Here is a 124,978-nt window from a genome sequence, read left to right on the forward strand (position 1 = left end):
GAACACCTATGTGAGAATGCTATTCATTGACTACAGCTCAGCGTTCAACACCATAGTGCCCTCAAAGCTCATCACTAAGCTAAGAACCCTGGGACTAAACACCTCCCTCTGCAGCTGGATCCTGGACTTCCTGATGGGCCGTCCCCAGTTGGTAAGGGTAGGTAACAACATCTGCCATGCTGATCCTCAACATGTGGGCCCCACAGGGGTGCGTGCTTAGTCCCCTCCTGTAATCCCTGTTCACTCATAACTGCACGGCCAGGCACGACTCCAACACCATCATCAAGTTTGCCAATGACACAAAAATGGTAGGCCTGATCACTGGCAACGATGAGACAGCCTATAGGGAGGAGGTCAGTGACCTGGCAGGACAACAATCTCTCACTCAACATGATCAAGACAAAGGAGATGATTGTGGACAACAGGAAAAGGAGGACCGAGCATGCCCCCATTCTCATCGACGGGGCTGTAGTGGAGCAGTTTTGAAAGCTTCAAGTTCCTTGGTATCCACATCACCAACAAACTATCATGGTCTAAACACACTAAGACAGTCTTGAAGAGGGCACGACAAAACCTATTCCCCCTCAGGAGACTGAAGAGATTTGGCATGGGTCCTCAGATCCTCAAAAGGTTCTACAGCTGCACCATCGAGAGCATCCTGGCTGGTTGCGTCACTACCTGGTATGGCAACTGCTCGGCCTCTAACCGCAAGGCACTACAGAGGGTAGTGCGTACGGCACAGTGCATCACTGGGGCTAAGCTTCCTGCCATCCAGGACCTCGATACCAGGCGGTATCTGAGGAAGGCCCTAAAAATTGTCAGACTCCAGCCACCCTAGTCATAGACTGTTCTCTCTGCAACCACACAGCAAGCGGTACCAAGTCTAGGTGCAAACCGCTTCTTAACAGCTTCTACCCCCATACCATAAGACTCCTGAACAGCTAATGAAAGAGCTACCCAGACCCCTCTTCTACACTGCTGCTACTAACTACTACTACTACTTCCTGTTTATTATCAATGCATAGTCCCTTTAATGCTACCTACATGTACATATTACCTCGACTAACCGGTGCCCCCGCACATTGACTTTGTACCAGTAACCCCTGTATATAGCCTCGCTATTGTTATTTTACTGCCACTGTTTAATTATTTGTAACTTTTATTTTACATTTTTTTACTTAACCCTTATTTCTCTTAAAACATTGTTGGTTAAGGGCTTGTATGTAAGTAAGTAAGCATTTCACTGTAAGGTCTACCTACACCGGGTGTATTCGGTGAATGTGACAAATAAAATGTGATTTGAATTTCTGAGAAGAAAGTGAGATGATAATTGTTTAGTTAATAGGCCTATAATTACTAATGGCAATATCAATACTATGATAAACACCAATAAAAACATCATTCTTGAGAGGCAGGTCTAACCTGTTTTCTGCATCGTCCATACTGCTTGAATTATGAGATTAAACCAAAATTAGATCATTTAAAATTGCTGCTGATATTACAGTTATTCAGTAGAACACTAGCCAGCTAATAGCTCACTGCGTAGTATACCCATCCCCCACACCCTTCCTCTTTCATAGACTGCGTGAGGACTGCCAGCAGAAACTCAAAATGTCCGCCAGTGCTGGTGCAATGGACAACCAGGTTTAGCACTTGGCATCTGTTGACTGAAACATCAACTTGAGCAAGAGGACTAGAGTTTAAACTCCTCCTACTTTTAGGTATCATTTTACTCTTCGCATAGTTATACATAAAATAGGGAATGTATCGAACGATCGCAATTTATGACAATCTTTGTGTGTTCTATGGACTCCTATTGCTAACAAAGAAATCAAAAGAAGGCTCACTCTTTGATTGAGATACTTATTTGACCAAAATGTCCTTTGAATGGAAGATGAAAAATAATATGTTCAGTAACATTTTGCCATCATAACTTTACTATAATAAATTATTAACATGTTATTTTCTCATCTCTGATATGATACAAAATGAATAAAATCACTGCTATGTTACAACAGCTCTGTTAACATTCCAATGTTACTGCACACTGTGCGTAGGCTTCCCCTCACCACTCCTCTTTCATTACACGCGTTCCGGATTCACTGCAGAAAAAAACAAAATGTCCGCCAACTCTGCTGTATGCGCAGCCAGCCAGACTGAGCCCCCACACACTGCTAACTGAACACGCATCCAATCCACTGTAGTACAACAGTGCATCAACTTACATCACCTTCATGTTAATATGTTACCTGCTCTGTATGCCAATTTTGCACAGGCTGTTTCGTTCCTTTTTTTTATACAAATAAAAACTTAGGTTAAGTTTCTTTTTCAAAGTAGTTATGATGTACTTCCTCATCCATCCCACATAATGTTGTGATAGGTTGTGCTGATCAATTAGGTTAAATGTATTTAGTGTTTGTAAAGTTTCTCCTGAAGCTCCCGTGATGCGGTTCAAGCTAGTCCTCCACTGTACTATATACTACAGTATTTACTGATTGATGTGGGCCATAGATGATTGGTTTCTGGTCTGCAATAGCTGTAAACTGTCCACTGTATACCTCCAAACTGGAGGGGAAAAAAGACTCCTCATCACCATCTTGTTCTTGCTTCTATTCCTTTGGTAATGTTTGTCTCCTCTGACCAACACTAGTGATTTACTAGGCTAGTAGTACTTGACTAGTACTGTGTTCTGTTCATAGCTCACAACAATTCTAGAGGGGTATGTGGCTACACAGCAGCACAACAATTCACAGAATCTCAAAAGGCTTGAAAATAATGGGCACATCTGTGATTGCAGCGCATTATAAATATATTTCCAGTGATCTGCCCATTCCTGAATTCATCCATATGACAACACAGGCACTGGCAAACATCTCAAAATTACTCAGCAGGCATACAGGTATGCAATTCCTCAAGTACTTGTAAAATACTGCTGATCTTTCAATCATGAACAAAGGGCAATACAAAGTAAAAATTAAATACAAAAAACCTGTCACACAGCAAGACAGGTTTGGTCAAACCAAAAAGTTGGCAAAGACGGGCTGGGCTCGAAGTCATAGTCCAAGCCACAGTTTTCTTTCGTGCCTGTTTTCTCCTGCTGCATCCTCAGGTTGATGGCATACATTTCAGAAACTCCTTTCAGACAATCATTTCTGCGAAAATTCCCTCCGTTTTCAGATCTCTCCCAAGACACAGGCAAAGGTAGGCTATCAGTCTCAGCAATGTCGAGTAAACATTGTATGTTAAATTCCACAACTGATTTGGCTGAGGTAGGTGGTCTGCAGAAATCTTCAAGAATTCCTGCTCTTACTTTTCACTGCCTCGACAAGAACAAATTACTCTTGACAGCCTCTGAATAATGAAACTTTTGTTAACATGATCCAAGATGATTTTATATTTTGTATTGAACCTTTATTTAACTAGGCAAGTCAGTTCAGAACAAATTCTTATTTACAATGAAGGCCTACCAGGGAACAGGGGCAGAACGACAGATTTTTACCTTGTCAGCTAGGGGATTTGAACCAGCAACCTTTCGGTTATTGAACCAACGCTCTAACCACTAGGCTACCTGCCGCCCCTATACCTTTCAAATCCCAGGTGTGTTTTTCAATTAGTGGCAAAGCGGGAGGAGCCACGCAACATGAGCTTTGATCAGTGTTCATTTCCCAGTATTGATCAGAGACCGTTTGTGGTCTTATTGCTTTTTGTACTTTTTATAGATTCCCATAAGAATCCATTAGCCAAGAAACCAATAGGAGAAAATATTGGTAGATATAAAGATATTACATCCCTGTTAAAGCTCCTGTTCTTATTCCGGTGCCAATGATGATTCAAGACCTTTTTCAATTGTCAGACAACGATTTTTACACATTCGGACTGGTTGCAAAGCATTGCTGCTAATACAATACTTAAGGCTTCTAGCATTCACCCCCAAACCTCTCATGTCCTCACACACAAATAGCAGGGAATGACAATCTAAATGCCTAGAATTATACTTTTTTACTACAGAAAATATATACAAATATTTTCTCCTAATACAAAACACAAATACAGCACTACTGTAAACATTATTATTATTTTTTAAATAACACGTTATAAAAGAAATATTATCTACGTTTCGGAATTGTGGCTAGCATAGCAATACTTAATGGAAAATAATATATAGTTAAAGTTAAATGCTGATATGTAGGCCAAGATCATAGTCAGAATAGAGCAACATCATTATAACTGTACAACAGTCTTCAAAAAAAAGAAAGAATTTCAAGTAAACCTTGAACAGTAGTCTGGAGAAGAAGGCCTTCCGTTGGACAGAGGTCGTACGCGTGATTCGATTGGATGTGTTGATTGTACTAGCAACAGCAGAGGGAGGAAGAAAAAGAGCGGGAGGGTGAGGGGGACTAAGGTTGGACTGTTCCATCTGTTTCAGCATAGAGTGTTCTTGTGCAAGGCTGTGCGCACAGTGAAACCATCAATCTCAGCCTCGTGGCTCAAGACAGCCAGCACAGGCAACACTGACCCAGCACAGGCTGACAAACTGCACAGTGTAACACACTCAGAACAAAAGGATGGAAAAAAAAATATTTTCCCCCTTTGGGATTTACCCCAGGGTAGCCATCTTAAAAGTGATTAAAACAAAAGCTAAATATACTTTTTTTTGTAACTTTGGCAGAAGCATGCAGCACAGAGACAGCTTTTTGCACGCAAAAAAAACAGGCTAGCAGCGCAGTCAGTACAGAGTGCACAGCCTGACACACTTAGCACCACCCCTCCCCCACACTAGCAGTCTGTAGCTGCATGGAAAATTACAGCCTAGCTAGGACTAAACCATTCTGACGAGGGGGGGGAGATTTTTCTCCAACTAGAGAGGGTGCTAGAGAGAACCGTTTAATTAACCACCAGAAATCCAGATTACTTCCGTCCTAAAATAAGAACGCAAATGAAAATAAGGACCTTTTTCCGTAATGTTCAAAACAAGCCTGAGAGAGTACATAACGTTAGACACCATAGTCAAATATATCAATGTTTACAAGTTGTAACATTTGACAGATATCAATCAACAATCAGGGATCAATCATGTTCCTTGTACCTGAACATATCACTAGCCACTTTAAACAATGCTACTTAATATAAATGTTTACATACCCTACATTACTCATCTCATATGCACAGTGGGGGAAAAAAGTATTTAGTCAGCCACCAATTGTGCAAGTTCTCCCACTTAAAAAGATGAGAGGCCTGTAACTTTCATCATAGGTACACTTCAACTATGACAGACAAAATGACAGAAAAAAATCCAGAAAATCACATTGTAGGACTTTTAATGAATTTATTTGCAAATTATGGTGGATAATAAGTATTTGGTCACCTACAAACAAGCCAGATTTCTTTCTCTCACAGACCTGTAACTTCTTTAAGAGGCTCCTCTGTCCTCCACTCGTTACCTGTATTAATGGCATCTGTTTGAACTTGTTATCAGTATAAAAGACACCTGTCCACAACCTCAAACAGTCACACTCCAAACTCCACTATGGCCAAGACCAAAGAGCTGTCAAAGGACACCAGAAACAAGAAATTGTAAACCTGCACCAGGCTGGAAAGACTGAATCTGCAATAAGCAGCTTGGTTTGAAGAAATCAACTGTGGGAGCAATTATTAGGAAATGGAAGACATACAAGACCACTGACAATCTCCCTCGACCTGGGGCTCCGCGCAAGATCTCACCCCGTGGGGTCAAAATGATCACAAGAACGGTGAGCAAAAATATCAGAACCACACGGGGGGACCTAGTGAATGACCTGCAGAGAGCTGGGACCAAAGTAACAAAACCTACCATCAGTAACACACTACGCCGCCGGGGACTCAAATCCTGCAGTGCCAGACGTGTCCCCCTGCTTAAGCCAGTACATTTCCAGGCCCGTCTGAAGTTTGCTAGAGAGCATTTGGATGATGCAGAAGAGGATTGGGAGATGGTCAGATGAAACCAAAATATAACTTTTTCGTAACAACTCAACACGTCGTGTTTGGAGGACAAAGAATGCTGAGTTGCATCCAAAGAACACCATACCTACTGTGAAGCATGGGGGTGGAAACATCATACTTTGGGGCTGTTTTTCTGCAAAGGGACCAGGACGACTGATCCGTGTAAAGGAAAGAATGAATGGGGCCACGTATCGTGAGATTTTGAGTGAAAACCTCCTTCCATCAGTAAGGGCATTGAAGATGAAACGTGGCTGGGTCTTTCAGCATGACAATGATCCCAAACACACCGCCCGGGCAACGAAGGAGTGGCTTCGTAAGAAGTATTTCAAGGTCCTGGAGTGGCCTAGCCAGTCTCCGGATCTTAACACCATAGAAAATCTTTGGAGGGAGATGAAAGTCCGTGTTGCCCAGCAACAGCCCAAAACATCACTGCTCTAGAGGAGATCTGCATGGAGGAATGGGCCAAAATACCAGCAACAGTGTGTGAAAACCTTGTGAAGACTTACAGAAAACGTTTGACCTCTGTCATTGCCAACAAAGGGTATATAACAAAGTATTGAGATAAATTATTGACCAAATGCTCATTTTCCCACCATAATTTGCAAATTAATTAATTAAAAATCCTACAATGTGATTTTCGGGATTTTTTTTCTCATTTTGTCTGTCATAGTTGAAGTGTACCTATGATGGAAATTACAGGCCTCTCTCATCCTTTTAAGTGGGAGAACTTGCACAATTGGTGGCTGACTAAATACTTTTTTGCCCCACTGTATATGTATATACTGTACTCTATATCATCTACTGCATCGTTATGTAATACATGTATCACTAGCCACTTTAAACTATACCCCACATTACTCTTCTCATATGTATATACTGCACTCGATACCATCTACTGCATCTTGCCTATGCCATTCTAGACCATCACTCATTCATATATCTTTATGTACATTTTCTTTTATCCCTTTACACGTGTGTGTATAAGGTAGTCGTTTTGGAATTGTTAGGTTAGATTACTCGTTGGTTATTAATGCATTGTCGAACCTAGAAGCACAAGCATTTCGCTACACTCGCATTAACATCTGCTAACCATGTGTATGTGACAAATAACATTTGATTTGAACACCCGTATGGAATATTATGGCAGCTGAGCACACTATAGATAGAAAAGATACACAAGTAACACAGGTGAAAGTATAAAAATATAGAAATAACTTAATTAATTAAAAAGGCCTGTAATCACTAATGTCAATAGCAATACAATGATAAAGCGAACATGCATAAAAACATTATGGTAGTAGATAGATTACTCATTCTTGAGTCAGGACTATGTTCTGTTTCTTGCATATTTCTTGGATTACAAGATGAAACCTAAGATCATTTAAAAATGCTGCTGATATTACAGTTATTCAGTACAACTAACACGAGCCAGCTAATAGCTCACTGCGTAGTATGCCCATCCCCCACTCCCTTCCTCTTTCATGGACTGCGTGAGGACTGCCAGCAGAAACTCAAAATGTCCGCCAGTGCTGCTGCTATGTGCAGCCAGGCTTAGCACTTGGCAGCTGTTGGCTGAAACATTCACTTGTGCAGGAGGACTAGAGAGATTAAACTCCTCCTACTTTAAGGTATCCTTTTATTCTTACCATAATTATACAAATGGGGATTGTACTGAAAGACCGCACTTCATAACCTATCGCTAACAATGGAACCGAAAGATCGCTGACTCTTTGATTGAGATACTGATTTGAACAGAGATGTTCCATGCTTTTTCAGCTCTCATGCAGTTTACAGACCTCCTCCAGTATCTTACTCACTGAGCTTTGTGTCCTCTTTTTCACTATCGGGGTTCTCCTTGGAACTTGACCACTGACCTCAGAGTGCCTCTAGAATTAAGTCAAGCTTGGAATTGTTACTCCATATTCTAGTAGTTAAAGAAGGGCTAAATTAACGACAGCTGTCTGACTTGTTCACACAATAACGATTGCTCACAAATTCTGGGTTTGTAGGAAAGCCCAAGTCTTTGGCATCCATCCCACTTCCAATTATTACCCTGTCGGTCCAATGTTCCCTCTGATTAGGTGCTTTGTGACAAAGACAATACTCAATGCTGTGCTTCATCTTGGCCAGGTCGCAGTTGTTCTCAACTGGCCTACCTGGCTAAATAAAGGTGAACTACAATTTTTAAGAATTAAATAAAAAATGCAATTGAGAGCTGTACAAAAGGCTGGGTGACCTTAAGTGAATGTTCAACCAGGTGGGAGTTGCATTTGTTTTGTTTTTTTACCTTTATTTAAACTAGGCAAGTCAGTTAAGAACAAATTCTTATTTTCAATGACGGCCTAGGAACAGTGGCTTAACTGCCTTGTTCAGGGTCAGAAAGGTGGGGAGGCAGGTAGCCTAGTGGTTAGAGCGTTGGACCAATAACCGAAAGGTTGCAATATCGAATCCCATCGGCATGACACATGTGCGGATCTGCACAGGCTTCTGTTTCCTGTGTGCGGCACTGCCAGAAATACTGTGTGCAAGTACGAAATACTAAGTGCAAGAGCGTAGCTTAGCGAGAACATTGGTCACATCTGGCCTTCCATCCTCAACAAATTTTTGAAGCATTTTTGATCACCCTTTTTTTTTTTACATAAAGCATAAACATACTAGGTCTCTTGTCTGAACCAATACAATTGGGCTTGATTTATTTCAGTCTCCCTCTTGTCTATCATGGATTAGAAAAACAATGAAAGTTTCTCAAGTATCTTCAAGGCAAATAAGATTGATGTGTAATCTTGTCACAAATTAGATTTTGTGACGTGTAATTTAGATTTATAACCCTGCCAAACCCCCAAAATCCCTGGCATCTTTAACCACAAGGTTGTTCTATTCCAGAGGACAAGAAACCCACAGTGATCTGTCTAAAATCAATTGTACGTTGAAAGTCCAAATATTGCTAACAATTTGAGAAATTCCTTGCTAACCAGCTACTACAAAAAAATATAAGTCGAAGTAACCTACCGACATAGGGCCTAATAAAATATGTTTTATTTTTTTGCCCGATAACCAGGTTTTCACTCTCAAAAATCACACATTTATTTATGGAAAAACAAAAAAAATGGGATATTCTAAGTGCACAACAATGCTTAAACCTCATCAGGATACTACTCGAGGTCTGAGAAAAATGGAAGAAATTTTGATTTTAATGTACCAACAAGATACCTTTATTTGGTTAGCAACATTTCTCTAGCACTTTGCAGTGTGTGCAAAACAAAATGGCCACTGGATTGATGCAAATAATCATGATATCATTCTGCCAGGTATATTACTTTGTAGTTAACATTTAATTTTTTTTTTTTTTTAGGAAAGCCTTTCCATCCCTATCAGAACGTTATCATTAGCATCATCGCTAATTGCTACACAAAGTGTAGACATATGCACGCACCACACACACACACAGAGGGGCATTCCTGTGTCTTTTCAGAAAGTACAGGAAAATACAAATCACTGATGGATTTTGTTCATGTTTTATGATTAATTTTGGGCAATTTAATGGATTTACTAATAAGTTTAATACATTTAGTTGATTTCCTACTAAGTTCAATATATTTTTGAATATTGATAAATTCTGTTTTAATATCTGGATTCAGTAATTCTGTACCTCGTTCTCCTCAATGCAGATTTTATAGGGCCCTATACTAGTAACTGATAGTGGTGCAATCATTAGACCCGAGCAACACAGTACATATACCACTACATTACACCCTGGGGGTTCTGTGAACACTTTTATTATAGATCTGCAAGACTGTACATAATATTCTTTACTGGTCTAATGAGTGCCATGAAGTATTTTATTCAATAGCAGTTCATGGCTTTATGTGAATGACTCCTGTGAGAAGCAGAATAATAATTGTTATAAATTACAATTAGGCCTGATTCTCATCCATAATGCAGGTTGGTTCATGCGTTCCTCGCTGACAATGAACACATAATTTCTCTCAAGTTTGTACATCAGACATTTTGACACACATACACAAAGATGTTTTAAGTATTTAAATAACCACCTGTTTAAATGACCTTGCGATATAAAACAATCAATGATTCATGAAATGTCCAAAGCACCAAAGACGAACATAAATATTGACTCAAGATCACATTGGGAACACGTTCCTCCCCCTGCTCTCTCAATCAGGTCGTTAGCCAATCCAGAGGCAGTGTAAAAGGAACCAGCTAGAACCTGCTGAAACCAGTTTAAGCAATGTTATTTAGACAAGGGAAGAATCATTCAATACTCTACTTCCTACTTTACAGTGTTAACTCCGACCTTCAGTTTTGAAGAATTCTGGCATGAATAGCCCCGGGGATCCAGAACAAGGAGTGATATATGGCATACGTTTCCTACATTAGCCTACAGGCATATTAGATAAATATATGTAAGTGACTAGCCTACATTGCTAACTGACCACAAATGGGATTAGGCTAGTACAAGACATTATGCTGGACTATATTTCTGTTATGTAAAGTACCATTAAAGATGTCTATCACATGAACGGGTAAAACGTTCAGGGGTGGGGTGGCTGCACCTTATAGTTCTGTTATAGACTTGACCTGTCGGCCTTCACACAAATGTTACTCCACAAATCCTGTTAAGTGTAGGCTATCTTGAGTGAAATGTTGCTCTCGTTTTTTATGCTGCCCATCCCCCACACAACAGTTCTGTAGCGACTCACAGCAACAGTCACAACGTGGAAGCAGTCTTCAAGTGGTCCAACCTCACTCACTAGCCTAAATATTTACGGATTGAGATGAAGCACATAACACATATTTTCAAATACTACGCAACTACACAACTGGTATTCTGAGCTTTCATACTTCTGAACTAAATACCTTCCACGATGCAAAAAAACAAATGTAATCACAGAATACAGGCATCTGAATGGTATTCCGATCATTGTAATGTCTGTAAAATTTGAAGGCCTAAACTGTACAACAAAGCACTGATGGAGTATCTGGAGACTGTTTTCCTCCCAGGCCAGACAGGGGTTCTTTGCTTTGCTACTGATTGCCCACACAGAACTGATTGCACATTTCTCATATTTGTGCTGCATTGGTGTCAGTTCCTCCCTTGGGTTATGTTCATCCATAGACTGGCTGTTCGATTGACTGAAACTGGTTGATCAAGGAGTGTCCTGTGTGGCTCGGTTGGTGGAGCACTGCGCTTGTGTCGCAGGGTCGTGGGTTTGATTCCCTCTAGGGCCATTCACATTAAAATGTATGCACACACTGATGTAAATCACTTTGGAAAAAAGTCTGCTAAATGGTATATATTATTATAAGGCTAGATCATACTCTGGGTCCCGAGACAGGTTGGGTATGACTGATCAGGGTTGGTGAGGTCGCTTGAGGCAGACATCTTGGTTTGACAGAAGGTGAAAGAGGGATTGTTTCGAACCAGTTACAGTCCAATACTACCACAAACAGTTAACTGTCTTGTTGAACCAGATTGACAAATTAACCAAAATAAACTCAACAACGTCTTCGTTAACCAAATTCAAAAGTGTCTATGTGGAGAAACTCGACATGCTATCATTTTTCTATGAAAAACTTACAACAGTCATTTCTACAAAGTTATTTATCTGAAACTAGGATGACACGACAATGTCTCTTCTTGACACAAGAACGCGTACCTATTTTTTCTTACAGAAATGTGCATATGGTTTATTAACATTAGGTAATTATTCAACAATGATGTATTATTTCAAAGGTAGTTCATCTTGCAATAGGGTTATTCCACATCAGCAAAAAATATTTAGGGTATATCAGATTTTTCGGGTAATTCTCACATAGAATTTCATTGGGATTAAAGACGTTTGAAATCACTAACCATTTTTGAGAAAAATCATGATTAAAGTAGCCATTTTAGACCAACATTTTAGACCAATACACGCCTCCTGTAAGACACGATGATTTGTGAACCGTGCATGATCCAGACAACATCTTCCTTCTTATATTGTTCTCTCAAATATGGAGTATGTCTACATTCCAAAATATAATGTATGGTTCATAGTCTTACAGGAAACATGTATAGGTCTAAAAAAAAAGGGCCTTAAATGTACACTTTCATCATATGATTTGTGATCCAAATGTAAAAAAAAAATGTCAAACATCCTTCCTCCCAATGAAGTTTCTATGTGAGAATTGCCAAAACAATCGGAGATAACAAAAATATTTTTCGCTCCCGCTGGCATGGAATCGCCCAATAGCTATTAACTAGCCAATATAAAATATTAATATAGTCTATGACAACTGCAAAAGCCTAGCTTTTGTCCTGAATTCTGCCTCCTTTTCAGTTAGCCCCGAAACCGCAGGCATATGGAAGCCTAGAAAAGCAGTGGGGGAGGGATAACTGTCTGCAGGACTGTACCATCTTCCTCAGAGGGGAGACTAAAGTGGATGAGGGGGCATACACACTTGGTGTGAACGAACTGGAACTACTGGTACTCATATTTACAATGAAACGTTCAAGGTAATAAACTACTTTACACGAGGGAACTGAAAACCCCCCAGAACAAATGCAATCTCAAGTCTCTACACAAATGAACATGAACTAACTCACCAGTGTGCCTGAAATAGCTTATTTTTAAAGCCCAAATTTGCCTAAAACACACACACTCATAGAAAGTTGCATCAATAGAACAAATATACAAAACAAAAACGCACAACTATCCAGTAAACGATTGGTCTACACAGGAGACGTTGGAACACCCCTCCCCCTCACTAACACAGTCACTCACAGACAGACCGTGTACTGAGTGGAAAAGTACAGCAAACCAAGGCCGTACCACTTTAAGAAGCCAGGGGGGGTTGAGATCAAATAACAAGACAAGAGGGGAGAGTAATGCTCGAACATTAAAAACACAATTTTTTACATTCAAAAATATTATTTTTATAAAAAACTATACCAATAATAGGTGTTTCAATATTTATCAAAAACAACTTGAAATAGTTCACGTTAAAGGAGATTGCGTATTAATTCTGTAATTCTACGTACACCTTACGTTACACTAATAGACAGACTACCTCAAAACCAATGTGGTTCCAAACTCATTACAATATGTGTAAAAAACATCTAGGCATACCTGAAACGATGCTTCCAGGGGTGCACTAGGTTTCTTCAAACATGAACAGCCTTTCACGTATGCTAGTACATACAGTGAGACGAGCATTCCAATTCCAGACAAAATATGTCTCCAAGAGAGATGTGTCTGCCCTCGATGTAAGTCACACAGTTTACAATACTGTTCATTTTAGGACTGTGTGGAAACAGAAGGAGAAAAGCTCCTTCTAGGCCTATGCCCACATGTAATCTGATAATAATCTTTCCAATGTAATGAAAACGTGTTCGGGAAAGTAATTGTGTCTGTTCACCATAATTTCTATTTTCGTAGACCTAAGAAAGTTCCAATTGCAATAGAGAGCACATTGGGAGCAGATATTCAAAATGCCTTCTACACAGCCAACAAGAACAAAAATGGCACTACTCTTCAAAGACCCAAGACTTTGAAAGTGATAGATTGTCTAAAATGTTATCATATAGTTGTTATCATATATAATTATTATGCATTTCCTGGTAAGCTAATGCAGCTAGCTGAGTGCTAACTATTCACTATCCCATCCCCTCCCCCACACACAAACACTGCGCTGCCACATTTTCTGACGGTGCCACTTATTATTGCAGCAACTCAAAATGGCCACCATAGTTGCTGTTAGCTAGGTTTTTTCCATGTGCTTGATCCCAAATTTGTAACAATGTCAGGGAATATTTGCAGTCACATTAAGGTTGCTTCCTAAAGTCCCTACTGGTGCTGAATTAGACATATGCTAAATGTATTTATGTCCTACTCATACATTTTACATGTTATTGCTGATGTTAGAGCGAGACTCCTCATACAGTGGCTCTAAAGAAAAGATCCTGACCAGTCTTGTCCATTTCTTCCCTTTTGTCATTCAATGTTGTGTCTGTGTTTCCATAGTGTGTACCAACACTTTGTCTCAATATCTCATGGTAGTTTGACATTACTTGCTCTTTGTTTGGTTGCTAGTTTTGAAACTGAAATGGTTGATGGCTATTTACAAACTTGACAATATTTGCAAATATTCTGATCTTGAAAAGAGGCAGTAATCAGTCTGATTACTAAAATTATTTAAGCCAGATAACCCCTTTCGTCGTAATACTGCAACATCTCAACTGACACCCTCCAGCATCACCCAATCCTACATAGGCTTCTTCCATGCTTCCCTGCAAACATTTTATAAATATTTTAATTTACTATCATTGATAATTCCTTTTGAAACAAATTCCTTGCTTCATTTACAGAGCAAGAAGCAACATTTATTGTTATAGCCCCAGTGACTTGCACAACTTTGTCAATGTTTGGTGGCCGTCATGGTTATAAAGAAGTTGTCAAGGTTGAAGGGGATCACATCATCTCAACCAATGGGGTTGTCTAGATTCTGAGTGCATCGACATAGGCTGGATCAGTGGTTCTCAACTGGTTTTTCCCCGGGACCCATATTGAACCAGGTTGTCTCAGATGCGACCCAATATTCGCATTGCCAAAACACAATCTGAAAACAATTTTTTAATGCTATATTGATAGTAAATGCAGCAATTATATGACAAGGAAACAACATTCCCACCACTTTCATTTTCAAAAATACAACTTTGCCAATGTCCTCGATTAAGAATGTTAATAAAACTCACTTGCTTTAGACCACAAAATCAACCAAAATAGTGTTGCTATACTACACATGTTCTACCTGGTTTAAGTCAAGATTGTATTTTATTCCAGACACCCGCGATCCACTCAAAACCTCCTTGGGTCACGACCCATCAATTGAGAATCACTGGGCTAGGATATGATGGACTATAACCTGTAGATGGCGTGTGCATTTCCAAATTTTGACACCAAATAATATAACGTATGGTAGTTAACGTGCCAACAAGCTATGCTGTGAAACAAACCGCTTTAGCCGCCTAGGCTTGCAACATTCACTTATACTTGATACATGTTTTTCGATGAAAGCACATTTTTGTCTTCAAAGAAACATAACACTTTGGGCAGCAACAAAAAATGTACAGCCAAATACAAAGCAAACATAAGAAATACTAAATATAATTACATTTGCAGCTATCTTTTGGTAGATATATACACACATATATCTAGTGTGTGTATAGACAGAAGTATTTTTTTTTAAATATATACCAAAAGATATATATATTTAAAAAGTGTGTGTGTGCGTGTATACACACACACACACACCTTAAAAATAATAATAATAATAATATAATAATAATAAAAAATATATATATATATTTTTTTTTTAAATGTGTGCTTGTGTGTATATAAACCCACATTTTTCAAATATATATATTTCGGTAGATATATAAAACACACATATCTTTAAATATATACAAACAAACAATTGTCGTTCTCTACTCAATAGCCAAAAATCTAAGATGATTTTGCTAACAGTTAACCTTAGCTAGCTAGCGCCCCCCTTCACCCCACCTCACTTTTTTTCACGTCCATGTCCCTGCCAAGACCCGTCTACATCGCAAGCTGATGTTTTACACTTACTTGTTCAAGAACATGACAGAAAAAAACAAAACGTCTATTTTATAGAGAAAGTGACACATTTTAAATAGACAAAAATAAAACTGTTGAAATGATCTGTAAAAACAGTTAAGACAGCTAGCAAACTCACCGATGCTTCTGAATTCTGCCTGTTTCCCGCGAAATAGCCGGTATCCGCACGAGCTGAATGTGCTCCTCACTCACAACATCGGTTTATAATGTGCAGAGGATCGCAAACTGAACCAAGGGAAAAAAACGTAAATATGAGCGTGATAGTGACGCGGACACACCGGCTTGAAAGAACACCAAAACAAAACCTGTGCATGCAGACTGTTCTCAGCGACTACAGTCAGTCATCCACCACTGTGTTGCCAGCTCCTCCTCCTTCGTAGTCAAGGGGAGGGGGTTGAGTGCGTGAGAGCAGTCTCGGCACCTCCTACTAGATGTCGTCCATGACAGAAAACAACGTGAAAGCTGGTAGGAGTAGGTTTAAAAAAAAATCAAGTACAGTATGAATACTGTCGTCTATGAAGTTTTTTTTTAATTCAACAAGGTAAGTAGAAGTTGAAGGAAATTATATGTGTCGAAGAGAGAACAGAACCATTTCTAACTTGATTTTCTTAGATCTGTGAGGGTAAAAAAGTATTGTGTTGACTTTCACAGACTACCTGATCGACTGAGGGTATGAAAGACTTGTGTAGACTTTCACAGACGACCTGATCACCTGCTCTACTAGGAGAATAGACAGTATTAGTCACAAGACCGACATAGTGGAAGAGCTAAAGACTGTTTTCTGACATGGCAAGAAGAGGGGGATGGGGTGTGGTCTTGTCTGATGGGGGAAGGGTGAGGGAAGTATGAAGGGAGCAGGGGTGGAATTCATAAGTGGGAGGAGTCTGTTTAAGAACAGTGGCAACACAAGTATACTAAAAACAGTTTATAATTATAGTAAAGTATAACATCTTTGGTGGAAATTATGTATTGTACTTTCTTTAAAAAAAAATATTCATCCCACATCCTAGAAAAGTTTCAGCTGAAACTCCAGTGCTTGTGATCTGTGGGCTCTCTTTGTAGCTGTTAAGCATTTAAACTGTTCAAAAGCTATAGTTGTTCATAGTAGCATAGCAACATACGTGTCTAAAAACCAAATTGTCTATAGATAGTAGTGATTTGTTAGTTTTGTGGCTTCAAATTTAGGATCTAAATCGTAAAGGTAAGACTTATTTTAGGCCAGACTGAACAAAAAAAGATGCTCAACTGCTTCAAGTGCTAAATTGTTCTGATCATAGGTTAAAGTGATTTAGTAGACCTATATGTACAACATATGCATCCAGAGCCAAAATAACATATGCAAATTTATTCATCATCTGGAAAAATTACATTTACTGACATTTACTCATTTTCGCACATCCCATGAGCTAATTTCAGGTCGGCCATTTTGTCTCACTGGCCCCTCTGCAGGCGAACTCATTTTCAATTAAAATGTCTGCTTGTGCCACTGTAGTTCCACCAATGACCAAAATAGGTATTTAAAAATATATATGTGATTAAAATATTTATGCCTGAAATGTCTGGAATTTGATTTATCATATTAACACGTTTTCTTGTTTAGCCACCGTATTTAATTTGTTTGGTTAATCTCCTGGTTTGTGTGTTTTTCTGGAATTGATTATATTCACTTTCCCTAGCGAACCACTTTATTTTGGGGGGGGGGTTGATTTATTTGATTGAATCGCCATGTTAAAAATCTGTCTTGCACATACCCAATCAGAACTAAACTGCCTATTCTTTATAATTGTTTCCCCCCCCCACTGCTATAACTTACTGCATCACAATTCACTTGGAGAAAAGGGTACACGCATACACACAGTCAAACATACACACAGTCAAAACACCTTGCTACATACAGTTCATCAGTGAGAGAGTGACTGTAATATGCTCCTCCCCTTTCTCCACAAAGGGAGGGGGTGCTTCCAGCCCGAGCCAGCTGTGTGACAAACTTAAGCAGAACTGGCATTGAAAAACAGACAGACAATGGGCACCTTCAAGCCATAGAGATAGATAGAGGACTCATCTTTATCATTGCCATCATAGCGTCTGTGACTGCATTGGGAGCGCCATTGAGGCAATCTCCATTTTGAAGTAGTACATTTTCTTCTTCTTCAGGAGGGAAGTCCCACCCAGTTGACTACATTAAGATGGTGGAAGCTCTCAATGGTGCTTCCCATGCTAACGCAGACTTTTGGCCACTAGAGGCCTCTATCATTCTCTATGGTTCGAGCAGCTCAAGTGTGTTGCATTATGGAGACAAAAATTGTCAGACTTGCGCCTACATGTGGACTGTATGAACTTTACAAAAACCATGTGATCAAAGGGCATGCCGTTAATGGGCTTGTTTAACATTGCAGCCGACAGTGCAGGCAAATGCCGACTGACTGATCTACAAAGAACCTTGTTTAATAAATAACTACTCATGATACATTACAGTTTTGATCCTCTGTAACAGTCTTTGATGAAGTTGTCTTCAAGTCGCATCATACCAACTGCACCATGCAGCCATCACCTGCATTGAGGCACTATTTGTCAGCCAATCATTCGGGTGTTTTTGGTTGACTCACGCAAACTTGACCAAAGACGTTACTGAAACAGGGACTAACTTTGACACAATTCTAAAGCTACAGGAGATACAAATTAAAGTGATATTTAAGATCTCGAAACCAATTATTTGCAAACAAGTTCAATCAAATAGATTTTTATTCCTCACATGCTTTGTAAATGGCAGGTAGCCTAGTGGTTATAGCGTTGGGCCAATAACCGAAAGGTTGCTAGATCAATCCCCAAGCTGTCAAGGTTAAAAATCTGTCTTTCTGCCCCTGAAAAAGGCAGTTAACTCATTGTTCCTAGGCCGTCATTGTAAATAAGAATTTACTTGCCTAGTTAAATAAACAACAGATGTAGACTAAAACGCTTACTTACGGGCCATTCCCAACAATGTAGAAAGAAAATTGATAAATAATAGAAATGTAATAGTAAATACACAATGAGTAACAATAACTTGACTATATACATGAGGTATCAAGTCGATGTGAAGGGAACGAGGTAATTGAGGTAGATATGTACATATAACTAGGAATGAAGTGACGAGAGTCAACAGGACAGATAAACAGTAGCAGCAGTGTGTTATGTGGGCTAGTAAAATTTTCATTTAAACATTTAGAAAGACTCTTCCCCAAATGTTTATTGAAAACAAATACATTTTCACAAATACATCGTTACAGTTAGTTAGCTAGCACATTTTTGCCATTTTAGCATTGACATGAAACCAGTCAAAACACCTCAAAACAAGACATGGTATCAAGAACAAGATAAAAACTAGCTGAAATGAGCCAACTGCGATTCCCTGCATGTCATTGTTGCTAGCTGCAGCATCTGACTATTCAGAATTATAACTAAGCATGGCTTCCGGCACCAATGCACGCGCATAATTTGTGATGTTGTCGGCCAACCCGTCTATCTGATATGAAAGTCCAGCCTACTTCCTGCTTCCTGCTGTACTGTTTTCTAATATATGTTTTTAATTATATCAACAAATTCATTAAAATGTGGTCATTTAAAATATATGTACAATTTGTGGATTCATTTACTTTTTCCCAGGGGTGAAAGTAAGGAGGTCCGGTACGGTGTCAGAATAAATAGTGGGGGTACGCCGTATCGGTAAAACATGAGCCTATTACAATAATTAAAACAAAATGTCAAGAAAACGGTAGGCTATTACACCATTATTAATCACTACCGCATGTCAGAGGCATGAAACATTTGCGAATGGACTTAAACAGGTGGTATAGCCTAGGCTCCAAAATATGATGTGGTTCGACCAGAACATTGACATTTTGCCAAGGCAGAGATGAGTGGCCGACACAGATGCAGACAGCAAATGACGCATCAATTCTGGCCAGTTGACAATCGCCAAATGTCATTACACTTTTTGGTGATTTGTTGAAAAGATGTCTCTTTTCATTCACCACTGTTTGGAGGCTTGAAGAACATGTGCGGCGGGTAGCATAGTAAAGGAGCCCTTTGAAGTGAGATGAAGCAGATGCTAAGCTACGGGACTGTTTTACTAGCACAGACTGGAATATGTTCCGGGATTCTTTCGATGGCATTGAGGAGTACATCACATCAGTCACTGGCTTCATCAATAAGTGCAATGATTACATCGTCCCCACAGTGACTGTACGTACATACCCCAACCAGAAGCCATGAATTAGAGGCAAAATCCGCACTGAGCTAATGGGTAGAGCTGTCACTTTCAAGGAGCGGGACTCAAACCCGGAAGCGTATAAGAAATCCTACTATGCCCTACGACGAACCATCAAACAGGCAAAGCGTCAATAGAGGACTAAGATAGAATCGTACTACACCGGCTCTGACGCTCGTCAGATGTGGTAGGGCTTGCAAACTATTACAGACTACCAAGGGAAGCACAGCCGAGAGCTGCCCAGTGACATGAGCCTACCAGACGAGCTAAATTACTTCTATGCTCGCTTCGAGGCAAGTAACGCTGAAACATTTATTTTCAAGTTTTCTACTCCGCTAGCCAGCACCTCGTCTTAAAAGGTGTGCATTTCTTTTTTTTCTAGATGAGTCTGTAATACCAACATCTTTCAAGCAGATCACCATAGTCCCTGTGCCTAAGAACACTAAGGTAACGTGCATAAATGATTACAGACCCATAATACTCACATCTGTAGCCATGAAGTGCTTGAAAAGCTGGTCATGGCTCACATCAACATCATTATCCGAGAAACCCTAGACCCACTCCAATTTGCATGCCAACAGATCAAGAGCTCCCGAGTGGCGCAGTGATCTAAGGCACTGCATCTGCAAGAGGTCGTCACTACAGTCTCTAGGTAGAATCCGGGCTGAATCAAATCCGGACGTATTTGGGGGTCTCATAGGACGGCACACAATTGGCCCAGTGTCATCCAGGTTTGGCCGGGGTATGCCGTCATTGTAAATAAGAATTTGTTCTTAACTGGCTTGCCTGGTTAAATAAAAATCCACAGATGATACAATGTCTATTGCACTCCATACTGCCTTTTCATACCTGGAAAAAAGGAACACCTATGTGAGAATACTATTCATTGTCTACAGCTCAGCGTTCAACACCATAGTGCCCTCAAAGCTCATCACTAAGCTAAGGACCCTGGGACTAAACACCTCCCTCTGCAACTGGATCCTGGACTTCCTGACAGGTCGCCCCCAGTTGTTAAGGGTAGGTAACAACACATCTGCCACGCTGATCCTCAACACAGGTGCACCTCGGGTGTGAGCTCAGTCCCCTCCTGTAATCCCTGTTCACTCATGACTGCACGGCCAGGCACGACTCCAACACCATCATTCATTTTTGCCAATGACACAAAAGTGGTAGGTCTGATCACCGACAACGACGAGACAGCCTATAGGGAGGAGGTCAGAGACCTTACACTATAGTGCCAGGTCAACAATCTCTCCCTCAAAGTGATCAAGACAAAGGAGATAATTGTGGTCACAGGAAAAGGAGGACCGAGCATGCCCCCATTCTCATCGACGGGGCTGTAGTGGTGCAGGCTGAGAGCTTCTTGGCGTCCACATCACCAACAAACTAACATGGTCCAAGCACACCAAGACAGTTGTGAAGAAGGCACGACAAAACCCATTCCCCCTCAGGAGACTGAAAAGATTTGGCATGGGTCCTCAGATCCTCAAAAGGTTCTACAGCTGTACTATCGAGAGCACCCTGACGGGTTGCATCACTGCCTGGTATAGCAACTGCTCAGCCTCCAACCGCTAGGCACTACAGAGGGTAGTGTGTACGGCCCAGTACATCACCGGGGCCAAGCTACCTGCCATCCAGGACCTCTATACCAGGAGGTGTCAGAGTAAGGCCCTAAAAATTGACAAATGGCTAACCAGACTATCAAATGGCTAACCAGACTATTTGCATTGCCCATTTGCATCCTACTCTCTGTTATTATCTATGTATAGTCACTTTATTAACTCTACCTACATGTACATATTACCTCATTTACCTCGACTAACTGGTGCCCCCGCACATTGACTCTGTACCAGTACCCCCTGTATATAGTAGCCTCGCTATTGTTATTTTACTGCTGCTCTTTAATTATTTGTTACTTTAATTTCTGTCTTTTTTTCTTAACTGCATTGTTGGTTAAAACCTCTCTAGGATAGTCGGGACGGTAGCGTCCCACCTCGCCGACAGGCAGTGAAATTGCAGGGCGCCAAATTCAAAACAACAGAACATACAAGTATTTTACACCATTTTAAAGATAAACTGGTTGTAAATCCAGCCACAGTGTCCGATTTCAAAAAGCATTCATGACGAAAGTACACCAAACTATTATTTTAGGTCAGTACCTAGTCACAGAAAATCACAGCCATTTTTCCAGCCAAAGAGAGGAGTCACAAAAAGCAGAAATAGAGATAAAATTAATCACTAACCTTTGATGATCTTCATCAGATGACACTCATAGGACTTTATGTTACACAATACATGTATGCTTTGTTCGATAAAGTTCATATTTATATCCAAAAATCTCAGTTTACATTGGCGCGTTATGTTCAGTAGTTCCAAAACATCTGGTGATTTTGCAGAGAGCCACATCAATTTACAGAAATACTCATAATAAACATTGCTAAAAGATACAAGTGTTATGCATGAAATTTTAGATACATTTCGCAACCGCTGTGTCAATTATTTTTTTAACTTAACGGAAAAAGCAAACCATGCAATAATCTGAGTACGGCGCTCAGACACAAAAACAAGCCATGCAGATACCCGCCATGTTGTGGAGTCAACAGAAGTCAGAAATAGCATTATAAATATTCACTTACCTTTGATGACCTTCATCAGAATGCACTCCCAGGAATCCCAGTTCCATAATAAATGTTTGTTTTGTTTGATAAATACCTCCTTTTTGTTTGCGCATTTAGTACACAATCCAAACTCACGAGGCGCGGGCAAGTCCAGGCGAAAGTTCAGATGAAAGTCATATTACAGTTCTTAGAAACATGTCAAACAAAGTATAGAATCAATCTTTAGGATGTTTTTATCATAAATCTTCCATAATGTCTCAACCTGAGAATTCCTTTGTCTGTAGAAATGCAATGGAACGCAGCTAACTCTCACGAGAGCACGCGTGATCAGCTCATGCCACTCTGACAGACCCCTGACTCAATCACCTCAAACAGCTCCCTCCTTCACAGTAGAAGCCTCAAACAAGGTTCTAAAGACTGTTGACATCTAGTGGAAGCATTAGAAAGTGCAACATGACCCCATAGACACTGTATATTCAATAGGCAATGACTTGAAAAACTACAAACCTCAGATTTCCCACTTCCTGGTTGGATTTTTTCTCAGGTTTGTGCTTGCCATATGAGTTCTGTAATACTAACAGACATCATTCAAACAGTTTTAGAAACTTCAGAATGTTTTCTATCCAAATACTAATAATATGCATATATTCGCAACTGGGCCTGAGTAGCAGGCAGTTTACTCTGGGCACCTTATTCATCCAAGCTACTCAATACTGCCCATCAGTCCCAAAGAAGTTAAGGGTTTGTAAGTAAGTATTTCACTGTAAGGTGGAGAAAATATAAAATAAAGAAAAACTCTTGAATGAGTAGGTGTTCTAAAACTTTTGACCGGTAGTGTATATAGCAAAACTAAAGGCACCCACCCACCTTTGAACATGCAGGTAAGTGTTGGAACTCATCCTCTAATAGTTTACATCGTCACATGGGTTTATAGTTAATTCAGTGACGAATCTGTGGATGGATAACAATAAGTGAAAAATTAAATAAAAAACAAAATGGAGAGAATATAGAATACAAAGATGTATCAAAATTTGATACAGAGGTTGGAACTGTTTCAAGGAACAGAACTGAAAACACTTTTTTGTCATGTTCCTCAATGCTTCAAGGGAAGCCTCCATGTCCACCCCACTCTCTCTCTCGCTCTATCCCCACCTGTAATATTATAGTAGCTTCTATGGCCTGCGCTTATCTGTCCATCAAACATGCAAAAAACTAGTTTATCTGATCCATAGCAAGCTGCTCTATCTACCCTAGTTGGTGGAGTAAATCAGGTTGCGTTTAAACGCAGCCCAATTCAGATATTTTTTCAACTAATTGGTCTTTTGACCAATCACATCAGATCCGTTCATGTCAGTTTTTTTTCAGAGCGGATCTGATTGGTCAAAAGACCAGTTAGTGGAAGAAAAAAAAATCAGAGTTGGGCTGCCTGTGTGAATGCAGCCTTAATGAGCTAAATGTAAAAACGGTTGATTTCATGCAGTACAAATGAACGAAAAGGAACTATACCAAAGAGTATGGGTATACTGACAAGATACATGTCTCTGCCCTAACAATGGGAGTCATTGTCCACAAAGCGGCACGGCTGGCTGTCTAGCTTCTGCTTATTCTTTTTTTTGGGTTGGTGGATACATGAACTCCTTATTATAATACTTTTTTGAATATTCGATGAGGGTTGTTGACATCAACAGTCTGTATTCAATGGAGAGAGATGCTATGCTACTAGCCTCATGCCATGAATACTGTATGTGTAGTCATCTCTAGACATCTCCGATAGGTTGTTTTTCTCAGAATTTCCAGGATGTCACGTGTCCTACTTATATCAGTACACTCATAACAAGTTAAGCATTATGAAACTTCTATTAGACCAAAAAAAACTCACGTAGCAAATTTGTTGACCAAATTAGACACTATTTTATTGACTTCCAACCAAAAACTCCTTGCTTAGTGGGTAAAAATACAGGGGGAAAACCCCACCTGCTGGAGAGAGACAGATTTTCCAGCGAGTTGGGCCTCGCTTCCTCTCTGACCATACGACCAGTTACTTTTTGGGGATTAGAACTGACTCAGAACTTTATTATCCTGGTCAAAACACGAACGGAACAAAATAAATAGGGGTTCTGATCGGAATGAAACAATTGGAAAATAATTTAGGTTCCATTCCCTGATTTGATCTTCCCTTTTCGACGTTTGCACAGAATGTCATAATTCACCATAGGGTAGAATAAGGTGCAATAGCTGGTTTTGACTCATTTAGTTTGTGAGCATAAAGTGTGACCAGAGAAGTATTCAACACTATTCATGCAGATTATAGGGTTTGAGTTTGACCTGGATAATATACATTGTGTTCCTTCGCCGCTACTTGCTATACCAGGCATTCAACAAAAACAATCTGGAGTATACCAAACAGTGGATGCTGCTGAGGGGAGAACGGTGCATAATAATGTCTGGAGCAGAGTAAATTGAATGGCATCAAACATCCGGAAACAATGTTTTTGGATACCATTCCAACCATTACCACGAGCCCGTTCTCCCCAAGTAAGGTGCCTACAACCTCCTGTGATACCAAACATTAGGAACACCTTCCTAATATTGAGTTGCAACCCCTTTTGCCCTCAGAACAGCCTCAAGTCGTCGGGGCATGGTCTCTACATGGTGTTGAAAGCGTTCCACAGGGATGCTGTTCCATGTTGGCGCCAATGCTTCCTACGCTTGTGTCAAGTTGGCTGAATGTCCTTTGGGTGGTGGACCATTCTTGATCATCACAGGAAACTGTTGAGCGTGAAAAACCCAGCAGCGTTGCAGTTCTTAAAAAACAAACCAATGCACCTGGCATTTACTACCGTACCCCGTTCAAAGTCCCACAGTTGACGGTGCACGTCAGAGCAAAAACCAGGCCATGAGGTCAAAGGAATTGTTGTAGAGATCCGAGACAGGATTGTTTCGAGGCACAAATCTGTGGAAGGGTGTTCTGCAGCCTTGAAGGTCCCCAAGATCACAGTGGCCTCCGTCATTCTTAAATGGAAGTTGTTTGGAAACACCAATACTCTTCCTTGAGCTGGCTGCCATGCCAAACTGAGCAATCGGGGGAGAAGGGCCTTGGTCAGGGAGGTGACCACGAAACCAATGGGGACTGACAGAGCTCCAGAGTACCTCTGTGGAGATGTGAAAGCCTTCCAGAATGTCAACCATCTCTGCAGCACTTCACCAATCAGGCCTTTATGGTAGGGTGGCCAGACTGAAGCCACACCTCAGTAAAAGGCACAAGACAGCCTGCTTGGAGTTTGCCAAAAGGCACTTAAAGGACTCTCAGACCATGGGATACAAGAGTCTCTGGTCTTATGAAACCAAGATTGAGCTCTTTGGCCTGAATGCCAAGCGTCACGTCTGGAGGACGCATCAGGCTGTGGGGATGTTTTTCAGCGGCAGGGACTGGGAGACTAGTCAGGATTGAGGGAAAGATGAATGGAGCAAAGTGCAGAGAGATCCTTGATGAAAACGTGCTCCAGAGTGCTCAGGAACTCTGACTGGGCAGAAGGTTCACCTTCCAACAGAACAACAACCATAAACACAGCCAAGACAATGTAGGAGTGGCTTCAGGACAAGTCTCTGAATGTCCTTGAGTGGCTCAGCCAGAGCCCGGACTTGAACCCGATCGAACATCTCTGGATAGACCTGAAAATAGCTGTGCAGCGACGCTCTCCATCCAACCGGACAGAGTTTGAGAGGATCTGCAGAGAATAATGGGAGAAATTCTCCAAGTACAGGTGTGCAAAGTTTGTAGCGTCATACCCAAGAAGATTCCAGGCTGTAATCTTTGCCAAAGGTACTTCAACAAAAGTGCTGAGTAAAGGGTCTGAATACTTATGTGAATGTGATATTGGTTTATTTTTAATAAATTTGCTAAAACTTCTAAACCTGTTTTTGCTTTGTCATTATGGGGTATTGTGTGTAGATTGATCAGGGGGGGGACTGTTTAATCCATTTTTAGAACAAGGCTGTAATGTAACAAGTCTGACTACTTTCCGAAATGCACTGTTTACACACACGACATGATAAAAGTATGTGAACACCTGCCCGTCAAACATCTCATTCCAAAATCATGGGTATTAATATGGAGTTGGTCCTCACCTTGCTTCTAAACCAGCCTCCACTCTTCTGGGAAGGCTTCACACTGGATGTTGGAACATTGCTACAGGGACAGCGTCAGCGTTCCAATTCATCCCAAAGGTTTTTGATAGGCTTGAGTTCAGGGCTCTGTGCAGGCCAGTCAAGTTCTTCCACATCGATCTTGACAAACCATTTCTGTATAGACCTTGCTTTGTGCACGGGGGCATTGTGATGCTGAAACAGGAAAGGGCCCTCCCCAAACTGAGAGCAAGAGCAAAAATGTTAGTTGTTATAGACAATTTCTAAGGCCAAAACCTTCAAGTGGTTAATAGTGCAATTGCTTTATACCCACCCAAGTGTAGTTGTCAAAACTCTCTTGATCTGGTCAGAGGTTCCATGGATGTCACCCTCAGGGAAGGTGCAGAGTCTGGAAAACCATGAACATTTCCAACTTATCACTAATCATGATATTGAGCTGCTGGAATCTCAGCTACTGGTAGGCCTGCTGCACGAGTTGCTTGGGCTGCTGGCATCTCAGCTGCTGGTAGGTCAGCTGCACGACTTGCTTGGGCTGCTGGTTGCTTGGCTGCTTGTAGGTTGACTGCTTGGCCTTCTGGGAGTTCGGCTACTGGTAAGTTGGCTGCCTGCTGAATCTGCGGGCCAAAAACTGCTTCCCTTTTCAGAGCCCATGTTCCACATGACCCCTCAGGCCAATCAGAGCTTTGTGGGTGTACACCCCGCGTGGCTATATAGCAACTGAAATGCTCTGGTTTCCTAATTCCAGAGTCGTGCAAGAGGGGCAATCTGGTGAGATGGCTCCCTCCTCTCCTTCAGAGAACCGGGGTTACATACTGTAACCCAAAGTTATCTTTCAGTCGAATCGGTTCGACATCTCACTATGGGACACTTGCAAAATGCCCTGATTGCCAATACCCCATTTCATGATGTGGTACATGGTAATGTGCCTGATTCATCCTACTCAGCTTCTATCTCAAGGCCATCAGACTGTTAAACAGCCACCACTAACATTGAGTGGCTGCTGCCAACACACTGACTCAACTCCAGCCACTTTAATAATGGGAATTGATGGGAAATGATGTAAATATATCACTAGCCACTTTAAACAATGCTACCTTATATAATGTTACTTACCCTACATTATTCATCTCATATGCATACGTATATACTGTACTCTATATCATCGACTGCATCCTTATGTAATACATGTATCACTAGCCACTTTAACTATGCCACTTTGTTTACATACTCATCTCATATGTATATACTGTACTCGATACCGTCTACTATATCTTGCCTATGCTGCTCTGTACCATCACTCATTCATATATCCTTATGTACATATTCCTTATCCCCTTACACTGTGTATAAGACAGTAGTTTAGGAATTGTTAGTTAGATTACTTGTTGGTTATTACTGCATTGTTGGAACTAGAAGCACAAGCATTTCGCTACACTCGCATTAACATCTGCTAACCATGTGTATGTGACAAATAAAATTTGATTTTGATTTGATTTGAGCATCGAGGACTTTGTGCGCCAGAGAAGGTGCATTGACATCCAGACGATATAACCAAACAAAGGTGTGACAGGAAGCCCAAAAATCTCAGAGAGATGGCCCTGAACAGTGCCCATGATGTAGCAAATCCTCCAGTGGAATGTGCCTGGACACCCAGGGGAGACTGCAACCCCCTACAACTGTATGCCTTGGCAATAGCCCTCACTACCTGTTCTTTGGACAGGGTTGGGAAAGCAAACAAATGGTCACAGCTCCGGAACAGCCTAGTCCTGTCCATGTAGACATGCAGGGCATGTACCAGACACAACCTGGGGAAGAGAATGGTGGATGGAAGGGGAAGAGGTCAGTGGCTTGACTACTATGCCATAGCCAAGGTGAGCAACAGGTCCATCTTATGAGACAGTGTTTCCCAAACCCGGTCCTGTGGCCTCACCTGGGTGCAGATTTTGGTTTTTGCCCTAGCACTACACTGCTAATTCAAATAACAACTCATCATTAGGCATTGATTATTTGAATCAGCTGTGTAGTGCAAAGGCCAAAATCTAAACATGCACCCAGAGGGGGCACCAGGACCGAGTATGGGAAACCTTGTTATAAGACATAGTCTTAGTCACAGTGTCCAGGCGTTCAAAATGATGGCCCGTGAGTGCATCCAGAACCAGGGCCATGTCCCATGATGGGGCAAGTGGCTTAGAGACCAGACGGAGAAATCATTAAATGACAAACCATTTGTTGAACCCCGATCGTCATCTCACCTAGTCCTACATGTTAGGCTGTGATCGCTGCCAAGTAGACCTTAATGGTGGGAAAGGACTTGCCCATGTTGAGCAATTCCTATAGGAAGCAGAGAACGGCAGGGATGGAGCACTGAAAGGGGACCAACTCGTGTCTCTCATATCACTTCTCAAACAATCTCCACTGCAGGTCATAAAGACCTCTTGTGGGGGAGCTCTTGCACTCTGAATTGTGGCAATTATGTTTGGAGGCAAGCCCACCGAGTTTAAGTTGGACCTCTAACGGGCCAGGCCCAGAAATCCATAAACTCGGGATGAGGGTGGAATATTTTGCCCTTCACTTGGGATAGCAGATCCCTGCCTTGTGGGAAGCACCATGGTTGTGTGTACAGGAGAGGTAAAATCTCTGCCAGCCATGGCTTCCCGGGCCAATGTGGGGCTATCAGGATGAGGGCGAGACTCACGCTTAGAGGAGCGTTGTGGTCTCTCATTGCACGTTGTCTGACTCCAGTCCTGCCGTAACGTACCCATAACCTCTTCGATGACTTTGGGATGAACCAGGTAGGTGGTTCCCCCATGACAGTAAATTCAGTCTGCTTGGCACGTGTTGCTCTGAGAGACAACAGATGTTCGCTGTTAATGGGTTAGGCCAACATCGGCCAACCGGCCACCCTAGTGGCAAAAGTGGCCTACCAAGCGGCCACCCCGGCATATCAAAGGCCACACTGGCCATAACCCAGGCCATACAGGCCTCATCCCAGGCCATTCAAGCCTCAACCCAGGGCATCCAGGCCTCAACCTAACCCAGGCCATTCCACCCTCCCCAGATGATCACATAACCCCCATAGACCAGTTTGCACCCTGAGTGGGGGTAGATTAAACCAATATTACAGATAAAATACCACAATCTCTCATTCCCATTGATCCCAGCCCAGCAGCCTACATGCTCCACCCATCATCCGCTAACTTACCACCAGATCCGACCCAGGGGCTGCAGCACAGGACACAAGCCTACATATACTGGACAGACCCACAACTTCAAATGTATTCTAGAACCCAGTCGGACTCTGACCTTCCTTGGGCACTACTACCCCAGACCTACCAGTCCCCAGCCCAGCCCTACTACCAGCCCAGCCCCATACCAGGCTCCAGCCCAGGCCCCTGCTCATTCCTACCAGCCCCTAGTCCAGCCAGACCAGGTTCCAGCCCAGAACTCAGCTCAGCCCCATCAGCCTCCGGCCCAGCCATACCAGTCTCAAGGCTAGGCTACAGCTCAGCCACAACAACCATACCAAACCTATCAGCAGCCTCAGCTACCAGTCCATCTCTACCAGGCCCCAGCTCAGCTACGAATCCTGCCCAACCAGGCCTCGGCTATTAGCCCAACCTTACTTAGCGCCAAGCCCAGTGGCTGCAGCTCAGCAATGAGCTCATCCTTACGAGGCCCAAGTCCAACAATCAGCTCAGACTTACCAGGCTCCCTATGCCTACCCTGAGTAGACAGCCAAGCTACCCCCATACCCAGCCAAGATGGGATGGATACCAGACCCCTTGTCACAAACCCGAAGTGCCACCCATCCAGAGTTCCCCCTTCAGTGTTCCCCCTCCACCCCAGTGGTTCAAATCCCCAGAGTGCTACCCCTTCAGTGGCTAGTGTGCCACGCCCCCAAGGTGCCACCCTTCCAGTGGATAGTGTACCACAACCCCAGAGCGATCCCGACAATAACCAGTGTCATTCCCCCTAACACTCACTGCCCCCCCCCCAGAGTCCAGCACCCCCTGCCAGAGTCACCCCACGTGACGTTCCATGCCTACACCCTCCTATGGGGCGGCCATTGGCTCCACCCCCACTTCCTGTTAAACGCGGAATGAGGGAGAGCTCGGTTTGTTGTTTTGGAAAGTCTCTCAAAAAGTGTTCATTTGAAAAGGTTTGATTTCTAGCAAGCTAGCTACCTTTTTGAGTTTGGATCCTGGAACAAGGTTGGCATCAGTTGCTGGGACTGCTGCTATCTGTCCAGGGATCCTGCCGGCCAAGGGTCTGAGGAACCGCTTGGCATAGCTGCTAGCTGCCTATCAAGCCATCAGGGTTTTCTTGAGGGCTTGAATCCAGACCGCGACACGGTTAGTCCTTGTGGCTGGGATTCCGGATTGTCCCGGTCTTGTGGCTGTCTAGATCCCTGCTGTTTGTTGCTGTTTCCATCTTCCCTGTGACTTTCCCTGTCTGAAACTGCAAGCAGTAACAGCGTAGACATTGCGACCATGGCAAAAAGCAAAGCCAATGGGAGTAGCGTTGAGGACAGTGAGGTCTATTATTACAGGTGAAGGATCTTTAAAATGAACAAAAGTAGTTCTACAAGCAGTTGATACAACAGCAACAAAATATCTTCAAGTGTTGCATCCAAATACTGAGTCAACTAAAAAAAGAATGGATGACCTGACCAGAGAGCTCCAGGACCTGAAGAACAGTTTGCAGTTCTCCTAGTGTCAGCTCGATAAGTTTAAACAGGAGAACGGCAAGATGACCGCAACCTGTAAGTCATTAAGAGAGGACGTCAGTTATGTATGTGAATCCATGATAGAAATTGAGAAATTAGAGGGAAAGTGGAGGGAAAGTCAAGGCGGAACAACATTGTTGTGGACGGAATTGCAGAATCTCCACGAGACCTGGACGGAGTCAAACCAAATCAAATGTATTGGTCACATACACATATTTAGCAGACGTTATTGCGGGTGTATCAAAATGCGTGTGTTCCTAGCTCCAACAGTGCAGTAGTATCTAATAATTATCTAATAATTATGTCTCACATCCTCCCTGTGTGCTGTCTCGTCATTGTTGGTAATCAGGCCTACTACTGTTGTCGTCTGCATACTTGATGATTGAGTTGGAGGTGTGCATGGCCACGCAGTCATGGGTGAACAGGAAGTACAGGAGGGGGCTGAGCGCGCACCCTTGTGGGGCCCCTGTGTTGAAGATCAGTGAAGTGGAGGTGTTGTTTTCTACCTTCACCACCTGGGGGTGGCCGTCAGGAAGTCCAGGACCAAGTTGCAGAAGGCGGACTTCAGACCCAGGGAACCGAGCTAAATGATGAGCTTGGAGGATACTGTCATGACTCTCTTCCCTTGGTGAGGAACAAAGGTGCCGGATCAGCTAGGCCAATGGCTGACAGATTGCCAATCTCTCTCTCTCTTTCTCCTTTGGGAGTTGGCCCAGTTTTATGACTTAACAACCGGATCGTAAATACCTGGCAGAACCTCTCCCTTTGGCTCTGCAGTATTGAGAATGGAATGTCTGAGTGATACAGATTGAATCTTGCCAAAAAATTTCAACATTGAAACAATATTTCTAAGATAAAGAATGTTGATAATGATGACGGATGGAATATGTGATGTCATTAAAATGATCGGAAACATTGTAACTTTAAGAGCTTTCACAATGTATATATCAGATTTGCATCAAAATGTTGTATAAAATAAATGATTAAGTATTAGAATACTTTATAAAATGTGATTTTAGCCTTCTTTTCGTATTAACCTGGGCCAATTCAGTAACCATGCCCACGTGAGCACAGACATTGTGTCAACAGGATGGAATGCCCTTAACAGGACTCATATGGAAATGTACATTAGACCAAGGAGGCGGACGGTGTAAGCCGGACGTCACAAAATGGTTAAAACTACAAGACCAGAAAATGGTAAGACCCTCTGAAACTCTCAACGAGTGAAGAAGGTGAAGATTAGACCAAACATTCTCAGTCTGCAGCTGAGTATTGTGAAGTAGTCTAGTACAATTGACAAAGACGAAAGGGAACAACTCTGATGTGGTACAACTCTGATGTATCTATTCTAACGAACACTCCAGAACAAAAGAAGCCTACAACTAAGAAGGACATTGTGACCTCTGGTGGACATCCAGAGACTTACATCGAACTACTCGCCACAGACAGATAGTGGTTTCAACAGAGAGATGACAGAGAAATCAGGTTAGTCCACTAGGGACTTTTCATATTCATATTAATTGATAACCTATACCGTGTGTGTTTATGTAATTCTGTGTGATTGTTTAGTTCGTTAGTAAATAATAAATAATTAAGCCAATATGTGTATTGCTGATTCATCACTGAGGTTTCATGCAGATATCCGATTATGCGACGTTCAGAATGAGACTGATATGAGGAAATTATTGATTGATGACTGTTATGATATCGATATATTCTTGAGTTAATTCGGGAAACAGTTCTCGTGGTGCCCCAAATTACTAATGAATTAATTGTAACATGATTAATTTAATAGAGTAAAGACTAAAGTTAGGAGGTAATTATTAGATGAATAACAGTCATCAAATTAATTACAGTAATGTCACGACAGTACTATGGTGTTGAAGGCTGAGCTTTAGTCAATGAACAGCATTCTTATGTAGGTATTCCTCTTGTCCAGATGGGACAGCGCAGTGTGCAGTGCAATGGTGATTGCATTGTCTGTGGATCTATTGGGGCAGTAAGCAAATTGAAGTTGGTCTGTGCTTGGCCCTCCTATGTTGAACATAATAAACGGCTCTCTATCCATCGGCTGTTAGCTAGCCTGCCAGCTTTGTGGAGTCTGCCACAAGCACAGTCAGTGTAGTCAGCTCAGCTATCCCCATTGAGACTGTGTCTGTGCCTCGACCTGGGTTGGGCAAAACTAAACATGGCGGTGTTCGCCTTAGCAGTCTCACTAGGATAAAGACCTCCTCCATTCCTGTCATTATTGAAAGAGACAGTGATACATCTCAAAATAGGGCTACTTAATGTTAGATCCCTTACTTTAAAGGCAATTATAGTCAATTAACTAATCATCTTGATGTGATTGACCTGACTGAAACATGGCTTAAGCCTGATGAATTTACTGTGTTAAATGAGGCCTCACCTCCTGGTTACACTAGTGACCATATCCCCCGTGCATCCCGCAAAGGCGGAGGTGTTGCTAACACTTACGATAGCAAATTTCAATTTACAAAAAAAAAAATACATTTGTCTTTTGAGCTTCTAGTCATGAAATCTATGCAGCCTACTCAATCACTTATTATACAGTGCCTTGCGAAAGTATTCGGCCCCCTTGAACTTTGCGACCTTTTGCCACATTTCAGGCTTCAAACATAACGATATAAAACTGTATTTTTTTGTGAAGAATCAACAAGTGGGACACAATCATGAAGTGGAACGACATTTATTGGATATTTCAAACTTTTTAAACAAATCAAAAACTGAAAAATTCGGCGTGCAAAATTTTTTGGGATTAAAGGTCCAAAATGAAAATAGAGCAATAATTTTTCCACTTCACGGCAAAGTCAAGGAGCCTCCGGTGTCAATAAAAAAAAGAACCAGCCATTTATCGTCATTTAAGAGAAATCGTACAATATCAAATTGGTGATGTTCAAAAATAGTTGTCTTTTAAACAGTTACAGATCCTGTTGCAGGGTGTTCATACGAATCTTTTTAAAGTGTGCTGCGGAACTCTGCGAGATTTGTGATTTTCTAAGATTTTCTGAAATAACACACACTCACTAAACCCTCCGTAAATAACTCAGTTCTTAACGTAAAGACTTAAAACTCAGGATTCTGTAAAGGCATACCCCAATCAGGATATGAGTTTTATTTATAGCTTCCTGTGCCAACCGGAAGTGCCTTAAATGGTGTCATAGTGGCTGTTTCCAAGGGTTAAAAAGGTCAGATCTTTTCAAAACTTCATATGGCTGCTCAACTGCCTTAGGCTGTTGGTATGGGTAGGCTACAAAACCAAAAACAGCAAATGGTCAACGTAAGCATAAATTAGAACAATATACCCCCAGTGCAGTAAAAAACCTTAACATAAGCCACAACATTTTATTGAAACTACTCACCATAATCTAGTGGTATTCTAGGCAAGTTATATCAATTAAGAATCAACATTAAATATAGTTGCTGAAAAGACATTACCTAATTCCATATCCAAATGATTTTGCCATTTTCTAGCAGAAGCTAGGTAGGGTGAGTTTAGAAATATTTTTGAACAATCACATCAGATCTTATTCAGAGCTGATCGGCCTAAAGACCAATTAGTGAAAAAAGATCAGAATTCAGCTGCCTGTGTAACCACACCCTTACTGTAAACTGCTCCACCTTGAAGGCTTACCACACAACCAAAACTATCTGACTGCAATGCTTGATGCTGTGGGAATGACTGGGGCTTTTATACTGTTGCTGACAGCCATGGAGGCGCCACAGTTTAACTATCTGATTGGAAGCAGGTGTGATCATTAGACAGACTAGTTGAGGGCGAGGAGTGACAGGAGTGTTCAATGATTGCCTTAATATAGGCTGAATTCTAAGACGCTGCCCTTATGAGTGATCTAAAAGGATTGGAGGTGTAAGCAATGGGTGTGTTTGAGCAGTAAGGCTAGCAAAGCCAACTGTAGATAAAAGTCGGCAATAGATGAAAGTTAGGGGAGGTATCTCTATGACAGCTGAAAATCGGACACTGTCAGGGTTTTCCAACAGTAAGGCTCAGATCAACATGGCAGTGTGAACATAGCTTTTATTGTTTATAAAGGTTTTTCTTTATAAATGTCTTAATAAAGTTTTCTATACCCCCATATCACACAATCACAAACTAAAAACATAGGTCTCAAATATCACTTTAATTTGTATCCCCCTTAGTGTAGTGTTAGAATCACAGCAAAGTTGGTTCCTGTTTCGGGTCACGTTCGCTTTGGGTCAGGCAAAATCACCCAAATGATTGTTTGACAAATAGTGCCTCTCACAATGCAGGTGATGGCTGTTGTTGGAAAAAAGCAACATCGTCGACTTAATCAAAAACTGCATGACATTTGATCACATGCAGGGCCGTGCACAGACATTTGATCACATGCAGGGCCGTGCACAGACATTTGATCACATGCAGGGCCGTGCACAGACATTTGATCACATGCAGGGCCGTGCACAGACATTTGATCACATGCAGGGCCCTGCACAGACATTTGATCACATGCAGGGCCGTGCACAGACATTTGATCACATGCAGGGCCGTGCACAGACATTTGATCACATGCAGGGCCGTGCACAGACATTTGATCACATGCAGGGCCGTGCACAGACATTTGATCACATGCAGGGCCGTGCACAGACATTTGATCACATGCAGGGCCGTGCACAGACATTTGATCACATGCAGGGCCGTGCACAGACATTTGATCACATGCAGGGCCGTGCACAGACATTTGATCACATGCAGGGCCGTGCACAGACATTTGATCACATGCAGGGCCGTGCACAGACATTTGATCACATGCAGGGCCGTGCACAGACATTTGATCACATGCAGGGCCGTGCACAGACATTTGGGGGGCAGGTGCTCAAAATAAAAAAGGGCAGAAATAAAAAAGAATCGCCTTTCATAATTCATTTACACGAAATACATAACCTACCAATTGCCTCTGGAGCCAAAATTTCATAAAGTCTTATTTTCTGCACCAATACACTCACTCATCACAAATTGTAAGCAAGCCAGTGCCTCCTAGGCCAAGAGAGGACCAGAGATGATTGACATCTGGAAGAGTGGCTATCAGCTGATCAGAGCAAATGATGATGTAAATATGTTAGCTTGTGCTCTAGTTAGCTATGCTGTCGAAACAAACTAGTTTTTACTTGATTTGAGTTTGTTCTGCTGCTGACATCTGCCTCTTACTAACAATTGCCCCATTCTTTGTCCCTAACAGTGAGAGAAAGATCAAAAGTAGCTTCCTACCAGTATTCAAGTGTCCCTGACCAGCGCCCACAGCCACTGCATGCAAATCAGACAAGTGCACTCTTGGAGGGTGGGAGAGGGGGTATTTTAGGTGATTCAAGAGCTTATAAAATTTGCTAATTTGATGTGCAATTAGTTATATTTCAAATTCACATGAAAAATTGAAAAGACCATATAGGCTAATTCATCAAATAAATTCACCGAGTTGCGAAAGCAATTTTTCCTAGGAGGGCAAGTGCTTGGCCACGAGTTGAACCCTATCTATGCACGTGCCTGATCACATCACTTTTTTCCAACAAGTCAGTCCATAAAATGTCTGCCCTGCTAGAGCTGCCCCAGTCAACTGCAGATTGCTCGATTGCTTTAGCCTTACCACTGAGACAGCCAAGCCAGACTTCACTGAGCCAGACTACCGAAGGGTTGTACAATGCTCACAATAGCACTAGCTAAAGGAAAGTGCTTATTTCCAGTATATGAGTGAGTTTCCCAATTGAGGCCAGTATAGCTCCTTATGCTTCTTGTGTTTCCCCATCAGCTGCTGTCACTGACTAGCAAGCTAGCTAGCTAGGTTGTAATGGGGCCTGCTTCGCCTGGAATAGCTAGCGAACATTTCCAACGCTGTAGAGCTGTGTTTATTACGCTCTTGTCCGGGACAATATTGACAATCTGGAGTTCCAATGCAGCAGTTGTTTGCTGGATTACAGGAATGAGGTGGTTAAGTTTAGCAAACTAATCTAAATTCTGCACAAATTTATGGGGACAATGGAAATTGGAACTTTCTCGTTCTCAACTCCTATGGCTGGATGCTGCTCGGGCCTGATGGAATTTTCCCTGCCTTGTCATCTGTCACTATCCAAATGGCCTGCACTAACTGGAACTTGCTTACCAAGGAAGTCATCTCAATCTGCTTCTCCTCCTCCATCCTGTAGTGAAGTAGATGTTGAACAGAAAGAAAAATATTCCAATCAGCGCTGGTCCCATGTCTCTACTCGTGAAAACTGAAGTCAGCGGCAGGCTACTAATCAGACGGGAGTGACTGTGAGAGGTCCGTAGCAGATTGACATGGTGGTGCCTGCGCCTTCATCATTGGGATTGCCTGTGTCTGCGATGGCTGTAATGACTCCAACTACGCTGACTCCAGCAGCGGCTTCGTCATTGAGTTCGTCTCTTTTCCCTCTCTCTGGGTCTGATCGGGCACTGCCTGCTGTGGGAGGTCTCGACATATCCCTGGGAGCAGCGGGTGAACGCTATCCATCTTTTCGTGGGCCCGTGAAAGATTCAACAAATTGTGTGAAGGGGGAGGAATGGGCGGCCAGCTACGACATAGCCCGGGATCAAACCCAGGTCTGTAGTGACGCCTCAAGCACTTCGATGCAGTGCCTTAGACCACTGTGCCAGTCGGGAAGCCGCTCCCAAATATTTGAAACCAGCATCAGGAAGTTGAGTCTATCAGAGTTCATATGGGATTCAATGAAGGGCAGCTCAGAACAGCTGAAGATGGATTTTAATGAACTGATTGGGCCACTGCTTGACATCAACAAATGCCCCATAATATCTGTCCCTCTACCCTCCCTAAATCATGGCATTGAATGATTCAGCAGACTTTTAGGCCTCCATAACTCTGGCTACGAGCCAACTGCAGCTCTGTCGGTGTAACATTTAACAGGATACCTTCTGGAAGCAAAGCTTTTTATATAAGGAGGATGGGATCCACCCAAATCATTTGGATTCCTGGATCCTTTCACAGCATTATAAGGCTGCGTTGAGACAATGACTTATCAATGAAGCCCAGCTCAGATAATCTCTACCATTGGGTAACTGAGTTGTGATAATGCTTCAGCAAATGTACATTATCCCAGGGGCGTTGGAAGTAATGTAAGTAACCTAATTTATGTGCCTCTTACTGCCCTGAATGCCTCTGCTGATCCCACAGCTATTGTATGCAGTAATAATGTGCCTATGAACCAGAGTTATACTGTTCGCAATGAGGTGGTATGCCCTAGTAGGAAGTCCACTGCGTGCAGCTCATCCTGCACTAACATCAATAACATGAGCATGTCTACCTCTGCTAAGCTTCCCAGTAAAGCAATGAAAACAATCAATCAAGAAAAGTGCAAAATATTGTCCATGTTAACATATGTAGCTTAAGGGTGCCTAACATTTTTAATCTGACTGTAAAGGGACTGTTTGGGGTTTACTGCAAGTGGATCCTTTGATATGTACAATATAATGAGTATGTAGTTTGATGTAATGTTTGACAAATGGGAGAGAAATAGCCATCATTATTTCTTTATCTGTTTTTGTTTAGATGATGTGTGTTGGACAGCCAAATGCTTTATTTATGGTCAACATCATCATGTGCAACCTGTTGGGGCTAGGGGGCAGCATTTTCACTTTTGGGTGAAAGGCGTGCCCAGAGTAAACTGCCTCCTACTCTTTCCCAGATGGGAATATATGCATATTATTATTACTGGTGGAGAGAAAACACTCTGAAGTTTCTAAAACTGTTTGAATTATGTCTGTGAGTATAACAGAACTCATATGGCAGACAAAAACCTGAGAAGAAATCCAAACAGGAAGTGAGAACTCAATTTTGAAAACAGTGCCATTTGATGTCCATCTTTAGATATGGATGAGCATGCACTTCCTAGGGCTTCCACAAGATGTCACCATCTTTAGATTCTGGTTATATGATTCTACTATAAAGGAGGGGCTCATAATAGCTCTTTGAGTGGGTGGTCTGGCAGAAGCCTCGGTCTCATTGCGCACGGTCACGAGAGAGTGTTCTTGCGTTCCAATGTTTCTTCAGATAATGAAATACTCCGGTTGGAACCTTATTGCTGATTAATGTTTAAAACACCCTAAATATAGATTGCATACATCATTTGACTTGTTTCTACGACCTGTAACGGAACGTTTTGAGTTTTTGTCTGGAGGAATTGCTCGTGCTTTTTGAGGATTGAATGCTGGGCTGAACAAGCTAACAACAAGTGGCTAAATGATGGGCTTTTTGGAACTTTATGAAACAAATCAGTCATTTATTGTCGAACTGGGATTCCTGGAACTGCCTTCTGATGAAGATAATCAAAGGTAAGTGAATATTTATAGTGTTTTTTGTAGCTTCTGTTGACGCCAAAATGGCGGCTATTTCTTTGGGTTCTGAGCGCCGTTCTCAGATTATTCCGTTATCAGATTAGTTTTTTTTGCTTATCTGACACAACGGTTGCATAGCGGATACGTTTCTCTTTAATTCTGTGAATAACACTTGCATCTTTTATCAATGTTTATTGTGAGTATTTCTGAAAAATCACCGGATGTTTTGAAATCAAAACATTACTGCACGTAACGCGCCAATGTAAACTGAGATTTTTTTTATATATATATATGCACATTATCGAACAAAACACACAATACATGTATAACATGATGTCCTATGAGTGTCATCTGATGGAAATAATCAAAGGTTAATGATTTATTTGATCTATATTCATGCTTTTGTGACTGTGAATTTGGTGGTCATCTAACATAAATATATGTTGTGTTTTCGCTGTAAAACATTTTAAAAATCGGACACGATGGGTAGATTAGCAAGATGTTTATCTTTTATTTGCTGTATTGGACTTGTTAATGTGTGAAAGTTAAATATTTCTAAAGAATATTTTTTTCAGCTGAATGGGGGGTGGGGGGGGGTGTTCCCTTTGTGCCCCCTAGCCCCAACATTAGAAACAAGGTGCATGAAATCAATAATTTGCTAGTAACAGACGACATTCATATTATATGAAACTACCTTAGGTAATACCTTTAAGGATACAGTGGTAGCAATACATGGTTATAAGAGCTACAGAAAATACAGAAATGCCAAAGGTGGAGGTGTTGCCGTTTATATTCAGAACCACATTCCTGTTAAGCTTAGAGAGGACCTCATGTTAAACACTGTCAAAGTAATATGACGACAGGTTAATCTGACCTCACCTTAAGCCCATTCTAGTGGGAAGCTGCTATAGACCACCATGTGCTTGTTACTTCAACTCCCGCTCCAGCGCTCAACGTCATCGGTCTACTAACCACCGGTCCTGGCAACCCATATTTACGCACACCTAGCAACCATCATTACGCAGACCTGCGCACCATCATCAGTCACACCTATATTTCATTACGACCTTCATTACTAACCATTTATCCAGCACTCTGTTTTGTCAGTCATCAGGTAGTATTGTTTATGTTTCCATGTCAGACGCTTCTCTTGTTTTGTATCATTACATGTTCATTATTCATTCTGCATTACAGAATACTCCCTCAACAAATGGAACAGGGACACCTACGTCATCAACACCATGACCAGCTGGCTCATTTTGGAATGGATGAGTTCCTACACGTTCTTCAACTAGGGGCGTCATCTCCAAACAGCGGAGGATTCTCTACCACAAGTCGACCCATCGAGCCAGTACCCCAGCCCATCCAGCAGTCCGTCCTGGTCAGCGATGCCCGATTGTCCCTCCCGGACAAATATGACGGATCTCAATCGAAATGCCATGGCTTCCTACTCCAGTGCTCCCTCTATTTTCACTCATCAGATGGTAGCCCCCACCACTGAAAGGTTTCCACTGTTATTTCTCTGCTGACCAGACAGGCGTTGGAATTGGTCACGGCCGTCTGGGAGAGAAGAGAGGAGGATCTGGGTTCCTATGTGGGGTTCATGGTTCTATTCAGGGGGTCTTTGACCATGCATCGGAGGGCAAAGAGGGGGATGAGCAACTACTCCAACTCCAGCAGGATGGCCAGACCGTGTCGGAGTACCTGCTCACCTTTCGGACAGTGGCAGCATCCAGCGGATGGAATGAACGGGCGCACAGCAGCCTATTCAGAAGAGGATTGTGTGAGGGGTCCAGACATAGTTGGCTTGCCAAGACGATAACCTATCCTTGGACGCCCTCATCGCAATGGCCATCCGTCTAGATAACCTGCTTCGGGAGCGTCGGTACCCCCATCGCCTCTCTCCCTCCTCAGGGACAGACACATTATCACCCGTCTCCTGGGTTAGGATTCCATCATAATTTTCCGCCAAACCTTTCCTAGTATCAATTTCACTGGCTGGCTGTCCTTCATGTTTTGTCTCTACAGCTCGAGTGAACTCCGGTACCACAGGGAATTTTATTGACCAGGCTCTCGCCTCCTTCCGTAACATCACCTCATACCCGCACTTCTCTCGTTGTCCTGTTTAAGCACTGGTTAGTCAACAACTAGGATCCGGGACAATCCCACACATCACAGCACCACTCACCCTCACCGTGGAATCAATACATCAAGAAAGCCTTCCCTCCCTCAACATCAGTGCACCCATACCCAAGATCATCCTTGGCCTCCCATGGCTTCAACTTCATAACCCCCCATCTCATGGCCAGGATGAAAATCACAGACGGGGGACAAGGATGCCGGAAGACCTGCTTTTCCTTTCCCTGTGATTCCACGTAGGTTGATAGTCCTGTGGTTGCCCTTAAGCCCAGAAACTTTGGGAGTTTTTCTCCAAGACCTGTGCCACCTGTCTCCCTCCTCATCACCCCCAGGACTGTGCCATCGACCTGCTTGCAGGCTCTGCGCCTCCATGCGGCTGCATCTACTCTCTGTCGAGGGCTGAAACCAAGGCCATGGAGGAGTACATCCAGGAGGCGCTCCAGCAGGGTTTCATTTGCTCGTCCACCTCCCCTGCGTTGGTTGCACCTGTGCATCGATTACAGAAATTTGAATTCCATCACCACAAAGTACCGCTACCCTCTCCCGTTGGTGCCGGCCACGATCGAACAACACAGCAGGGCCTGTTTTTTTACAAAGTTGGAACTGTTGTGTGCCAACAATTTGATCCGCATCCGGGAGTGGGATGAATGGAAGACTGCCTTCAGCACGATGTCTGGTCATTACGAGAACTTGGTGATGCTTTTTGGATTAGCCAATGCTCTGTCAGTGTTCCAGGAATTTGTCAACAAGGTGTTCCGGGACATGCTTGGACACCAGGTGGTCGTGTATATCGATAACATCCTGGTCTACTTTGCAGGATCACATCGCCCAAGTCCGAGAAGTCCTGGAATGCCTCCTGGCCAACCACCTCTACATCAAAGCGGAGAAGTGTCAATTCCATCAGGAGGATGTCTCCTTTTTGGGTTACCAGATCAGCCCACAAGGAGTCATGATGGATGAGAAGAAGGTGGATGCTGGCTGTCATGTAATGGTGAGCAGTTTTTGAGATTTGCCAACTTCTACTGCCGATTCATTAAGAACTTTGGCTCGATCACCTGTCCTCTCACTTCTCTCCTTAAGGGTAGTCCTCGGGAAGTTGGGGTGGAATCCTGCAGCAGACAAAGCCTTCTTCCTACTGAAGGTACATTTCACCTCCGCCCCGTTGCTCAAACATCCAGATCCTACACTGCCCTTTATGGTGGAGGTGGATGCTTCAGAAGTAGGTGTGGGGGCTGTCCCAACATCAAAGTAATCCACAGAAATGGTATCCATGTGCATATTCCTTCAAAAAGTTGTCTCCTGCAGAGAGGACTACGATGTTGGCTATTGGGAGCTCCTGTCATTGAAGTTGACATTATAAGTGTGGAGACACTGGCTGGAGGGTGCCCAGGACCAATTTATCATCCTCACCTACCATCGGAACCTGGAGTACATACGGACAGTGAGGCGACTGAACCCGCACCAAGCCAGGTGGGGGTTTTTCTTCACCACATGCGATTTCCCGCTGACATATTGCCCAGGGTCAAAAAACATTAAAGCCGATGCCCTGTCCCATCTCTATGATTCAGGAGAGGTTCCTATCTTGAGTGCACCCATAATTACACCCTCTCAAGTCGTAGCCCCTGTGCTCTGGGATGCTGATGTGGACATTCACCAGGCCCTGGAGAGGGAACCCGCACCTGCTAGCCTGTCCTCCTGAGTGCACCTACGTTCCCACGGGGATAAGGGATCGGTTGTTGACCTGGGTGCACACAGCTGGGTGCACTGATCTCCCCTCTTCTGATGGTTTTACCAGAATTTTTGTAATGGTGTTCAGATTCTCAAAATCATGCTGTTTCATCACTCTCTCTGGTCTCCCTACTGCTATTCAGGTTGCTGAGGCACTGTTCCAGCAGGTCTTCCAGCACTATGGCCTTCCAGGGGATATCATCTCCGATCGTGGCCCCCAATTCACATCACGTGTATGGAAGGCCTTCATGGAAAAGCTGGGGGTCAAGGTCAGCCTCACTTCCAGGTCCCGGCCTCAGTCTAATGGGCAGGTGGAGAGGATGACCCAGGAGCTGGGGAGTTTTCTAAGGAGCCATTGCCAGGACCGGCAAGGGATGAACACGCCCAGAATTCATTGCGACACTCCTCCACCAGGCTGACTCCCTTCCAGTGTGTTCTGGGTTATCAGCCAGCCCCTGCCTGTGTGATCTTCGAGCCTGACCGAAGTTCTTCCTCCTGTGCCATCAGCAGATCCATCCTAGACTCCCGACATCGTGGGGGTTGGCTCCAGTACCTGGTGGACTGGGAGAGGTATGGTCTAGAGGAGCTGTATTGTGTTCCAGTAGCAAAATGCTAAATCCCAACATCATCTGTGATTTCCACCTTCTTTGTCCGGACCAGCCCGCTACTCGCCCTCGAGGCCGTTCCCCTGGCCGGTGTAGTCCATCGGGAGTGTGGGGAGGTACTGTTACATCTACTCCCGCTCCGGGGCTCGAAGTCTCTGGTCTACTAACCACCGAACCTGGCAATGCACCCCATCATCAGTCACACCTGAACTTCATTACTACCTTCATTACATACTAAACACAGCAACAACAAAAAACGTCCCTATTTCGGGACCCTGTCTTTCAAAGATAATTCGTAAAAATCCAAACACAGATCTTCATTGTAAAGGGTTTAAACACTGTTTCCCATGCTCCATAAACAATTAATGAACATGCACCTGTGGAACGGTTGTTAAGACACTAACAGCTTACAGACGGTAAGCAATTAAGGTCACAGTTATGAAAACTTAGGACACAAAAGAGGCCTTTCTACTGACTCTGAAAAACACTAAAAGAAAGATGAGTCCTTGCTCATCTGCTTGAACGTGCCTTATGCTGCAAGGAGGCATGAGGACTGCAGATGTGGCCAGGGCAATAAATTGCAATATCCGTACTGTGAGACGCCTAAGACAGCGCTACAGGGAGACAGGATGGACAGCTGATTGTCATTGCAGTGGCAGACCACGTGTAACAACACCTGCACAGGATCGGTACATCCGAACATCACACTTGCGGGACAGGTACAGGATGGCAACAACAACAGCCCGAGTTACACCAGGAACACACAATCCCTCCATCAGTTCTCAGACTGTCCGCAATAGACTGAGAGAGGCTGGACTGAGGGCTTGTAGGCCTGTTGTAAGGCAGGTCCTCACCGGCAACAACGTCGCCTATGGGTACAAACCCACCGTCGCTGGACCAGACAGGACTGGCAAAAAGTGCTCTTCACTGACGAGTCGCGGTTTTGTCTCACCAGGGGTGATGGTCAGATTTGTGTTTATCATTGAAGGAATGAGCGTTACACCGAGGCCTGCAGGCTCATCCTGACATGTCCCTCCAGCATGACAATGCCACCAGCCATACTGCTCGTTCTGTGCATGATTTACTGCAAAACAGGAATGTCAGTGTTCTGCCATGGCCAGTGAAGAACCCGGATCTCAATCCCATTGAGCACGTCTGGGACCTGTTGTATCAGAGGGTGAGGGCTAGGGCCATTCCCCTCAGAAATGTCCAGGAACTTGCAGGTGCCTTGGTGGAAGAGTAGGGTAACATCTTACAGCAAGAACTGGCAAATCTGGTGCAGTCCATGAGGAGGAGATGCACTGCAGTACTTAATGCAGCTGGTGGCCACACCAGATATTGACTGTTACTTTTGATTTTAACCCTCCCTTTGTTCAGGGACACATTATTCAATTTCTGTGACTCACATGCCTGCCTCAGTTGTTGAATCTTGTCATACAAATATGTACACATGTTAAGTTTGCTGAAAATAAATGCAGTTGACAGTGAAAGGACATTTCTTTTTTGCTGAGTTTATTTATCTAGCACTCTGTTTTGTCAGTCATCGGGTAGTATTGTTTGTTTCCACGTCAGATGTTTCTCTTGTTTTGTATCGTTTCATAAATATTTCAAAAACTTAAACCATTATATTTGGGACAAATCATTCACTAAACTCTAAACCTCAACTAAATATTGTATTGAATAATGTGCAAATTGAGCAAGTTGAGCAAGTTGGGGTGACTAAACTGCTTGGAGTAACCCTGGATTGTAAAACATATTGATACAACAGTAGCTAAGATGAGGAAAAGTCTGTCCATAATAAAGTGCAGCTCTGCCTTCTTAACAGCACTATCAACAAGGCAAGTCCTACAGAACCTACTTTTGTCGCACCTGGACTACTGTGCAATCGTGTGTTCGGTCGTAAGGCTGCCTTATTCTAAAATGTTTGTTTTTTTTAAATCCTCATCAATCTACATGCAATACCCCATAATGACAATGTAAAAATAAGTTTTACGAAGTGTTTGCAAATGTATTAAAAATAAGAAACAGAAATATCTTATTTACATGTATTCAGACCCTTTGCTGTGAGACTCGAAATTGAGCTCAGGTGCATCCTGTTTCCATTGAAATTTTTCTTCAACTTGATTGGAGTCCACCTGTGGTAAATTTGGAAAGGCACACACCTGTCCATATGAGGTCCCACAGTTGACAGTGCATGTCAGAGCAAAAACCAAGCCATGAGGTCGAAGGAATACGAGACAGGATTGTGTCGAGGCACAGAGCTGGGGAAGGGTACCAAAATACTTCTGAAGCATTGAAGGTCTCCAAGAACACAGTGACCTACATAATTCTTGAATGGAAGAAGTTTGAAACCACCAAGGCTCTTTCTAGAGCTGGCTGCCCGGCCAAACTGAGCAAATCGGGGGAGAAGGGCCATGGTCAGGGAGGTGACCAAGAACCTGATGGTCACTCTGACAGAGATCCAGGGTACCTACGTGGAGATGGGAGAACCTGCTAGAAGGACAACCATCTCTGCAGCACTCAACCAATCAGGCCTTTATGGTAGAGTGGCCAGATAGAAGCCACTCCTCAGTAAAAGGCACATGACAGCTCACTTGGAGACACCTAAAGGACTCTCAGACAATGAGAAGCAAGATTCTCTGGTCTGATGAAACCAAAATTGAACTCTTTGGCCTGAATACCAAGTGTTACATCTGGAGGAAACCTGGCACCATCCCTACAGTGAAGCATGGTGGTGGCAGCATCATGCTGTGGGGATGTTCTTCAGCAGCAGAGACTGAGTCAGGATTGAAGGAAAGATGAATGGAGCAAAGTACAGAGATCCTTGATGAAAACCTGCTCCATAGCGCTCAGAACCTCAGACTGGGTCGAAGGTTCACCTTCCAACAGGACAACGACCCTAAGCACACAGCCAAGACTATGCAGCAGTAGCTTCTGGACAAGCCTTGAGTAGCCCATCCAGAGCCCGGATTTGAACCCGATCTAACATCTCTGGAGACACCTGAAAATAGCTGTGCAGCGACGCTCCCAGTCCAACCTGACAAAGCTTGAGAGGATCTGCAGAGAATGGGAGAAACACACCAAATACAGGTGTGCCAAACTTGTAGTGTGCTACCCATGACTCGAGGCTGTAATCACTGCCAAAGGTGCTCAACAAAGTACTGAGTATAGGGTCTGAATACTTATGTAAATGTAATATTTCAGTTTTGTATTTTTAATACTGAAAACCTGTTTTTCCTTTGTCATTATGGGGTATTGTGTGAACATTTGTGGGGAAAAACCCCAAATATAATACATTTTAAAATAAGGCTGTAAAGTAACAAAATGTGAAAAAAAAGTAAAGGGGTCTGAATACTTTCCAAATGCACTGTATGGAGTAAAAAGTACATTATTTTCTTCAGGAATGTAGTAGAGTAAAAGTAAAAGTTGTAAAAAATATAAATAGTTCTTAGTACTTAAGAAGTACTTTAAAGTAGTTTTACTTCAGTACTCTACACCACTGATTAATTTACAAGCATAATTGTCTCCATAGTTCCTGGGAGGGGGAAATGTACCCATTTGTGATTCATACATTGAAATTGTATTGAAACAGGAGGACCAGTAGAGAGCACCCTTCCCTCTCTGTATATAAATACAAAATGTACGGTATTTCCAAAGGTGAACTATTGTCAAGTAGAGGCAATACAGAGATAATAAAGAATGAATTAAGATACGAAAATTAGTCAATACACTACTCAAGAGATGGCAAAAGTATTTTTATTAAATAAACAATAAATTACTATAAATAATACATGAACATATAAATAATGAATGCAATACTGAAATGACATCGCAGCATACCAGAACAACTTTTAAGAAAAATGGGTTTTAAATGAAACAATAACAGGAAATTCACAGCCAAAAGTTTCACTTCTGTTTTTAAGATATGTGGAATGATTTGAGTTACTGGAGTTTTAGTGATGCATTGTTATTAGAGGTTGGTTGATGTACACACCACGTTCAAAAATGGTTAATGTATTGAAATGACTGTGCATTGATATGCGAGCTGGGGATATCCTTAAATGAAAATGACAGAAGGACTAGGAGAGATGTTTCCTGACATGCACACATAAAAACATTGTATAGAAACAAGTTGTTTTTTTGTATTATTTAAATTGTTCCTTGAAAAAACGTCTTCACTAATACCACACTAATGATATACAACTACACATTTCCAAACGTTAGACACCAAATTGAGTCACTTCTCACTCACTCACACACACATACAAACACACACACGCTGTATGATTGTATAAAACATTTGCGGGGAAACCCAGTTTAGAATAAAAGTGAATTGTTTGATAAATATAGTGAAACTTAATCGCTTGTAGGCTACTTCTGGAATACCTGTGCTCTATCGAAGGGTGATTTCCATAAGAAACCTTGGTAAACATTACCATGTCATAACTGATCGGTTTGGAATGATTACTCTGGTAATGGAGGACTTGTTGTAAACATGCACTGGGCATGGGTCACCAGATGAAGTGGAGGGAGTGAATAGGAGGGAGGGAAGTAAACAATAGAGATAGATACAGGACTAAAAAGAGACATCTATCTAAGTCTATGAGTAAACCATTTCCTGTCACAGGGTGAGTATGCGCAGGGAAGCGCTGCCCTCGTGTGGCAGAGAAGGAAAGCCGGCGTTAAAGGGAATTGGCACGTCACTTTGACATCAGAGATTTCAAAAAAGCCCACAAAAGTTGTGCATGGCAAAGAACATTTCAGACTGTGATTTCTATATTTTGTGCAATTTAAAGATAAAGTTACAAAATACCAAAATTGTAAATGAATAAATCCCTTTGTCAATTTATATTTACGTCACAATGCTTCCGTGGAAGTTGAGGTGCTCATTTACCAGCCCCATCATAAAGTATTTCAGCACAAAATCAATTCTTATGGTGGCAGCTACATAACATACTGTATACTTACAGGGCAAGGATGAGTAGAGCACAAGGTGAGCGGAAATAGGAAATCCATTTTTTATGAATAAAGGGATTTCCCTCAAATTTGAAGTACTTCATTTGATTCATTCCCTTCAATCCCAAAATTCTTTGGGTTGCAGATTTAGCTGGGGGTGGCGGATGGGGTCTTCCTGCGGGGGGAGGTGGATGGGGTCTTCCTTGGGTCTTCCTGCGGGGGGCGGTGGATGGGGTCTTCCTTGGGTCTTCCTGCGGGGGGCGGTGGATGGGGTCTTCCTTGGGTCTTCCTGCGGGGCGGTGGATGGGGTCTTCCTTGGGTCTTCCTGCGGGGGCGGTGGATGGGGTCTTCCTTGGGTCTTCCTGCGGGGGCGGTGGATGGGGTCTTCCTTGGGTCTTCCTGCGGGGGGCGGTGGATGGGGTCTTCCTTGGGTCTTCCTGCGGGGGGCGGTGGATGGGGTCTTCCTTGGGTCTTCCTGCGGGGGGCGGTGGATGGGGTCTTCCTTGGGTCTTCCTGCGGGGGGCGGTGGATGGGGTCTTCCTTGGGTCTTCCTGCGGGGGGCGGCGGATGGGGTCTTCCTGGGGCATACATCTACACATCTACATTATAACAAAAATAACTAAATACATTTGCAGTGGCGGCCACTATTTATTGCGCCGATGCTAAATGCATATAGGGGAAACACTGGGGTTGGCCTTGTTTTGGATTGCAGGATCAAAGGTTAATCCCAGGTGTAACTGGGATATGAGTGTGGGTGGTTTAGGACGACGGGCGGAGGAAAGGGAGACGTAGGACGTGTTTTGGAATGAAAGCTCTCCTAACATGATATTTTGACAATGAATTCCACATCTATAATGTTCTCCAAAGCATGCAGTGATGCTCATATCACAACATAGATTTGTCGATCAATATCTTTTGATCTCTCTCTTTCCTTAATCCCTAGTCCTAAATTTAAAGGTTGCTCTCCTGAGTGTTGTTGGCCGAGATGGGGTGCAGACCTCCGTTGTCGTTGAGTCTCCTGGCGCGGTAGGTTTCATAGTGGATGTTGTGGGTAACTTCCTTCAGGTCCTGGAGGTGAGACCTGGGAGGGAGAGTGGAGGGCGGGCATTTGCTGATAGCTACATACAGATGGATTTGGTCACTAAAGTCAACTTCAAAGCCAAAAGAGACTCATCTGTAATTGTATTGTAAGAATAGGAAAGCTATAAAGCATTAGTAAAAGATAGATCAATGTACGATTGATTGCTTTACCTGATGAGGAAATCTCGTAGCAGAGCAAATTCGCAGTGATTGGGATTTTCAACTGCAACAAAATACAAGAAAGAACCCATTTGGCATAAAAAAATCTAAATCACATTTGCTTCACATGTCTGAGCCTGGGACCAACTACAGTATAACAACCTCCATAAATCCATTCCCTCTGCCTCTCTGAGGAGAAAGGTCAACATAATAAGCTTGGCATTAACTTCTCTAGGGTTAGGGGCAGCATTGGGAATTTTGGATGAAAAGCATGCCCAAATTAAACTGCCTGCTACTCAGCCATATAAGCTAGAATATGCATACTAGATTTGCATAGAAAACACTCTGAAGTTTCTAAAACTGCTTGAATGATGTCTGTGAGTATAACAGAACTCATATGGCAGGCAAAAATCTGGGAAAAATCCAACCAGGAAGTGGGAAATCTGAGGTTTGTAGTTTTTCAACTCTTAGACTATTGAATACACAGTGTCTATATTGCACTTCCTACAGCTTCCACTATATGTCAACAGTCTTTAGAACCTTGTTTGATGCTTCTACTGTGAAGTGGGGGTGAATGAGAGGGGAATGAGTCAGAGGTCTGCCAGAGAGCCACGAGCTCAGTCTTCCGCGTTCACGTGAGAGCATTGCAATTCTACAGACAAAGGAATTCTCCGGTTGGAACATTAATGAAGATTTATGTTAAAAACATCCTAAAGATTGATTCTATACATCGTTTGACATGTTTCTACAGACTGTAACGGAACTGTTTGACTTTTCGTCTGCTCCTAGTGATCGCGCGTCGTGAGTTTGAATTGTGTACTGAAGGCGCGAACAAAAATGAGGTATTTGGACATAAATGATGGACATTATCAAACAAAACAAACATTTATTGTGGAACTGGGATTCCTGGGAGTGCATTCTGATGAAGATCATCAAAGGGAAGTGAATATTTATAATGCTATTTCTGACTTCTGTTGAATACACACCAAGGCGGATATCTGTTTGGGTTGTTTTTGTCTCTGAGCGCTGTACTCAGATTATAGCATGGTGTGCTTTTTCCGTAAAGTTTTTTTTAAATCTGATACAGCGGTTGCATTAAGGAGAAGTGGATCTAAAATTCCATGCATAACAGTTGTATCTTTTAGCAATGTTTGTTATGAGTATTTCTGTAAATTGATGTGGCTCTCTGCAAAATCACCAGATGTTTTGGAACTACTCAACGTAACGCACTAATGTAAACTCAGATTTTTGGATATAAATATGAACTTTACCAAACAAAACATACATGTATTGTGTAACATGAAGTCCTATGAGTGTCACCTGATGAAGATCATCAAAGGTTAGTGATTAATTTTATCTATATTTCTGCTTTTTGTGACTCCTCTCTTAACCACCCTTAACCACTGCGCCACCTGGGAGGCCCGTAGTGACTCCTCTCTTTGGCTGGAAAAATGGCTGTGTTTTTCTGTGACTTGGCTCTGACCTAACATAATCGTTTGGTTTGCTTTCGTCGTAAAGCCTTTTTGAAATCAGACACTGTAGCTGGATTTACAACAAGTGTATCTTTAAAATAATGTAAAATACATGTATGTTTGAGGAGTTTTAATTATGGGGTTTCTGTTTTTTTAAATTTGGCGCCCTGCAGTTTTACTGGCTGTTGACGAGGTTCGACGCTACCGTCCCACGTAACCTAGAGAGGTTAATATTGGACCTAACTAATTATATTGAGGTTATAAATAAACCTACCTTCTACCACACCCCAGGCTGTCTTCCTCCCCAGAACCCGTTTGCCGTTCACTTGGAAGTCCTTGTCGCTGCCCACCACTGCAAAGGGCATGGTCTCCTGTGAACAGACTCGTTTAAACAGGGTTCAATTGGACGAGGAAAACATAAGACATTTACAAATCCTGTGCAATAGACAGAGCCAGGAGATATTATTCTTCTGAGGAGGGGTGTCAGAAAGACAGCTAAAATGACAAAGAAGCAGAAAGATAGAATAAGAGAAATAGTCTGATATTCATATGAAATTAATTTCAATATTTGAATTGCCTAATCATTTTGGCAATCGCTATTTTGCATGCTCATACCATTGAGGCATGGGAGAAAAAGAGGGAGAAGTACAAATGTATTCCACTTGAAAGGAAGAGTATTAGGGAGACATAATCAATTGAAGTGATTGAGTCCTTTACAGTAGGATGCAAGGTTGTGGATTTCAAAAATTGGAACAGAGGCCCTTACCCTAATCTTGTCATTTTCATTCTTATCCTCCATATCATCATCAAACTCATTCTGCGGGTAGTACTCAATCCCATGCGTCTCCAGCTCCTTCCTCACCTAAGAGATGAAGAGGAGGCAGAGGTTACATATCCTAATGTGCACTAGAAGAATGTGTTCCCTCATGACTTGGTTATCCATAACAAGTTCTACCATGACTTCTATCTAGACCAGGGATATTCAACCTGGGGTCCGCGGTCCCTAGTACAGCTGGGGGTCCGCGAAAATATAGATACCAAAGAGCTCCAAAGAGCTCTATTTTCATGTCATCCAACAAATCTAAACGCCTGGAGTTTACTCACTGGTATTGGTACTTGGATTGGAACTGGTGCTTAAGACAGATGACATGAAAATAGTGCTCTTTGGCCACGCACAGCAGTGCTGGATTTGGTGTCGAAAAAAGAATGCATTAGCAGAAAAGAACCCCATACCTACTGTAAAATATGGTGGAAGATCTTTGATGTTATGGGGCTATTTTGCTTCCACTGGTCCTGGGGCCCTTGTTAAGGTCAACAGCATCATTAACGTTACCCAGTTCCAGGACATTTTTGGCAAAAACATCAAAATCAACAAAGAAATGGTTAATTGGCCACAAAATCATAATTTTGCAATGGCAACCTCAGTCTCTGGACTTGAAACCCATTCGAAACCTGTGGTTTGAATTGAAGAGGGCAGTCCATAAGCGCAGACAAAGGAAATCAAGGATTCGGGAGGATTCTAAAGTATATAGAGGAATGGTCTAAGATCCCTTCCAATGTGTTCTCCAACTTATAAAACATTTTAGAAAAAGGCTCAATGCCATTACCCTCACAAGGTGAGGTATTAAAAAGTATTGAAAACAGGGGAGTCAATCATTTTGACCACTACCTTTTCGAGGAAAAAAAGTATTACTTTCTAATTTTTGCTAATCTTTAACAAGGGTATAAATAATTTCAGACCCCACTGTATGTATGTATATATATATATATATATATATATATATATATATATATATATATATATATATATATATATATATATATATATACAGTGGGGCAAAAAGTATTTAGTCAGCCACCAATTGTGCAAGTTCTCCCACTTAAAAAGATGAGAGAGGCCTGTACACTTCAACTATGACAGACAAAATGAGAAACAAAAATCCAGAAAATCACATTGTAAGATTTTTTTATTTATTTATTTGCAAATTATGGTGGAAAATAAGTATTTGGTCAATAACAAAAGTTTCTCAATACTTTTTTATATAACCTTTGTTGGCAATGACAGAGGTCAAACGTTTTCTGTAAGTCCTCACAAGGTTTTCACACACTGTTGCTGGTATTTTGGCCCATTCCCCCATGCAGATCTCCTCTAGAGCAGTGATGTTTTGGGGCTGTTGCTGGGCAACACGGACTTTCAACTCCCTCCAAAGATTTTCTATGGGGTTGAGATCTGGAGACTGGCTAGGCCACTCCAGGACCTTGAAATGCTTCTTACGAAGCCACTCCTTCGTTGCCCGGGCGGTGTGTTTGGGATCATTGTCATGCTGAAAGACCCAGCCACGTTTCATCTTCAACGCCCTTACTGATGGAAGGAGGTTTTCACTCAAAATCTCACGATACGTGGCCCCATTCATTCTTTCCTTTACACGGATCAGTCCGTGTTGCCCAGCAACAGCCCCAAAACATCACTGCTCTAGAGGAGATCTGCATGGAGGAATGGGCCAAAATACCAGCAACAGTGTGTGAAAACCTTGTGAGGACTTACAGAAAACGTTTGACCTCTGTCATTGCCAACAAAGGGTATATAACAAAGTATTAAGAAACTTTTGTTATTGACCAAATACTCATTTTCCACCATAATTTGCAAATAAATTCATAAAAAATCTTACAATGTGATTTTCTGGATTTTTTTTCTCATTTTGTCTGTCATAGTTGAAGTGTACCTATGATGAAAATTACAGGCCTCTCTCATCTTTTTAAGTGGGAGAACTTGAACAATTGGTGGATGACTAAATACTTTTTTGCCCCACTGTGTATATATATAAATATATATAGTATATAAAAAAGTTAAAAAATATCTGTTTTATTCCAATGTTTTTATGAATATCGTTAGCGAAACATATTTTTTAATTTTTTAAAATACATATCTACAGTAGAAAAGATAAAAATATCTTCTTTGCCAAAATTATTTCTCCTAATATCTCCTAATATTGAGCTAATTACACTCATTGGAGCTAATTACACTCACTTGATCTGACATAGGCTTTGAAAAAGCACCCACAAGTACCAGTTGCAGCAAGTGCCGCTGGCTGTTCTTAAGCTTTCTTGACATGGACACAAATGGCAAACCTTGGTTTAACCAGCTAAACAGCTACTACTATCAAAAAATGTGTTTGGAGTTAAATTTTTAGCTAATAGGCTATGATTTTACACCAGGATTCTCCAACGTTTTCTAGCATTAAAAAAAATGAAAAGTCGCAAGCTACTCATTTCTTTCTAGCTTTCAAATAGGCACATTCTTCTCGTCTCCCCTGCAACTCTTACCCAGGTCCTTAGTGTACAAGAGAAAGTAGTGCTCTATGTTTTCTGTCAATATACAGTAGAAGTCAAAAGTTTGGACACACCTACTCATTCCAGGGTTTTTCAATATTTTTACTATTTTCTACATTGTAGAATAATAGTGAAGACATCAAAACTATGAAATAACACATGGAATCATGTAGTAACAAAAACATATATATTTTATATTTGAGATTCTTCAAAGTAACCACCCTTTGACTTGATGAAAGCTTTGCACACTCTTGGCATTCTCTCAACCAGCTTCATGAGGTCACCTGGAATACATTTCAATTAACAGGTGTGCCTTGTTAAAAGTTCATTTGTGGAATTTCTTTCCTTCTTAATGTGTTTGGGCCAATCAGTTGTGTTGTGAGGTCAGGTTGGTATACTGAAGATAGCCCTTTTTAGTAAAATAAAAGTCCATATTATGGAAGGAACAGGTCAAATAAGCTAAGAGAGACGACAGTCCATCATTACTTTTTTTCCTTTTTTTTAATCTTTTTTTTATTTAACCTTTATTTAACTAGGCAAGTCAGTTAAGAACAAATTCTTTTTTACAATGACAGCCTACCAGTATACAGTGGGTTAACTGCCTTGTTCAGGGGCAGAACGACAGATCTTTACCTTGTCAGCTCTGGGATTCGGTCCAGCAACCTTTCGGTTACTGACCTACCACTCTAACCACTCGGCTACCTGCCCCATTTAAGACATGAAGGTCAGTCAATCTGGAAAATTTCAAGAACTTCGAAAGTTTCTTCAAGTGCAGTCGCAAAAACCATCAAGCGCAATGAAACTGGCTCTCATGAGGGCCGCCACAGGAAAGGAAGAGCAAGTTACCTCTGCTGCAGAAGATAAGTTCATTAGAGTTAACTGCACCTCAGAAATCAGCAACTAACTGCACCCCAGATTGCACCTCACAGAGTTCAAGTAACAGACACATCTCAACATCAACTGTTCAGAGGAGACTGCGTGAATCAGGCCTTTATAGTCAAATTGCTGCAAAGAAACCACTACTAAAGGACACCAATAAGAAGAAGAGACTTGCTTGGGCCAAGAAACACGAGTAATGGGGATTAGACCGGTGGAAATATGTCCTTTGGTCTGATGAGTCCACATTTGAGATTTTTTGTTCCAACCGCTGTGTCTTTGTGAGACTCAGAGTAGGTGAACGGATGATCTCTGCATGTGTGGTTCCCACCATGAATCATTGAGGACGAGGTGTGATGGTGTGGGGGTGCTTTCCTGGTGACACTGTCTGTGATTTGTTTAGAATTCAAGGCACACAACCAGCATTGCTGCCACAGCATTCTGCAGCGATACGCCATCCCAACTAGTTTGCGCTTGGTGGGACTATGATTTTTTTTCACAACAGAACAATGACCCAACACACTTCCAGGCTGTGTACGGGCTATTTGACCAAGAAGGAGATTGATGGAGTGCTGCATCAGACCTGCTGCATCAGAACTGCCCTCCACAATCACCCAACCTCAACCCAATTGAGATGGTTTGGGATGAGTTGTATCGCAGAGTGAAGGAAAAGCATCCAACAAGTGCTCAGCATATGTGGGAACTCCTTCAAGACTGTTGGAAAAGCATTCCAGGTGAAGCTGGTTGAGAGAATGCCAAGAGTGTGCAAAGCTGTCATCAAGGCAAAGGGTGGCTACTTTGAAGATTCTAAAATACAACATCTATTGTTTAACACTTTTTTGGTTACTACATGATTCCATATGTGTTATTTCATAGTTTTGATGTCTTCACTGTTATTCTACAATGTAGAAAATAGTACCCTGAAATAAAATGAAACCCTGGAATGAGTAGGTGTGTCCAAACTTTTGACTGGTACTGTACTTACTCATGATATACAGTACTTCTGCCAGGTAAGCCTACTTTGCAGATAACATTTAATTGAGAAGGTTTTGGGACAGTTACTTCTGTCAACCAACAAGACGGTTATCACAATAACTGGCTAAACCCAGTGATAAACAAACATGAGCACCACATCGACAGACGGGGAATATTGCTGGAAATGAATTAATGAATTGGCAGATATTGTGTCAGATTAGGCTTTTTAACCCAATAGTGGCTAACCAGGAGCGGGATAATGTCCATGTTGATTAGATAGTAGCTGAGAGCTCTTGCGATGTCTGATAATTATGAGATTTGTTTATGACAGTTTGCGGTGGAATGCCTGAAAATTGCACGTACTTTCAGAATTGTTTGGCGAGCTACTGGGCTGTGAGCTACTGGTAGCTCACGATTGGGGACCTCTGTTTTACACTCTTCCAATTATAATGTGAGGAAAAAATTATCAACCAAATCTATTAATTTTAAAATGTTGATTACTTCTTGCCATTATCATTCACCTGATGATACATATTTTTTTTTCTATGATGGGATTCCCTGGGTTGCTGGTTTGCCTTGGCTGGGGTCCCTGGTTGAAGACCCCTGATCTAGACTGTAGTTCCACATAAACAGTATCATCCATAAAGGTCTCTCCCTGATACATGGCTGTTGTCTCCTTTGATGCCATAGAAGTCAACAGCCATGTATTAGGGTTCATCGAGGTCAAGGTATCTCGTCCCTCACCCTGTGTTTGAACTCATTCTTCTCGTCAGGGGTCATGGTGTCAGACTTGGCAATGACGGGGATGATGTTCACCACACGACTTAGGTGCTTCATAAACTCAATGTCTAGCTGTCGAAGACTGAGAGAGAGAGAGACATTACCTTGTCAGCTGGGATAGAAATAATTAGCAATCTTACAGCAAGGCTGGCATGCATTTGTGATTCTAGAAGCAGGATTGCATGCAGTGAACAAATCTTTACAAAAGCTTCCCAATTCCAACCCAAAACCCAGTCTTTTCAGAACAGTTCTATGTCTGTCTCCCGACTTTAGGACAGATACAGGCTCATTGAACAGCAGTTCTGTCCCTGATTGAGGTCCTTGGGTGTAGGTGACAGCACAGAAAACATCCCGTTAACAGAAAACATCCCATTAGTCGCAATGATCAACGCAAGAAACAGAACATGGCACACAGAAGACTAACTGTTTATGTAAAGAGCAATTTCACAGTTCAGATGAGTTGGCGTCATCTGTTGGAGCGAACCATGTTGTGTTGTGATGTAGCTCAAGAATGTGTTTAGATCTCAAATTAAATGTCAGTACAGCTGGAAGTAAACTCATTAGAAATGAGAGAGAGAACTGAGAGGGAGGTTCCGGGTTGGAGCGAGCGGTCGCATCTACACTTCGGTCCGCAGGTAGTATAACCTTTCATTACATTTTCATTACATTTCATTATAGTACAACGGTTTGATTTGTCTAATCTTAGCAATTTCTTCTTAGCTAGCTACATAGCCGTCTTTGTATCAAAGATAATTGCGTAATTATCGTATTTCGTCGTCCTAACGTAGTCTACACTGCTATCTGCCCAGCAGCTAGCTAAGCAACTAGCTAACGTCTAAGACAATTGTGTAGTCTAGAGCGATTTTCTAGGTTAGCTAGCCAGCTATTGTCGTTCTTTTAACGTAACGTAACGTAATCAACACTGCTAGCTAGCCAGCTAGCCCCCGAATAGCAGCACTGTAGAAACTATTACAGTACAACGGTTTGATTTGTTTGATCGTAGCTAGCTAGCTACATAGCCGTCTTTGTATCTAAGATAATTGTGTAGTCTAGAGCGATTTTCTAGGTTAGCTAGCCAGCTATTGTCGTTCTTTTAACGTAACGTAACGCAATCAACACTGCTAGCTAGCCAGCTAGCCCCCGACTAGCAGCACTGTAGAAACTATTACAGTACAACGGTTTGATTTGTTTGATCGTAGCTAGCTAGCTACATAGCCGTCTTTGTATCTAAGACAATTGTGTAGTCTAGAGCGATTTTCTAGGTTAGCTAGCCAGCTATTGTCGTTCTTTTAACGTAACGTAACGCAATCATCACTGCTAGCTAGCCAGCTAGCCCCCGAATAGCAGCACTGTAGAAACTATTACAGTACAACGGTTTGATTTGTTTGATCGTAGCTAGCTAGCTACATAGCCGTCTTTGTATCTAAGACAATTGTGTAGTCTAGAGCGATTTTCTAGGTTAACTAGCCAGCTATTGTCGTTCTTTTAACGTAACGTAACGCAATCAACACTGCTAGCTAGCTAGCTAGCCCCAAATAGCAGCACTGTAGAAACTATTACACTCGACGGAACGACTTGATTAGTGTAGTGTCAACATCGCAGCCACTGCCAGCTAGCCTACTCCAGCAGTACTGTATCATTTCAATCATTTTAGTCAATAAGATTCTTGCTACGTAAGCTTAACTTTCTGAACATTCGAGACGTGTAGTCCACTTGTCATTCCAATCTCCTTTGCATTAGCGTAGCCTCTTCTGTAGCCTGTCAACAATGTGTCTATCTATCCCTGTTCTCTCCTCTCTGCACAGACCATACAAACACTCCACACCGCGTGGCCGCGGCCACCCTAATCTGGTGGTCCCAGCGCGCACGACCCACGTGGAGTTCCAGGTCTCCGGTAGCCTCTGGAACTGCCGATCTGCGGCCAACAAGGCAGAGTTCATCTCAGCCTATGCCTCCCTCCAGTCCCTCGACTTCTTGGCACTGACAGAAACATGGATCACCACAGATAACACTGCTACTCCTACTGCTCTCTCTTCGTCCGCCCACGTGTTCTCGCACACCCCGAGAGCTTCTGGTCAGCGGGGTGGTGGCACCGGGATCCTCATCTCTCCCAAGTGGTCATTCTCTCTTTCTCCCCTTACCCATCTGTCTATCGCCTCCTTTGAATTCCATGCTGTCACAGTTACCAGCCCTTTCAAGCTTAACATCCTTATCATTTATCGCCCTCCAGGTTCCCTCGGAGAGTTCATCAATGAGCTTGATGCCTTGATAAGCTCCTTTCCTGAGGACGGCTCACCTCTCACAGTCCTGGGCGACTTTAACCTCCCCACGTCTACCTTTGACTCATTCCTCTCTGCCTCCTTCTTTCCACTCCTCTCCTCTTTTGACCTCACCCTCTCACCTTCCCCCTACTCACAAGGCAGGCAATACGCTCGACCTCATCTTTACTAGATGCTGTTCTTCCACTAACCTCATTGCAACTCCCCTCCAAGTCTCCGACCACTACCTTGTGTCCTTTTCCCTCTCGCTCTCATCCAACACTTCCCACACTGCCCCTACTCGGATGGTATCGCGCCGTCCCAACCTTCGCTCTCTCTCCCCCGCTACTCTCTCCTCTTCCATCCTATCATCTCTTCCCTCTGCTCATACCTTCTCCAACCTATCTCCTGATTCTGCCTCCTCAACCCTCCTCTCTTCCCTTTCTGCATCCTTTGACTCTCTATGTCCCCTATCCTCCAGGCCGGCTCGGTCCTCCCCTCCCGCTCCGTGGCTCGACGACTCATTGCGAGCTCACAGAACAGAGCTCCGGGCAGCCGAGCGGAAATGGAGGAAAACATCCCTGACCGCTGGCTACGTCCCTTCTGTCTTCAAGAGAGCGAGAGTTGCACCCCTTCTGAAAAAACCTACACTCGATCCCTCCGATGTCAACAACTACAGACCAGTATCCCTTCTTTCTTTTCTCTCCAAAACTCTTGAACGTGCCGTCCTTGGCCAGCTCTCCCGCTATCTCTCTCAGAATGACCTTCTTGATCCAAATCAGTCAGGTTTCAAGACTAGTCATTCAACTGAGACTGCTCTTCTCTGTATCACGGAGGCGCTCCGCACTGCTAAAGCTAACTCTCTCTCCTCTGCTCTCATCCTTCTAGACCTATCGGCTGCCTTCGATACTGTGAACCATCAGATCCTCCTCTCCACCCTCTCCGAGTTGGGCATCTCCGGCGCGGCCCACGCTTGGATTGCGTCCTACCTGACAGGTCGCTCCTACCAGGTGGCGTGGCGAGAATCTGTCTCCTCACCACGCGCTCTCACCACTGGTGTCCCCCAGGGCTCTGTTCTAGGCCCTCTCCTATTCTCGCTATACACCAAGTCACTTGGCTCTGTCATAACCTCACATGGTCTCTCCTATCATTGCTATGCAGACGACACACAATTAATCTTCTCCTTTCCCCCTTCTGATGACCAGGTGGCGAATCGCATCTCTGCATGTCTGGCAGACATATCAGTGTGGATGACGGATCACCACCTCAAGCTGAACCTCGGCAAGACGGAGCTGCTCTTCCTCCCGGGGAAGGACTGCCCGTTCCATGATCTCGCCATCACGGTTGACAACTCCATTGTGTCCTCCTCCCAGAGCGCTAAGAACCTTGGCGTGATCCTGGACAACACCCTGTCGTTCTCAACCAACATCATGGCGGTGGCCCGTTCCTGTAGGTTCATGCTCTACAACATCCGCAGAGTACGACCCTGCCTCACACAGGAAGCGGCGCAAGTCCTAATCCAGGCACTTGTCATCTCCCGTCTGGATTACTGCAACTCGCTGTTGGCTGGGCTCCCTGCCTGTGCCATTAAACCCCTACAACTCATCCAGAACGCCGCAGCCCGTCTGGTGTTCAACCTTCCCAAGTTCTCTCACATCACCCCGCTCCTCCGCTCTCTCCACTGGCTTCCAGTTGAAGCTCGCATCCGCTACAAGACCATGGTGCTTGCCTACGGAGCTGTGAGGGGGACGGCACCGCAGTACCTCCAGGCTCTGATCAGGCCCTACACCCAAACAAGGGCACTGCGTTCATCCACCTCTGGCCTGCTCGCCTCCCTACCACTGAGGAAGTACAGTTCCCGCTCAGCCCAGTCAAAACTGTTCGCTGCTCTGGCCCCCAATGGTGGAACAAACTCCCTCACGACGCCAGGACAGCAGAGTCAATCACCACCTTCCGGAGACACCTGAAACCCCACCTCTTCAAGGAATACCTAGGATAGGATAAGTAATCCTTCTCACCCCCCCTTAAATGATTTAGATGCACTATTGTAAGTGGCTGTTCCACTGGATGTCAGAAGGTGAATTCACCAATTTGTAAGTCGCTCTGGATAAGAGCGTCTGCTAAATGACTTAAATGTAATGTAAATGAGTCTGTGTGTGTGCGTGAGCTTCAATGCATGCATGCGCACGTGAACGCCAATCAGATGTCAATGAGAGATACTAGGAAGTGGCTGTAACTCGTGCATACATTTGAGCATGTTCTAAATTAGGACATTTCTATTTCTGAATCACATTATGTATTTTTAACTCACGAGTGTCCCGTTGGGGAGATAAAGTAGAGGCAGCAGTGAACTCTGGTGTCAGGGATTCGCTTCTTTCGGGCAATATTGACCTCTTCCTTCAGGAACTTCTCATACTGTTCGTTGATGTACTTGGAGATGGGATCCCAGCTGAAGATGGATGGAACAAGGTGGGTGTTAGGAATATAGAGAATAAATACACACAAAACCATTATAGCCGTGGTGGGTAGTTGGGTATGGTCAGGATAAGGATAAGGAGAATGTACAGTATGTACATAGTTTGGCAGTTGTATAGTTTGGCATTTCTATTTCTATCTGAATCATATGCACGGTTGAATCTAAATCCTACGCATGCCATTGTGCTTAACTAATTGAAAAATGTAGTGACCCCAAACAAAACAGACTGTGTGTAAGCGCACAATAATGAACATTCTTCCCACATACTCACCAGTTTTCATTGTTGATCTGATCACCAAAACCCGGTGTGTCGATTACTGTCAACTTCATCTTCACTCCGCCCTCCTCGATCACTGCAACATTCAATTACCACATTCAATACAACATTCACACTGTAAGTACTTTTGCCAAAATCAAGTGACAAAAAGTTAAACACGCAACCAGTCAATAAATGATATGTGCGTTTTGTCCTTGTCTCGTAGACGGGAATTTTTCTTTGATGTCAGTGAGGGTGACAAATGTGCAACGATGCAGAAATAAAGCTAGCAGTACAGTGTTTTTGGCCAGACAGTCTGCCTCTGTGTCTGTCTGGGATGCCAGGTGGGCGGCACATGCCAGCTGTGCCAGTCTAAGACACCTCAGGGCATATTCTGTCAAGTCTTTCGAAGACCGCGGCTCTGCGCACGGTAGTGCAACACGGCAGCCCCTGCAGTCAACACAACCTAGTGTATGGTTACAAATGCCATCACTACAACATTATAACATGAATTGGCCTCTGAAAGCTAACCAAACAACCGAACCAAGCAAATGACAGCTCTAATCAAATATCAACAGTAGAAGATACACACAAACACTCCCACGCACACACTCTATCCCTCTCTCTCTTGCTCACACGCACACGCACGCACACACACACACTCTATCCCTCTCTCTCTCTTGCTCACACACACACACATAAATGTCTCTCTCACCGTGGGACACAGCCTTGATCTCCACTGTCTTGGGGATCTTATGCTCGCTGCCCCATCCTGAGCTCCACCTGCTGACCTGGGACTTGAACAGCGTGTTCACCAGCGTTGACTTCCCCAGCCCGCTGTGACCTGAGAGAGAGGGTGGAGGGAGGCATGATGTTGTTGAGGAAGAGAGACAGAACAAGGGAGAGACAGAACAAGGGAGAGGCACGACTTCATTTCATGTTTCATGTCTCTGTGTTTGCTCACACCATGGGTTCACTTACTCTTCAGAAAGACACTAAATACATCAATCATACCAGACACAAACAGAAGAGGTTGTCCTTCCTTACTTACCCACTATCATAATATTGAAGTCGAAACCAGCCTTCATGGTCTTCTTCCTCATCTGCTCGATGATGGTGTCAATCCCAATGTATCCCAGCAACGTGGATCCACCGCCAGAGTGTCCCAACCCTGGAACTCGATCAACCCCGACCCCGCCACCTAGCCCTGATGGTCCATGGGGTGCTGTGGGGGATGGTGCTGCCACATGAGGGGGCTTGGCAGGGACAGCAGGTTTGGGTCTCACTTCAGGGGGAACAATGGACTCTGACATGTCTGGAGGGTAAAATATGCTTTTATTAGGCCTATTTCATTGGGATATATACTGTACAGTACCTTCAGAAATTATTCATACCCCTTGACTTTTTCCACATATCATTGTGTTACAGCCTGAATTTAAAAGGAATTCAGTTGAGATGTTGTGTCACTGGCCTACACCTAATATCCCATTATGTCAAAGTGAAATTATGTTTTTAGACATGTTTATATATTTATTAAAAATGAAAAGCTGAAATGTCTTGAGTCAATAAGTAACCAACCCCTTTGTTCTGGCAAGATTAAATAAGTTATGTAGTAAAAAAATACTTAACTAGTCATATAATAAGTTGCATGGACTCACTCTGTCTGCAATAATAGTGTTTAACATTAAATAGTGTTTAACATTTGAATGACTACCTCATCTCTGTACTCTACACATACAATTATCTGTAAGGTGCCTCAGTCAGGTAGTGATGGTGAATTAATACACCCAGGCACAACAAAGACACAGGCATTCTTTCTAACTCAGTTGCCGGAAAGGAAGGAAACCTCTCACGGATTTCACCATGAGGCCAATGGTGACTTTAACACAGTTACAGAGTTTAATGGCTTTGATATGAGAAAACTGAGGATGGATCAACAACATTGTAGTTACTCCATAATACTAACCTAAATGAGAGTGAAAAGAAGGAAGAAATTAACTTTATCTCCTGAATACAAAGCTTTATGTTTGGGGCAAATCCAACACAACACATCACTGAGTACCTCTCTTCATATTTTTAAGTATGATGGTGGCTGCATCATGTTATCGGTATGCTTGTCATCTGTCACACCCTGATCTGTTTCACCTGTCTTTGTGATGGTCTCCAACCCCCTCCAGGTGTCGCCCATCTTCCCCATTATCCCCTGTGTATTTATACCTAAGTTCTCTATTTGTCTGTTGCCAGTTCGTTTTGTTCATTCAGACCTACCAGCGTTTTTACCCTTGCTCCTATCCTGTCTATAGTGCCTGTTTCCTAGTTTTCTGCCTGCGACACCATCTTCTCCCAAGGAGCCACCATTGGGAGGCATGAGGAACTGCTTCGTGGCTGAACGAAGCAGTTCCTCAAACTGCTGGCTGAACGCTATGACTGGGCATCAGACATTTTGCTGGAGCAATTCCGCGGGTTCTCTGGGAGGCAGCCTACCATGGTGGCTAGCAGCGCCGTCCCATCGGTCACTCCACCTTCTCGGGAGCCCCGCTTACCTCCCCCGGAACGCTTCAATGGAGAGCCAAGCACTTGTCGGGTATTCCTAGCTCTGTGTGCCCTCATTTTCTAGCTTCAGCCCTCCTCCTTCCCCTTGGATTGCTCCAAGATAGCCATCACGCTGATGTCCGGGAGGGCTCTCATCTGGGTTACTGCTGTATGGGAACAGCAGCCGGACCTATGTGTTAGTCTAGAGGGGTTTGTGGGAGAGATAAAGGTTTTTTACACCCCGTTCTCTGGGAAAGAAGCTGCCCGGAAGCTGTTCCAGCTTCGGCGGGACTCCCGCATTGTGGCAGACTATGCGGTGGAGTTCCGCACGTTGGCAGTGGAGAGTGCTTGGAACGAAGAAGCACTGTTCAATATGTTCCTGCACAGTGTCTCTGAGGAGGTCAAGGACAAGCTTGCAGCTCGGGAGTTACCTACGGATCTCGATTCCCTCAATGCTTTGACCATCCAAATCAATGGAAGACTACTGGAATGACGTAGGCATAGGACATTCGACTTCGCTTGCACGTCCAGGGATTCCACCTTGCCTCCGAGTCACCCGGAAGTCACCAACGATCCCATTGCAGAGGGAACCAGAGGCTTCCCGACCTTCCCCGAGAGTCGCCAAAGATGGCTGAGTCACCGCTTCCCGATCCTATGCAACTAGGTAGAGCTGGGCTATCGCCAGCGGAACAGCAATACAGGATCAACACGAAGAGTTGTCTGTATTGCGGGACTCTTGGTTATTTTGTATCTTCTTGTCCTTTAAAAAAAAACAGGCTCACTGGTAGGAGTGAGTAGTCTGGTGGGATATATGGAGAACTTTTCTGCCTCTCTTGTTCACACCCCTTTTTATGCCATTCTGCTGTGGGGAAACCAGTCTAAATCTATATGGGTCCTCATTAACTCTGGGGCCGATGAAAGCTTTTTGGATGCTACCCTGGCTTCCGAGCTGAACATCCCCACTCAGCCTCTCTCCACTCCCATGGACGTTAGAGCACTAGACGGGTGCTCTATAGGCCAGGTCACTCATATTACCATTCCCATCAACCTACGGGTGTCAGTGAATCACAGCGAGACTAATCAATTCCTGCTAATCAAGTCTCCTCAGAATCCCGTGGTTCTGGGATTCTCCTGGCTTCAGCGACACAATCCCCTCATCAACTGGTCTACTGGTGCCATCATGGGCTGGAGTCTGTTCTACCACGCCCAGTGTGTGAAGTCAGCGCAACATGCCCCGGGACGTCTTCCTGGGAGCTTGGAAGGTGCCCCAGACATCTCTGCCATTCCAGCGGAGTACAAGGACCTTCGGGAGGTGTTCAACAAGGCTCGAGACACTTCGCTTCCGCCGCACCGACCATATGACTGCGGGATTGACCATCTCACTAACACCACTGCTCCCCGGGGACGACTGTACTCGCTGTCAGGCCCGGAGACCAAGGCCATGGACACCTACATTGGAGACTCCCTAACTGCATGATTTATACATCCTTCGTCCTCTCCCGCCGGCACAGGGTTCTTCTTTGTGGAGAAGAGGGACAATAGCCTGCGCCTGTGCATCGACTACCGGGGACTCAATGACATAATGGTGAAGAACCACTACCCGCTACCACTCACCTCCTCTGCCTTCGAGCCGCTCCAGGGGCCCACCGTGTTTTCTAAGCTGGATCTACGGAATGTCTACCACCTGTTGCTGATACGGGAGGGGGATGAGTGGAAGACCACCTTCAACACGGCCAGCGGCCACTACGAGTATTTGGTCATGCCATTTGGCCTCACCAACGCCCCTGCTGTGTTCCAGACTCTGGTAAATTATGTTCTCCGCGACATGTTGAACCAGTTCGTCTTTGTCTACATTGATGACATCCTCATCTTCTCCCGCTCCCCCCAAGAACATGTGCTTCACGTCCGATAGGTTCTTCAATGCCTCCTGGAGACCCAGTTGTTTGTTAAGGCAGAGAAATGTGAGTTCCATCACTCCACCATCCTCTTTCTGGGGTACATCATCTGTGCTGGGAGTGTTCAGATGGATCCCAGGAAGGTGAGGGAGGTGGTGGATTGGTCCCAGCCTTTGTCCAGGGTGCAGCTACAACATTTCCTGGGGTTCGTCAACTTCTATCGCCGCTTCATCCGGGGATACAGCACCCTGGTTTCCCCCCTGTCAGCACTCACCTCTTCCAAGGTTCCATTCATATGGTCCCCTGCTGCTGACCGGGCATTCCAGAACCTCAAATACCGCTGCTCCCATCCTGGATCATCCTGACCCTTCCCATCAGTTTGTGGTGAAGGCCGATGTGTCTGATGTAGGAGTGGGGGTGGTCCTGTCCCAGCGTTCTGCCCTGGAACTGAAGCTACATCCCTGCGCCTTCTCCCATCGCCTCAACGCCTCGAAGAAAAACTACAGTGTAGGAAATCGTGAGTTTCTCGCAGTGAAGATAGCGTTGGAGGAATGGAAGCACTGGCTGGAAGGAGCGGAACACCCGTTCATCGTATGGACCGACCACAAAAATCTGGAGTATCTCCGCACCTCCAAATGCCTCAACTCCAGGCAAGCTAAATGGGCCCTGCTGTTCACACGGTTCAACTTCTCCCTCTCATATTGGCCAGGATCCAAGAATGTCAAGCCGGATGCACTGTCTTGCCGTTATAGCCCCACGGCTATTACCCCGGAGCCTGAGACCATCCTTCCCACCTCGTGCCTGGTAACGGCACACAGCTGGTGAATAGGGAAACATGTCCGGGAGGTGCATCGTTCCCAGCTGTCGGCATACCTTATGCCCAAATGTTTGGGGCGGCCGGTCGGCCATCCTCAAGACCACCTCCAGGTATCGAAGACAAGCGGATCGCCACCGGACCCCGGCTCCCCGGTATCATCTCGGGCAGAAGGTATGGCTGTCCACCTGGGATCAGCCCCTCGGGGGGGAATCCTGCAAACTCTTCCCCCAGTTTATCGGCCCGTTTCCCATCTCCAAAATCATTAGCCCCTCTGCTGTTCGTCTTCTGTTGCCCCGGACCCTTCGTATACATCCTACCTTTCAAGTGTCCAGAGTTAAACACGTCTCACAGCCCTTTGTCTCCTGTTTTTCCCCTTGCTCCTGTCTTATCCATAGTGCCTATTTCCTAGTTTTCCCGGTTTTGACCTTTCTGCCTGCCCTGACTCTAAGCCTGCCTACCGTCCCATACCTTTGCCCCACTACTCTGGTTTACCGATATAAAGAAATGGAATAGAGCTAAGCACAGGCAAAATCCTAGAGGAAAACCAGGTTCAGTCTGCTTTCCAACAAACACTGGGAGACAAATTCACCTTTCAGCAGGACAATAACCTAAAACATAAATATACACTGGACTTGCTGACCAAGACGACATTAAATGTTCCTGAGTGGCAGTTTTGACTTACAGTGGCTTGAAAATCTATGGCAAGGCTTGAAAATGGCTTGAAGATTTTTTTAAAGGATAATGTGCAAATTAGAGGTCGACCGATTCTGATTTTTCAACGCCGATACCGATACTGATTATTGGAGGATCAAAAAAAGCTGGTACTGATTAATCGGCTGATTTTTATATATATATTTGTAATAATGACAATTACAACAATACTGAATGAACAATGAACACTTTTATTTTAACTTAAAATACATAAATAAAATCTATTTAGTCTCAAATCAATAATGAAACATGCTCAATTTGGTTTAAATAATGCAAAAACACAGTGTTGAAGAAGAAAGTGCAATATGTGCCATGTAAAAGCTAACGTTTAAGTTCCTTTCTCAGAACATATGAAAGCTGGTGGTTCAATATTCCCAGTTAAGAAGTTTTAGGCTGTAGTTATTATAGGAATTATGACGTGTTGACTATTTCTCTCTATACCATATGTATTTCATATACCTTTGACTATTGGATGTTCTTATAGGCACTTTAGTATTAGTATTGCCAGCCTAATCTCAGGAGTTGATAGGCTTGAAGTCATAAACAGCGCTGTGCTTCAAGCATTGCAAAGAGCTGTTGGCAAACGCAGTAAAGTTTGAATGAATGCTTACAAGCCTGCTGCTGCCTACCACCACTCAGTCAGACTGCGCTTTCAAATATCAAATCATAGACTTAATTATAACATAAAAACGCAAGAGTAGTGACACAATTTCCCTAGTGAATATTGCCTGCTAACATGAATTTCTAAATTATTTCTAAACTAAATATGCAGGTTTAAAAAAATATACTTCTGTGTATTGATTTTAAGAAAGGCATTTATGTTTATGGTTAGGTACATTGGTGCAACGACAGTGCTTTATTTGCGAATGCGTTTGTTAAATCATCACCCGTTTGGCGAAGTAGGCTTTGACTCGATGATGAATTAAAAGCCACCGCATTGATTATATGCAACGCAGGACTAGCTAGTTAGCCTCAACCATGTGTAGTTAACTAGTGATTATGTGAAGATTGATTGTTTTTTATAAGACAAGTTTAATGCTAGCTAGCAACTTACCTTGGCTCCTTGCTTCACTCGCGTAACAGTTTCCTCGTGGACTGCAATGTAATCGGCCATAATCGGCATCCAAAAATGCCGATTACCGATTGTTATGAAAACTTGAGATCGGCCCTAATTAATTGGCCATGCCGATTAATCGGTCAAACTCTAGTGCAAATATTGTGAAATCCAGGTGTGCAAAGCTCTTAAGAGACTTACCCAGAAAGACTCATAGCTGTAATCGCTCCCAAAGGTGATTCTAACATCCAGGGGTGTGAATACTTACGTAAATTAGATATTTATTTAACTTTTAATACATTTGCAAACATTTTGAAAGACATATTTTTACTTTGGCAATATGGGCTATTGTGTGTAGATGAGTGAGATTTTTAAAATATTTAATCAATTTTGAATTTAGACTGTAACACAACAAAATGTGGAATAAATGAACAGGTATGGCACATTTCTGAAAGCACTGTAAAGAGAATGATACCTGTAGCAGACTGGTTTACCACAGTAAATAGTGCACTACTGTACAACAGATGGTGATGAAAACAGACATATGGCTATGCATGCGCAATTTGAGCCTAGGACACTCCAGGGCATACACATTTAGCTGCTTCTGTGTATGAGTATGAGATCATCCATAAGCCTTGACATACAGTACTAGTCAAAAGCTTGGACACACCTACTCATTCAAGGTTTTTTTTGTCTTTTTTTAAACTATTTTCGACACTGTAGAAAAATTGTGAAGACATCAAAACTATGAAATAACACATATGGAATCATGTACAGTGAGGGAAAAAAGTATTTGATCCCCTGATGATTTTGTACGTTTGCCCACTGACAAAGAATGGTAGGTTTATTTGAACAGTGAGAGACAGAATAACAACAAAACAATCCAGAAAAACGCATGTCAAAAATGTTATAAATTGATTTGCATTTTAATGAGGGAAATAAGTATTTGACCCCTCTGCAAAACATGACTAAGTACTTGTTGGCAAAACCCTTGTTGGCAATCACAGAGGTCAGACGTTTCTTGTAGTTGGCCACCAGGTTTGCACACATCTCAGGAGGGATTTTGTCCCACTCCTCTTTGCAGATCTTCTCCAAGTCATTAAGGTTTCGAGGCTGACGTTTTGCAACTCCCTCCACAGATTTTCTATGGGATTAAGGTCTGGAGACTGGCTAGGCCACTCCAGGACCTTAATGTGCTTCTTCTTGAGCCACTCCTTTGTTGCCTTGGCCGTGGGTTTTGGGTCATTGTCATGCTGGAATACCTATCCACGACCCATTTTCAATGCCCTGGCTGAGGGAAGGAGGTTCTCATCCAAGATTTGACGGTACATGGCCCCGTCCATCGTCCCTTTGATGCGGTGAAGTTGTCCTGTCCCCTTAGCAAAAAAAACACCCCCAAAGCATGTTTCCATCTCCATGATTGACAGTGGGGATGGTGTCTTGGGGTCATAGGCAGCATTCCTCATCCTCCAAACACGGCGAGTTGAGTTGATGCCAAAGAGCTCCATTTTGGTCTCATCTGACCACAACACTTTCACCCAGTTGTCCTCTGAATCATTCAGATGTTCATTGGCAAACTTCAGACGGGCATGTATATGTGCTTTCTTGAGCAGGGGGACTTTGCGGGTGCTGCAGGATTTCAACCCTTCATGGCGTAGTGTGTTACCAATTGTTTTCTTGGTGACTATGGTCCCAGCTGCCTTGAGATCATTGACAAGATCCCTCACCATTGACAAGATTCCTCACCGTCTCATGATCATTGCAACTCCACGAGGTGAGATCTTGCATGGAGCCCCAGGCCGAGGGAGATTGACAGTTATTTTGTGTTTCTTCCATTTCCGAATAATTGCACCAACTGCTGTTACATTCTCACCAAGCTGCTTGGCGATGGTCTTGTAGCCGATTCCAGCCTTGTGTAGGTCTACAATCTTGTCCCTGACATCCTTGGAGAGCTCTTTGGTCTTGGCCATGGTGGAGAGTTTGGAATCTGATTGATTGATTGCTTCTGTGGACAGGTGTATTTTGTACAGGTAACAAACTGAGATTAGGAGCACTCCCTTTAAGAGTGTGCTCCTAATCTCAGTTCATTACCTGAATAAAAGACACCTGGGAACCAGAAATCTTTCTGATTGAGAGGGGGTCAAATACTTATTTCCCTCATTAAAATGCAAATCAAGTTATAACATTTTTGACATGCGTTTTTCTGGATTTTTTTGTTGTTTTTCTGTCTCTCATTATTCAAATAAACCTACCATTAAAATTATAGACTGATCATTTCTTTGTCCATGGGCAAACGTACAAAATCAGCAGGGGATAAAATACTTTTTTCTCCTCACTATAGTAACCAAAAAAGTGTTCAACAAATGAAAATATATTTTATATTCTTCAAAGTAGCCACCCTTTTCCTTGATGAAAGCTTTGCACATTTTTGGCATTCTCTCAACCAGATTCACCTGGAATGCTTTTCCAACAGTCTTGAAGGAGTTCCCACATATGCTGAGCACTTGTTGGCTGCTTTTCCTTCACTCTGTGGTCCAACTCATCCCAAACCATCTCAATTGGGTTGAGGTCGATGATTGTGGAGGACATGTCATCTGATGCAACACTCCATCACTCTCCTTCTTGGTCAAATAGCACTTAAATAGCCTGGAGTTGTGTTGGGCATTGTCCTTTAAAAAAACAAACCAGATGGGATGGCGTATCGCTGCAGAATGCTGTCGTAGCCATGTTGGTTAAGTGTGCCATGAATTCTAAACAAATCTCAGTGTCACCAGCAAAGCACCCCCACACCATCACACCTCCTCCTCTATGCTTCACGGTGGGAACCACACATGCAGAGATCATCCGTTCAACCACTCTGCGTCTCACAAAGACAAGGTAGTTGGAACAAAAAGTCTCAAATTTGGACTCATCAGACTAAAGGACAGATTTCCATCAGTCTAATGTCCATTGCTCTTGTTTATTGGCCTAAGCAAGTCTCTTCTTCTTATTGATGTCCTTCAGTAGTTATTTCTTTGCAGCAATTCAACCATGAAGGTCCTCATGAGAGCCAGTTTAATCATAGGGCTTGATGGTTTTTGCAACTGCACTTGAAGAAACTTTAAAAGTCCTTGAGATTTTCCGGATTGACTGACCTTCATGTTTTAAAGTAATGATGAACTGTCATTTCGCTTCGCTTAATTGAGCTGTTATTGCCATAACATGGACTTGGTCTTCTTTCAAATAGAGGTCGACCGATTATGATTTGTCAACGCCGATACCGATACTGATTATTGGAGGACCCAAAAAAGCCGATACCTATTAATCGGTCGATTTGAATCTATATATTTGTATTAATGACAATTACAACAATACTGAATGAACACTTAAATTTTTACTTAATACATAAATAAAAATTAATTTTTGTCACGCCTTGGTCTTAGTATTTTGTGTTTTCGTTAATTAGTTGGTCAGGCCAGGGTGTGACATGGGTTTATGTTGTTGTATTTCGTAGTGGGTTTTTTTAGTTATTGGGATTGCGGCTGAGTAGGGGTGTTGCATAGGTTTGGCTGCCTGAGGCGGTTCTCAATCAGTGTCAGGTGATTCTCGTTGTCTCTGATTGGGAACCGTATTTAGGTAGCCTGGGTTTCACTTTGTATTTCGTGGGTGATTGTTCCTGTCTCTGTGTAGTTTCAGCAGATAGGCTGTATTTAGGTTTCACTTTCCGTTTTGTTGTTTTGTATTTGTCTCAGTATTTTCATGTAATCGTCATTTGTTTTCATTAAAAAAACATGAGTAACCAACACGCTGCATTTCGGTCCGACTTTCTTGCGACAAACGAAGAACGCCGTTACAGAATCACCCACCACACACGGACCGAGCAGCGTGTTAACAGGCAGGAGCCACAGGAGAGGCAACAGAAGCAGCTTCAGTGGGAGAGGCTGCACCACTTGGAGAATTGGACATGGGAGGAAGAACTGGACGGAAAAGGACCCTGGGCTCAGCCTGGTGAATATCGCCGCCCCAAGGAGGAACTAGAGGCGGCTAAAGCGGAGAGGCGCTGGTATGAGGAGGCAGCACGGCGACGTGGATGGAAGCCCGGGAATCAGCCCCAAAAATTTCTTGGGGGGGGATTTCAGGGAGTATGGCTATGCCAGGTAGGAGACCTAAGCAAACTCCCTGTGCTTACCGGGGGGCTAGAGAGACTGGGCAGGCACCATGTTATGCAGTGGTGCGCATGGTGTCCCCAGTGCGGGTGCATAGCCCGGTGCGGTATATTTCAGCTCCGCGTATCGGCCAGGCTAGATTGAGCGTCGAGCCAAATGCCATGAAGCCGGCTCTACGCATCTGGTCCCCAGTGCGTCTCCTTGGGCCGGCTTACATGGCACCAGCCTTGCACTCGGTGTCTCCGGTTCGCCTACATAGCCCAGTGCGGGCTATTCCACCTCGCCGCACTGGCAGGGTGACCGAGAGTATTCAACCGGGTAAGGTTGGGCAGGCTCGGTGCTCAAGAGCTCCAGTGCGCCTGCACGGTCCAGTCCATCCTGTGCCACCTTCACACACCAGTCCTCCGGTGGCAGCTCCCCGCACCAGGCTTCCTGTGCGTGTCCTCGGCCCAATACCACCAGTGCCAGCACCACGCATCAGGCCTACAGTGCGCTTCTCCTCTCCTGCGCTGTCGGAGCCTTTCTCCTCTCCTCCGCTACCGGAGTCTCCTGCCTGTTCAGCGCTTCTAGAGCCTTCCTCCTCTACAGCGCTGCCGTAGCATCCTGCCTGTTCGGAGCAGCCTGAGCTGCCAGTCTGCATGGAGCAGCCTGAGCTGCCAGTCTGCATGGAGCAGCTAGAGCTGCCAGTCTGCATGGAGCAGCCAGAGCTGTCAGTCTGCTTGGAGCAGCCAGTGCTGCCAGTCTGCATGGTGCTGCCAGTCTGCATGGAGCAGCCAGAGCTGCCAGTCTGCATGGAGCAGCTAGAGCTGCCAGTCTGCATGGAGCAGCCAGAGCTGCCAGTCTGCATGGAGCTGCCAGTCTGCATGGAGCTGCCAGTCTGCATGGAGCTGCCAGCCTGCAAGGAGCTGCCAGTCTGCAAGGAGCTGCCAGTCTGCATGGAGCTGCCAGTCTGCATGGAGTTGCCAGTCTGCAAGGAGCTGCCAGTCTGCAAGGAGCTGCCAGTCGGCAAGGAGCTGCCAAAGCTGTCAGTCAGCATGAAGCAGCCAGAGCCGTCAGTCTGCCAGGATCCGCCAGTCAGCCAGACTCTTCCAGATCTGCCAGTCAACCAGACTCTTCCAGATCTGCCAGTCAGCCAGACTCTTCCAGATCTGCCAGTCAGCCAGACTCTTCCAGATCTGCCAGTCAACCAGACTCTTCCAGATCTGCTAGTCAACCAGACTCTTCCAGATCTGCTAGTCAACCAGACTCTTCCAGATCCGCTAGTCAACCAGACTCTTCCAGATCCGCCAGTCAGCCAGGATCTGCCGGATTCAACTGCCTGGCTGGGCTTCATCTCAGTGCTGGGCTTCCTCTCAGTACTGGGCTTCCTCTCAGTGCTGGGCTTTCTCTCAGTACTGGGCTGCCCCTCAGTCCAGAGCTGCCCCTCAGTCCCGAGCTGCCCCTCAGTCCCGAGCTGCCCCTCAGTCCCGAGCTGCCCCTCAGTCCCGAGCTGCCTCAGTCCCGAGCTGCCCCTCAGTCCCGAGCTGCCCCTCAGTTCAGTGGGGTTCTGGGTGAGGACTATTAGGCCATGGTCGGCGGCGAGGGTGGATCATCCCAGGACGCGAAGGGGAGGAACTATGACATTTATGGAGTGGGGTCCACGTCCCGAGCCGGAACCGCCACCATGAACAGACGCCCACCCGGACTCTCCCTATGGTTTTGAGGTGCGTCCGGGAGTCCGCACCTTAGGGGGGGAGGGGGTTCTGTCACGCCTTGGTCTTAGTATTTTGTGTTTTCGTTAATTAGTTGGTCAGGCCAGGGTGTGACATGGGTTTATGTTGTTGTATTTCGTAGTGGGGTTTTTTAGTTATTGGGATTGCGGCTGAGTAGGGGTGTTGCATAGGTTTGGCTGCCTGAGGCGGTTCTCAATCAGAGTCAGGTGATTCTCGTTGTCTCTGATTGGGAACCGTATTTAGGTAGCCTGGGTTTCACTTTGTATTTCGTGGGTGATTGTTCCTGTCTCTGTGTAGTTTCACCAGATAGGCTGTATTTAGGTTTCACGTTCCGTTTTGTTGTTTTGTATTTGTCTCAGTATTTTCATGTAATCGTCATTTGTTTTCATTAAAAAACATGAGTAACCAACACGCTGCATTTCGGTCCGACTTTCTTGCGACAAACGAAGAACGCCGTTACAATTTTAGTCTCAAATAAATAATGAAACAAAATAATGCAAAAATACAGTGTTGGAGAAGAAAGTAAAAGTGCAATATGTGCCAAGTAAAAAAGATAATGTTTAAGTTCCTTGCTCAGAACATGAGAACATATGAAAGCTGGTGGTTCCTTTTAACATAAGTCTTCAATATTTCTAGTTAAGAAGTTTTAGATTGTAGTTATTATAGGAATTAAAGGACTATTTCTCTCTATATCATTTGTATTTCATATACCTTTGACTATTGGATGTTCTTATAGGCACTATAGTATTGCCAGCCTATTCTCTGGAGTTGATAGGCTTGAAGTCATAAACAGCGCTGTGAAGCAAGCATTGCGAAGATCTGCTGGCAAAACCAGGAAAGTGCTGTTTGAATGAACGAGCCTGCTGCCTACCACCACTCAGTCAGAATGCTCTATCAAATATAAAATCATAGACTTAACTATAATATAATAAACACACAGAAATACGAGCCTAAGGTCATTAATATGATCAAATCCGGAAACTATCATTTATCATACAAAACGTTTATTCTTTCAGTGAAATACGGAACCTTTCTGTATTTTATCGAACAGGTGGCATCTATAAGTCTAAATATTGCTGTTACATTGCACAACCTTTAATGTTATGTCATAATTATGTAAAATTCTGGCAAATTAATTACGGTCTTTGTTAGGAAGAAATGGTATTCACACAGTTCGCAACGAGCCAGGCGGCCCAAACTACTGCACATACCCTGACTCTGCTTGCACAGAATGCCAGAGAAGTGACACAATTTCCCTTGGTAATATTGCCTGCTAACATGAATTTCTTTTAACTAAATATGCAGGTTTAAAAAATATAGTTGTGTATTGATTTTAAGAAAGGCATTGATGTTTATGGTTGGGTACAATGGTGCAACGGCAGTGCTTTTTTCGCGAATGCGCTTGTTAAATCATCACCCGTTCGGCGAAGTAGGCTGTGATTCGATGATAAATTAACAGGCACCGCATTGATTATTTGCAACGAAGGACAAGCTAGTTAAACTGGTAATATTATCAACCATGTGCAGTTAACTTGTGATTATGTTAAGATTGATTGTTTTTTATAAGATAAGTTTAATGATAGCTAGCAACTTACCTTGGCTCCTTGCTGCACTCGCGTAACAGGTGGTCAGCCTGCCACGCAGTCTCCTCGTGGAGTGCAATGTAATCAGCCATAATCGGTGTCCAAAAATGCAGATTACTGATTGTTATGAAAACTTGAAATCGGCCCTAATTAATCGGTAGACCTCTACCATCTTCTGTATACTACCCTACCTTGTCACAACACAACTGATTGGCTCAAACGCATTAAGAAGGAAAGAAATTCCACAAATGAACTTTTAACAAGGCACACCTGTTAATTGAAATGTATTCCAGGTGACCTCGTGAAGCTGGTTGAGAGAATGCCAAGAGTGTGCAAAGCTGTCATCAAGTCAAAGGGTGGTTACTTTGGATAATCTCAAATATATAATCTATTGTTTAAACTTTTTTGTGACTACATGATTCCATATGTGTTATTTCATAGTTTTGATGTCTTCGCTGTTATTCTACAATGTAGAAAATAGTAAAAAATAAAGAAAAAACCCTGGAATGAGTAGGTGTCCAAACCTTTGACTGGTACTGTAGATCACAGGTCAGAAAAGCAGTCTGTCAGCTGAATTTAGAGCATCAATGAATAACCATATTATGTTGCTTGCTGCCTCTCTCTTGCTCACACACACACACACACACACACACACACACACACACACACACACAGTCTACACATCAGACAGGCATACACAACATCAAATAGGCTTCTGACAGAGTATGCAAAGTCTGCTCGAAATTTGGAGTGGTATCACAAATGATAGCTAGATCTGCACAAAATCATGCAAAAATACATATTTGGCCTCTCTACTATGCTCCCCCTATGTCATTTCACCTGGTATAACCTCTCTTTTTGTCATAAATCATTTCTCAAATTTCAATCTAAATTCTCTGGCTGAATATGTGGTCTGTCATCCCATCAAAGATAGACTACAATGATGATGTTAGAGCGTCCACATTGTATCTTTGTGTGATTTCTGAAGGCGACAATTAGGGCCATATTTCCCACTGTGCTCCGCAAGCTGAGAGGGGTTAATTCACGTTTTAACGTCGTTTCTACGGTCTAACTGAAGGCTAGCCAGATCAATCCACATTTCGCTAGCTTGATCATAAATATCCTGAACAATAACCCCGATCATGTTTAACCTCACAAGCTACACGGTAGCAGCTGATTACCTACACCCCAAAACCTGTTTAACCAACCCATTGTCCCGGCTCCATCCATGCTGGATAAATGATGCTAAGTTAGCTTGCTAACGTTTAGGTATGCTAGCTGTCCGCATTCGTCTGCTGTGATGTTGATTGCTGCGCGACTTACCGATTCCTGTTTATAGATTCAATTTCCCAAATAGTTTTGTTCCGCGCTAGTGAAATGTTGACTAGTCTTTCAACCCAATTCTCAAGAATAAACGATGGATGTCCAAAATAGAGAAGCAAAGATGTAGGAAACGGGTCATGTGATTTGTCTGAGTACCTCTTTCCTTCTGTCTCTCTCTGCCTCTCTCTCTCTCTCTCTAGTCGAGAGCCCCCCTTTGCGTTACCAAGGCGACAAGATGAGAGAGAGAGATGATGCAGAACGCATGCTCAAACAGAACTTTGCCCCTCGGAAACCTTTTTGGCATCGCCTGAGTATTTTTGGTCATTTTGCACAACCAATCAGTATTGGATTAGACCAAATTGTAATTAACAAAAATCTATAAAAAATCTGCATGAAAAATATATTGATCCATGTAGCCTATTTATCGAGATTAGTCATGTCTCATGTTTCATAATTTCTTTAATTTGCATTTTGGTAACTTAAAGTCATGAGCGACTATTCTCATGAAATGCTTAATAGCAAGTCTGTATACATGAATGCTAAAAAAAATATCAAATTGTTGTGTGTAAACTGAAAAGCAACAACCAAACACAATTTCATTGGTATTGTATAATTCACTGTTGGCCAAACCGGGGTTGGGTAGGTTACTTTATAGATGTAATCTGTTACTAGTTACCTGTCCTACTTTCCCCTTAAGAGGCATTAGAAGAAGAGAAAAGGATCCATCAAACACACTTGGTGTGTCATCTTAGTGGCCTCTGACTTGTGGTCTGTCTCTCTCAGCTGGAACAAACCTAAACTTGCGCCTTTTTTTAAATGCTGAAAGGTATCATAATGTATTTTTTTCCGCAAACATCCTTTTTGAATTTAAAAGTAATCCAAGAAGTAATCATGTTTTTTTCAAAAGTATCTATAATTTGATTACAATATTTTTGCTGGTAACGCAACTGATTACAGTTACAGTTTTTCCCCTTCAGATTACATGTAATCAGTTACTCCCCAACCCTGGGACTCACTACAACATTCCATATTTCAAATTGCATTTAATCAGTCACAGCACACCACAAAATTGAAAGGAGAAGCATTTGCATCCAATGATCAAATAGTACCATACTCACATATATGGCGTTTTGTTGTTAGCTCTTAGGTTCTCACACTGCTGTCTTTTGTGTTCATGTTGTCTCGGTTTGTTGGTTCTCTATAGTCTACATGGTGTGCAGACGTTTTGTGTTGTGTCATGTGTCACTCACTTTACCCCACTGTTCCTCCACACTTGGTTTTATCACACAGTTCTTGCATGTCTGTTACTCTTCTGATAAGGAGCCATGTCTCAAATTCCCCCCAGTGCCTTCTCTAACCCCCCTCCTCTCTCTCTCTCTCTCTCTCTCTCACTCTCACTCTCTCTCTCTCTCTCTCTCTCTCTCTCTCTCTCTCTCTCTCTCTCTCTCTCTCTCTCTCTCTCTCTCTCTCTCTTGCCATCTCTCTCATCCTGAATTTCAGAGTAATATGTTAATCTCTCCTGCCATCTCTCTCATCCTGAATTTCAGAGTAATATGTTAAGTCTGAATTAAAGAGAAATTATAACCAGCAAATCCGATTTTGTTTACACTATCATGTGCATGGCCTTCATTGAAACTTTTTCTCATTACTCACCCATTGACAAATACACTCGAGGATATGTGGTGATGTCATCATGTAATTGCTCTGCCTCTTCATCAACAAACGTCATGCTTGAAAGAGGGTGATCCAATTCATGTGATGGTGAGATATCCATCTCTCCTGGTATGTAGCAGTCTATACCCTGGCTCTGGGGTTGGGATGGTTGCTCAGCGACCTCTGCTGAATCTGGGCCAACCTGTGATGTTTTGTGCTGCTGGTTGCCCTCCATGGACAGGAGCCAGTGCACAGTCCATTCTTCTGAGGAATATTCTGGTGGGTTTATGTTGGGCCTCTCATGGTCAGGTGGTGGAGGTGGATCTGTTTGGGTGGGTTCTAGATGAACTGGCCTTAGTCCTTGGACTCCTTTGTGATTGTTGTCGTTGTTCTTCACCATTCGTAAAGCCGATTGGACAGGATGTAAAATAGGTTTCTGTGATTGGCTGAACATTTTGGGAACGCTTCCACTGTGCAGCACACATTCATCTAGATTGGGTTTGGTGGATTCTATAACTTGACCACTATTGATATTTTGGCAATGGTCCAAATCCAAGCCCTGTCCATGTTTAATAGTTGATCTCTCAGGGGCCTCTGACAGGTTAGAGAGTGTGAGGGAGGCCCCCTGTGTCAGAGGTACCACCAGACATGTCTGGGAGTTGTCGCTGTTTGACCTTTTAACCCCAGACTGAAGGGCTTCCTGTTTCTGACTGACTTCTGAAAGACACCTACCCATCAAAATGCTGCTATTTGACTGGTTAGATTGATTCCGTTTCCTCTCAATGGTTTGTGTATCGGTCGGTAGACTTTGACACTGAGGTCTAGTCCAGAATTTGGGTCTTTGGAGGTTCTTGTATTTTCTACTAGGGCTGGCTTGTGCTAAAGGTTGAAATGCAGCATCTAAGATTGTCTTTGTAGACTCTTCCAGATGAGACTCTTTGGTGGTAAAGTCCTTTATGAATGTTGCTCCCTTCTTTGCCCAAGGGTTGAGGTCATAGCTGCTTCTTTTGACTTCTGTAACTGCTGCAGATGTTGATCGACTTAGGTGTTCTTTCCAAGATGGTGTCTTGGGAGGCATAGGAGGAGAATCACTTTGACAGTATTCCTTTTGACTGAAAGGTAGTCGACCAGCATATACGCTGGCAGCCTGAGACTGAAGTCCCTTCTGAAGATGTCCAATGTGTTTGAATGTTTTTGGTGAAGCAAGGCCACATTGGGACCCCTGTCCACCCCTCTTTGACTTAAACTGAAAATTAATTGATTGAGAATCATTTTCAACAATAATTGGAACTTTCCTCCTTGAGATAACATTTTGTCTGGCTGCCACACCTCTTGACAGAGCAGTACCTGATGGGGTTACCAGGTCATTTGGTCTTGGTTCAGATATTGTGTCAGCAACTTTTTGCTTGGAAACGCCATCCTTACCTAGAAGAAACCCAGGACTGGATTTTGTTATCATTCCTGTTTTTCTTAGTCCGAGCCTGGCCTGCAACAAGTTCGGGTCCTGAGACTTCATGCCTTTTGTCCTGTAGGCCCCTGGCTGTTGAGATTGTGGAGAGGAATGGGTGTACGTAACAGGCGGTGTGCCTACACCTCTAGAATAAGATGTTGGTACAGGTTTCATCAACCCAGAACGTGTTACAAAGTCCATCAGAACCTCTTCATCAAGTATGTCATGGGTTGCTGGTTTAGGGGAACACTGGTTACGAAGCTCAGCCTGACCTTTAGTACTAGAGATAGGGATTGAACGGGCCCATCTTTCTTTGGCCACCGTGGAGGTCTGTTTTGTGCCTTGGCTCTCCAATGACATTGTTTGACAGTACAGTTTTGGAGATGGGCCAAGCCGGATCTTTGGGATGGAAAGGCTTGGAGAGAGGTCTGGGTTTGTAATGATAAGTGGTGGCGAAACACTATGATTTGGAATAGGAACTTTTGGAGAGATGCTAGGATTTGGAATAGGAACTTTCCAAATAGGCTTTGGGGTAGGAAGTGATGGGGTTGGGCCCAGCCTGACCTTAGGAGTAGGAAGTGATGGTGATGGGCCTAGCCTGACCTTAGGAGTAGGAAGTGTTGGGGATGGGCCTAGCCTGACCTTAGGAGTAGGAAGTGTCGGAGACACACCAGGTTTGAGCTTTAGAATAGGATGTGTTGTCCTGTTGCCAAGAGTCCTCTCTGTATGAAGATGGAGTCCCTGGCTGTCAAAGGAGGAGATCTGGATGGGTTTCTTTGTGACAATAGGTGAGAGCTGGAGAGGAGGGGGCGGTGGGACTAGTAGGAGTTTCTGGGGTTGTTTGGAGGTGCAAGTTGCAAGTTGGTTATCAAAACTCATTGCAAAGAGAAATTATGAATACCTGCAAAGCCTGACAGTTTTGATGAGTAGGGAGTGAGAGGTTAATGGGAGAGAATGACATTTTATGTTAATTTAAAAAATGTTATGTTTGTATATTTTATTGTACGTTTGGCAGTAGGCCTGTAAGAAACATAACTTTAATGTAAAAGGCATAGCAGAAAACTTGCATACTCAAATAGTCATCTGCACTACATTGCATTACAGAAGACTGCAAGTCTGATCAACTAAAAATAAACATAAAGATGAGTATACAATTTAACAAGCACTGACCTGAGTGTATGCGATAGGCTCTATCTGGGTCGTTGACATGGAGTGAGAGAGAAAACGAGTGTGAGAGAGAGAGCGAGAGGGAGAGACAGGGAGAGAGCGAGAGAGGAGAGGGAGAGGGAGAGACAGAGAGGTAGAGACAGAGAGAGAGAGAGAGAGAGAGACAGGGAGAGAGAGAGGGAGAGCGAGAGAGAGAGAGAGAGAGAGAGAGAGAGAGAGAGAGAGGGAGAACAGCTGGAAGTCGTGTGTACCAAAGTTACATTCTCCCCATTCCTCTCATCTAAAGCGGCACTGTTTCACTCACCCACTCCCACCCCCCTCATTTTGTTTGTCTATGGGAAACATAAATGTGTCTGTGGATAAACGACTACAATGCTTTCCAGTGGAGAATCTTGAAACACATCTTTGAAAAATGTTCCTCTTTTTGTGTTTTACTTTTTCCAAGGCTGAGAATTAGTGCATAACACGGGGTATTCAAGTGGTGATAAATCCATTTATTTTGTTATTTCTTATGAATATATAATTATGGTAACATGGTCAAAAGTGCAAAATGATACATACATACTTTTTTCCCACCAACCTTCAGTAAAAAATGACAGTGTGATGAGAATAAAATACAAATGTTTTCTTCGGATAGACCTCTGAATGGATTATTTTGGCATCTTGAACAATTTAATCATCGATCTAATCTATTTGGCACATAACTGATATCATTACTGAAAGCAATTTAGTTTCATTCAAACACCTTTACAAGAGACTTGGTAGCAGCTGCCATATTGACATTTTCGGAAAATTGATTTTGTGGTTTCAACATTTAAATATATTGCACTTTATTAGTCAGCTTCAAATGCACTAAAATACATAAACATAATGATAAATGCAGTGAATGTCTGGTTACAAAATATATGTAAAAATTGGCACAATCATGAAATGGCACAAATATGAACATGAAAACAGGAACTAACACTGTTCAAATGACCCCATTTTTTGTTTCCCCTCTCTATGAAAACGTTATTTCACATTTCAAAAGGTGGCACCACCTGACCACAGTGCCTTCCTCTCAATGCTGTTTCTTCCCAGTCAGGCCTCTCATGTCCCAAACCTCTCAGGAGGTGTCTGTCTCTATCTACCATCCTGCGGTCCTCCAGTCCCAGCTCCACTCCATGTGGTCAGCTTCTGTCCTTCCCGTAGTGTGTGTGGTCATATCATATGAGGGCATTGCCATCTTCGTCTTTGCTGTTCAAGCTGACCACCAGCGGATGGTGCTTCACAGTCTTGTTGCTCCACTTGTGTGCGTCCTGAAGCCCTGGCTCGAGGAAGTAGAGACAGGTGCCGAAGCCGGCCAGCACCAGGACTGACACCAGCAGGTAGATGGGGACGAACCAGTCCAGGAACATCCAGGACATGGTACTGTTACGGAGCGGTACAGGAGGACGGGGGACATTAGATTGTGAGCTGATGATCAAATACCAAACACAATCTACCTATTGTACACATGGTGCAGCTTTACCTGGAAACGTACTCCTTATTCACAATCTCAAGTCAACTATTATGTGCAAGCATCTGCCCTATCAAAATTGACTATAAGATGGTCCTCTGTGTTAAGGTATATTAGTTGTGGCAGGCTATTGCCATTCCTTTTACTGTGTCAATAGATTATGTCCACTGTTAAATGATTGCACACATTAGCTGCTAGAGTAACTGCACATGATCATGACAAAAAATATCACCCCACGGTAGCTAGCAGGTTTCGGCACATACCTGTGGTCTCTGCTGTGCCCGCCTTCCTCTGAATATGGTGTTAGTATAAAATGGAGGAGCAATGGAGTCACTAATCAGATGATGTATTGGTCTAATGCAGCACAACCGTCAGCTGGATGGTATAATACAATCCAAGGGGAACTCTCTGTACAGATGACAGAGAGGTTCATCATACTGCTCTGGGTTCTGACGTCACATTCAAAGGGAGGGGAGGAGGGGGGCATTGCTATGACAACAGCCCTAGTGATGGGTGGAGGGGGATGTTATGCAACGGTTATTGTGGTGTTTTTTTGGGCCAGGACCCTTCAGATGTCTCCGGTCGCCTCCTCCAGCCTCTGCATGAAATCGATTCCAGTTCATTTAACGCACAAACCATCACAGCGTAAGAGGGTAATGTTCTCCTTCATATCCGTCACTCAGGCAGAAGCAATAGGATTTCCTTATAAGGAGACTGCTCATCTACAAAGCACAACATGTCATGTTTTTTTATCTGAGACAATGACTAAAATAAGACTGAAGAGCAGGAAGGATGACCTATTTATTGTCAAACTGTACCAGGAAGAAGCCTTTGTCCAATTAGTTGAATGATTGTTACTCAGCTCTAAGACCATATGTAGGAAAGATAAGCTTGATAGATCAACCTCACATCCACTTCTCATTGGGCCACATCCAGGAAGTGGACACGTAGGTCTGCATCTGATTGGTGCGAAGCCAAACCCTATACAATTATTTTTTTTATAAAAATGTGTGATTTATTAAAATATGAATGCATTTCAATAGGTTCTGACCAGAAGCAAGGCACTGTAAGGCATCACCGGGTCATCAGTTGGGAGAAAACAGCCCAGTTCTAAAAAGACATGACATACAGAAACTGGTAAACATCAAGTATTCTAGCTCGACAGACTGCCGTTAAAAAAAAAGTATTGGTGTGTTTTAGATACAGCACAATATAATAAATATTATGGTCTCAAAGTCTTTAAAGTCTGTTTATGCAACAGTTGTCTATTTGCACAAGTAGCAATTTATTCTGTGTCTACAGATTTGTAAACTGATCCAGTCTCATATTATGCGTAGATTCAGCAGAATGACGTTGCCACGGGCAGCACCGCAGATATTGAGATGAGTGAGATACAAGACTTTGCTCTCACACAGTCCAGCTCACGGGTTCACCAGGAATTGTTGCGGAAATGTACCCACTATGCTCTTTACTTTCTGCATCTACGCCATGTCGCTGAGTCTACCTTTAATACTGCTCATGTTATGAATGGATGGATGGCACCAGGAAGGCTACAGGCACACTGCATGTATCTGAGAGTTGCAAACACTAACTAACACAGTGGGGGAGGGGCGGGGGCTTATAACTTGGCTGCCTGTGTATCCTCCGCAGTGCTGTGTGAAGGAGCTTCTTTCTGGAGGAAGTCAGTGACGAGTTGGGCCACAGTCTCAGGGGTGTTCAGGTGGACATGATGATCACCAGGTACGTTAACCACCATGCCCTGAGAGACATACAAGACAAGACCAGACAAACAGACACAAAGAGGGGGGAAGAGAGAGATGGGGGGGGGATTGAAAACAAATATATATAAACTATTCTTTCCCAAAAACCCTGCATTTGACCAATCTGAGTGCCATTACATAGGTCAGTGTTTGCAGCTAAAACTTTTCTTACTGGTAAAACTTCTCTGCTTAATTATCTATACAGTACTGTAGCTGCAAGAAGCAGCGCACAATATGACTGTAGTAACAACATACAAATATTACTCTAAAATGTTTCAGTCGCAACCATAAAAGTGACATTAGAATGTGAGTAGAACATTGTTTCTTTGTAAATAGGTGTATACATAAGTATACTCACGCTTTGGTCTTTATACCCTTGAAGTAGCGTTGAGGTAAATGTCTTCTGTTGTGGTTCAGAAAACATCTTCTCAAACCCCTCCTCCGCCCTATCAGGAGAATTAGAGAGATCTTCAAGTAAAACATATTAGCAGTAAAAAAAACATTGCTTGACGGTGTGGTAAAGTGTAGTTTATAATAGAAACTGTGTAATAATCCTGTAATAATTGTGAAATAGCGTAATGATGGGAGAGTGTCCTACAGCACTACTAGAACTCTGGCCTGTATCCTGGACTGCAACTCCAGACTCTGCTCCAGACTGACACGCACAACATTTTTCTGAAACAGAAAACATTAGGATTGCTAGAAACAGATACAAATATACAAATCAACTAAAGTACTAAAGTATTTTTTTACGAGGACTATTAACACAAAAAGATTAGTCTTACCAGATTGATTCTAAAGTCTCGGGTGAACACCACACCTATGAAATAAAAATAGAAAGTGTTAGGATTACTATTATATTACAATGACATGAGTACGACAGATGACAAGAAGGAGAAACAAAGTGAAAAGAGAAAAAAAAGACAATGTGAGCGAGCGAGAGCGAGGGAGAGAATGATCATTTTACCTCCTTCAACCTGAGCGAGTCCTCGTTCTAGAAGAATGTGGGCTGACTGCTCCGAGAGAGAGGGGTTTGCTGCCAAAAGCCTGGAAGTGATTAACACATCATAGGAGTGACGCAATGACTATGATTATCAGAGCAGAGAGATTATGGCCAGACAGCCCAACATAACAGAAGTGTAAAACAAGGAAGTGTGGTCTTACCTCATCAATGCGTTCTCATAGGTGTAAACCTTCTCTTTCTTCTCATCTTTCTTCTTCTCAAACTCAAGCATTCCTTCAAATCCCTGTCTTATCACCGTATGCAATTCCTTCTAGGGTAAGAGACACAATGGTAGAGAGACATTATAAAATGCGGATGTCCTGAACAGTTCCAAGGAGCAAATGATAAAAGAGTGGTGAGTATTTCAGTACCGTGTCTGTGGGTAAGAATCCATAGGAGTCCAGGAGAACCACTGACTCCACCATCTCTGGATACAATGCACTGAACTGGACAAAGACAACAGGACATGGTTACACACACACACACACCATACACACGTACTGTCTCTGGATATTGTTCATTGCGAAGAGACACAGATATGAAACAGCATTAACATGCTTATTTTTTTAAGATGCTTACTATTCCAGCTACATTGCCACCTGTACAATGGAGAGCACATGATCAGATGTCTGTACAGACAGGAAAACAACCATGTCTGATCAGAACACAATGAGTGGATGAGAGATTAACATGAAGATGAACAGTCACTCACCCATACTGTGTCCGATAATAGAGAATCTCTTCCATTGGAGAGCTGCAAACCATTTCAATGGATTAGATAGATAGATAGATCATCTGCTAAATGTAGCTTCATACTTTAAAATTACACCTACCTAGGAGAGAATGAATGAGGAAACCTCATATAGCTGTGTCTAACTTCACTTTCAATCATTGCTTTTCAGCTCTTACTGGAGCTGAGGTCACATTGGTCTGAATAAGCTCAAACCAGCAAGTAGCCAAGTGGTTTGAGCATTGGGCCAGTAAACGAAAGGTCGGCACTTAACCCTAATTGCTCCAGGGTCGCCTCCAGGCAGCCATGACCCCATTCTCAGAGGGTGTCTCAGAGAGAATGGGATATGCAAAAAACACATTTCCAACCCACACATTTGTATTAATACACACTTGTGCATGTGTGAAATAGGACAAATATTTGCATCCACTAAATTAATTTCAATAATTATTAATACCTCCAATGACTCGCCTTATGTCAGCCACATAAGCAGGAAAGCTGTAGAAGACTCCAGGAGGTCTATGGGAGGAGAGGCCATGGCCAGCCATATCCACAGCTACACACTTCCACTCTGTATAAGAGTGAGAGAGTGAGTGAGAGAGAGACTAAGAGCCTGACTCATTCCGTACTGAACAACTATGCAACTGAATGTCCTTCCAATTCCAATGACAATTCCTCATGAATCCATTGTATAATTCTCTGTGCTCTAGCGGGCAGACAGCCTACACACCTTTTGGCAGCAGTGGAATGAGAGTGTTGAAAGTGCCACAGTTGTCTGCCCAGCCGTGCAGGCAGAGTATTGGTCGACCATGGTCAGGACCCCAGACCTTGCCCCTTATCTCTCCCCACGGCACTGGCATATTGAACTCTGACACTGAAGGGCAATTACTGTTAAGACGCATTACTACGCATTTAACATGACAAAACATTTAGTAATAGTGCACGAGGAAGCGTTATAAGAAGCTCAACAAACAACACACTAATGAGTTCACGTCAAGACAACTCCCATAAGTTCTGACGATCAAGAAAGGATTCATTCTTACCTGCTTGTTTCATGGTAGCTGATGTCATCAAGTGTCTGACTCCTTTCAAAGTTCGCATTACTCTGAAAGGCCAACGTCAAAGTCGGGTTGTTAACTAAACATAAGCACTATACGTCCACAGCATCGATATATTAAATATATATATATAATAAAACGTTAGCTATGAAATAGCAACAGCTATTCAGGCTTACGTAACCTACGAAATGCTTCTCCATTACTTCCGGGTGAAGTGATACGTGTTATTTTGACCAATGAAACGTGAATGCGTCTTCCCCTTAGCGAATAACATTGGACAGCTAGCGGCCGGTTTAAATGATTGACAAGTGCACGCGCCAATTATATGTCAGACATTATCCAATCACATTATTTGTCAGGAGAACAGGGCGGGTTAACACAAGGCGTTAACAAGACAAGGTGCGGTCACAAAGTATCCAGAATTATATCGTTCTTGCAATAAACCAAACAAGTACTCAAGACTACGAACAACGTGTCTTTGTCCCCAATATATATTTTTCCCATCTTAGTATAGCTCAAGGCATTGGCCTAGAGTTTGTTGCAGAATTTGTCTGTTCCAACAATTTTGTGACATTTAGCCTATCGGCATGAAAAACAAAAGTAATTTTAAAAACTAGTGAGGAAATTCCAGCCTTCGAAACATTCTCCAGGTGGACGACAAGGCCTTTTAAACAAACAAAGTGGATGCTGTTGTATCTGCAAAAGGTCACCAGGTGGCAGAAATGGTAAAACCCTAAGCCTACAATAGTTTGAGAAGAGATATAGGAGAGACACTTCAGAACAAACTTCCTTTTTGATATTTTTTAGGGACTATCTGTTGTTCCATGTAGTGAATCTGTTATTCAATGCGCTTGTATAGGCTAATAGCAGTAAGACTCAAAAAAAAAAAAAAAAATTAAATTATTTTAAAAATATATTTTGGGGATAATTCAAGGGGTCTTAAAATTCCAAATCAAATAGCTAAATGTTCCTTGTGACCTTCTTAAAACAATTCCATATAGCTCAGTAGAACAAAATAGAGTATACCATCAGTCGGTTGGGTTAAAACTTGACCTGAACTTGAACCCCAGTAAAGGAGGGAAAGGACTAGGGACTAAACATATCCATACTTAAATGCTCTGGCAAAACTGTCTAGTGGTCCTGGCTGCTGCCAGCAGTTATTTATAAAGCTACATGGTGACTGAAGAGAGTGGTGACTGAAGAGAGAGAAAGATAGGAGAGGAGAATGCTACATGGTGACTGACGAGAGAGAAAGATAGGAGAGAAGAATGCTACATGGTGACTGACAAGAGAGAAAGATAGGAGAGGAGAATGCTACATGGTGACTCAAGAGAGAGAAATATAGGAGAGGAGAATGCTACATGGTGACTGACGAGAGAGAAAGATAGGAGAGGAGAAAGCTACATGGTGACTGAAGAGAGAGAAAGATAGGAGAGGAGAAAGCTACATGGTGACTGAAGAGAGAGAAAGATAGGAGAGGAGAATGCTACATGGTGACTGAAGAGAGAGAAAGATAGGAGAGGAGAATGCTACATGGTGACTGAAGAGAGAGAAAGATAGGAGAGGAGAATGCTACATGGTGACTGAAGAGAGAAAGATAGGAGAGGAGAATGCTACATGGTGACTGAAGAGAGAAAGATAGGAGAGGAGAATGCTACATGGTGACTGAAGAGAGAAAGATAGGAGAGGAGAATGCTACATGGTGACTGAAGAGAGAGAAAGATAGGAGAGGAGAATGCTACATGGTGACTGAAGAGAGAGAAAGATAGGAGAGGAGAATGCTACATGGTGACTGAAGAGAGAAAGATAGGAGAGGAGAATGCTACATGGTGACTGAAGAGAGAGAAAGATAGGAGAGGAGAATGCTACATGGTGACTGAAGAGAGAGAAAGATAGGAGAGGAGAATGCTACATGGTGACTGAAGAGAGAAAGATAGGAGAGGAGAAAGAGATGGGGATAATGCCAAAAAGAGACAGAGAGGTGTGAGAAAGGAGAGAGAGAGAGGAAGGAAGGAAGATAGATTGTGATAATGTATAGCCTATTCATGGACATATATGAGTCACAGTCCTGTTTGGCCTTAGGTTCAAAAGTTTCTGTCATTGCAGTGTAACAACTGTTTTTCTCATTTGCTGACTTTTGGCAGCATTTGCCTTTGACCATGCCAATAATGTATTTGTAAAGGACAGATGCTCTTTCGCCCTGTTCAAAACAATGAGTGTGTCGTAACAAAAGCAATGCTGTCGGCATCACACCACTGCTATTGTCGTATACTAACGGTCATAGGATTGAGTCAAATGGCATTTCTTACACATTATGAACAATTGAGAGATTTATGTATGTTATTAAATTATCATACTAGGCCGAGCCTGCAAACGGTTTAGAGTTCTGAAGAACTGTAGCAATAGAGCATTACCATACCAACTTTGGAAATCATTTCTAATCAGAATTTGATAGACTTGGAAATCTTGATTTTGGAACCGTCTTTTCTTGTGAACTATGAGACAATAGAATTCACAATGCAGTGAGGGACAGAAAGGAATCTAACTGGTATGGTATCATAATTTGGTAACCTAACGGGAGGGCGGGCTAGAAGGTTTAGAGGTGGAGTTAACATGGAGAGAGAGATTGATGGTTGGTCTGGGATGAGTGCGTGAGAGGGAGGAGGAGGTATAAAAGGTATGGTTTGGGGATGGGTTTGACTATAGAGTATTTTGGAGTTTGAAATATTGACACGGGACATTTACCTGCTTTACTGGTACAGTATCAATGCTTCTATGTCACGCTTTAAAACAGGGCTGCCCAACCCTCTTCCTATAGGTTTTCAGTCCTACCCTAATTTAGCATATCTGATTCAGCTAGTTGAGGTCTTGTTGAGCAGCTAATTAGTATAATCAGGTGTGTTAAATTAGGGTTAGACTGAAAACCCACAGGATGGTAGATCTCCAGGAAGAGGGTTGGGTAGCCCTGCTTTAGAAATACATTTTTGGATCAAATGTTTATTCACTTTTAATAAACAGAATGTCTAGTTTTTACCTAGCATTAGTGTTGAGGCTGCAAAAGCACATTTCAGTATTAATCATAAGTGAGAGTTTGGGTGAGCTGATATTGTAACCCAAAATTAATTTCAGTAAACTATTTGAACTGTATGACATCTAATCCTGTCATCAGCTTGACTGTCAGTGTCTTTGCAGAGAAAGCAACACATACATGTACACAGAAGGCCCATAGTCCAGAAGTCTCAACCTACACTCTGGACCTCGACGCCAGTTCAACTGCGTTTATTCATTGTTCCCCTTCTAATCAGGGACTGATTTAGACCTGGAACATCAGGTTGGTGCAATTGATTATACGGTAGAACAGAACCAGCAGGCTCCGGACCTTGTAGGGTAAGAGTTGAATACCCCTGGTCTAGAGGCTATACAAAGCCAACGCAGCAGTTGGACGTCTGGTGCACTGATGCTGGAACATATGTCCTGACAGAACAAGTCTGCTGCCTCTACATCATGCTACATTGTTCAGAGTAGAAAATACAATTTTGTTGGTCAGATACACATATTTAGCAGATGTTATTGCGGGTGTAGCGAAATGCTTGTGTTCCTAGCTCCAACAGCGCATTAATATCTAACAATTATCTAGTAAAGACCATGTGGAGGAGCTGATGGGGCTGTATTTTATGTCTGTGTGGACTGCCCATTTTTGACCTATGGGTATAGAATCCTATGAGGACAAGGTCAATGAAAAGCTATTGGGAAATTACCTTTGGCTTAATTACTACGAAGTCCCTACACTGTCTTTGAAAATAACATTTAATAGACGAACATCTGGATTAATTTTATTAGTATTGGCAAGTGTAACTATAAACTTTGCATGCCATGTGTTATTTAACGCAGTAAACAAACCAAACTAATGTAACATCCTCGTTTCTAGAGTGCTTTGGAGCCACTGCGGTGGTGCTGACTCACTGACTGTTCAGTCAGTTACTTCAACTCTCCCCTAATTAGCTACCTAACACTTACCACCTCGAACGCATGCAATCCGTAGCTACTCTCTCCCCTCCACTATGATTTATGGCTGATTGTTTCTATAGCGTTTTACTGAGTATACTTGCCATATGTTAGATTAGATTAATGCATTACTGAATTTGTGTTATAATGTGAAATAAAACCATATAATTCCGTCTTTTTGGCTGCTTCATTGGTCCTGTTCAATCTGATATTATTATTTTGTTCCTCTACTCAGCTTCCGTCTGTCTATTCCTAACCCACTGACTGCTCCGCACAGAAAACATTAGCTTTCCTACTGTACGCGTTTGTAACAGGGCTGGTGGTCAATTCAAATTGAAGGTGAATTTCAAAAAAAGAAACGCGTTGTGATTAAATAGCTGCTTGTAACGTGTACGTTAATAATCGGGAAGCAAATACAGGCAGCGAATTTAACAAATGAAAGAAACATGAGTAGCGTACAGACATGAAACCGAAACAACGCCTGGGGAAAGAACCGACGGGAGTGAGAGATATAGGGGAGGTAATCAGGAAGGCGATGGAGTCCAGGTGAGTCATGAGGCGCAGGTGAACGTAACGATGGTAGCAGCAGGTGTGCGTAATAATGAATAAACTGGCGACAACGAGCGCGAGTAAACCTGAGTGACACGTCTGAAAATGGATGCCGTTTTATTAGTTAAGACCCAAGCCCTGATTTGTACTGTATGTCATGTCACGCCTTAGTCTCCCTGTCTGTCTTCCTCAGATCATGGTTAACTTTGACATGGTTCTGAAGTGCTGGGGGCCAGTGGAGGCTGACTACAACAAACACGGAGGACTGGTTCTGAGCCGGTCAGTGGACAATATTGGTCTGTACTTTGCTCTGGCCCAGGGCGTTATGTTTTTCTTACTGATACTCACACATCAGCAAGATGCACGAAATGCCATGGACCAGAGCCAGACTTTACTGAGTTGGCTAAGCAATTGACTGGAGTGGTTCTGGCCATCAACTACGAGACTGTTGTGTTGAATGTAATGCTATGAAATGGGTTGATGCCAATGTGTAGATATAGCAATCAGGAATGAGTTCTTTAAAAAAATGCTGTCTGTACTGTAGACTGAACTCTCCTTTACAAATCTCTCTTCCTCTCTCTCGCCTTTCCTCTAGTCTGTTTGCAGAGCACCCAGACGTTGTTCCCTAAGTTTGCAGGCATCGCCGCGGGCGACCTGTCAGGGAACGCAGCAGCAGCTGCCCATGGGGCAACTGTGCTTATGAAGCTGGGTGAGCTGCTGAAAGCTAAAGGTGACCACACTGCCATCCTTAAGCCCCTGGCAACCACCCACGCCACCAAGCATAGGATTGCCCTCAACAACTTCATGGTGAGGGTGAATGATTTCAGTCTCCTCTCTTTATCTGAAACTTTTTCCCCTTATTCATACATTTCTTGCATTCACTCCAGTTTTACCATGACACTGTCATGCTTAATCTACTAAAATGCTGAGTGAGAAATTTCCTTTTTAGTGATTTTCTTCAGTATGATGTTTAACTTCATACTGAATCAAATCACTAACATCTCTTGCTGCTCATCACTGAGATCATCTGCAAAGTGATGGGTGAGGAGGCGGGGCAGGACAGGAAGCTCTGAGGCAGGTGATGGGTGTGATCATAGCTGACATCGACGTCACCTACAAGGAGCTGGGCTTTGCTGGCTAAAGGGTTTACCTCAACAACCTACACCCCCCCCCCCCCCCCCACAGTTCTCGAGAGGTCACAGGGATAGGACAACAACTGGAAACTTACATTTGAAGCAGAGTTGCTTCTAGTGTTTATATAGTACATTCGAAGTGCTGGTTTGCTTATGACTTACAGAAAAACTTGTTTGAAAAGTACATGAGGTGTATGAGGCAAAGCATTTGTGCAAATTCTACATTTCTCTATACAGTATCTGCCCTTTCAATGTAGTTTGCTTACTGAATGTAAACTGTTCCTCTTTGCACTAAACCAATAAACGTTCCATCAGCTGCAAATGAGTGTTTAGTGTTTATTCTGCCTTTCTATCTTTCTGCCTAATTTCAAACATTCACCCACTGACATGGACAGTTGTATTTTCTGAGGGGTAGGATATGAGTTATAAGGGTGATGAGATTTCTTCTCATACCTGTACTATATATATATATAGAAAGGTTGATTTGATATTATACACATTAACAGTTAAAAGCTGAATTGTGGTTTAAGGACAAAATAAAAACTGTGGTTAGGTCTGATTAGGACATAAGGGTTAATCTGCTTTGTGAGAAACCTGTTTATTGCCTTTGGATTGGCTAAATTCTCTTGCACATTTGGTGGTGGGGGGGGTCTATTCTGGTAGTCACCTCTCCTGCCCTCTATCTTGGATGACTGTCTGGTTTCTGTTGTTCCATTGCAGGTCAGCAAGCGGTCAGTCAGCACTCTAGCCCCTCCCTCCTTGACTGAAACACGTGCATGATCTCTCGTGCACTCAACACACCTAACTGCGAGACACACACACACTAATCCCCACCACCTGGTTTCGTTGGACATTTCCCTGGCTCTGTCCTTTCCCATTCCTGCAGTCTTATCGGTCAGTGTGGACGTGACTCTCTCCACAGAGCAGCATCTCAGGCGGGGCTCTGAGTTCAGATCACCCCCTCTCAGACCAGACTGTGCCTGTTAGCTTGGGCATTCCTCTCAGGAAGTGCATGTCTAGAATGCCCCTGGTTGGTTAAGCCGCACTAGTGAATGAAATAATTGCTTCCATAAGCTCAATGCGAATGACTACAATACACGTACTAGTGCAAGAAATCAGTTGTATTCAAATATACTATGCTTAATTCTGGATTCAGCCATTTCTTTGTGGTGCTGCTTGAATCTAAAGTATGAGTCCACATGATTTGTAATAAATTGATATTTTGCCCTAGAGGCATAATTGTAATGGTCAAACTTTCTTGACAATTTGTACATTGTCTCCAGTCAATGTGTTTTGGCATTAGTCTGGCTGGCATTGAGCTGATGGCCAAAGCTGTGGTTAATTGCCCTGCTGAAGGAACGACTTAATAGGCTGGATGTGTCACTCACTGCACTGCAGACGTGTGACCCCGCCTGCCTTTCTCTCTTTATCCATTTCTCTTTCTGCTGACCCGTCGCCAAGGACAGCCGGTCTCCACAGACCAGACCGGCTGACCCCAGGCCAGGGGCATTAGTCAAGAGTCAGCCATATAAAAAAAAAAAACACTGAAGATGTGTGAAAGTAAAGCATCCATTAGGCTCAGGTGCTCCCCCATCTTAGCCACTTCAGATTTATGGTGAATTCAATATGCACCTGCAAACTGATTGATGTGCACTAACAGAGGTTTCTGTTGTGCAGGTCAGCAAGCGGTCAGTCAGCGATCTATCCCCACCCCCCCCCCCCCCCACCTTAGACTAAAACACGTGCATGATCTCTCTTGCACTCTCAATACAGTTAGGTGCTACATACACACTCACCAGCTGGCACGCACACACAATCCCAACCACCCTGTTTCTTTAGGACATTTCCCTGAATTCAATATGCACCTGCAAAATGATGTGCCCTAATGGAGGTAGCCTAGGGGTTAGAGCGTTGGGCCAGTAACAGAAAGGTTGGTGGATTGAATCACGAGCTGACAAGGTAAAAATCTGTCGTTCTGAACAAGGCAGTTAACCCACTGTTCCTAGGCTTATTGTGAATAAGAATTTGTTCTTAACTGATTTGCCTAGTCAAATTAGAATTGTATTTTTCAAACAGTGCACATGACTGACCACCAGCATAGGTGTCCAGGCTCCCTTGTCCTTCCAATATATGGTCCTCCCCCTCTCATGGTGTCCAATGGCATTATCAGTGAGGAAACAGGATACCTTAGACTTCTTTAATCAGCATTAACACAGTGGATCCCAAACCTGTGTCCACACTAATTTTCTAACCAGGACTTGGTCTCAAGCAGCTTCACAACCTATCATTTTTCTTCAACACTCCACAAAATGTAACCATTAACACTTATGGATAACAGATTATGGTTCACATGACAACAGCCAGAAACGCCATTCAACTTCTCTACCTACCTGCTGGTTATTATTTTGCCCTGATCAGCGAGAGGAAGATACGTGTGCATCCTAGGCTCAGGTGGAGACACTATCTGTCAGTGGTCACCCCCTGAGCCTGTCTGTCAGCGGTCACCCCCTGAGCCTGTCTGTCAGCGGTCACCCCCTGAGCCTGTCTGTCAGCGGTCACCCCCTGAGCCTGTCTGTCAGCGGTCACCCCCTGAGCCTGTCTGTCAGCGGTCACCCCCTGAGCCTGTCTGTCAGCAGTCACCCCCTGAGCCTGTCTGTCAGCGGTCACCCCCTGAGCCTGTCTGTCAGCGGTCACCCCCTAAGCCTCTGTCAGTGGTCACCCCCTGCATACTTATTACATACTGAATGATTTAGCACAGTGGGAGTGTGTGTGTCAACATGTGGCAGATTGTGTGTGTTACACTGTGCAAACATCTTCATTTCAGATGGCATAATGCAAAACCCTTCTGAAATGCAGTATTCATTTTGTCATGTCCTACAGTGCAGAAAGGATTTGGCAACAGGTCCCTCAGACTCCAGAGCCAACAACGGCCGACACAGACGTCAACAAGATGTTTAAACCAGTAGCGACACAACATACACACTGAATCACCCTGAGGAGCAGTAGAGAATTGGGGTAAAGAGCAAGAGATAGACACCCATGACAGAGACACCTTAAGAGCTGAAAGGGAGAGAAAGATGGGGGGGGGGAGGATGTAAATCCCACTAGGCACCAACTGGTTGAATCTAGAATTGAAGTCAGAAGTTTACATACACTTAGGTTGGAGTCATTAAAAATCATTTTTCAACCACTCCACAAATTTCTTGTTATTAACAAACAGCAGTTTGGCATGTCAGTTAGGACATCTACTTTGTGCATGACACACATTTTTCCAACAATTGTTTACAGACAGATTATTTCACTTATAATTCACTATATCACAAGTCCAGTGGGTCAGAAGTTTACATACACTAAGTTGACTGTGCCTTTAAACAGCTTGGAAAATTCCAGAAAATTATGTCATGGCTCTAGAAGCTTCTGATAGGCTAATTGACATCATTTGAGTCAATTGGAGGTGCTTCTGTGGATGTATTTCAAGGCTGACATTCAAACTCAGCACCTCTTTGCTTGACATCATGAGAAAATCAAAAGAAGTCAGCCAAGAAATCAGAAAAAAAGAGCTCAAGTCTGGATCATCCTTTGGCGCAATTTCCAAACTCCTGAAGGTACCACGTTCATCTGTACAAACAATAGTACACAAGTATAAACACCATGGGACCACGCAGCCGTCATACCACTCAGGAAGGAGACGTGTTCTGTCTCCTAGAGATGAACATACTTTGGTGCGAAAAGTGCAAATCAATCCCAGAACAGCAGCAAAGGACCTTGTGAAGATGCTGGAGGAAACAGATACAAAAGTATCTATATCCACAGTAAAACGAGTCCTATAATCGACATAACCTGAAAGGTCGCTCAGCAAGGAAGAAGCCACTGCTCCAAAACCGCCATAAAAAAGCCAGACTACGGTTTGCAACTGCACATGGGGACAAATATCATACTTTTTGGAGAAATGTCCTCTGGTCTGATGAAACAAAAATAGAACTGTTTGGCCATGATGACCGTCGTTATGTTTGGAGGAAAAAGAAGGATGCTTGCAAGCAGAAGAACACCGTCCCAACCGTGAAGCACGGGGGTGGCAGCATCATGTTGTAGGGGTGCTTTGCTGCAGGAGGGACTGTTGCACTTCACAAAATAGATGGCATCATGAGGCTGGGAAATGATGTGGCTATATTGAAGAAACATCTAAAGACCTCAGTCAGGAAGTTAAAGCTTGGTCGCAAATGGGTCTTCCAAATGACATGGATCCCAAGCATACTTCCAAAGTTGTGGCAAAATGGCTTAAGAACAACAAAGTCAAGGTATTGGAGTGGCCATCACAAAGCCCTGACCTCAATCCTATAGAGAATTTGTGGGAAGAACTGGAAAAGCGTGCGAGCAAGGAGGCCTACAAACCTGACTCAGTTACACCAGCTCTGTCAGGAGGAATGGGCCAACATTCACCCAACGTATTGTTGGAAGCTTGTGGAAGGCTACCCAAAATGTTTGACCCAAGTTAAACAATTTACAAAATACTAATTGAGTGTATGTAAACTTCTGACCCACTGGGAATGTGATGAAAGAAATAAAAGCTTAAATCATTCTCTACTATTATTCTGACATTTCACATTCTTAAAATAAAGCGGTGATCCTAACGGACCAAAGACAGGGAATTTTTACTAGGATTAAATGTCAGAAATTGTGAAAATCCAAGTTTAAATGTATTTGGCTAAGGTGTATGTAAACATCTGACTTCAACTATATGTTGTTTCTACGCCATTTCAAATACAACAAAATACATTTGATGATGTTGAATCAATGTGGAAAACTTATTGGATATGTAAAAAAAGTAATCAATGTAAAGGGATTTCGGGAATGTTTCTTTTTTCGACCCAACTTTAAACCTAAATCCAGGTACATGGTTCAAATATGTTATTTCATGTTGAATTTATGTTAGTTGAAACTCAATCAAATGACGTTGAACTGATGTCTTTGTCCAGTGGAATAGCACACTGGAGATCTTCAACAAAGGGTTATCAAAATACCTAATCTGAACAGGAAGGGGATGTGAACTTAGAGTTTATGGATGGAAATAGGTGGGAGGAGGGAGACGGGTAGGAGTGAGGAGGTCAGGATTCTGCAAATAGCTGGTTCACAATTAAAAAGAGGTTTAACAGGATCTTAAGCACATACACATTTGTAACATATTGCAAGAATTGTGTTATTAAAAAAAAATGCATACAAAATGGTTGATGTTGTACACAATTTTCAGGGACCTATTTTGGCTCGTGAGCACTTTTAAAACTACTGGCTGAAATGTTACAAAACCTTTATAAAATCATCTTTAAGATTGTATCAACTAGCTAAGCCATTTATTTCTCACGTAGGTCAAAGAAACACTACATAATGAAAGATAAGGGGACATCAATTGCATGTATCAATTGTCACTGTTGGGCGTATCTCAGAAAACCACATCCTTTCTATCATCCTGTTTCTATAGCAACCAGAAAGCAATTTGGAGGCATTGAACCAACGGCTTTCGCCAGGCAGCAGGCACTCCACCTAATGTCAGTATATTGACACAGCAACAAGAGACATTCTAAAAAAGTAAGGTTAGTGTGTAACCTCAATTATATTTACAAAGATACCAGACCATTTCCTTTACAAATGAGATCAAAGCCACAAAAAAAATGTAAATGGTTAAAAAAAGTTTACAATGTGAACAAAACCAAAAATGTATTTAAAAAAAAAGGTACTAAGTGCATGGTAAACATTCTGCATATACAAACAAAATGTTAACGTCATCACATGCAGTCCGCTCTATATAAACCTGTTACATTTATCTGTTTTAGAGACCGCAATAGCTATTGAGCACAAGTAACAGTCCATGTAACTACCTGGTCAACCAGACTTGGCTCGTCCAGGTGATGTTCTAGACTGGGTTAAAGATCACTCAAAGTTCTGCTGGTCAATGTCAGAGGGCACAGTGCAGCGGGTCAAGGTGGACAGGTAGAGACCAGTTGCCATAGGGACAAGACCGGCCGCTACCTTGAGAATGGCCAGTAATCGGCGTGCTGCCGTGGTCACCCCCTCTGTTGTCTGAGTGGAGAAAGAAAGGAAGATGGAGGAATAAATAAATGGGGAAAAAAACAAATGTTTCATGAAATAACAGAATGACACACTTATAAAAGATAATGAGTTTGTATTATCCGTCAGTCTATTCATAACACAAGCTTCATTAAATAAACAAACAAACTCAACAGCACTATCAACAAGGCAGGTCCTATGGCTCAAAGTAGAGGAGACGTCATCCCTACTTGTATTTGTGAGAGGTATTGACATGTTGACAGCACCGAGCTGTCTGTTTAAACAATTAGCACAAAGCTCAGACAACCATTCATACCCCACAAGACATGGTCTCTTCACAGTCCAAGTCCAGAACAGACTATGGGAGGCGCACAGTACTACATAGCGCCATGACTACATGGAACTCTATTCCACATCAGGTAACTGATACAAGCAGTATAAATCAGATTTTTTTATTTTTTAAACATAAAAATACACCTTATGGAACAGCGGGGACTGTGAAGCAACACAAACATAGGCAGAGACATGTATGCATACACACGATAACATATGCACATGTACACATAGATTTTGTGTTGTAGATATGTGGTAGTGGTGTATGGGCCTGAGGGCACACAGTGTATTGCGAACTCTCTTATAAATGTAATGTATGTATTTGGGGCTTCCGAGTGGCACAGCAGTCTAAGGCACTGCATTTCAGTGCTAGAGGTGTCACTACAGACCCTGGTTCGATTCCAGGCTGTATCACAACCGGACGTGATTGGGAGACCCTAAGGGCGGCACACAGTTGGCCCAGTGTTGTCCGGGTTTGGTCGGGGTAGGCCGTCATTGTAAATAAGAATTTGTTCTTAACTGACTTGCCTAGTTAAATAAAAGGTTAAATACAAATAAATCATGTTTTTAAAATTGTATAACTGCCTTAATTTTGCCAGACCCCAGGAAGAGTAGCTGCTGCCTTGGTAGCAGCTAATGGCGATGCATAATAAATACAAATATAGTGTTTCACCTGTCAATCATGTCTATGTGTTAACTGATACAGTTGACTCATACCTGATCCTCTGCACACAATAGGGGGCAGTGGAGGGATGCAGCCAGCGTCCTCACAGAGACCAGCCGCTCAGGGGGCACTGACACATTACGAGCTGGAGGAGGAAACACAGACACACCACGGAAACACAGGTGATAGAAATCTTTCAATAGAATGTGATAAGCGAGGGCCTCCCGAGTGGCGCAGTGGTCTAAGGCACTGCATCGCAGTGCTTGCTGTGCCACTAGAGATCCTGGATCGAGTCCAGGCTCTGTCGCGACTGGGAGACCCATGGGGCGGCACACAATTGGCCCAGCGTCGTCCGGGTTAGGGGAGTGTTTTGCCGGCAGGGATGTTCTTGTCCCAATCGCGCTCTAGCAACTCCTGTGGCGGGCCAGGCGCAATGCACGCTGACACGGTCACCAGGCGTATGGTATTATTTTCCACTATATTGGATCACTCCAATATATTGGTAACACTCCGCGGCGGAGGGATACATCCGATGTGAGGATTTAGAGATTTACTTTTGTGTACACCTGTGTCACAGCTGGGGTCCGCCCCTATATGTATAGATGTATAGACCACATGGCCGTGTCACGTTGTCCTTCATTTTATCGGTGGACGTCTGTATGTTTTGAGGTACAAACTTTCTGAAGTTCGCTTGGTAAGTCACTGGTAAGTGTAATATCTTGCGTGGAAGTATACTCACTGGCGTTTGCAGCTGGCCACTTGGCCAGCCCCTCCTCTTCAGTGCTCCACTCGCTGTGCATGGTTGATCTGTATCTTCCGCCCGTGGTTTGTCATGCTTGCGTTTCATTAGCGTTACACTACGACTCCATGTGCATTAATATATTGGTGGCTCTTGCTGACACAAACTGTAATTTACCTTACACAACTTGCCGGCTGGCTTGTTCTGTGTGTGTGTGTGTTGTGAATTGCCTTAACATACTGCATGTTCTTTCCCCTGCAGAGTGTAAGAGTATCGTAGTGGGCTTTCCTCTACGTTGAGACATTAACTTTGGAGTTCCTTAACGGGTGTTACTACATATGGTTCTGTTTTTACTGCTTGGATATGAAACCGGTAGGTAATATTGGCGGAAATCTTTTTTTAAATGTTTTATCCATTACCTGGTTGCTGTTTTTTTGTCTGCCTGTTTTTCCCACAGGGGTCTACCCAGTGTTTGCAGCGGTACTGGGTAATTTATCCCCCACCTTGTGTCATGACGTTACCCTCTTTGGGTACAACAAGCCCCATCCCCCTCTCCCTGTCTCCTGCACCAAGGCTGCTGTGGTCAGAGAGAGGTCGTAAATTCCTGGAGGAGATTATCTCCTCATGGCCACAGTTTTGAGACAGAGTGAATTTTCATAGAGAACAAAGGCATTTCTTCCACCTCACAGAACTTGAGGTCTGAACAACATTTATGTTCTGGAGAAGGTATAAAAGATCGGTGAAGTAACCAGGGGGGGGAAGTGCCTTTCGTGTCACCACGGTGGCCAACCCCCTGAAGAAAACCCTGCGGCTGGAGATCCCCTCACTCCCCGACAAGGGTGCCATCCGCAGGATCAAGACATCAAAACAGCTAGGTGGGTTCTACTCCACTTATTTTGTGGTCTCAAAAAGAGAATAAGGGTTTTGATCGATTCTGGACCTCCGCAACCTCAATGGGTACTTGAAGGTACTGAGGTTCCACATGCTGTCCCCAGCCGCGTGTTGCAGGCCGTGTCCAGGGACCAGTGGTTTGTGACGCTGGACCTTGGGGATGCGTACTTCATGTTCCTGTTCACCCAGCTCATTGGCAGTACCTCCGATTCACTTTCAAAGGGACGGTTTACGAATTCATGATTCTTCCCTTTGGCACCCCGCACTTTCACAAAGTGCATGGACGCTGTCCTGGCACCTCTCACATCCCGAGGATTGTTGATCCTCAATTACCTGGATGATTGGCTGATTTGTGCCCCAACCAGGACCCAGGTCCTGTCAGACAGAGACATACTCCTGACCCACATCGGCGGGCTGGGCATTACAGTAAGCGACAAGAAGAGTAATCTGACACCCACCCAAAGGGTGGCCTTCATTGGTATGGAACTGGACTAAGGGCAGATTGGCCAGATTACCACCTTGGAGCAGCAGGCACATCAATACACTAGAACGCTGAGCTGTACTGCTGGCCCTGCGGTCTTTCCTTACACATCTGAAAGGAAGACATATCCTGGTGATAACAGACAACAGCACAGCAGTGGCTTACATCAACCATCAGGTTGGACTGAGGTCACACCGCCTCAATCTTACAGCACAGGAGCTCCTCTGGGCTCAGGTACGTCTAGCGTCGCTACGCGCAGCGCACGTATCTGACATCCTGAGTGTGACAGCGGTTATGCTCTCGAGGGAGGTCCCGCCACCTTGGGACTGGAGCCTACATCCCCAGGTGGTGCAGCACCTGTGGGACAAGTTCAGGAGTGTGTAGGGGGACCGGTTTGCCTCCCTGGACAATGCACACTGCCCCCTGTGGTACTCCATGTTGGAGCCACCAGGGCCTCTGGGCTTGGATGCTCTGGCTCTCGATTGGCCAGGGCTGGAGCTTTCCGCATTCCCCCCTTTTCCCCTGATCCAGGCTGAGCTGGACAGGACCAGGATGGAAGAGCATCGTCTGCTTCTGGTGGTCCCATACTGGCCCAGCCTTCTTCTGTCCCTGCTGTCTGGGACACTTAGGCAACTTCCCCTGAGACCAGACCTTTGCTAGGTACTATCAGGTAAATGTGGCACCTCCCTCTGCAGTGGATTCAACGGTCCTGTGCGTCACCTCCCCTTCCGGGGACTGTGTCGGACCCCCTTCCACATTGACGGTCCCTGCGTCTTGGTCCCGCACTGGGACTTCGCCGCTGGCTGACCAGGTCCCTCTAGCACTGACTAATCTGATACGGGAATACCAATATATCGGAGTGATCCAATATAGTGAAACATAACGAAGGTTACATATGTAACCACGATTATGTGAGCTATATGGATCACTCTAATCCTCTACGGTGCTAGAGACTAGAGATCGACCGATTAATCGGAATGGCCGATTAATTGGGGACGATTTCAAGTTTTTGCAACAATCGGAAATCTGTAAATTTGGACGCCAATTTTGCCGATGTATTTTTTTTTCTCGCCATTATTTAATTTAATTAGGCAAGTCAGTTAAGAACACATTCTTATTTTCAATGACGGCCTAGGAACGGTGGGTTAACTGCCATGTTCAGGGGCAGAACGACGGATTTTTACCTTGTCAGCTCAGGGATTCAATCTTGCAACCTTACGATTAACTAGTCCAACGCTCTAACCACCTGCCTCACGAGGAGCCCACCTGGTAAGAAGCCAAGGTAAGTTGCTAGCTAGCATTAAACTTAATCAATCATAATCACAAGTTATAACGACACATGGTTGATGATATTACTAGTTTATCTAGCGTGTCCTGCGTTGCATATAATCAATGCAGTGCGCATTCGCGAAATAGGACTGTCGTTGCTCCAACGTGTACCTTACCATAAACACCAATGCCTTTCTTAAAATCAATACACAGAAGTATATATTTGTAAACCTGCATATTTAGCTAAAAGAAATCCAGGTTAGCAGGCAATATTAACCAGGTGAAATTGTGTCACTTCTCTTGCGTTCATTGCACGCAGAGTCAGGGTATATGCTACAGTTTGGGCCGCCTGGCTCATTGCGAACTAATTTGCCAGAATTTTACATAATTATGACATAACATTGAAGGTTGTGCAACGTAACAGGAATATTTAGACTGGATGCTAGCCGTTAGATAAAATACGGAACGGTTCCATATTTCACTGAAGGAATAACCGTCTTGTTTTCGAGATGATAGTTTCCGGATTCGACCATATTAATGACCTAAGGCCCGCATTTATGTGTGTTAATATGTTATAATTAAGTTTATGATTCATTCAAACAGCACTTTCATAATTTTGCCAGCAACACGGCTGTTTATGACTTCAAGCCTATCAACTCCCGAGATTAGGCTGGTGTAACGATGTGATGTGAAATGGCTAGCTAGTTAGCGGGGTACACGCTAATAGCGTTTCAAACGTCACTCGCTCTGAGACTTGGAGTAGTTGTTCCCCTTGCTTTGCATGGGTAACGCTGCTTCGAGGGTGGCTGTTGTCGTTGTGTTCCTGGTTCGAGCCCAGGTAGGAGCGAGGAAAGGGTATAGAAGCTATACTGTTACACTGGCAATACTAAAGAGCCTATAAGAACATCCAATAGTCAAAGGTATATGAAATACAAATGGTATAGAGAAAAATTCCTATAATAACTACAACCTAAAACTTCTTACCTGGGAATATTGAAGACTCGTGTTAAAATAAACCACCAGCTTTCATATGTTCTCATGTTCTGAGCAAGGAACTTAAACGTTAGCTTTCTTACATAGCACATATTGCACTTTTACTTTCTTCTCCAACACTTTGTTTTTGCATTATTTAAACCAAATTGAACATGTTTCATTATTTATTTCAGGCTAAATTGATTTGATTGATGTATTATATTAAGTTAAAATAAGTGTTCATTCAGTATTGTTGTAATTGTCATTATTACAACAACAAAAAAATTAAAAGCGTCCGATTAATCAGTATCGGCTTTTTTGTCCTCCAATAATCGTATCGGCGTTGAAAAATCATAATCTGTCGACCTCTACTCGAGACACTAAAGTCCATGGAGAATAAGAGTGGCTCCTCTCAGCTGCCCACTGCACTGAGACTAGGAAACACTGTCACCACTGAAAAATCCACGATAATCGAGAATTTCAATAAGCATTTCTCTACGGCTGCCCATGCATTCCACCTGGCTACCCCAACACCGGCCAACAGCTCTGCACCCCCCCGCAGCAATTGGCCCAAGCCCCCCCCCCCCACACTTCTCCTTCACCCAAATGCAGACAGCTGGTGTTCTGAAAGAGTTGCAAAATCTGGATCCCTACAAATCAGCTGGGCTAAACAATCTGGACCCTCCCTTCCTAAAATGATCTGCTGCAATTGTTGCAACCCCTATTACTAGTCTGTTCAACCTCTCTTCCACCATGCCTGAGATTCCCAAAGATTGGAAGGCGGCAGCGGTCATCTCCCTCTTCAAAAGGGGAGACACTAGACCCAAACTGTTACAGACCTATAGCCATCCTGCCCCGCCTTTCTTAAGTCTTCGAAAGCCAAGTGAACAAACAGATCACCGACCATTTCGAATCCCACCGTACCTTCTCCGCTATGCAATCTGGTTTCCAAGCTGGTCACAGGTGCACCTCAGCCACACTCAAGGTCCTAAACAATATCATAACTGCCATCGCTAAGACAGTACTGACTGTGCAGCCGTCTTTATCGACCTGGCCAAGGCTTGACTCTGTCAATCACCGTATTCTTATTGGCAGACTCAACAGCCTTGGTTTCTCTAATGACTGCCTCGTCTGGATCACCAACTACTTCTCAGATAGAGTTCAGTGTGTCAAATCGGAGGGCCTGTTGTCTGAACCTCTGGCAGTCTATGGGGGTGCCACAGGGTTCAATTCTCGGGCGGACTCTTTTCTCTGTATATATCAATGATGTCGCTCTTGCTGTGGGTGATTCTTTGATCCACCTCTACACAGACGACATCATTCTGTATACATCTGGCCCTTCTTTGGACACTGTTAACAAACCTCCAAACAAGCTTCAACACCATACAACACTCCTTCCGTGGCCTCCAACTGCACTTAACAGCTAGTAAAACGAAACGCATGCTCTTTAATCGATCGCTGCCCGCACCCGCCCGCCCAACTAGCATCACTACTCTGGACGGCCTAGGTGTCTAGTTAGACTGTAAACTCTCCTTCCAGACATTAAGCATCTAGAATCGACTTCCTATTTCGTAACAAAGCATCCTTCACTCATGCTGCCAAACATACCCTCGTAAAACTGACTATCCTACCGATCCTTGACTTCAGCGATGTCATTTACAAAATAGCCCCCAACACTCTACTCAGCAAATTGGATGCAGTCTATCACAGTGCCATCCGTTTTGTCAACAAAGCCCCATATACTACCCACCACTGCGACCTGTATGCTCTCGTTGGCTGGTCCTTGCTACATATTTGTCGCCAAACCCACTGACTCCGGGCCATCTATAAGTCTTTGCTCGGTAAAGCTCCGACTTATCTCAGCTCACTAGTCACCATAGAAACACCCACCTGTAGCACGCGCTCCAGCAGGTATATTTCACTGGTCATCCCCAAAGCCAACACCTCTTTAGGCCACCTTTCCTTCCAGTTCTCTGTTGCTAATGACTGGAACAAATTGCAAAAAAATCACTGAAGTTGGAGACTTATATCTCCCTCACTAACTTTAAGCGTCAGCTGTCAGAGCAGCTTACCGAGCCCTGCAGCTGTACACAACCCATGTGTAAATAGTTCATCCAGCTAGTAACTTCCGGCGCCGACAGAGATGGCCGCCTCGCTTCGCGTTCCTAGGAAACTATGCAGTTTTTGTTTTTTTACGTGTTGTTTCTTACATTAGTACCCCAGGTCATCTTAGGTTTCATTACATACAGTCGAGAAGAACTACTGAATATAAGAGCAGCGTCAACTCACCATCAGTACGACCAAGAATATGACTTTCGCGCAGCGGATCCTGTGTTCTGCCTTTCACCCAGGACAACGGTATGGATCCCAGCTGGCGACCCAAAAAAACAACTTTGTAAAAGAGGGAAACGAAGCGGTCTTCTGGTCAGACTCCGGAGACGGGCACATCGTGCACCACTCCCTAGTATACTTCTCGCCAATGTCCAGTCTCTTGACAACAAGGTTGATTAAATCCGAGCAAGGGTAGCATTCCAGAGGGACATCAGAGACTAACGTTCTTTGCTTCACGGAAACATGGCTCACTGGAGAGACGCTATCGGAGTCGGTGCAGCCAGCTGGTTTCTCCACGCATCGCGCCGACAGAAACAAACATCTTTCTGGTAAGAACAGGGGCGGGGGCGTATGCCTTACGGCTAACGAGACGTGGTGTGGTCACAAAAACATACAGGAACTCAAGTCCTTCTGTTCACCTGATTTAGAATTCCTCACAATCAAATGTCGACCGCATTATCTACCAAGGGAATTCTCTTCGATTATAATCACAGCTGTATATATTCCCCCCCCAAGCAGACACATCGATGGCTCTGAACGAACTTTATTTGACTCTTTGCAAACTGGAATCCATACATCCTGAGGCTGCATTCATTGTAGCTGGGGATTTTAACAAGGCTAATCAGAAAACAAGACTCCCTAAATTGTATCAGCATATCGATTGCGCAACCATGGCTGGCAAAACCTTGGATCATTGCTATTCTAACTTCCGCGACGCATATAAGGCCCTGCCCCGCCCTCCTTTCGGAAAAGCTGACCACGACTCCATTTAGTTGATCCCTGCCTACAGACAGAAACTAAAACAAGATGCTCCCACGCTGAGGTCTGTCCAACGCTGGTCCGACCAATCTGATTCCACACTCCAAGACTGCTTCCATCACGTGGACTGGGATATGTTTGGTATTGCGTCAGACAACAACATTGACGAATACGCTGATTCGGTGTGCGAGTTCATTAGAACGTGCGTTGAAGATGTCGTTCCCATAGCAACAATTAAAACATTCCCAAACCAGAAACCGTGGATTGATGGCAGCATTCGCGTGAAACTGAAAGCGCGAACCACTGCTTTTAATCAGGGCAATGTGACCGGAAACATGACCGAATACAAACAGTGTAGCTATTCCCTCCGCAAGGCAATCAAACAAGCTAAGCGTCAGTATAGAGACAAAGTAGAATCTCAATTCAACGGCTCAGACACAAGAGGCATGTGGCAGGGTCTACAGTCAATCACGGATTACAAAAAGAAAACCAGCCCCGTCACGGAACAGGATGTCTTGCTCCCAGGCAGACTAAATAACTTTTTTGCCCACTTTGAGGACAATACAGTGCCACTGACACGGCCTGCAACCAAAACATGCGGACTCTCCTTCACTGCAGCCGAGGTGAGTAAAACATTTAAACGTGTTAACCCTCGCAAGGCTGCAGGCCCAGACGGCATCCCCAGCCGCGCCCTCAGAGCATGCGCAGACCAGCTGGCTGGTGTGTTTACGGACATATTCAATCAATCCCTATCCCAGTCTGCCTTTCCCACATGCTTCAAGAGGGCCACCATTGTTCCTGTTCCCAAGAAAGCTAAGGTAACTGAGCTAAATGACTACCGCCCCGTAGCACTCACTTCCGTCATCATGAAGTGCTTTGAGAGACTAGTCAAGGACCATATCACCTCCACCCTACCTGACACCCTAGACCCACTCCAATTTGCTTACCGCCCAAATAGGTCCACAGACGATGCAATCTCAACCACACTGCCCTAACCCATCTGGACAAGAGGAATACCTATGTGAGAATGCTGTTCATCGACTACAGCTTGGCATTTAACACCATAGTACCCTCCAAGCTCGTCATCAAGCTCGAGACCCTGGGTCTCGACCCCGCCCTGTGCAACTGGGTACTGGACTTCCTGACGGGCCGCCCCCAGGTGGTGAGTGTAGGCAACAACATCTCCACCCCGCTGATCCTCAACACTGGGGCCCCACAAGGGTGCGTTCTGAGCCCTCTCCTGTACTCCCTGTTCACCCACGACTGCATGGCCACGCACGCCTCCAAATCAATCATCAAGTTTTCGGACGACACAACAGTGGTAGGCTTGATTACCAACAACGACGAGACGGCCTACAGGGAGGAGGTGAGGGCCCTCGGAGTGTGGTGTCAGGAAAATAACCTCACAGTCAACGTCAACAAAACTAAGGAGATGATTGTGGACTTCAGGAAACAGCAGAGGGAACACCCCCCTATCCACATCAATGGAACAGTTGTGGAGAGGGTAGTAAGTTAAGTTCCTCGGCGTACACATCACAGACAAACTGAACCCTACATTATTCATCTCATATGTATACGTATATACTGTACCCTATATCATCTACTGCATCTTTAGGTAATACATGTATCATTAGCCACTTTAACTATGCCACTTTGTTTACATACTCATCTCATATGTATATACTGTATCTTGCCTATGCCGCTCTGTACCATCACTCATTCATACATCTTTATGTGCATATTCTTTATCCCACTACACTTGTGTGTATAAGACAGTAGTTTTTGGAATTGTTAGTTAGATTACTTGTCGGAACTAGAAGCACAAGCATTTTGCTACACTCGCATTAACACCTGCTAACCATGTGTATGTGACAAATAAAACATTTGATTTGATAACTCATACCCATATTTGTTTTTCTGCTCTTTTGCACACCAGTATTTCTACTTGCACATATCTCACTCCAGTGTAAATTGATAAATTGTAATTACTCACCACTATTTATTGCCTTACCTCCTTACTTAATTTGCACACATTGTATACAGATTTTTCTATTGTGTTATTGACTGTACGGTTGTTTATTCCATGTTTAACTCTGTGTTGTTGTTTTTGTCACACTGCTTTGCTTTATCTTGGCCAGGTCGCAGTTGTAAATGAGAACTTGTTCTCAACTTGCCTACCTGGTTAAATAAAAGGTGAAATTTAAATAAGTAATAATATATAGAGGCACCTCAAAAATGATGTAGAGAATGTGTCGCAGCCATGGGGTCTATATATAGGGGCGGACCCCAGCTGTGACACAGGTGTACACAGGAGTAAATCTGTAAATCCTCACCTCGGATGTATCCCTCTGCCGCGGAGTGATACCAATATATTGGAGTGATCCATATTGCTCACATAACCGTGGTTACATACGGAACCTTCGTTTCCTCAGACACATCGGTGCGGCTGGCTTTCGGCTTAAGCGGGCTTTGTGTGAAGAAGCAGTATGACTTGGCTGGGTTGTGTTTCGGGGGACTCCGTACCGGAGTTGCAGCGATGAGACAAGACTAACTACCAATTGGATACCATGAAATTGGGGAGAAAACTGGGTAAAAGTACAAATAAAATCAAAAAATATAATAATTGTGATAAGTGTTGATGAAAGATAGACAGGCGAGTTCATTTCCTTACCACTGGTAACCAGGAAGCAGACTTTGCCCTGGAAGTAACCTGGGTCTAAATACTTGAGGGAGGTCTCTGCTGACTGGAAGCTGAGGAGAGAGAAAAGCAGTAGCATTACCACTGGAAGTGGAGGCCAGTAAAGCCACACAATAGGTCCATCTCCCTATGGATGGTTCTTATTGTCTGTATGTGAATGTACCTGAGCTCTGAGGTTAGGTGAATGATGAAAACCACCAGATCTATCCGTGGCCGAGACTCCTCATTTTCCATGGGGAGTGGGAGGCTTCTAGCCAACCTTCTGGTACAGAAAGACAAGACAAGACTGTTAGAAGGGTTGTGACTAGATGGTATACAGCTACTTTCGTCAAGTGACTTTTCGTAGCAGGTTAGGAGAGCATTTTAGCTAACTCTAATCCTTTTTTTAAACCTAAATCCCCTAACATGTTATGAAAAGTCTCTTCCGTCCGTAGCTGTATACCATCTAGTCAAAACCCCTACCTAGCTCGCTAGTTGAGAACTCAATTCAGTACTTACACATTGACGTTGACAGTCTTCTCTTGAAGAACAACAGTGTCAGCTAACTTCTGCTGAAATTGCTCTTCGTTCTCCACCAGCTGGAATAAGAAACACATTCATTGAGTAACGGGTGAGTTCGCGGTGTTGTCAGCTATCTAACTAAACAGATACAAATATTGACTTCTGTTTATGTAAATGTATCAATAATCTGGATAGCAGTAATGTCCCATTTGTCGTAGTGATAAGAATCTTTGCTAATTAGTTACTTTTGCTAGCTACCTAGGCCAACGTTACTTACAGGACCACTTACCAGTATATTGGCCGTGTTTAGTCCAGGAAGTTTACTAAATGGTTTGAGTAAAGACATTTTACTTCCAAAAAGTCAAATTGTGTTATAAAGCGTTAAACAATCCTGTCGCTAAATAACAATTCATACACAACTCCAATGTTATGGTGGAATAAAATAATTTATCCATGACTTTTGTGGCGCGTAATTTCAAACTTCCGTTAAACGTCATGACGTCTTCTTCTGCTGCCATTTTCTTACGGAGCACGACTGCAATCTACTGTCTAAAAAGTGTAACTACACAAATGTAATCCTGCTGCTACCTCCACTTTGCAGAATAATTCGGATATTTCTTTGATAAACAGTCAATTAAAGCTAGAAGCCATAGTTGCTACATCCATTTTTGAACTTATAAATGAATGATATACCCATTGATTCTTGAATGTAATGTATAAATGCCTCATGAGCAAGTTTAAGCTTGTTATACTCCAATGTTAATAAACAAAATCTTAAACACTATATAACCTCAAAACATGGTTAACATAATTTTTTATATCATGGTAAGTCCAGTCAAACATAGCTATGAATTTGAAAGGTTACAGTTCTCCAGGCCCATCCCTCAGTTTTGTACCAAAACACAGGCAGGGTGTCTGCTTTGTTGTTTCAACTAAGGATTCCAACATTAAGAATGGACAAGAAACATGAGTCACAATGGAAGCAGGACTTTTATTAACTTTGTAGTAGATGGCACAGCAAGGTAGATCCCCCAAACATCCACCTTGACTCACAGCAAAAGGACTGTGTGTGTGTGTCTGACCATGGGTTTCTGCTGAAATGTATGCATCTATTCATGGGTTTCTGAGTATGTAAATTGCTTGTGTACGTTGTAAACGATATTGAATTTGACATGTCCATATTAGTGTGAAGAGTTGTGGTAGTCTCAAGTATGTTTATCTTTCAAAGATGTGGTTGTTCATCACTGTTTGTGTATAAAGCTAAGTTGTACACACTATACGCGCTCCCCCATATGAAACCGATCTTTGGATCCAAGTTGGAACCCAGAAAATGACAACAGCATCAACATTGTCAATCATAATGATAATAAAAATAAAAAAAGCATTTCTAAAATAAAATAATGTTTAAATGGGTAGAACATCCATCTCCCTCTACTAACCCCGTCCCAATATCCAATTATTACATGAAATAAAGTGTTGCTCCCAGTCCAACCTCCTTCCTTTCGTTCAAGATCTTTCCCATTCATCCCAATCGAAAGCTCCACCAACTATCTTTGCATGCTCCCGTCCTGATTTCCTTGTCCCAATTTTTCCTCTCCGCCCAATTTATGTCGCACTTCAACATGAATGAACACACACTCACTCACCACCCTCCTAGACCCTTCCAGCCAGTCCCAATTCACTCCCTCCCACCTGGCCATAAACCTTTGATGATTGCGGATGTGAAAGGTCTGGATAGGTATAAGCAGTGTAGCTTCCACCATATTGCTTCCATCTTATAGATCTGCAAACATCTAAGGGTTATGGCTCAGGTGAAGGGGTGAGGAGCCCATTAGAATGGGCTGTTGCGCCATCTTTCTAAACCCCCCCTGCTCTAACATGACCTCGGATGTCCCCCTCTGTATCATATCTCCCCCGACTCCCTCTCTCCATCTGAGCTGGAACGTCTATCCCTCTCTAGCGACAGAGATCTCTCTTTCTCTCCCCCTGGCCATCATCTCTGGAGAGGTTGATCTCTCCCGGTCTTCCCTCATCATGGGCTCGGGCCCGTCGTCTTGCTCCCGGGAGTGGGGTGGGCCCTCTCCTCCGCTCTCCCTCCATCTCTCCTGGGAAGAGGAGCGCCCTGAGGGTGAACGCCCTGACGGAGAGCGCTGAGATGGTGAGCGTGGTTCTCTGTCTCGGGTGTGTGAGGATCTGTCCCTGGAAGACCTGGGTAGAAGGAAACAGATCAAGAATTGGTAAAAGATCAAGCACCCGATGATAGACAAACAAAATGAAACCCAGACAAACTGTTTGGAAAGAGCTGGTTCGTATTCATTAGGGCACAGTATAGCAAAACATTTTACAATGTATAAACTGGCAAAACCAGGCAACCTGGTAAAATAAAAAAGGTAATTGTACTTCCCTGTTTTAATCTAGTTGCTGCCTGATTATAGTGACATAAGGGCTATGTGGGTCGTGTTCATTAGGGCACAAGGTACGTAGAAAAACATTTTGCAACGGAAAGAAAACATCCAAGTTTTTCTTGTTCAGGCAACCTGGTAATATAAAAAAGGTAGTAGTACCTCCTGATTTCGTTCTAGTTCTAGTTGGTGCTTGATTTTAGTGACATAAGGGCTAGCTGCCATTTTCTAAGCATCACATCAGGGTTCCTGTCTGTCTGTTTGGGCCTCACCTCTTCCTCTTGCTCCTGTGAGAGTGGGAGCGCGAGCGATGCCCGTCTTTGTGTCTATGCTTACGCTCCCGTTCCCTGTCCCGCTCTCCTCCTCCCTCCTCCCTGGGACGAGAGGAGCGGTGTCGTCTCGAGCGATGGGAGGATGAGCTGCCTCCCTCCCTGTATCGTTCACCGCTTCTTGATCTTGTCCTGTGAAAAAATACATCAGTGGATTGTTAAAATACAAGAGAACAAGCATTTTGAAGTATTTATTTGATGTCTGAACTGGTGGGAACAAGTCAGACTTAGCTCACCTCCGGCGATCTCTCTCCCCCCTCTCTCTTTCTCTCTCCCTCTCCCGTACACGTTCAGTTTCGCGCTCCCTCTCCTTTTCCCTCTCTCGTTCTCGTTCTCGCTCCAGCTCCCACTCCTTTGCTCTCTCTTCCTCCTTTTCCTCCCTTCTTCTCAGTCGCATTCCTTCTTGCTTATCCATAACAGCTTTCTGTAGCAGGAAAAAACAAAACATGTAACTAAGTACACAAATCCATCACAACAACTGTGCTCAGACAGCTCAGGTTTTACACTTCCTGAAAAGCAAGGTAATTTATTTACCTTTATTTAACCAGGCAGGTCAGTTAAGAACAAATTCTTATTTTCAATGACGGCCTAGGAACAGTGGGTTAACTGCCTGTTCAGGGGCAGAACGACAGATTTGTACCTTGTCAGCTTGGGGGTTCCGGTTACTAGTCCAACGCTCTAACCACTAGGCTACCCTGCCGCCCCTGGGTCTACATAACTAGTGATATCCTACTAGGTTCTGACTACTGATATATGGTGTGTGTCTCACCCGTAGCCTGTCCAGCTTCTCCCGGATCTCAATGAATCCCAGATGCAGTTTGCCTCCGAAGTGGTCAGCCAGGCGGCGGTCATTGTCATGGAGACCTAGGTAGGCGGAGCACACCTCGCACACCCGGAGCTTCTGCTGCTGGAAGCTGGATGCCGGCATCGAGTTCCTGTATACGTCCTGGGAGAAAGCAACAGTAAACCAGACTGACGTTAGAACTAGGACACTGCAAAGTTCTTAGTGCGTATGTTGCGGTGTTGAAGACTAACTTTAATTAGGACATAGTACACATGCCTGACCCACTTTCAAATGACTGATATTGACTGACTTTTGGGATATATTTTGAGTGCACATGTGAAATTCATCTTATACCTGGCTGTTAAACATCTAAGAGGCCTTGCTGAAACAGGTTTGTATATACATACAAATACCCATATATAAAAAAAAATTTAACAAGTTCATCTTTATTTAATCACAGTACAATTCCTAGCTCCGATGATTGGTTGTGACCACAACCATCCTTGACCCCCTGCCAACTGACCTCTGCCTCCTTCTTCATTGCGCGAGTCTTCTCCACCTTCTCCAGGACCTCCTGTGCCTCTTCCACATTGCCCTCGCCCCCCAGCTGCTCTGCCCGAGCCAGCAGCTTACCGATCTCCTCGTTCAGCTCGTGGACCCGCTCAGCCTGTTGATACCAGAGAGAAAGGGTTAGAATTATGACAAGGTGACAACCAGAGCAACAAGAATCTCATTTTAATTACAGTTTCTTATACACGGTTGAAATGTCATTTTCTGAAATTAATCAGATACATTCATCTAGAAAAACCAGAACAACAACAAATACCATGGAATTGGATTCCAACTATAGTGTCAATTCACCTAATGAACATGTGGGGAACTATCTAAGTAAGACAAACAACAAGGGTCAGTCACCTTGGCGGCAACCTCAGCACTGATCTCATCCTGCGTCTCAGCCAGTCTCTTTTTTGCTAGCTCAGTCCTGCGGTCACAGTCACCGATGAACGACTGAAGGTGTTCAGCAGCCTGTGGTGACAGGGGATGGCGAGGAGCGTTTAAAGTCGCCAGATTAGAGAAAAAGCATCAATAGATATTACATGGAGACAAAACAGAAGAAAAGAAAAAGAGGGAGAGAAAGAGACAATCCATTGATCAACAGATCACATGGAGTTTGCATGCAGAGGAAACGTGTGTGATAAACATGAATACTAGGTACGTGACAGTCCAACATGACTCACATCAAGCTCAAAGAAGTACTCCTGTTGCTTGGATGCGATCTCGAAGTCAGCCCTGAGGGCCAGGTCGTGGACCTTCACACACTCTCCCAGGTCCATTCTCTATACGACGACAAGAAACATCCATTAAATCATTCACTCAAAGCTGTACCTACAAGTCCTGTACTCAGGAGTGCAATTGACATTGTGTTCTATAAACACTACTACACACAACCATTGTGACAAAGACAGTGTTTCACAAACTGGGGGTTATCTGATTGAAAAATGGGGTCACGAGAGAACTCCGAAATACAATAAATACATTGTGCTTGGTTCATAGAACCGGGGTTACGTTAGTAGACTCCATAGCCGCTAGATGTGATTGTAATAAACAGCGGTTTCTGTTTTCTTCCTACAAAATGTGGATCTATCTTTAGAACCATTTAAGCTACAAAATATTATGATCCCATCACTGAAAGATAAGACTCTCGGGAACATGTGCGCTTCTTTTTTTTCTCTACAATGGCACGACACAATAGAACAGAGTGGACAAGACCAGGCACTAAATCAATGATGTTCTTTTCTACACAGAAGAGCATACAAAACTATTGCCTGATGATCTTCTGAACTTTCCAATACTTCAAACCATACTTTCTTCAGATTGATATACTGATTTGTAATAGACTGTCTAAGCCCCAAAGATTTACAAATGTATATGTCAAAATATGGTCACGGGCCACAAAAGTTTGGGATCCCCTGGACTAAGTAAGATGGCATGTACTCACAGTGCCGGAGAGAATATCGTGAGGACAGGAGTCCAGCAAATGACTCTTGCAGACCCGCTCATCTGTAAATTTGATTCTCTGGCGCATGGTGTCCCCTACAAGAAAATACATCAGACAAGGGGAGAGAGTTAGTGAGCAGAGCAATGTCATGTCAATCGCAAGAAGCAATAGCTGTGTGCATACCAGACACCACCTTCCTATTATCCAAAATTGTGATTACGGTGGGTGCATATGCCCATGTGGATCATTCATTCCTGAAACCAAAGCTAGTTTAACTTTAGCAAGCTAATCTAGTTCTGTCCAACGTTAGGTGTAGCCAGTCAGTAGCATCTCGTGGGCCAACAATATCCCAGCTAGCAAACATCAACAATGTGACAAGGTTTGAAACGGAATGTTCCTTGTGTTTACTTTACTGTGAACACAACAAGTAGTTAGCCGTCGTTAGCATTCAGCCATTTGTCCCCAGGCTAAGGTAGCTTAGCTAGCTAACGTCAGCTAGCATGATAACAACTAGTTAAACACATTTCCTCTGAAACATCGAGCGACACTGAAACAGCGTAGCTTGTCGTTAACTCACCATCTCTACTTGTGCCCATCAACTGGTCCAACATCGCTCGCATTTGCGCTTGAGCCGACATGTTTCTTGTTTATGTCCACGACACTGCAAGCCGATGGTGTCTGCTGCGTGCAGCCTCTACCACAGGCCTCTGACGGCTCGTGGACGTCGAACAACTTTTCTCAGAGAACCTCAAGTTCTCGTCACAAATAGTTTGAAACAAACTAGCTCGCTAAAACATTTTCTTGAGACCTTCCACCACCTTAACGTTTATAATTATCAAGTTTGTAATACCAATTTACAATGTAAATATTAGGTAGCTAAGCCTATTCCGAAATGTTTCTCGTCCCCGTTCGTCTCTCAACTCGAAGTATGGCGAGGGGACAGTATGCTGAGTGGCGGGTAGTGTAATTTCAAATTCGGATAATTGAGGTAAACCCGAAGGTTTTTAGGTAGTTGTGAGACCAACCACAGTCCCTTGTTAGACTGTAAATATCATAGACATATTCTAACGTATTTATTAATTTGGTGTCCTTTATTTTTCGACTTCCTCCTCTTTCCGAGCGCGCTCTGCCTCGAAGGAAATGCTGGTTGGTTGAACAGCACAAAATGCTGCAGTCCTCGCGCACTGGTTGGGCTGAATGGCACAAACGTCATTTGATCGCTGTGTCGTCAGATATCGTACGCATTTCTATTTTTTTTCAAGAAAGAAGCGCTATAATAAATGTTAGTCAATATTAGCGCACGTAACGCAAGTACAACTGAGTACAAGTACACGCGCAATGAAATTGTAGCATAGACGGGATATGAATGCACATAGGCCTAAACTGGATTCTATAGGCAAGGACAGTGTGTGAGAAGCACATAATACAACAAGTCTGGAATTATCCATTCTATACATTCTATTCATACATTGTGCATTTCATGCATTTATTAATATCTTATTGTCTAATCTTTGCTGTCGTCATAAAATGCATTTGGCATTCGGCCAACACCACGGATAGACATAAGTCCTGAACCCACCCATAACATTGCTGTCCCGCCCACCCCAAACTGGAAAAATGGCGACAGCTGTCCTGCGGCTCTCACGTAACCTCGTATCGAGGAATACGGGGGTAGTAAGCCGTAACATCGTCTTGAAACCGTCTAACACGACGAGACTGAACCAATGTCGAAATGCGGTATCAACAGCAAATGGCGGTGTTCAACCAAAGCCGGATAAAGTGAGTTTTCATGCATGGTCAAGTTGGTTAGTAAGCAGGCTGGGTAACACTACACATAATGTGGGAGGTTCCTAACTCTTGGAGCAGATTGACAGCAGTCTTTGCCAATCACATATTAAGGAATTTGGAGAGACAACTGCGGGAGCCAATGAACTTGTGTATGTTTTCTACGGAAGTAATTGTCATTATTTTAGCCACTTTTCGTCGAAAAATTATACCATAAAGCTAATATGTAAATGTTTTATGTAATAAAGTATTGGCTTACACAGAATATACCAGTGTAACATATGAACACAACTAGAAATACCATGGGGTATTGGAGTGTCCATTTTTAGGTCAAAGTCCATATCAATTGAATTAGCCTGTTTGTGGGAAATAAAACATTTCAGATCCATAATTTATTGTATTATGAGTATGGCACCCTGAGCCTCTGCATTTATTATGTGAATCAAGGAATTTGTTGAGGATTTATGCATTCTGAAAAATCCCATTTTCTCTTATCTGAGGCTTTGAACCATATACTGTGTATGATGCTTGATGTGGTCATGTTATGATGTTAGCGGTTTTAGTTAATGTAGTAACCTTTTTTAGTTAATGTAGTAACCTTTTTTCAGATTGTAGATATTCTTTCTTTCCTTCGCCCCTATCACCCAGATATCCTTCGGCCTTATCCGCATGACCGCTGTCGTGATTCCCTTCCTGTACGTGGGAACGCTGATCAGCAAGAACTTTGCGGCTCTACTTGAGGAGCATGACATCTTCGTCCCTGAGGATGATGACGATGACGACTGAACCTAGGTCAGTGATGAGAAGAGAGGTATTGATACAGCTATTGATGTATAAAAGGCTAATAACATTACTAGTCCCAGGGTGACCCATAGGCTACCCTAAAATAAAACATCTCTTTAATATACTATTGTCCCTAACAGTAGTTTAGAGTGCATACGTGCAACATCTTATTTACATAATGGTATGTACCTAATCTAAACAGTCTTGTTGGAACATGTTGACATGGTACTAATGATTATCTAAAAGAGAATGAAGAGAAATAATACAACTGTGAGAATTAATGACCATTGACATTGCTTGCATTTTCATTCCTTCCCAGGGTGCTTTGCAATAATGATGGCATGCCAATGTGAGGAAGGAGAGAGAGATGCCCCCTACAGGAGAAGATTGCCCTCATCATGATCCTCCTCTCCATCGCCTTTTTTCTCTCTCTTTCCTCCCTTTTAGTCCCACTTTCACCTCTTTGCCATGGATTACTACATATTGTTTGATATCATTGTGAGGTCACAGCACAGTCAGACTTCACTCTTGCATGTGTCTTATTATTTACTCAATAAAGAGTCTACGTGTGTCAAAATAAATAAAAAATAACAACACATTTGTTGGGGTATGTTCTTTGGTGTTATTTTGTGGTTGTCCCTGTCATTCTTTAAAACATACATTCTTTGGTCTTATAACTCCAACCACTGCCTAGCCTGGAATCCAGATTGATGTGCTCTATTTCACCACGGTTTCACTTTGCTATATGTTGAAACAGAGCATATCATTTTGGAGAATTCCAGGCTAACCACAGCCAGCCATAACGAAGAACAAACATTGTGCTATTGTATGGCTTCTTGGCTCTTCACAGCAGGTATCCAACTATCCATTCACCAACTCTATCTCTTCCTGCTGCGTTGGCCAGCCTCAGGTGTCTCTTCTCCCCTCGTGCAGCGCTGCGTTGGCCAGCCTCAGGTGTCTCTTCTCCCCTCGTGCAGCGCTGCGTTGGCCAGCCTCAGGTGTCTCTTCTCCCCTCGTGCAGCGCTGTGTTGGCCAGCCTCAGGTGTCTCTTCTCCCCTCGTGCAGTGCTGCGTTGGCCAGCCTCAGGTGTCTCTTCTCCCCTCGTGCAGTGCTGCGTTGGCCAGCCTCAGGTGTCTCTTCTCCCCTCGTGCAGTGCTGCGTTGGCCAGCCTCAGGTGTCTCTTCTCCCCTCGTGCAGTGCTGCGTTGGCCAGCCTCAGGTGTCTCTTCTCCCCTCGTGCAGTGCTGCGTTGGCCAGCCTCAGGTGTCTCTTCTCCCCTCGTGCTGCGTTGGCCAGCCTCAGGTGTCTCTTCTCCCCTCGTGCAGTGCTGCGTTAGTCAGCCTCAGGTGTCTCTTCTCCCCTCGTGCTGCGTTGGCCAGCCTCAGGTGTCTCTTCTCCCCTCGTGCAGTGCTGCGTTGGCCAGCCTCAGGTGTCTCTTCTCCCCTCGTGCAGTGCTGCGTTGGCCAGCCTCAGGTGTCTCTTCTCCCCTCGTGCAGCGCTGCGTTGGCCAGCCTCAGGTGTCTCTTCTCCCCTCGTGCTGCGTTGGCCAGCCTCAGGTGTCTCTTCTCCCCTCGTGCAGCGCTGCGTTGGCCAGCCTCAGGTGTCTCTTCTCCCCTCGTGCAGCGCTGCGTTGGCCAGCCTCAGGTGTCTCTTCTCCCCTCGTGCAGCGCTGTGTTGGCCAGCCTCAGGTGTCTCTTCTCCCCTCGTGCAGTGCTGCGTTGGCCAGCCTCAGGTGTCTCTTCTCCCCTCGTGCAGTGCTGCGTTGGCCAGCCTCAGGTGTCTCTTCTCCCCTCGTGCAGTGCTGCGTTGGCCAGCCTCAGGTGTCTCTTCTCCCCTCGTGCAGTGCTGCGTTGGCCAGCCTCAGGTGTCTCTTCTCCCCTCGTGCAGTGCTGCGTTGGCCAGCCTCAGGTGTCTCTTCTCCCCTCGTGCTGCGTTGGCCAGCCTCAGGTGTCTCTTCTCCCCTCGTGCAGTGCTGCGTTAGTCAGCCTCAGGTGTCTCTTCTCCCCTCGTGCAGCGTTGGCCAGCCTCAGGTGTCTCTTCTCCCTCGTGCAGTGCTGCGTTGGCCAGCCTCAGGTGTCTCTTCTCCCCTCGTGCAGTGCTGCGTTGGCCAGCCTCAGGTGTCTCTTCTCCCCTCGTGCAGCGCTGCGTTGGCCAGCCTCAGGTGTCTCTTCTCCCCTCGTGCTGCGTTGGCCAGCCTCAGGTGTCTCTTCTCCCCTCGTGCAGTGCTGCGTTAGTCAGCCTCAGGTGTCTCTTCTCCCCTCGTGCAGTGCTGCGTTAGTCAGCCTCAGGTGTCTCTTCTCCCCTCGTGCAGTGCTGCGTTAGTCTGAGGTGCTCCCTGAGGTCCCTGATCTTCAGCTCACTGTGACCCTTCATCCCAATCAGCTCCACGTACACCTCCTTGTAGCGGTCACACAAACTCTGCTTCTCCTAAAGGGGGGTCATAGACCAACACAGAGGAGACCAGTAGAATGACATTTCTTATCCATATTCTGTTGTGTGTGTATGTAAACACGTATGGTGGTTGAATGGTTGGTCTGGAGTGGAACAGTAGAAACGGCATATGCAAGTATCTTAGGACAAGATGAGGGAAATTTGACTAAAGATTAGTATTTGTGTTTATGGTGTGCTATCAGGATTTTGTAAGGGTTGATCATGTGGATACAGAATATACCAGTAGTACCTTAGTTAGAGACTGCACTTCATTCCTTAGACAGCCAATCTCTTTTTGTAGGTACTCGACCTCAATCTCCTTTGCTCGTAGCAGCATCTGGAGGGCAACACAGATACATCAGTTTAGTATTTTCGGTCATTTTAGTGATGCAATACTCATCAATATGAAGATTATTCCACAATTCTTTCACCAGTATCGTGACAATGTATGAATAGTGCACCGATGTCACTGATGACCAGTACTAGTTGTTCTACATGGTTATTTTTAGGACCCCAGCAGCACATCATTGAGGCAAGTTTTTCAGGATTTTGAATTAATCTGGTCCAGCCAATAGATGGCAGCATCTGGAGGACAACATTACAACATGACCAATCACCAATGGCCGACACAAATCTACACACCAATCAATAGAGCAACTCCGACCGAGTTTCAAATACTAATTCAGGAATTTCCATTACTTTTCAATACAATTTGGTCGATTATTTGGTTTTTACAAATAACCATTCAAATACTCAAATAGAAATTCTTGTTTTAGGCTGTGAATTAGAAAATAGTCATACACAGAAGAAGGCATTGAAATAACAAATGGTCAAATACAAAATGTATTCGAATCCGGTTCTGTTCCAATACAACTAATCAGAATGTCAAACTTTATTCTTACTTCCAATTCCGAGGGACTGCGCTCAAAGTTGCCAGGGGAGACGTTTCCTGACCTCTGACCTGTGATGAAGTGGCGCATGCGACTGATCTTCTCAGTCAGACGAGCCTGCAGTTCCTGAGACAAACATGAAGAAGAAATAAAAATACTTATCACTATTGCACTGTGTGACAGTATGGTACATTGCTTAAATTGATAATTAGAAAATTCATTAGATAATTCATTTGTTGTTAATTAGTCTCATGACAGACTGCTCGCTCTCACTCTTCCTCTCTCTGCTCTCTTTCTTTCTGCTCTTTCTCTCTGCTCTCTCTCCCCTCTCTCTCCTTCTTTCTCTCTCTGCTCTTTCTTTCTCCCTCTCTCCTCTCTCTCTGCTCTCTTTCTCTCTGCTCTCTATCCCTCTCTCTCCTTCTGCTCTCTGACCTGGTTCTCTCTGCGGAGCTGTTCCATCTCTCTGTCCTTCCAGCTCAGCTCTGTTTCTCTGTCTCCTCCTCTTTGCTCGGCCCGGTTCAGCTCCAGGCACTTCTGGGAATATCTCTCTGACAGAACGTCCAACTCACTGTGGAGGGCATCAGCCTGGGGCCTGTAGAGAACCAAGAACGCATGTTTAACACACATGCATGTGGGCATGCCCACACAGATGCATGAATGCACAACCACACTGATACACAAGCACAGGGTGAATAGTTATCCCATTTGAGAAAACTTTCTCTTCCACATTCTTTTGGTGCCTTTCACTTTGATGTCTGGCTAAAGAGAATGGATCTCACGTCTGTCCTCTGTGCGTAGTATCCATATGGCCACCCCCTTCAGTCACCCTTCTGGCTTTCTCCACCTCCCTCTCCAGCTCCTCCCTGTGAGCCTCCTTCAGGGCCTCAACTGCTATAGAGCACAGAAGTGGCATAACATGACAAGGAAAATAGAAAACATTGAAGTGAAGAGGGGAAGGACAGGACACAGGAGGGTAGGAAACCTGTTCCACAACAAAAGGTGCTTTGTGACATCATCCCTAGAAAAAGTATAATTATTCACATAACACTCTTCATGATATTACACAGTACTCCCAACAGGTCTCTCCTTCCCACCTTGTGCCGTGGCCTGGCTCTCCTCCTGCAGTAGTCTCTGTCTCTGCAGCTCTCGGACCTCCCTGGCATGACTCTCCTGGAGCTCCAACAGGGCCCTGCGGTGGGCCGCCTCCATGGCCTCCAGACGCTGGCCGCAGGGGGCCCAGGGGCCACACAGACTGACCACCTCCATCCCCATCTCCACCCGCTCCTTATGCAGACACTC

At 43.7% G+C, this 124,978-nt stretch overlaps 6 protein-coding genes and 1 pseudogene across 10 annotated transcripts; 2 read left to right on the plus strand and 5 right to left on the minus strand.

Moving 5' to 3' along the window:
- Positions 1-47,921: 47,921 nt before the first annotated feature.
- Positions 47,922-79,826, minus strand: LOC135524732 (neuronal-specific septin-3-like). Of its 2 annotated transcripts, none has more exons than XM_064952511.1 (10): positions 79,690-79,826; positions 63,851-64,114; positions 63,515-63,643; positions 62,815-62,896; positions 62,379-62,516; positions 57,774-57,891; positions 52,615-52,710; positions 52,123-52,219; positions 50,389-50,440; positions 47,922-50,218 (listed from the first exon to the last, which is right to left on the minus strand). In XM_064952511.1, the coding sequence occupies exons 2-10, from the start codon at positions 64,110-64,112 to the stop codon at positions 50,089-50,091; spliced, it is 1,104 nt and encodes a 367-aa protein (XP_064808583.1). In that variant the 5' UTR covers positions 64,113-64,114; positions 79,690-79,826; the 3' UTR covers positions 47,922-50,088. The 2 variants fall into 2 exon arrangements, with proteins under 2 accessions (XP_064808583.1, XP_064808593.1); XM_064952521.1 differs by lacking the exon at positions 79,690-79,826 and adding an exon at positions 78,572-78,743.
- On the minus strand, positions 49,285-49,728 carry LOC135520816 (uncharacterized). Its single transcript, XM_064946612.1, has one exon. It carries the CDS (start codon positions 49,726-49,728, stop codon positions 49,285-49,287), a length of 444 nt encoding a protein of 147 aa, XP_064802684.1.
- A 3,488-nt stretch (positions 79,827-83,314) lies between the features above and the next one.
- Positions 83,315-89,104, minus strand: LOC135524742 (serine hydrolase-like protein). 2 transcript variants are annotated; one of them, XM_064952542.1, is made up of 13 exons: positions 88,876-89,104; positions 88,563-88,706; positions 88,290-88,403; positions 87,815-87,856; positions 87,682-87,701; positions 87,474-87,548; positions 87,264-87,370; positions 87,067-87,146; positions 86,885-86,919; positions 86,698-86,774; positions 86,458-86,545; positions 84,603-86,098; positions 83,315-84,251 (listed from the first exon to the last, which is right to left on the minus strand). In XM_064952542.1, exons 1-12 carry the CDS (start codon positions 88,931-88,933, stop codon positions 85,958-85,960), a joined length of 981 nt encoding a protein of 326 aa, XP_064808614.1. In that variant the 5' UTR covers positions 88,934-89,104; the 3' UTR covers positions 83,315-84,251; positions 84,603-85,957. The 2 variants fall into 2 exon arrangements, with proteins under 2 accessions (XP_064808614.1, XP_064808604.1); XM_064952532.1 differs by having other exon boundaries at positions 87,264-87,373.
- A 4,536-nt stretch (positions 89,105-93,640) lies between these two features.
- On the plus strand, positions 93,641-94,585 carry LOC135520739 (myoglobin-like; annotated as a pseudogene).
- A 5,325-nt stretch (positions 94,586-99,910) lies between these two features.
- Positions 99,911-112,742, minus strand: LOC135524753 (centromere protein M-like). 2 transcript variants are annotated; one of them, XM_064952564.1, is made up of 6 exons: positions 112,568-112,742; positions 112,276-112,355; positions 111,941-112,036; positions 111,751-111,830; positions 101,691-101,782; positions 99,911-100,652 (listed from the first exon to the last, which is right to left on the minus strand). In XM_064952564.1, exons 1-6 carry the CDS (start codon positions 112,622-112,624, stop codon positions 100,503-100,505), a joined length of 555 nt encoding a protein of 184 aa, XP_064808636.1. In that variant the 5' UTR covers positions 112,625-112,742; the 3' UTR covers positions 99,911-100,502. The 2 variants fall into 2 exon arrangements, with proteins under 2 accessions (XP_064808636.1, XP_064808627.1); XM_064952555.1 differs by having other exon boundaries at positions 111,941-112,039.
- A 507-nt stretch (positions 112,743-113,249) lies between these two features.
- On the minus strand, positions 113,250-118,975 carry LOC135524766 (putative RNA-binding protein Luc7-like 2). The gene is made up of 9 exons (XM_064952574.1): positions 118,370-118,975; positions 117,793-117,887; positions 117,032-117,130; positions 116,709-116,819; positions 116,317-116,460; positions 115,779-115,955; positions 115,246-115,433; positions 114,953-115,141; positions 113,250-114,486 (listed from the first exon to the last, which is right to left on the minus strand). The coding sequence occupies exons 1-9, from the start codon at positions 118,428-118,430 to the stop codon at positions 114,225-114,227; spliced, it is 1,326 nt and encodes a 441-aa protein (XP_064808646.1). The 5' UTR covers positions 118,431-118,975; the 3' UTR covers positions 113,250-114,224.
- A 395-nt stretch (positions 118,976-119,370) lies between these two features.
- On the plus strand, positions 119,371-120,958 carry smdt1b (single-pass membrane protein with aspartate-rich tail 1b). 2 transcript variants are annotated; one of them, XM_064952595.1, is made up of 3 exons: positions 119,371-119,571; positions 120,226-120,388; positions 120,680-120,958. In XM_064952595.1, exons 1-2 carry the CDS (start codon positions 119,410-119,412, stop codon positions 120,361-120,363), a joined length of 300 nt encoding a protein of 99 aa, XP_064808667.1. In that variant the 5' UTR covers positions 119,371-119,409; the 3' UTR covers positions 120,364-120,388; positions 120,680-120,958. The 2 variants fall into 2 exon arrangements, with proteins under 2 accessions (XP_064808667.1, XP_064808658.1); XM_064952586.1 differs by having other exon boundaries at positions 120,226-120,369.
- The last annotated feature ends 4,020 nt before the right edge of the window (positions 120,959-124,978 follow it).

This window comes from Oncorhynchus masou, chromosome 4, assembly GCF_036934945.1.
Source record: "Oncorhynchus masou masou isolate Uvic2021 chromosome 4, UVic_Omas_1.1, whole genome shotgun sequence".
NCBI classification, from domain to species: domain Eukaryota; kingdom Metazoa; phylum Chordata; class Actinopteri; order Salmoniformes; family Salmonidae; genus Oncorhynchus; species Oncorhynchus masou.

What these genes read in the sequence shown, in the direction of transcription:
- LOC135524753 (XM_064952555.1), bottom strand. Translation starts at nt 112,624, where the DNA reads ATGTCTTTACTCAAACCATTTAGTAAACTTCCTGGACTAAACACGGCC. An exon ending in TAAACACGGCCAATATACTG is followed by an intron (nt 112,356 to 112,567) that starts GTAAGTGGTCCT and finishes TTCTTATTCCAG; the next exon opens with CTGGTGGAGAACGAAGAGCA. An exon ending in TATTGTGTGCAGAGGATCAG is followed by an intron (nt 100,653 to 101,690) that starts GTATGAGTCAAC and finishes TTCTCCACTCAG; the next exon opens with ACAACAGAGGGGGTGACCAC.
- smdt1b (XM_064952595.1), top strand. Translation starts at nt 119,410, where the DNA reads ATGGCGACAGCTGTCCTGCGGCTCTCACGTAACCTCGTATCGAGGAAT. An exon ending in TTCAACCAAAGCCGGATAAA is followed by an intron (nt 119,572 to 120,225) that starts GTGAGTTTTCAT and finishes CCTATCACCCAG; the next exon opens with ATATCCTTCGGCCTTATCCG.
- LOC135524766 (XM_064952574.1), bottom strand. Translation starts at nt 118,430, where the DNA reads ATGTCGGCTCAAGCGCAAATGCGAGCGATGTTGGACCAGTTGATGGGC. An exon ending in ACGATATTCTCTCCGGCACT is followed by an intron (nt 117,131 to 117,792) that starts GTGAGTACATGC and finishes GTCGTCGTATAG; the next exon opens with AGAATGGACCTGGGAGAGTG. An exon ending in GTGCTGAGGTTGCCGCCAAG is followed by an intron (nt 116,461 to 116,708) that starts GTGACTGACCCT and finishes TGGTATCAACAG; the next exon opens with GCTGAGCGGGTCCACGAGCT.
- LOC135524732 (XM_064952511.1), bottom strand. Translation starts at nt 64,112, where the DNA reads ATGTCAGAGTCCATTGTTCCCCCTGAAGTGAGACCCAAACCTGCTGTC. An exon ending in CAGATCAACAATGAAAACTG is followed by an intron (nt 62,517 to 62,814) that starts GTGAGTATGTGG and finishes ATCCATCTTCAG; the next exon opens with CTGGGATCCCATCTCCAAGT. An exon ending in AGCCTGGGGTGTGGTAGAAG is followed by an intron (nt 50,441 to 52,122) that starts GTAGGTTTATTT and finishes ATTTTGTTGCAG; the next exon opens with TTGAAAATCCCAATCACTGC.
- LOC135524742 (XM_064952532.1), bottom strand. Translation starts at nt 88,933, where the DNA reads ATGCGAACTTTGAAAGGAGTCAGACACTTGATGACATCAGCTACCATG. An exon ending in AGCTACCATGAAACAAGCAG is followed by an intron (nt 88,707 to 88,875) that starts GTAAGAATGAAT and finishes ATTGCCCTTCAG; the next exon opens with TGTCAGAGTTCAATATGCCA. An exon ending in AAGGGTATAAAGACCAAAGC is followed by an intron (nt 86,099 to 86,457) that starts GTGAGTATACTT and finishes TATGTCTCTCAG; the next exon opens with GGCATGGTGGTTAACGTACC.
- LOC135520816 (XM_064946612.1), bottom strand. Translation starts at nt 49,728, where the DNA reads ATGTATGCCCCAGGAAGACCCCATCCGCCGCCCCCCGCAGGAAGACCC.